The sequence below is a fragment of the Hippocampus zosterae genome, chromosome 13 (genome assembly GCF_025434085.1).
Source record: "Hippocampus zosterae strain Florida chromosome 13, ASM2543408v3, whole genome shotgun sequence".
In the NCBI taxonomy this organism is placed as follows: Eukaryota; Metazoa; Chordata; class Actinopteri; order Syngnathiformes; family Syngnathidae; genus Hippocampus; species Hippocampus zosterae.
The window spans coordinates 18,582,353-18,724,499 of NC_067463.1; the positions used below are offsets into that span (position 1 = coordinate 18,582,353).

General features: G+C 42.3%; 7 protein-coding genes across 13 annotated transcripts; 3 read left to right on the forward strand and 4 right to left on the reverse strand.

The window, feature by feature from the left end:
- Positions 1 to 37,378: 37,378 nt before the first annotated feature.
- si:ch73-109d9.3 (zinc finger protein 436) lies at positions 37,379 to 44,013 on the reverse strand. Of its 2 annotated transcripts, XM_052083303.1 has the most exons (5): positions 41,633 to 44,013; positions 41,431 to 41,555; positions 40,412 to 40,463; positions 38,637 to 38,714; positions 37,379 to 38,567 (listed from the first exon to the last, which is right to left on the reverse strand). In XM_052083303.1, the coding sequence occupies exons 1-5, from the start codon at positions 42,003 to 42,005 to the stop codon at positions 37,597 to 37,599; spliced, it is 1,599 nt and encodes a 532-aa protein (XP_051939263.1). In that variant the 5' UTR covers positions 42,006 to 44,013; the 3' UTR covers positions 37,379 to 37,596. The 2 variants fall into 2 exon arrangements, with proteins under 2 accessions (XP_051939263.1, XP_051939262.1); XM_052083302.1 differs by having other exon boundaries at positions 37,379 to 38,714.
- Positions 44,014 to 44,223: 210 nt separating this feature from the next.
- LOC127612571 (zinc finger protein 43) lies at positions 44,224 to 49,493 on the forward strand. Its single transcript, XM_052083280.1, has 3 exons — positions 44,224 to 44,670; positions 47,083 to 47,219; positions 47,579 to 49,493. The coding sequence occupies exons 1-3, from the start codon at positions 44,421 to 44,423 to the stop codon at positions 49,211 to 49,213; spliced, it is 2,022 nt and encodes a 673-aa protein (XP_051939240.1). The 5' UTR covers positions 44,224 to 44,420; the 3' UTR covers positions 49,214 to 49,493.
- A 1,636-nt stretch (positions 49,494 to 51,129) lies between these two features.
- vwa11 (von Willebrand factor A domain containing 11) lies at positions 51,130 to 62,544 on the reverse strand. Of its 2 annotated transcripts, none has more exons than XM_052083254.1 (18): positions 62,421 to 62,544; positions 61,826 to 62,050; positions 61,095 to 61,231; positions 60,848 to 60,992; positions 60,603 to 60,696; positions 59,649 to 59,777; positions 58,495 to 58,681; positions 58,142 to 58,311; positions 57,878 to 57,990; positions 57,657 to 57,773; positions 57,395 to 57,568; positions 57,142 to 57,274; positions 56,802 to 56,954; positions 55,732 to 55,824; positions 54,035 to 54,303; positions 53,102 to 53,235; positions 51,835 to 51,994; positions 51,130 to 51,724 (listed from the first exon to the last, which is right to left on the reverse strand). In XM_052083254.1, the coding sequence occupies exons 2-18, from the start codon at positions 62,006 to 62,008 to the stop codon at positions 51,344 to 51,346; spliced, it is 2,772 nt and encodes a 923-aa protein (XP_051939214.1). In that variant the 5' UTR covers positions 62,009 to 62,050; positions 62,421 to 62,544; the 3' UTR covers positions 51,130 to 51,343. The 2 variants fall into 2 exon arrangements, with proteins under 2 accessions (XP_051939214.1, XP_051939213.1); XM_052083253.1 differs by having other exon boundaries at positions 61,826 to 62,015; positions 62,421 to 62,499.
- Positions 62,545 to 63,606: 1,062 nt separating this feature from the next.
- Positions 63,607 to 71,434, forward strand: LOC127612597 (prostaglandin D2 receptor 2). 4 transcript variants are annotated; one of them, XR_007965881.1, is made up of 3 exons: positions 64,502 to 65,296; positions 67,008 to 67,121; positions 67,557 to 67,917. XR_007965881.1 is itself a non-coding variant. In XM_052083321.1 (2 exons), the coding sequence occupies exons 1-2, from the start codon at positions 63,659 to 63,661 to the stop codon at positions 70,923 to 70,925; spliced, it is 1,428 nt and encodes a 475-aa protein (XP_051939281.1). In that variant the 5' UTR covers positions 63,607 to 63,658; the 3' UTR covers positions 70,926 to 71,434. The 4 variants fall into 4 exon arrangements, 3 of the variants coding, with proteins under 3 accessions (XP_051939281.1, XP_051939283.1, XP_051939282.1); XM_052083321.1 differs by lacking the exons at positions 64,502 to 65,296; positions 67,008 to 67,121; positions 67,557 to 67,917 and adding exons at positions 63,607 to 63,735; positions 69,575 to 71,434; XM_052083323.1 differs by lacking the exons at positions 67,008 to 67,121; positions 67,557 to 67,917 and adding an exon at positions 69,575 to 71,434.
- A 3,408-nt stretch (positions 71,435 to 74,842) lies between these two features.
- Positions 74,843 to 92,779, forward strand: cabp2a (calcium binding protein 2a). 2 transcript variants are annotated; one of them, XM_052083375.1, is made up of 7 exons: positions 74,843 to 75,003; positions 75,275 to 75,457; positions 89,096 to 89,126; positions 89,611 to 89,745; positions 90,635 to 90,744; positions 90,861 to 91,008; positions 92,222 to 92,779. In XM_052083375.1, exons 1-7 carry the CDS (start codon positions 74,944 to 74,946, stop codon positions 92,245 to 92,247), a joined length of 693 nt encoding a protein of 230 aa, XP_051939335.1. In that variant the 5' UTR covers positions 74,843 to 74,943; the 3' UTR covers positions 92,248 to 92,779. The 2 variants fall into 2 exon arrangements, with proteins under 2 accessions (XP_051939335.1, XP_051939334.1); XM_052083374.1 differs by lacking the exons at positions 74,843 to 75,003; positions 75,275 to 75,457 and adding exons at positions 83,437 to 84,297; positions 84,569 to 84,790.
- A 1,015-nt stretch (positions 92,780 to 93,794) lies between these two features.
- Positions 93,795 to 102,486, reverse strand: LOC127612601 (CD209 antigen-like). The gene is made up of 6 exons (XM_052083329.1): positions 102,292 to 102,486; positions 100,470 to 100,568; positions 99,577 to 100,371; positions 97,778 to 97,920; positions 96,648 to 96,757; positions 93,795 to 94,983 (listed from the first exon to the last, which is right to left on the reverse strand). Exons 1-6 carry the CDS (start codon positions 102,395 to 102,397, stop codon positions 94,848 to 94,850), a joined length of 1,389 nt encoding a protein of 462 aa, XP_051939289.1. The 5' UTR covers positions 102,398 to 102,486; the 3' UTR covers positions 93,795 to 94,847.
- Positions 102,487 to 115,702: 13,216 nt separating this feature from the next.
- On the reverse strand, positions 115,703 to 121,233 carry rtn4rl2a (reticulon 4 receptor-like 2 a). The gene is made up of 4 exons (XM_052083330.1): positions 120,977 to 121,233; positions 120,129 to 120,355; positions 119,807 to 120,040; positions 115,703 to 117,528 (listed from the first exon to the last, which is right to left on the reverse strand). Exons 1-4 carry the CDS (start codon positions 121,035 to 121,037, stop codon positions 116,674 to 116,676), a joined length of 1,377 nt encoding a protein of 458 aa, XP_051939290.1. The 5' UTR covers positions 121,038 to 121,233; the 3' UTR covers positions 115,703 to 116,673.
- Between the last annotated feature and the right edge of the window lie 20,914 nt (positions 121,234 to 142,147).

Below are 142,147 nucleotides of genomic sequence, written 5' to 3' on the forward strand. Positions count from 1 at the left end.
CACTTGTACACACATCTCATACAGGACAGAAAGCTGTGCAAGGCAGGCCCAACTGTAAGAGCAGTATAAAGTCGGAGTGATCTGATAATATATAGCAGGACAAAAACACTGGTGCACCAAAAGTAACTCAAAATGGAAGAAATTTACTGACCTTGGCAAACATGACTTCTCTGGAAAGTGTTTCGACCAGATTTACGATCGATAGGGCTTTTTTTTTTTTTTTTGGTCGATTCTTCCAGAAGTGCACTTGTGCTGCCAAAAGTCACTGATGTTGATGGCAAGGCCCTGGCAATCTCTTTTCATTTCGAGTTCATTCCAAAAGTAGCAGCTCCGCATTTAGAACAGTTATACCTCACATATTGTCTTAAAATAAATCTGGACGTTCGCAGCTCAGTGTACACCTGGATATTGGACTTCACTACTCGCCACTGGAAATCAAAACTTCATAGTGGGCAACTCTCATCCTGAAAATTGGGACACAGCAGGAGTTTTATTTTCTACTTGTCTATCTAGCTGTTTTTTCACCCCTTTTTATTTTCACATATTTTTAATTCCTTCTTCTTGATATTGCTTGGGATTACAACTGGCTTCCTGTGTTGCTGGGGTGGACTCTGCTACCCCTCTCGAGCCAAAGTCACTGAGGCGATTAAGAAGATCCTTGGTGGCGTGGCCCCGGGGGTGGATGAGTTCTGCCTGGAGTTTCTGAATGTTGTGTCGCTGCCCTGGGCTGAGACCCCTCTGAAACATGCGTGGACATCTGGGACAGTGTCTCTGGATTAGCAAACGGGGATAGTAATAGAGACCTCTTTTTAACAAGGTGTGGAGGGGGGGTTCCAACTACAGGGTGGTCACAATACAGTGTTCAGTACGGTGCACGTTTTTGAAATGTGGGAGGAAACCGGAGTCCCGGGAGAAAAGCAACACAGGCACAAGAACATGCAAACTCCACACAAGGCCAGAGCCGGAATCGAACGCTGCACCCTTGCGATGTGAGGCAGATGTGCTCACCAGTAGACCACCATGCTGCCTCAGTGATTTAATCCTGATAAATTACCGTATGTAGAAATGTAACAATGGATCTTGCAACTTGCATAATGAAAGGTAAGATGGCAAAAAGTTTCTCGCATTTTGTGATTTTCAGTCACTTTAACGATACCATAAATTGGTCTCAGGATCATCAGAGTGCAAAAAGATAATTGTTAGTAATGTACAATCAAGCTATTAAAATCATGGACAAGAATAAAATAATTTGCCTCACTATTTCAATACTTTTAGAGCGGAGTGTATACTCCAACCCAAAATACTTGTCATTGCTGCATTTGGTGAGTGTGCAGCAATCGTTTTCTTAGTCTGAGGTAATGAATATTAAAAATGGTGAAAAGTGGCAGAGAGCAATGAGCTGAGAAAAAAGGAAAAGGAAAGATAAAGCGCGAGGAAATGACTTCACGTGAAAGCTCAAAGTTGTTGAGAAGGTGGAAGAGCAAAGACAAGGGAGGGGTGAGAAACTCCAAGGGGTAAAGAAACAGGTAAGAGTAATAGAGGTGGGAGGCCAGAAGATAAGATGATGGACAGAATTTGGTGATGAAGAGCAAAAGAGCTGCAGGGCTGTGAAAGGTGTGTCGAAGGTGCCGGTGGAGCTCATTATGGCTTATCTCTGCGGTGGGGCAAAATATTAAGCGTGTGCTTGTGTGTGTGTAGGTGTGTGTGTGAGAGAGAGAGAGAGAGGCTCTCTCCATTTGAATTTTCACTGCCATCAAAATGATTTACATTGTAAGATTTGATCGAAGTGGGCGTGGTTGCTATAGCTCCTGAAATATAGTTTGCATGCCGTGAATAGATATCCCAGCATGTCTTCATGAGCAGCGAGTTCGGCAAGCCGCATTGGAATGCAAACTCCGATTTCCTGAGGCCGACCTCAACATTAAAATTTGGCTGCTGCGTTCATTGATGAGCCACCTCCTCCACTTGTCTTCCTTTGGCAGCTCACAGCAGCTCCCTGCCATCAATCCGTGACCCTCCCGCTAACTAAACCACCTCTACTCTATTCTCATCAATTTCCTGGCTCACTGTGAGACCACACCCTTTATTGCTGAATTTTGCAGCGCTTTTTCGCAACCCAAACTGCCCCCCGATCTCACCTTCATCGTTCTCTGCACCTCCCATCAACCATGCATCCCGGTCACGCACCGCCATCCGGAGCTCTCACTCAAACCTGTCCACCAGCTCAAGACATTAATCTCTATAAGCTATCTACTTGAAGTAAGCCAGACAAGCGGCAGACTTCTCAGTGCTCCTGCCTTTTCTTCACTTTTTCAGACCTCCTTCATCTTTTCTTTGATAGTTTTCTGTTCAACCTGTCCCAAACTTTTTCACACTTCCATGACATGTCATCGTAACTAACTTTACATGCGGTTAGTTCATTGAGTCGGGTTCAAGGAAAGAGAGACTTCTGCTTGGTGTGGGTGTTGACTCGATTCTGAGCCGCTTGATCCTCACTAGGGTCGCGGGGGGTGCTGGAGCCTATCCCAGCTGTCTTCGGGCAGTAGACGGGGGACACCCTGAATCAGTTGCCAGCCAATCGCAGGGCACACAGAACGAACAACCATTCGCACTCACACTCACACCTAGGGACAATTTCGAGTGTTCAACCAGCCTGCCACTCATGTTTTTGGAATGTGGGAGGAAACCGGAGCACCCGTAGAAAACCCACGCAGGCCCGGGGAGGACATGCAAACTCCACACAGGGAGGCCGGAGCTGGAATCGAACCCGGTACCTCTGCACTGTGAAGCCGACGTGCTAACCACTGGACTACCGGGCCGTCTTGACTTGATACAATACAATACAATACATGCTGATTTATATAGCACTTTCACAACAGCGGCAGCTGACCCACAGGGATGAGGGGAAAAAAACAGTTTACCTCTGAAACTTCAGCAATAACATGCGCATGAATTTACAGATGGACGTTACGTCACCCGGGAGGCGAGTCTCTTCGTATTAAGAGTAAACACGGGTGGCTTTAGGGTGTGTATTCAGTGCTTTTTTTCTGAACAATGTTGACCGTTATACTGTGCTGAACAGCAAGGAAAAAGACACGTCTACTAATTATCCTACTATTGTACTTGCATTTTTGTTTTGAATTGTAGCAGCCTTGAAAGCCTGCTCGAAATGCTTATAATAGCTTTTATTTCCAGACATAATGTGTTGGGAAGACAGCATTTCATTCCAAACATCCGATGCCTTTACAGAAACAGGGAAGCGAAGATAAATAAATACCATGCTGCAGTGGGTGCATTTTTGTTTAGAAACTTTTACAGTCATACTTTGCTTTCCTTACTGCACTAATATTTATTTGTAGAGCCCATTATTTCTTACACTTGCTTGACAGTAATGCACTGGGTGGACCAACGTCCGGCACATTAACCTCTATGTTTCTTTTCTTTCAAGGAACACATTAACTGCCCTAAAGAGCGAGTTTTTGTGTACTGATGGGAGCTGTTTTGATCTTTTTCATCAGAGGGCCCCTGAACACTAAAATGAAGCCACAGTAGTCCGAGAAAATCATTGAATGGTCATACTGGGATGTTTCTGATAACACTATGATGTTGTGCCAAGTTATTACATATAAACTCGGACTGTGAATTTCTGATCCTCAGACTAGAACATGTAAGGTACATTAACGAGTTCAATGAACGAAAGTCCCTGAACTTCTTCATATTTTATCGAAACGTGAACGCAACGAAGTGTATTTTTGTTTCATGAATGTTTCTGTGAACAAGGTTATTCTGGTTCTGGGGCAAATGAACGGCAGGTACTTTTTTGTTCAAGAGTGCCACCTACCAAAATGAGGCTTTAGTTGGAATAGGCCATTATTTGGCAATTCCAACCACCGCATGAGATGTGCCGCATGCTTGGAGGGGGTGAAAATAATAGCGCGATACGCAGCCCCCCCCCCCCCCCCCCCCCGTTCTCTGTGTTCTCCATTAAAAAACAATGCCTGATATGTGTGAAGAGGGAAATATCTTTCCAAGTACCGTATTTTCGCGACCATTCGGCACAACGTATGGTTGGGCGCAGTCTCATTAATGGGTGCTCTTTCTGTATTTTACACATAGACAAAAACGCACTGTATTATTGGGCGCAGTTTTAAAGTGGTAAAGCTTAAACATACGGCATGCATGCGGGCACGCTAAAAACATGTTAGCTTGAAGCATACGGTAGCATGCCAAGACATACAGATACAAGCTAACTTGTAAGCAAAACTGAGTTCCATTGTATTTTATTTAGCCAATGTGCTCACGTTTTTCGATCAATCATCACCCAGAAATCCATCAAGGTCCTCATCCGCTGTATCAGAATCGAACAATCATCCATTGTTCGTTCCCATGCCAACTTTACTTTGAACGCACGGTCGCAACTTCACTTTGAACGCCCGGTTGATGCCGATGTCCAACGGTTGGAGTTCTTTAGTCAAGCCTCCGGGAATAACGGCAAGCTCAGAGTTCATTTGCTTGACTTGGTTTTTCACCGCTGCTGTGAGATGGGCACACATGCCAAAAGCATAACCGATGGCTTGAAGTTTGAACTGAGCTTCGTAGGCGTGTCTCTGTAGAATTTATTTTCGGGGATTCTTAGAAACCAAAACCGAAGTTGTTTTGCGACAATGCACATAGCCACACTCTATACAGGTGTTGGTACCTACTTGGGGCGTCCCTATAGCGTCCACCTACACGCCCACCCTTCACTCATTGGCGGACTTCTTCGCCGCATGCCTGTCCTCGCTCACGTCTGCCTTTTCTCTCTCTCTCTCTCTCCATATATGTATGTATATATACACGCCCACCCTTCACTGATTGGCCGACTTCTTTGCCGCAACCCTGTCCACAGTCACTTCCGCCTTTTCTCTATATAAACAGCGTGTTGGCTGTCAGTCAGGTTTTGGAACTCAGCGCATACACAAGACGCTCCGCATCATAAGGCGTCCTGTCCATTTTGGAGAAAATTTAAGACTTTTAATGTAGCCTTATAGTCGTGAAAATACGGTACTTATTTTTGTAATTATAGATAATTGCATAGTATTTGTAATGGAAGCATGCATACCACATACAATAGTTTATGGTCCCATGTTAAAATGCACAAAACATTGACAGCTAAAAATGTTGAGGCTGCAGTATTGAATTTAAGTTGCACCATCACAAAAATGGCAGGACTGCTGCTACGAGCTAAATGTTTCACAAAGGTGAATGTGCTATCATCTCAATTTTCTTCATTTTGACTTTGAAGAATTCAGGCTATATGCGAATTATGGTTGTATTATATATATATATATATATATATAGAGAGAGAGAGAGAGAGAGAGAGAGAGAGAGAGAGAGAGAGAGAGAGAGAGAGAGAGAGAGAGAGAGAGAGAGAGAGAGAGAGAGAGAGAGAGAGAGAGAGAGAGAGAGAGAGAGAGAGAGAGAGAGAGAGAGAGAGAGAGAGAGAGAGAGAGAGAGAGAGAGAGAGAGAGAGAGAGAGCTGGTGCAATATTTTTGCATATGATCCAATTAGTCAACAAATTGCAACGGCTATCAGGGACGAGTCGACTAGCAAAATAATCGCTTGTTGCACCTCCAGATGAGAATTTTTGTTGCATAGCCTACACAGACTCGTTGAGTGCTCAACATGAATTTATGTTGTGACATACATAAAACATGTCAGCGACTGCATAAAAATGAATATTGAACTTGAAATGTGTGTGTGCATGTATGTTTGCATGTGCGTGCAAGTGAATTGGTGTGTGTGTGTGTTGGGCGGGGGGCTTAGAACCACCACCCTTTTGCCCTCGACACCGCAGGTATAACTGTCAAGAACACTGTTTTTATGGCATATCACACTAATAACTTCATGGAGTGGAATTACCACCCCCCTCACTCTTTCCCTGCCAAAAAGCAAAATGTACCTGTGGTGTTAATTTTTTAGATACTCATGCGCTGATGTTTCTCGCAATATGCTGACATGGCTTTTTCGGCTTCCTTTGGGCTGTTAGGATTCCACTCAACAACCCCTACTCTACCTTGTCTAATCAGCGACTGAAATGCTTTATTAATGTACAGTTCTGCTATTTGCAGCCTCTTCTTCTTCTCAAAGTTTACAATTTTAAACAGAATGTTCTGTGCTTGTCTTCAAAGACAACCATTGCTACGGCCACACTTCATTGTAGCTGCTGCTCTGTATAGAGGACAGTCATTAATCCAGTCATATCTAGCATATGAGCCTAAAACAGATTTTTAAAAATAAACATTCAAGGTCGCCTCAATGGTTAAGTACTTTTGTTTGAATTCTGATTATTTCCGCTTTTAATCCCACAAGAAGTGAATTTCGTGACAATTGACACACATGTGCTACGGAAAACTGGATTTAAAAAAAAAGGTGTGACCTTTATTCTCCACTGAACAGTCCTCGAAATTCTTTTGATTCCACAAGTGGGATACAAAAATCCCTTATGACTGACGTACATGACACACATTGGGCTCCAAAGGGACCTATGGAGATGCACAGGGTCTCCAGGCTGTGGCTTCATCCATCAACACAAAGTCTACCTCTCCATTTCATCTCCCTCCATCCATCCATCATTCCTTGCTTCCCTCTCACCCTTGTTCTGCTTACCTTCGCTTACCCTCCTTTCACAGTGTCATATTTTCCACCTCCCTCGTTTATGCTTTAGCTCTTGTGTCTTCCTCTCTAACCTTTAAAGCAACCTCTGCCTCTGAGTGTCATTAAGTGCTGTTCCCTCCATCCATCTTAGCCATTCCTCCCCTCTCCACTTTCCCCAGCAATCTTCTTCATCTACCTAAAATTTCCTTCGGCATGTACCTTTGCTTTCTTCGCAGTCTGCTCACTTTATCTCCCCTAAAGCATCTTTCTAAACCGCTGTCTCTCACACACCTTGCATTTCAAGCGCTTTACCTGTGATTCCTTTCATCTCAATGTTTCCTGTGTCATCCGACTGGTTTTCTTTAGTCATATCAGACCAACAGCTCAGATCATTCATTCAGTTTCTCTGAGATAAATCCGAGTCCCATATCAAAACAAATATTAAGCTGACCAATGTTGGCAAAAAACAGAACTTATTTCTTATTATAAGGCAGGCCCCAGCTGTTTACATCATGCCTGTTAAGTTCAATTTACCGTATGATTTGGACTAGAGGTTAATTTGGGGGAAATCAATATAAAACCAAGGTAAATTTTCTTGCATAAACCAACTATTCATGGAATTCATTTTTAAGCAGATTTTACAGAGCTATTTGTGGATGTGATTAGTGCGGAGATGTGTGCAGGGTTCGCTTTAATATCACAGCTCTCCCTGGCGTGCAAACCAGTACACAAACCAGGACTAATTTCATTGAAGCCTCCAGCTGTTAGAACACGAGCCGAATAATCGATATGAGATGAAGACGGACAGGAGAGTAAGAGGGTAGAGGTGAAACTAAAACGGGTTGCTGATATTAAACAGCGGTTGGTATGACTTGACGCAACCATGTGTGTCTGTACACGTGCATAAAACGTGCTCTAAAATAAGATAGCCAATACGTAACTGAGCGAGAATGCAATTAAAAAAAAAATTAAAACATGCTATAGCAGAGACAGCCGTGTCATTCACTCGACATGGTGGTCATGCCAGATGTCAACATGAAAGACTACATCTTGCTTTGTTCTAGTCACTTCCTCTGCATACATTTTTTAATGGCTGTTTGGTCTACTGTGGTGGGCGGCCCGGTAGCCCAGTGGTTAGCACGTCGGCTTCACAGTGCAGAGGTACCGGGTTCGATTCCAGCTCCGGCCTCCCTGTGTGGAGTTTGCATGTTCTCCCCGGGCCTGCGTGGGTTTTCTCCGGGTGCTCCGGTTTACTCCCACATTCCAAAAATATGCATGGCAGGCTGAATGAACACTCTAAATTGTCCCTAGGTGTGAGTGTGAGCGTGGATGGTTGTTCGTCTCTGTGTGCCCTGCGATTGGCTGGCAACTAATTCAGGGTGTCCCCCGCCTACGGCCCGGAGACGGCTGGGATGGGCTCCAGCACCCCCCGCAACCCTAGTGAGTGTACCGGAGACAAATTCCTTGTGTGTCTACATACTTGGCCAATAAAGATGATTCTGATTCTGGTCATGCGGTACGGAAGACGAAAGACGAAGTCTACTGTGGTCACTTTTGCAAAGAAAATACGTAATTGTGTGATCTTAATACCTTTTTTTGCTGGTTTGACATGGAGGCTCTTGCTTGTCAATCACAATGAAAAATGGTGTGAGTGATCCTTCATCTGCATCGCTGAGCAAAGGTAAAGCTTTGGGTGATGTCATCAAGATGTTGCTTCGACTGGTTCCAGCCGAAAACATTCTTACCAGTTGTTTGTGTCATCTCAACAGCAAATGTGTTTATCATTTGTTTTCTGATGGCATCATTCAGAGATGTGTTTTTTGCAGATTGTCACGTAATGTGTTCGAGCTTTGTTGTTACAATGTTTCCGATCATCTTAAGTGGAAAAGAAAAAAAAAACATTTGGCAATTTTAAACTGGATTGATTTAAAACTAATTCCCATCCAATGGAACAGCATCAAGATTAGACTGAACAACAATATTAATGACAAGATGTAGAACTTCAGGCACACCAAAGTAAAAAGGGGGCGGGATGATGTTGGAGTTTTAGTCTGAGTTACTAACCGTCTTTTCAAGTCATCCATTTGTTCAGGTGGTTCTGCTAGTGACCAACAGATGGTAGTGTAAGTTATCATCACGCAAACCTTGACCGAATGACTCGAAGAAAACTGGACCCTGCAGGACGAGAGGCCTGGTCCCACTGCCACCCGTTTTTGTGCCCGGCAACGCAAATGTTGCGGCCGTCCTCTGTTCCTGTTTCCGGTGGCACAAGCGTTGCGGCCACCCTCCTTTCCCATTTCCAGCAAAACCAAATAATTATACCTCAAAAGATTTGAACAAAAAAAAAAAACAAAGACAAGCCCCTTGATTGTCTCGTTAAAAGTATCCAGCAGCTGCCAGTCCACTGCACATGATTGCTGTGAGTGACTGCCTCTTCGTTAAACTGAGCCTGATCTCACAATTTTATTTTTTTTTGCAGCTTGGCAGAAAGGCAATGTATTTTTCTGTTACAGAATAACGTGTCACTCAGAGGGGAAAAGCATGTACTTTAGCTTTTGAGTCACTTATCACAAGTTGCTACAGGTTTTCTCTCTCACACACACACACACACACACACACACACGCACGCGCGCACACACACGCGCGAAACCTTCATGGTGACTGCAGACGCCGACCCCGACTTTGATGACAACTAAAAGGAATTTATGACTGTAGAAAACCAACACCATGTCTTCCTTTGTGCACATGAACTCATGAAATCCCTTTCCACGTATCTTTTTCCTACAGCCATTTGCATGATGTGATCTCAAAATGTCTTTTCTCCCCTTAATTAGTTTCACCAAATGAGGCCCATTCCACCCATCCCGCTCGCTCTGTGTCAACCAGTCATTTCGTGTGTGCCCTTGTGTTCTACAAGCTGTGTTTCATGTGTGTGATCTTCAGTCTGAGACTTTTTAGTTCATCAGTTTCTGCTCAGCTCATTCTATTTTTTCTTCTTAGCATCTTTTCATTTGTTCTCTGCTCTTTGTTTTGGTTTGTGATTTAGTCTCTTTTCACAGTTATTGCATGTCCATCCGCTTCAGGGCATTTGGGGCTTTATTCACTTTAAATTAAAACTTTATGCTCCTTGCTAGTGCGTGGTCCAGCAGCCTCCAGCGCAACACATATTAAAACAAATAGAACAGATTTGTTTGCCTCGTAATATATGACTGGACCATGTTTTTTGGATTCACATAACTATTTCAAATGAATTTGTCCGAGTAGGTGTAGACTCTCAAAGATAAAACTGAGAAATTCAAAATTCACTCTTTCATCTATTCTCATGATGTGCTCATGATAAGTAGGATTATAAAACTGTGGAAATGTGATACACTAGTTAACAATAAATACATGTTATTACAGTGTTTGAAAAATACTGACAATTCATCTTACATCTTTGATGTAAATGTTGTTTTTTTGATAAATAAATATGGACAAATGAACTGTTCATTCATTCATTCATTCATCTTCCGAGCCGCTTGATGCTCACGAGGGTCGTGGGGCGTGCTGGAGCCTATCCCAGCTGTCTTCGGGCAGTAGGCGGGGACACCCTGAATCGGTTGCCAGCCAATCGCAGGGCCGAATGAACAGTTCAAGGACCATATTCATAAATAACATGAGCACTCTCAGAGACCTAACTTAACCAATGTCGATGCCCGTTTGTGACTGAGCGGTGGATGTGTGTTCACGGAGCGAATGTTTTGTTTTTGTTTTTGTTTTGTTTTGTTTTTTTGTCAGGGTTCCTTCAATGTTGGAACCAGTTGCAAACACTTGCAAAGACTTTTGCCTGATGTTCTCAAACAGTTATAATGGATGTAAAGAGTTTTTCTTGTCACCTTCCAGTTCTGGAACAATGTTGAAAATTTCCACACACAAAAAAAAACAGTTTAAGACCATTGAAATTGTTGGCGAACATCTTTTCAATTGTGAGAGACCTTGAAAAAACATTGATGAAAAAAAACAACATTCACGAGGTGGACACATATTCTCAAAGCTTTGCGCTCAGTGAGTTACGGCCTTTCGCAATTAGAAAAAAAACCTTCCTTAATAAAGAGATGAGGCTGGCCACATTGCTACATCTGACCAGACGTGGAGCGATGTGGTGCCCATGGCCACCCCTTGTCACTCTCTCGTCACCCCCACACCAAGAGAAATATTTTGAGATTTGCATTTTTTTTTCTGTCTCTCAATTGACAATACATATTATTAGGTCAGTGAAAATGGGTCCATATTGACATCAAAGGACTTCACAAACGAACATGAACATGAAACATGAAAAAATACATCAGATGTTATAAATGAGTGTAACCGTGAGAGTCTTGAAACTAACTAATTTCAATCAAGACCCTGGCCATATCCTCTATGTTATTTGTGTAGTTGGCAAATCATGTAACAGGTAGAAGTAAATCACTTTTCAGTTAGTTTGGAAATGTGTGAAAAGGGGACGACAACTAGAACACATTTTCTCAATGATGAAAATATTCCAGACATTCAGAACAATCCAACAGTTTAAACCCGTTGATTTACCGGTAACTCCAACCAAAGGGTGAACATTAATCAACATTCTTTTTGAAAAGTCTGAAAATAAACAATGGATTTTTGTCTCTTTCCTCAGAGATATGCTTTTTTACATCTGCACGCGTCTTTTTTTTTTCTTATTGACGGATGCAGAGTGGATGGCACCGTTCAAAAATGTAGAAATAAGGTGCGAGCGCTCTCAACGCCTCCATGCAAGTCAATATCTTGACTTTAAAGCGATTGACAAGTTGTTTTTGTGAACAAATCCCTCATTTTTGACACGTAATCTTGTTTGTGCCGTGTCCTGTCCCTCATTTAGTCTCTTTGCTGTCAGGCAAGGCATTTTATTTGACTGGCAGAACAAAGGCGGTGAGGGAGACGAGCCAAGTGAGAGTAACACAAATCTAATCTTCCTTTTTGTGCAGATGGCGTCTCTTCCATTTTGATTAGCTGTTACTCTTTCTCTGGCATTTCTTTTTAAATATAACGCCACCTAACCTTTTTGTTTTCTCTCTGGTTTCTCCCCAGCCACCTTCTTCTCCATGCTTGGTCCCCTGATCTAAATGAGGAAAGATCCAACTGTCATTAGGAAAAGCTCTATCCGGCTAAGCTACCACCATTGCAGTAGGAGCTCCCGATAGCGCTTCAAATTGTTTTGCAGACAGCCTTTCACCTTGATCAGGACACTAAATCCACCAATTAAATCTGCCAAATTGGCACAGCAGCCGCAGTCGCAAGAGACGACAGGATGGGCGGTAGGACTCAGAGCAAAAATTCTATTTACTACGTTGCGTCTCATCACCTTCGGGTGTATGTGCGCGTGTCAGCCTGTGTATTTTGACAGCAGGATTGGCTGTTGCAAACGAGCTTAGTCCATCTGTCAGGAAGCCCCAGCCCAAGGCTAAAGTGCTGTTTATCATATCAGAGGACACTGGGACTGGGCGTCCATGACAGCGTGGTAGAAAGTGGAGGTTAACACACCACAACCACTATAAAAAGGATGAGGCGGAGGGGGGAAGTAGATGCGTCCAATAAACAAGGACATTGATGATAATAAGGTTATAAAGAGTGTTTCGAAAACATAAGAGCACGTTTCATGCACTGTGTTAAAACGAGGGGCGGCAACACATGGCTCCAGAGCCGCATGCGGATCTTTAGCGACATCTAGTGGCTCACTGGAGCTTTATAAAAAATGTTTGAAAATGGAAAAAGATTTTGATAGTAGGCTAATAAAGCTCAAATACATGTTGCAGTTCCGAAAGAGTAGAGCTGTGATGTTGGTTTTCTAAAACGTACACTTTATTGGTGCTTTTAACAGTCTCAACAAACAGACACGTCTGCGTCCGACTCCGAGCCTTCTCTCTTCTCGTTCGATTCGAGAGGCGCTCAAAGACAGCCTCAGAAAAATTGAAATTAATGATCACTTCACTGACACTAAGAAAAGCGAAAATAATGCATCAAAACAAAAAAAATCAAGTGAGGAAATTACCAAATAAATTCTATGGGGGCGTTTGTGGACACACAACAAAGGAATGAATAACATTAACAGTTCTGAGACAGTCCAGTCTCCTTCATACATACAGCATGTGTTTCCTTCATTGTAAGTTTTATAGAAGGCTTTTAATTTTTTTGCGGCTCCAGACAGTTTTTTTTTCCTATGTGGCTCTTTCAACATTTTGGGTTGCCGACCCTTGTGTTAAAATTAAGAGTTCAAACCTTTCATGCACGCTGTAACCTGATAACATGATAAACTGTCCACTGTAATAACCTCTGTCCCCGAAAGGGTTAAAGTGTGTGAGTTGTTTTGTAATAGTGCAAAGTGAGAATGTCAGATTGCAGTACAGAAAGAGGAACAATACATCATAAGAGAAAGACAAGCCTGAGTTTTAACTATGAAATAAAAATCGGTTTAGGTTGAGATGGGGTAGACATGACAGATGGAGTACGGAGGAATGAAGAAAGAAATTATAAGTGGAGAATGCAGCACGGAAGGTGCCGTGTTAGAAGATTTGTTTCATGGTACTTTCAAACACACACCCACACCACGGAGGTGTAACTCTCTTTTCAATTACGTGTGACAGCCACTGTCTCACTGATCCATGCACTTACTGTGACGACGGGGACTGGAATTATGGTGGAGCAGACAGGTGAGTCAGACAAGGAACGAGATGGAGGGAAAGCAAGGGCTGAGCTGAGCTGTGGGCGTATGGACTGGAAGGGGTTGGAGCGGGGGGTGGGGGGGGGACTATCTGCAAAATAAATAAATAAAAACACAGATACAGTAGTATGTAGTGAGCATGAATATAAATCCTGTGTGGAGTATGCATATTCGCCCCGTGCCTGAGTGGGGTTACTCCGGTTTCCTCCCACATTCTCAAATTTGTACCTAGGTGTGATTATGAATGATTTTTTTGAACCATTGGGTATGTATGGATTGATCCTGTCAACTTGTTCGGTCTGTCTGATCCTTTGCCCTTTGGCATTTTCAGGAGCACCATTCCGTTTAAGAAAAACCCTATAGTTGGTTGACCAACAATGTGGCTTGGATTTTCCCATTTTCTGTCATGCTTGATTGGCAATCTGTCATTTTTATTTTTCTGTTTTCTGTTGTCAAAACGAATGATTATGGCAAGAAAAACGTTTTTGTCCCTTTGTTTTTTGGTTGTCAGTATTTGACGGGCTTCTGTGTTTTATTTATTTTATTTATTAATGATAATGTTTTTGTTTGGTAAGAATGTGATTACCTGTTTTCTGTTGTGCCAACACGCTCAATTTCGAAAAAATAATTTAACTCCCCCCCTTCTTCAAAAAATCTAACGTATAATGTTTACATGGTTAGAACATCTCTGACATTAATTCAAAAAAATCATGAACATCGCGAGTTATTGAGGTGGGGTGGCTAGGGTGTTTGCTATTTTGGTTCATCAGCTGTAAAAAGTCTATACACCTATGTTATGTTTTTGTTTAGGTTATTTGGGGTTTTTTTCAACATATATCATATCACATATCATTTATCATATATCATTTGGTTTTGTACCCTTTTTGTCGCCACCTGTTCTTGTCATCCATGACCCTCGCGTTTAACCAATCAGCTTCTTCAACCCTTTGCATCTTGTCCAGGTGTTTCTCGTTGTCTCATCACTTTGCTTGTATTTAGTTCCCTGGATTCTGTCTGTCAGTTCATAGTGAGTGTCTGTGTGCTCTTGTCATGTTTCTGTTCGTCAACTGTTTTTTTTTTTGTTACTTTGGTTCCTTGTGGTTTTCATGACTTTGTTTGAGTTTTTGATTACAATTTTCCAGTGTATCCCTGCAAATGTTTTTGTTAATATATTATTTTCTTCAGCCCGCCCTGCTCCTCTTGCCTCCCTGACTTTTGGGGTCCTCTACCCACCAACATGCAAAACGTGACAACTTACCAGCAGTGCCACGTGGCAGAAATATCAAGTCAAGAAGCAAAAATACTTATCTTATTGAAGTAGAAATTTGGGGACATCAATAGTTTAGAACTTATTCTTCAGCCTACTTTGTACTTTGACTCCATCGTGTGTGTCTAACATTTGAAAAGAACATTTGGTCGGTAAATCATTGAATATTTGGGTTTCACTCTTAGGTGACAAATATAGTGTATGTGCAGAAACTGTTTCAAGCTGAATGTGACAAAATGTTGCTGTTTATGTATTTATTTCTTTTTACAAACGGAACCCCATACCTTTTCTGCTTGGCATATAATATGTAAGGTGCCTCGAGCAGGAAAACATGTTACACTGTCATTACCCTTGAAGATGTTTTCACAATAGTTACTAAATAGTTTTGCTATTTAGGATCTTATTTATTGATCTTTTTCTTCACTACATTTTCTCAAATGATAACAATTTGAGGAAAACAGGGAGTATGGTCAAAGAGGGGGGGGGGGACTAAAAGACATAGCCTTGTGGCCTGGTCTCTGAAAGTTCACAAACAAACATGGGGTTTGTTTGGGTTCCACATAAATTTTGACACCCTTGTGTGTACAAAAGGAAAACTGTTTTTTTGTCAACGTTGACTGTGGTTTATGATTGTTAGAGAACAAATCATAAGAGTCAACATCAGCAGGGAGTGACTGAGCTGTCTACAGACGACATGGTTTAAAATGAGAGAAATGGACACATGCCTGAGCTTTATTTCTGTCAGGTCTCAAACGTAGTTGTGCTACTGATCAGCCAGAATACTGATGTTCGGAACAACACAGGGCTGTCATGCGGAGAATGACTGTACTGTTCAGTCGAATCGCAGATACTTGCATGCACACATGTGCACGCAACTTAGAGTTTGAAGAGAGTCACTTGGTGGATACTTTGTAGAAAGTCATCAGAAAAACACGTGCAGTACCACGTGAAGCCTTGTGGGGGAGCTTAGGGGAGTCGAGAAGTCAAATGAAATATTTTGCATGACTTGGCCTGTGCATTTTGTAATTTTGTGTCTGTTTCTGGAACTACAACAATAGCTGAACTGAGAGGTTTCCTCAGCCTACTAACTGAAATTATGAAGCACATGACAAAGAGAACGCTGTTTCACTTTTGTTGCCCAAACTACCTTGAAACACCACACTGGGGCAAGGGTCATCGCCCAGCCCCGCTCCTTCTCTATTCACAGTTCTGCAGTCTTTATTATAGGAGGAGTGCATCAGAGTTAATCCGGTTTCCTTGAAAAATTGTTCAAATGTTCGGCCGAATACAAACCACCATCCACTCTGACAACAATAGCAGAAGCAGAAGTACTGTATGTCTCCTGACCATACAACTTGTCACAATAAGAACAGCATTGCTTTTGTCAATTTTTGATCTTCCTTCAACACTCCTGCGCTCATACCCAGGGAACAATTTAAAAGATAGATCGGCAAGAGAAGGTTTTTGCTTTTATTCCATCAAATCCTCCACAGAGGCCATACGCAGCGTCTGTCTTTGAATTCTTTTGGTATATCTCTGCCCATCAACTCCCAAGATGTTTGTGAACACATCAAATTGAAGGCTGTGTTATTTCACTGCTATTCCTGGTTATCGGGGAGATTTCACTTTGACCCTTCAACAGGAGCAACCTTTGTTACATTAACTGAAGCTCAGAAAGTTTTTTTTTTCTTTGCCCCTCCGGGTCAAATTCTTGTACAGGACTGCAACCTTAATTGGAGAGCAAGTTCACTGATGACTTGAGACTACCATTTCTTTCTAATGAGACACATACTGTACTTTCGAGTAGCCAACCTCTGGCAAAGGGTACATGACTGTTCACAAGTTAGAAGTTGGCTGAAAAGACATATACTGTGAGATCATTTAGGATTCAATGTGGGGAAAAAAAGTGTGAATAGTTAGCAGAGGAAATAATTTGCCTTTCAGCAAGATACTGAACCTCCACAAAGATAGAAGTCAACCCAAAGTAACATCTGTACAAGGAATTGAAACATGCAGTGTGAAGAAGTCACCTTTCAAGCCTGTGTAAGACGGAGAAGCGCACACAATGAGTGGCACCAAAAAAAGAAAACGGGGTTCAAGTCTCATTGACATACAGAATTGTTTGATTGCAGATTAACTCAAAAAAAATTGTGCAACAAAATATTTCGTTAAACTTGTCATGTTGTGTTACATTTGTATGAACCAGTTTTCAGAAACGTAATTTTTTTTTTAAAACAATTTGTTGAAACAGTACCTAACTATCAATGCCTGTTTTAAATGTTTTATTTATCTTTTTATTTTCACTTGCTGCATATATTCATCAGTGTGTTACTTTTGTCAGTTTCGAGTTATTGCAGTGACCTGTGTCTAAATATAGAGTCGCAAAATGTTAGTCCCGAGTGTGGTCAGCAAATTGCCTCTTGGGATATAAAGAAAAACGTTGAATTCATTCATTCATTCATTCATTCATCATCCTAACAGCTTGATCCACACTAGGGTCGCGGGGGGTGCTGGAGCCTATCCCAGCTGTCTCCGGGCAGTAGGCGGGGGACACCCTGAATCGGTTGCCAGCCAATCGCAGGGCACACAGAAACGAACAACCATTCGCACTCACACTCACACTCACACTCACACCTAGGGACAATTTAGAGTGTTCAATCAGCCTGCCACGCATGTTTTTGGAATGTGGGAGGAAACCGGAGCACCCGGAGAAAACCCACGCAGGCCCGGGGAGAACATGCAAACTCCACACAGGAAGGCCGGAGCCTGAATCGAACCCTGCACCTCTGCACTGTGAAGCCGACGTGCTAACCACTGGACTACCGCAAATATAATCCAATAGCCTTAATCCTGGATTGGATTAAACCCAGATCGGATCCAAAAATGGGTATTTCAAACCACATTGAATCTTGAAGACTCAAATCCAGATGTGGACATCCAATCCTGGTTTTAATCCTGATTTGAGCGTGTGTTGGGTCTTTCAAAACTGGATCAGTTTGGGACCCTGCATCTCGGGGTAGGATGAGGGTAATTTTTCACGCACTCATTGATAAATCACTTGGTCTACCGGTTAGCACGCTATCATCACAGTGCAGAGGTGCAGGGTTCGATTCAGGCTCCGGCCTTCCTGTCTGGAGTTTGCATGTTTTTCCTGAAACAGTCACATGGTCCAGCCAGCCAGCAAGGCACCACACGTCATCATTTCCGGATTTTGCCCAACTGAAGTGCGCCTTGACACACGCTTCTCCTCAGAGCCTCGGCACATTTCGTCCCATTTTTTGTTTTGATGTCCTTTTGAGCAGCATATACATTTTTACTTGACTGAATCTGGATTTCACATGTCTGATGCACAGCTGCCTACCTGCCACTGTCACACAACACCAATTCTTTCAAACACCTTAAAAAGCACAGAGTATTGAAATGCGGCCTCCTGATGCATAGTCAAATAAACGTTATAGAGTCCAGTTTGTGTGTGTGTGTGTGTGCGTGTGCGTGTGCGTGTGCGTGTGCGTGTGCGTGTGCGTGAGCGTGCAGGCGCACTGGATATAACCTTGTTGTTTCGGGAATGAAATTCTACACTTTTTTTTTTATTGTTCTCACTCAAGACTGTTTGGCGCTATCCTTTCCATTTGAGCGTCTCTAGGGTAGAGAAAATCTCATTTATTAAACTTTTGTTTGCATCCAGATTAGAAATCTAATTGTTTCTGTCTCTCTTTTCCCTGTGCTACAAGCAAACAAAGGTCTATTGAGGGATCATAATACACCTGGAGTTGTTTACTAACTGCAAAATAATGTCAACATGATAGCATGTGCATCGTACCGTAGCAAGCGGATGTTATTGTCCTATTTGGCTGACTGATTTTTTTATTTCTTAATTGTTCTTTTTTTTTCCACATACAGTTTGGCAATTAAGAAATAATGAAATATAAAATAAATTGCGGGCGGCCCGGTGGTTGACTGGCGCATCGGCCTCACAGTGCGCAGGTGGAGGGTTTGATTCCCGTCTCTTGCCTTCCTGTGTAGAGTTTGCATGTTTTCCACATGCCAGCGTGGGTTTTCTCCGGGTATTCTGGTAACCTCCCACAGTCCAAAAACATGCATGGCAAGCTAATGGAACAGTCTAAATTGTCCCTAGGTCTAAGTGTACTTAGCATGACTGTTTTTGAAAAAGCAGAAAGATAGCTGGAGAGACAAAGTCAATACGTTCAGTCATAGGTGGAAATTGACTCAGCCACGCCCTTTGAATCCTTTCATGTCTATGAGACACTTCCTTTGACCCCAATAACTCCCTCCCCTCCTTTCAACGTACATTTGCCTGGTCAATGTCTCTCCTTTGTGGGCTTTGAAATGTTACACACTAATTTGGTACACCAATTGCAAAATCTATTTAATCTGAGCTCAGTACTCAAATATAAATATCAGAATATTGCATTTTTAATCATCTACCTCCAACTGATTAATGTTGCCAAATCTAATATTCACACTTATGCTCACATACGTGAAATTTGTATATTTACTCTTTCTGCCCACCCACCCCCCCAACTCGGTGCCTCTTTTTCCTTACACAAATACGTTCTCGCAGTCCTCTGTAGTTTCTGAGCTCCTCTGTGTGGACAGCTCCATCCATTGTGTGTGAATAATGTCCAAGGTCGGTGTGTACTCAGCAGGTGATAATAAAAACCCTACTGCTGCTAACCACATGCCTGACCACCGAATTTGACAGGTGCTGGGCAAAACGAGAAAGCAAGAAAATGGAAGAAAGGGGGACGGGGGGAAGCGGCGGGCAGTGCACTGAAAGTGCTGAGCAAGGACAAGGCCTGACAAAATGAAAAGTGCACAAGAAGCTGAAGAAGGATAGAAAGGAGAGAAACGTAGCATTCAAGTATGTAAGTGGGATGTGTGTTTTGTGGCAGTTTCATTTAATAGGCCTGAAAAGGATTGCTTTATTAATTTCAATATATATGTGCATTTAGGGCGGCCCGGTAGCCCAGTGGTTAGCACGTCGGGTTCACAGTGCAGAGGTACCGGGTTCGATTCCAGCTCCGGCCTCCCTGTGTGGAGTTTGCATGTTCTCCCCGGGCCTGCGTGGGTTTTCTCCGGGTGCTCCGGTTTCCTCCCACATTCCAAAAACATGCGTGGCAGGCTGATTGGACGCTCTAAATTGTCAGTAGGTTTGAGTGTGAGCGTGGATGGTTGTTCGTTTCTGTGTGCCCTGCGATTGGCTGTCCCCCGCCTACTGCCCGAAGACAGCTGGGATAGGCTCCAGCACCCCCCGCAACCCTAGTGAGGATCAAGATGAATGAATGAATGAATGAATGAATGAATATATGTGCATTTATCATTGCCAGCGACGGAAAGTGACGGGCAGAACTATGAATGGTACAGCCTTCCTGCGTGTCCACCTGCTGCAAGTCATTGCTTCTTACTGGACTGGTCTATGAGCGCCGTGTTCAATGAAACCGGACAATATTTCAAACTGCTTTGATTAAATTGATGTGGAATTTCAGATGAGGTCATTCTTTCAGAATCATGGAAGGTCAGGAATCATGGTTTTAAGGGGGTTGGGGGCAGGAAGAAAAAGAATAAGTCGAGCAGAATCAGTGACGGTTTTCTCTGATCATTTCATGAGAATGGCACAGCAGACCTTTGCAGTTTCGTCTTCACTCACTCAATTCCTGCGGGGTATTGGACATCAGAATGTGAGTACGTTGAAAGTGTCCCTGTCAAAGGCTATGTTTGGGAATACGTTCAGGGCATAACAAGTTTACTGGGGACAACTTGTCTAACAGCACATCAAGCTGTCCAAATTTGTTTTCATGTCTTTTGCACTGAGCCCCATGTAAGAGGTTTTTTTTTTTCTCTTAATTGGGGTGATGTTTAAGGTTGGCACAATCCCTCAGGAAATAAATGCAAGCTGAAATTCTTGTGTGATATCTCAATGGACACTGTTGCAGATGTGTTTGAAAGCAATGATTTGGGTCAGATATGGTTGAATCTCAAATGTTTTTGTTATTTTTCAAAATTGCTTGATGCAGAGGAGCCATTCTGCGACTCTAACGTCACACGCTTATAGCTTTGTAAAAGTTTTTTTCTGTTTGAGAATGTGTACTCGTTTAAATAGGGGTATTTACATTTCACATAATTACTTAGTAGAATGTGTGTGGTGTGTTTTTTTTAGGCTGTGCCTGTGTTCATTTCCCCATGCACCTCCGTAATTAGTGAGCGTTCGGTAATGTAGTCTAATGGCTTCACAGGAACATTCTGAAATACTGATGAACATCTGTTTGGCAGGAAACACACACTCTTTTCATCACACTCTCTCTTTTTACATTCCCCTCACCTATTTGAATACCCACCCCAAAAAATACAAACACAAACTTTTGTTTTGACTCTTTTTTCTTTTTTTTAACTGCAAGACTTTTTTCCATCCATCCATCCATCTTCCGAACCGCTTGATCCTCACTAGGGTCGCGGGGGGTGCTGGAGCCGATCCCAGCCGTCTCCGGGCAGTAGGCGGGGGACACCCTGAATCGGTTGCCAGCCAATCGCAGGGCACACAGAGACGAACAACCATTCACGCTCACACTCACACCTAGGGACAATTTAGAGTGTTCAATCAGCCTGCCATGTTCCATGTTTTTGAAATGTGGGAGGAAACCGGAGCACCCGGAGAAAACCCACGCAGACCCGGGGAGAACATGCAAACTCCACACAGGGAGGCCGGAGCTGGAATCGAACCCAGTACCTCTGCACTGTGAAGCCAACGTGCTAACCACTGGACTACCGGGCCGCCCTTTTTTACACCAAAGGCCAATTTACTCCCCATTTGTCCACGTATCTGTCTACATTTATGTTAGTGCAAACCTCTGCTTTGATATATAATCTATCCACAGCACACGTCCGGCATGTCAAGAAGCTGATCTGACAGCAGGATTATTGTACAGGTGTGCCTTAGGCTGCTCACAGTAAAAGGCCACTCTAAAATGTGTAGTGTTACAGTATTTGAAGTATGGGGGGTCAGGCAATCTAGTGTGACCCCCGTTTGGCTCACTCAGTGCAGCACTTCTCTTATGCATTGAATTAATCAGGTGCCTTCTTTTTGTTTCCCCCTGTATGGTTTAGTTTTTCCTTGCCCTCCTTCCAATCAGGGGATCTTGCTAATATTTGTCAACTGTGGACTTGTGAAGCCCTTTGAGACGTTTCTGTATTTAAGGGCTATACAAATAAATTGACTTGAATCCAGTTGTTTGTTGTGGCCTGTGGATGTTGGCCCACCCCTCTTTCAATCCTTGTGCGGAGTTGCTGGACATCGGCAGGAACGGCAACACACTCTCATCTATGCCAATCCAGAGCATTCAAGACGAGAAAGGTGTTTTTTTTTTCAATGCTATAGTACCAGTTCATTAGTTTTTCATATTTATAGTCAACCAGCAGAATGAGCAGATGAAGGAACAAAGTGAAATATGTGCCATCTATGTGGAAGGAGTTACATAAAAAAGCCACCTAATTGGGCACCAGAGGTATCACAAGTTGAGTTAGAAACATTTCAAAAACCTTCTTTGAATATAAGCACATCAAGCAGAAAACATGAAGTGATAATTACAGAACTGTATATACTTAGGAATGAAAGAGAAAATACGGACTCATTAATGTTGATGTACTGTATCAGCCAAATGAGGCACGTTTACAACCACGTCTGTTCATAAAGACCTAAGCTTTTTTCACAAAGATAGAAAACACACACTCACACGCACACAGTGAATACACTGTCGACAAATGCACCTGATTAAAGGCGCAAAAGCTAAATTTACCCATAAAAACAAATGTGTTTTGTTGACCATTGACCACTTTGTATTAACAGCCACGGGTCTCCCCGTTATAGCATGGGATATTTGCAAAGAAAGGTCACACAGTTGGATTTTGGAAAAAAAACAAAATTCATTCACGGTAAGACGCTATTTTTCCCCAAACAATGCCGAATGCAGAGAGTTACACAGCAGCGTCCCTTAACCTTTCACAGACTCTCATTGTCACATGAGACAAATTTGCAGAAAAGATTCCCTGCACAGCAGTGTGGCCTTTGGCCTTTATCTTAAGCCAACAGTCTTAAACTTGGGTCTTAAACTGGACAATGATTTTATATTGGACTGACAAATTGGTGCTATTGTAAAATCCAGCTTCTTTCATCTTGGGCAGGTGGCTAAAGTAAAGCCTCTCCTTTCTCAAGAGCACTTTAAAACAGTAATTCATGCCTTCGACACATCTCAGCGTGATGACTGTAATACTGTAAACGATGTGACCCCTTTCTTTGCACTTTACTTTGGAGTCAGCCAATCCTCCATGAAGCATCTCCAGTTGGTCCAGAATGCTGCCACCCGTCTTTAAAACACGTCTTAAAATTTTTTTTTCTCCCCTCTTTGATTTTTGACTCAGCATTAGACCTGATTTTTAGTTGTACCATTTTTAAATTACTTTATTAATTATTTTTTTATTGTTTGTTGTTGTCAGAATTATTTTTGTTCCATGTACAGCATTTTGTATCCAACAGTTGGATACAATGGTTGTTTTAAAGTGCTCCATAAATACAGTTGAGTAGAGAATTTAAAATGGGGCTATTGTAAAACGTTCCCATTTGCTGGGTACCAAATTTTAGAATTGTTCTACAAGGCAAGCACAACTCGCAATAAATTCAAGCAAATGCACCTTTCAAACAGCAGTGAGTGGGGCCATTATATATTTTTTACAGAAGGTTCTCATTCTACAAATGTTCAATGTAGCTTACCAACACTCATATTAAGTCTAAATCTCCAAAATACATTGAAACCTTAGTTATCTGTTGTCAGTGGAGTGGCACCCCCGTTTACAACATGGCACATAATTGCGGAGCACTTTAATTAACTATTGAGGAGTGCTCTGTAATATTGTTAATATTTCTCCGAATCAGTTTAACGTCAGACTGAGAGGAAATATGCCGCACAGAAAATTGATACTTGATGCTACTGCAAAACTGAGAGACAATCCTGCTTTGTCATTAGAAGGCATGCTGCAGGTAAGAATCAATGATTCTAGACAACAATTGGCAGGGTCACTCACTTTTAATGATATTGGGAATTTTTCATTCATTCATTCATTCATCTTCCGAGCCGCTTGATCCTCACTAGGGTCGCGGGGGGTGCTGGAGCCTATCCCAGCTGTCTCCGGGCAGTAGGCGGGGGACACCCTGAATCGGTTGCCAGCCAACCGCAGGGCACACAGAGACGAACAACCATTCACACTCACACCTGGGGACAATTTGGATTGTTCAATTAGCCTGCCATGCATATTTTTGGAATGTGGGAGGAAACCGGAGCACCCGGAGAAAACCCACGCAGGCCCGGGGAGAACATGCAAACTCCACACAGGGAGGCCGGAGCTGGAATCGAACCCGGTACCTCTGCACTGTGAAGCCGACGTGCTAACCACTGGACTACCGGGCCGCGGGAATTTTTCAGATTATTGCAAATATAGTTCATGTACTTCATTAGCAAGTGTTGGACTGTTGCTATTTTTCAGGGGTTTGGACAAGCAGATCAACAGTGCTCAGTGTTCCAATTTCCTGATACTTAACGTGATGTATGTATGTATGTATTATGTACGGCTGCATTTGCTGCCGGTATGTATGTATGTATGTATGTGCTGTGTGTACAAAATGTATGTACCGGTATGTATTTAGCAGTATATACCTGTATCATCTTTATCATTGTGGGCTGTACCTTCTGCTCATTCAGTGAGTTGAATGAACTCGGGGTCATCAAATGATTCCATCACCAAGTCCGCCTTCCTCCACCTCTAAAATATCACTAGATTTCAGCACCGTGTAGGTGACCCTAGTCCACAGGGTCCCAACTGTTTTAAGATTAGGAACAGTGTGACCATCGCCTGTTCCCAGCATATTGTTATTTTTTTTTGTATCCCCAGAAGATTTTAAACAGCATTTGTAGGATAAGCAAGTTGTTCCCAGAGAGGTTCAATTCCTGAAATGGCCGTTGAGTGCACATGAATCAATGATGATGTTAGTTTCAAACAAGATGCTCAAGTTTCAGTATCCTTGAAAAAAAAAAACCTTCAATGCCTGTTCACTCTCATCTATATTTGCTAAGAAACACACAGATGCCATTAGGAAAAAAAACCCAACCAAAATTGCATTAGCAAAGACATACCAGATCAGATTTCGCTCTTTCTAAGGGAAACACTTTGACATTGTTTCCCCATTCACATTAGCACAGCGATTGAATTGTCACTTGGCATGAAGACAATTCAATACCATGCAATATTTATATATTTATTCATATAAAACCGATAATGCTTTCATCCATCAATTTTTCTATATCGCTTATTCTCACTATGGTTGCAAGTGAGATGGATCCTATCCGAGCTAATTCTGAGTGAGAGGCAGGGAACACTAAATATTCACACCTTTGGACAAGAAAGAGTAGGGATGGCTAACTGGCTGCTCATCTTCCGAGTGGCCCTTGATCAATTTTTGAAAATAAAAATACTTTCTTTGGTGGTGCTGTTTAAAGTTATCATCGATTAATTACGCTTTCAACTCTAAGAAAGGAGAGAAAATATCTTGCAAGAAGCAAGGACCGAATTCTGTTTATGGATTCTATATTCATATACGTTGTACATGGGCTAGGGTGTAAAAACTGGTGTGCATCCTAATTTTAAGGCCGGCGCAAGGCTCGTTTAGCGTGTTTGGGAATTTCACAGACCATGCTGCAACATACCAAACAATCCAGCGGACTGTGAGCATTATTTTATAGGCCACAAGAAAATGGTGTCCTTCAGGTAACAGGAAGCAGATTATTTGTTCATTCAATTTACACGCAAACCAAGCTGGATAGTTTGTTTAGGAGATGGTATCATTCACGAAAGCTTTCAACCTAAGTTTCCATTACAACACCGATATTAAAATTACATCAACAGCGTTTCTTTTTTTATGTTTTTTGTTTTCATATGAACCATTGACAATTCGTTAAAATTGCATGAGGAGTTACTAAATATATCTACAGGTACTTCAAACCCATGTTTCTTTATATTCAATACAGTATTACAAACGCATCTGGTGATTAATTGGACAAGCGGTTATGATGACAGATGGCTGGCACAGCAGCAATGTTGACCGGAGAACCTTTAATCCCTGTACCGTAGCCATCTTTGAATTTGAAGTTTATACCGGACAGCCCTTTCCAAAGGAGGGGGGGGGGGGGGGGGATCACAGTTTGTGGTTATTTTTGTTTGCTTCGCGGTCTTTGTAATTGAGGAGTGGGTGTTTTATTCACATTTGAGTCTTGAAATACTGTATGTGAACATACCTTTCCATACCTTCTGTACGTTAAACAAACAGACGTATTGTAAGCAGATACAAAGTATGTTTTGCTTTAAATGGGATTTTTGATATAGATCCAGTGAGGAAGTGTGCAGTCCTCAGAACTGTGAGGTTGATGTGCTAAACAAAATTGGATCAGTATATGAGGTTTTTTTTTCCTCCAGTCACTCATAAGTCAATATAGTAATTTTGCCAAAGAGCGAATGTGGCTTGTTGTCATATGGTATTGTTGCCATAGTTACCCAAAATTTAATATAGTATAATCACCACAAATGTCAGCCTGTTCATAGAAACTACAGTAGATTCTGTTTTTAATGGGCACTTCCTTGCTAAAGAGGAAAAGCCTGTTTGGTTGAAATGAGAGAAATAACTTCAAGAAATGTTCATTTTCTGAAAATGACATTTACTTCACAGGGAGATAGCTTTATTGTTGTCAGTTGTACGTTTGTGTTACCGGACCCCCTTGAGTTTCAATGTTCTATTAGTGCTCAGCATCCATGAAGCCAAACACCACACAAAACAAACGGTACCTATGCTCCCTGCAGCATCTGAGGCCCAGTATGGGGTCTGGAGCAATTAGAATCATAGGGGGTGTCAGGGTTCACCTATTTAAAGCTCTACCAAATATCTATCAGGGAAACTATTCAATCACGTTTACACATTTGGCCCAGATGGCATGATGTTTGATCTAATTAGAGACACGTTGCATCATCATGTCAACATTTGTGCTAAATAAGGCCTCACGTAGATGTGATGAGTGACTGGGCCATCAATATTTGCAGATTTTATTAAAGTGTCAAAACGGCCATTAAAAATAATTTATGAAGCCTGTCAGCCACCCCCTCCCCTCCACCATAAAAATGGCATCATGCTGTGTTGTGAACTGCTCGCTTCAAAGCAAAGTTCCCAGAAAGTGACAGTAACCACAAAATAGAGGAAAATGAAAATCATCTATGTTGGGACTGCTAATGAAACAAATTCAACTTGAGGATGGTGCATGGAGTCAATATTCATGTTTACCTCAAACTGCTGACAGCGAGAACTTCAGCCCCCAAAATTCCACAAGGTAGTAAAGCAAGTATTGAGAATTATTTCATGAAATAATAAAAGTGGGTTTGAATTTAAAATATGTCACCATGTGGTCTGACTTCTTTTGTGGAAGCAATGTCAAAGTTGTTTTTCAAGTGACCCCTAGCATTTGAATGAATGTTTATTTGAACACAAAGAAAACACGAGGAAAAACAAAAACATAAAATAATGAAAAGAAAAACTGTAATAAAAAAACAACAACAAACAAGCAAAATGAGCCAAATTGACCCAAACAAAAGTTTGCCATGCTCAAAAGAGAGTGGGAAGAAATCTTGACTTATAAATCCCGTCCCTTCTTCATCTTTTCTTAATTCCTATCTCTCTTCTTCATCCATGGTAAAAATAATACAAAGATAATAATAATACTAATAATGATAATGAAGCAGTATATAGTGCTAATCTAAAATAATAAATACTCTAACGGGTATATACCATCATTACACAGTAAATCCAGATAGACATGATCCAAAACCCACCCAAAGAGCCAATAATGACAAAACACAAATACCAAACAATCATCAATACTCTTAAACACCGAGTGACGTTGTCCCACCCCGTCTCCATACCGTGAATAAGTAACGTTTACACTTCATTTTTTCATTTGATTTAGATGTCTCCATTGTTTTACTTTCCCCCGACGGAATGAAATATAAAATCTCACTTTTTGACTTTAAAGTGGAATAAATAGTTCCATGTATCAAACAACAACATCAGAGAAACTGGCAATAATTCATCATCCTGTGGCGGAGCAGACCTTTGCTCATTCAACATCTCCTTGCTCCAGGAACAGCTTTGTCCTGCTGATAATGATCTGCACAGGTGTGTTCCCAATTTTCATTCTGCCTGGAAAAGGAAAAACAACCAGCAGAGAGGGATGGCAAAACATAAGTATGCTGAGGTGGTTATGTCGGATGACATCTGAGCAGAGACATAAAAAGACCAAGGAGGAATGGTAATGATGCTTGTGGATGGACAGCGGGATTTGAATCTTTTTCATCTCCAAGAGCGGTAAGAAAGCAACCTGAGGCATTTTTTGATCAGATTTTGTCGAAATCCACAAATACTGTAGGTCAATAGCGCTGGTGTTGCTCATTAGCGATATTGGGTGGAAAGCAGTGAGGAGAAGGAGGAAAAAAAAAAAGTTGAGTGTCAATGCAGTAAGCATCGTTCATGTGCCCTTCCTCCAGAGGAGGCAGGAGAGGGGTTTGAGAAACTTTTGGAAAGTTGATGTGGTATTTTGGAGAAGATATGGGAGCAGATAAAGGACATTGGACAGGACATTAACGCTGAATAGCAACCAGACCCCTTGCATAGGAAACCACAGTTAAAACTGATTCGATCTCGTTAACACACATTAGCGTCATTGAAGTTATAAACAGTCTGCACGAATGGCACGCACTTTACCTTGCATTCTTGTTTAGAGCAACTATACCGGCACGATTCGTAATGAGGTATTAACCCACATTGAAGCGGGGAAGACAATATTTGTAGAAGCGATGAATACAATCGGAATGGTCAAGGCCAGGGGCGGCCCCGTAGTCCAGTGGTTAGCACGTCGGCTTCACAGTGCAGAGGTGCCGGGACGATTCCAGCTCCGGCCTCCCTGTGTGGAGTTTGCATGTTCTTCCCGGGCCTGCGTGGGTTTTCTCCGGGTGCTCCGGTTTCCTCCCACATTCCAAAAACATGCATGGCAGGCTGATTGAACACTCTAAATTGTCCCTAGGTGTAAGTGTGAGTGTGAATGGTTGTTCGTTTCTGTGTGCCCTGCGATTGGCTGGCAACCGATTCAGGGTGTCCCCCGCCCACTGCCCGAAGACAGCTGGGATAGGCTCCAGCACCCTCCGCGACCCTAGTGAGGATCAAGCGGCTTGGAAGATGAATGAATGAATGAATGGTCAAGGCCAATCAAGCACAAGAATGTCAATGTGTTTTTGCAAAAGCAGTGAAGGTTGCTCTATCAAATGTTGCCTCACTGTCATCATAGACCAGGGGTTCCCATTATGTCGATCGTGATCGACCAGTCGATCAGGGACTGGTCCCAAATCGATCCGAGGGGTGTAGAGGAAAACAAAAACAAAAACATTTGTGTCCCTGTGCGTGTTAGTAATATATTTTTTGTGTCAATGCACACTGCACCCTAATCATTCTACCAGTCTCACTTTCACAAAAAGTATTTAAAAAAGAAATGAAAATAAAGTGGGTCCTCTTTAACCTACGTGTGTGACTGCGTCATCGGAAGTTGTTAGCACTTGGGAGTCTGCAATTGCAGCTTGTGATCAGAGTTGTTGCGCTACATCTTTTATCGTTATCATTATTCTCATTTAGAGTTTGCTTTGTACAGTTCACTGAGGGGACGGTCAAAGAATGGGCCGAGAGAAGCATTTTAAAACGGTACGCGTGAGCTACGATCGTTAACAGGCTGCAAAAGTGCGTCGCATGCCTCCGTGTCAGGCTGTTGCTCATCATAGCGTGCGTGTGTACGTGCGTGTGTATGTGCGTGTGTGCGGTAACGGATCGATCCCGGGAGGTTGGTTGATCGAAATGTAGATCTTCGGTCAAAAACGTTTGGACACCCCTGCCATAGATGATGGTAACATTCGGTGTTTTCAAGTATTTTTTCCTCACACTTGTTTAAAAGAGTTATATTTATGGTGAATATGATCATTTTATGTTCAGCTACCTATCAAACAAACATGGAGTGCTATATGATGACAGACCATGTAGTGCAATTACGAATGCATACTTTGCAGAATGATAACACTTTGCTCAAAACTCTTCACTCAAATCTCTTTTTCAACTAGTGGTTGACTAGTTAGCATGTCCGCCTCCAGCAGTCCAGGATTCTAATCCTTCCTGTGTGGAGTTTGCATGTTTTCCCATTGCCAGTGTGGGTTTTTTGCGGGTACTCCGGTCTCCTCCTACATTCCAAAGACATGCGTAGCAGATGAGTGGAACACTCTAAATTGTCCCGATCGTCTATGTGTGCCCTGCGATTGGCTGGCAACCAGTTCAGGGTGTGCCCCGCCTACTGCCCGAAGACGGCTGGGATAGGCTCCAGCACGCATGTGCTCCTCAAGTGAATAACCCGTGATAATGGATGGATTCACTGTTTTTTTTTTCATATGCCAACTTTTCTTTAGTTTTGCCAACAATACAAAATGAAAATGTCTGTTTATCCCCCAATTATTACAACTCAAATAATTTTTAAGCGCGTGCAGAAACAATAGTATCCGTTTTCCTGACTAGTGTGACCTCAAACTAAAGTTATATTCACAAAAGAAGGTGCTCAATCAAGCACACAGTCGCACGTAATTCTGCACACCTCAACAAAAGAAAGTGAAAATGAATGGTTTAAAAAAAATTAATGAAACCAACAAACTGAATCTGATGCTTATGAAATTAACTCTATTGCGAACTTTGTTTTCCCCTTGGTCAGTTGATATCTTACGTGAGCCTTCAGGCTTCATTTTAAACGTACATTTCGGCATTGCTGTATGCCCGCACAAGAGATGGAAGATCAAAAAGATCCTTTATTGCACAATACTTCGTGACCTTTTTCTTTTATACCGCACTCCACAAATGTGCCCTATATTAAAATAAATAAAAAATAAAAACTAACCCAAACAAAGTTTTAAAAATCTAAAATATTCAAACTAAACCACACTCCAATCTTATAAAACTACCTTGATTTATTTTTTTTTAAGTCAAAACAAGATAAAAATTACCATGAAAAATACAAAACTTGTAACCCTGGCACACCTATATTGAAGAACATCGCTGTGTCATGCACGTGGAACTGATGCTGATCAAGCAGCAACCGTTTTTGAACTGAGACAGATGATGGATGGAAGGGAGTTGATGACTGTGTTGGGTGACTGCTCACCCCCTCTCTTTTTTCATCTCACGTATTCCCATCCCTCTCTCTCTCTCTCTCCTCTGCTTTCATTCCCTCATATGTTTGTGCAAATCTGCCTCCTTGTTTAAGCTGATGAATGATTGGGGTAGATCTGACTGCTAGATTGTCAGCATCTCTCTCGTCTTCGTTGTATTAGACCCGTACAATTTATAGAACTCCTGTGTGGAAGATAAGGATAGAAAGGTGGAGGCACGCCCAAACAGATATGCACTGAAAAGCCTGAAGAAGAGAAATCAGTGATAGCGTGACAAGTGACAAAATGAGTAGAACACCACAGGCACTCCAAAAAGTGGTGGTTTCTGGTATGTGTGCGGTCTCACAGAGGCAGCCCTCAAAAATAAATGCTCGGTGAAAGTTCTATTTTTTTCATCTGCATAATGATATTTAAAAATAATCAGCGGATGTAACAGGTCTGTCCCGGAGTGACGTTCAAGCTTGGCCCGCCACTGACTCCAAAGTCCACTAATAGTGAGTAATGAGGAACTAAAGTGATACATCGTTGCTCACATCTGACTATTTAACCAAATACTGTTGCCTCAAATCCTTTCTGAGACGCTTTATGGGAGAGACCGTAAAGTTGTGGTCTGACCAGAAAGTGCAAAACGATTAAACTGTGGGAGATAGTTATTGGGATTAACAGAGAGCAATTAAATGCTAATGATATACTGAATAATGAGCCCCGGCTCACTCTCATTAGCAAACTATTGTCGTTTGTATATGAGGCAGAGGCAGGAAGGAATGGGAGAGACAGAGAGGCGAGGAAGCAAGAAAAAAGAAGACAATTATGAGAAAACAATCTATGAGGCACGAGCGAGATGAGAGGATAGAGAATCACGAGATGTATATTTCTTATGATGTGCAGAATAGTAAGAACCAACTCTCATCCAAAGTCAAATGTGCATGCCTCAGTGGCCTCTCTGGCATGTTACATTAGCCTGAGAGGAGGATGTTGAGCAATTGCTCAAGCAGCAAAAAAAAAATCTCATTTCTTGAAAGTGCCCAGATTTGTAGATTACATTGATGAGGAATGTATTCTTTTCCAAAATGCTTTTTTAATAGAGTTAAGGCCAGTTTTGCAGATGTATGTACTATTTTTAACGCTCCCTCAAACGTGCCCTTTCCCGTTTGCAAGCCAACAAGCTGCTTTTTTTCGGAATGCCAAGAGCGCCCCCAACAGGCAAGTCAGCCAACCTTCTGTCTTTCCATTGGGATGTGCATCACTTTGGAGACCTGGAAGTGCACTGGCGTAGATTAAGAAGGGAAATTATTTATACATTTCTCCCCAATTATTTATTTAGCAATTCCTCGCAGTGTTTACTCAGGGGTGATTAATTATTATGCTGCAATAAGCTCCTCGAAAGATACCCCCGGATACGTTTAATTCCAGTGCTGTGGATTCACAGCGATTCACAGAGCTTCTAGCAAGACACAATTAATAAAATGCTTCCTCAGTCAATTTTCTGGACATGTTTTTTTTCTGTTTTATTTATGTGTAACAAGAAGCATTTGGGCTATCTTGCCAAAAACCATCATGCGGGTATTTCCGGTTTATATTTCCGGGTAATGGAATAAATGTGAGCTCAGCTAATCCGTTGCCTATTTTTCGATCCCTAACCTCAGTCCCCTTCATCTCTGTATCACACTCTGTCAGTGCATTGCAAGACGTGCTCCTGTCTGCTGGCTAGGAGGCTGTCAATAGTTGGTAGAGAAAGTGGCAGCAGGTTTAGCCGGGCAGAGGATATTTAGCCTCGGATTTACCCCCCTCCACCCCACCTCCCTCTTTCATGACTTCAATGGCATCCCATTCCATATAGCGAGAGAGAAGGGGGGGGGCACCTTTAATAGACAGAAATTGAACATTACGCTGCGAAAGCTGTCTCAGTTATCCTGGCCGGTCCGTTCTGATAACACATACATACATTTACATTCACATGATTTATTGGTCCTTCAGCCCCCCAACATGCGCACAATAAAACACTTCCATCAACGAAAATGTTCATTCCACGAGGTGACAGAAATGCGGAAAGCACAAACCAAAGTGACGATTTTTTTCTAGTCACGGTCTTCTTTTAGTTTGTCTTTGCCTCAAGTGTGTTTTCATTTGGATATTTGGTGTGCATTTACGTGGTCGGAAAAACTAATGAAATGAAACAGACAAAGGGCTAAAAAATAATCAAGAATCAAGAATACCTCATATGTCAAATCTTGTGTGTCTGATTTGCACACCACTTATCAGAAGTGAAAGCAGCAGCTCAATGACAATTGAAGTTGGATTGGGTGCTCAATTAGTTTTATGGGACAACACTGACCCCTACTGACCGTAATTTTCTTTTTTTTCCCCAGTCAATTCGGTTTATAAAAACGATAATGGGGGCACGAAGCACGGGATGAGTTCATAAAGAGCCTTCTGAAAAGAAATCAATGATGGATTTAATGAAGATAGTTATGCGTGAAAAGAAGAGGAGGTTAAATTTATGATCAGTGCTGTATTTAAATTTAAGAAAGGCTATTCAGAATGGCAGAACACATTGCGTGGAAATGGCCAAAAGAAAAACATAATTTAGCAAAAACATCTCTCCTGCAACATTTGAGGGGTTTTGAAAGCATATAAACTGTGCAGTGAATTCTTTATTCTTTTGTTTTCCTCACCACATTGTTGAACAGGTATTGACAGAAACATAATGAAAAGGTTCAAAAACAAATATTCCCAGTGGGCATTTGGTGTCAACTCAACTACAAGATGACATCAAAATCCAATTATCGACATCGAATAATGTCAATTCGATGCCACGTGCCAGCTGGGTTAAAAAAAAATCTATCTTGACCTCATTTCGAAGATATGTTTGAATGAAGGTCAACATTTAAAAATGGCTATTCTTCTATTTTGAGTTAATATTTCTATAGATGACTCCAGAAAAGTGCCTCACCAGTCAGTGCACATCACTGCCTCCAGCCCACACATGAAAAGTCATAGTCAGTACAAACCAACTTAAAGTTGCTTGGCTCTTGTCTGTCTGTAACATGAAACTCATCTTGCCATTTCTTTTTTCACTATTCTCTCCTTTCTCCTGTCCAAACTGTTAAATGACATTTAAAAAAAAAATAATTATTTCAATGATCGAAATGGTCCCTGTCCTTGATCCCTTAAAAGTCTGAGTAAACAAAACCATAAGTGCTGCTGTATGCCTTGCATTTCACTCATCGAGCACTGTCGACATTTTCAAATGGCTGTTTGGGATTTGGCGGCAATTTTTCAGCTGACTGAACTGCTAGTGCCATTCAGTTTTTTTTCTTTGAGGACTGCCTGTGCAATAGCCCCAGTCAGACAGGGAGACAGGTTTGCTAAAATGACAGAGAGATTGAACAGCAGATGGGGCTGAGTGAGAGAGGACTTTGAATAAAATGAATTTTAAATCATAGATAATTGCAGGAGGGCGGCCCGGTAGTCCAGTGGTTAGCACGTCGGCTTCACAGTGCAGAGGTACCGGGTTCGATTCCAGCTCCGGCCTCCCTGTGTGGAGTTTGCATGTTCTCCCCGGGCCTGCGTGGGTTTTCTCCGGGTGCTCCGGTTTCCTCCCACATTCCAAAAAACCATGCGTGGCAGGCTGATTGAACACTCTAAATTGTCCCTAGGTGTGAGTGTGAGTGTGAGTGCGAATGGTTGTTCGTTTCTGTGTGCCCTGCGATTGGCTGGCAACCGATTCAGGGTGTCCCCCGGCTGCTGCCCGAAGACAGCTGGGATAGGCAGCAGCACCCCCCGCGACCCTCGTGAGGATCAAGCGGCTTGGAGGATGAATGAATGAATGAATAATTGCAGGATTTCTGTAATTAACTCACAATTCATCATATAATACGTGAACATCTAATACGTGTTCCAAGTATACACAAAAAATACATATTTTTCACAGATATTTTTGATCGTTTTTAAATGCTCTCGTTCAGTGTTCTCCAGCCTTTTATCCACCATGGCCTGGTTCATGCTTTAGGCACAGTACGGTATATATACATACAGTACATATTCTCTCTCATGCACTTTCCCTCCCTCTCCCCCTCTAAATATGTACAATTTGTCGGTCATTGGTCAGCGGCCAGATGTAAATTAAAATTTTATTAACCTGATAAAAATACAGTACATAAGTGTGTGTGTGTGTGTGCGCACGCATGCTTCACATTGATCATCTCTTCAATCCAATAATTATCCTTGATTTCAACATTTAAAGCTGAATGACTTTTTCCTGTTCAAATGTGATGGACATGAGGTAAAAGGCATTTGACCATCGAACCTCCATTGACCACACACACATTAGTTGCAGGAAACCAGTCTAGAAAATAAAGAGGAATTCCACTAATGTAGAGACATGGCCTTGCTCTGGTGTCCGATATGTCCATTCTGGCTCAGTGACAAGCTCATTACTGGAGAAGCTGTGGTACTTGCCTTTCATGCGGAAAAAAATAAAAAATAAAGTGAAGTTCATAATGAGGTCATCTTCCCCGCCCGCTTGTCTGCACAGAGTGGACACATTCACGTTCACAAGGAGAAAATGAGTCATGTGTGGTCACTCTGTGTCTCGGACTGCTGGCCCTGATGTGTCATGACATATTTCCAAGCTCTATGTGGCTTCTCCTCAGTCGACCCAAGATATCCCAGGTGGTCTATGTATTATGCGCGCTCTCTGCAACAGTAAATGTCCATTTACCCTGATCGGAGAGGTGCACATGGCCCAGCATTCGTGTAGATCAGAGAGCAGAGTATTAGTGTAATCCAAGCGACAGGAAATAAACTCTGGCTATGTTCATGAGATGATAAAACACACACACATTTCTCAGTTGTCTTTTTTTGATTTTAGTTTTCTTATCAGTGACCATAATACCCCATACAAAACAGGCCTGTATTTGAAGCACCTAAAATAAATAAATTTAAAAAAAAAGGAGAGAAAATGTGGGGAAAATAAAGGGTATGTTGTGTAGGTATTTCCCACTCACTCCGTTCGGGTAATGGATTTCTCCTTGGAACTAACATAAATCTCTCTTTGGAGGTGATAGTATCTACAACAAAGGAACTGTTTGAAAACACATTTATCTTCCTATACTCTCTATGTCTCGCTCGCGCTCTCTCTCCCTCTTACACACACACACACACACAACATGTCAGAGCTTCTGCTAGCTATTTCTGTCCTTTAAAAACAAGATTGAAATGTTACCACCTGCATCCGCATGCAATTTGTGGCTGCAACTTTACCATAGACATATCTGGTTTAAACCAGTACGAGCCAAGTAACAGAGGGGTGCATTATAATCAAGAATATAACATATGCGCATATCTACACGTACATACACACACACACACACGTTACAGAACTGCTTATTGTGGATTAAGAGGAACGCTATTCTACATACATTCTTGCTGCTGGAGGCTGTAAATTTCCCCAGTGTGGGACGAATAAAGGATTTCTTATCTTATCTATCTTTCAAATGCGTAGATTATTAGGCTGAAAAGTGATCGGAACCCAGGAATGAGGTAAAAAGAAAAAAATTGGCACTTATAATTCTGTCCAGAGGCGGCCCGGTAGTCCAGTGGTTAGCACGTCGGCTTCACAGTGCAGAGGTACCGGGTTCGATTCCAGCTCCGGCCTCCCTGTGTGGAGTTTGCATGTTCTCCCCGGGCCTGCGTGGGTTTTCTCCGGGTGCTCCGGTTTCCTCCCACATTCCAAAAACATGCGTGGCAGGCTGATTGAACACTCTAAATTCTCCCGAGGTGTGAGTGTGAGTGCGAATGGTTGTTCGTTTCTGTGTGCCCTGCGATTGGCTGGCAACCGATTCAGGCTGTCCCCCGCCTACTGACCGAAGACAGCTGGGATAGGCTCCAGCACCCCCCGCGACCCTAGTGAGGATCAAGCGGCTCGGAAGATGAATGAATGAATTCTGTCCAGAAAATTGCAGTAAAAAAAGAAAACACTCGCAGTCTTAATGCCTTATTCCAAATGAAAAATAATGCCAAACTTGTGATGTTGATGTGGAATCGAAGCTAGCCTAATGCTAATATTTACTTATTTGCCGAGTGTCAATTTTTATTGAGCTGGAAGAATAAAGCAAAATGAACAAAATAAAGGAAGCCCAGGAGCGCAATTTGCAGCGATAATTTCAGTGATTCCTTTTGGCATATTGGGCCTCATTTATTAATAAATTGTACAGTATTGAGTGGTCTCTGTAATGGTGCCATGATAGTGTCAAACTCATTCAGTACCAGCCAAGTCTAGACCAAGTCTGAAAAGACGTTTAAAAACGTCTTTGGGAGTGAATGAGTTAAGAGTTGGATTAAGTCGGCAAAATTGAAGGCCGGCCGACACGCCACTTCTGAAATTAAGAGTCCACACATTTAAACATCATGATGCGGGATGGACTCTTTATGACAAGAGGATAAGATAAATGATAAATTTAGCACTGTACAGTACAGACTATGAAAATGGCAGAATTCGTATATTCACAGAATGCATATTTGTTCATGACATTGTTCAGGAAACCTCACATGTCCTGTCTTTCCAACACAAATGAAGTATACTCTGCATACAAAATCTGTTGCTTGGAGACCGTAGCCTGTCCATCATACATCGACATGTATCCTCTGATGGCGTTTCAGGTTACATTTCTGTGTGAACCGCTTGCCGCACGCCAAGCAGCAGTATGGCCGTTCTCCGGTGTGGACTGTCCGATGGGCTTTCAGATTGCTCAGCTTGGTGAAGCTGCGACCGCACAAAGAGCAGCAGAAAGGCCTCTCACCTGTGTGGGTCTGCAGGTGGGCCTTAAGGTTGCTAGGGTGGGGGAAACATTTCCCACACTGGCCACAGCGCAGAGAGTGCCTGAAAACGGGATGAGAGTCTGGATGGGATGTAAGATATCCGTGATGGGAGTTTGCAGATGGAGGCCATGCTCTATTGTTAACCCATAACGTGGCAGGTAATTTGTTTGCAAGGTGATCTCGCTGGACTGAGAGCGCGGTCGGGGGCGCAGCTTTAGATGTGGAGGGAATTTTGTTCAGCGAATCTACGTTGAATGTCTGAGAGTGAATTTGAGACAATGCTGCAGTGCTGCCTGATGGGATGCCAGGAGGCTTTTTCAAGGCTCGGCTGACCTGTTTCACAGAAGCCTGCAGTCTGTCACATGTAGAGTCGAATGTCGAATGCAGCTTTATTTCTTCCTGGATTGGCTTTTTCGTTTCCGCACACGAGAAGGATGCAATTCCCGCCTTTGTTGATGCCTTGTTACTCAAATGCCCAGAGTCAGCACCACCACCATCGAAATCCTCCTGCTTAATTGGAACGCTTGGCGAGTTGGGATTTTGCATGGAGGAAGACTCGGAGGAAGAAAGCTGGTCTCTGCTTGTATTAACATGCCTCCTGTCAGCTTCTATAGCAGAGTCTACTAGCTCTTCCTTTGCTTGCTGTAAAGAACAATTGCTTTTGGCTGGATGACACTTCCAGTCAGGTCTAACTCTGTGACGATGAAGCGTGAGGCCTGTCCAGCCGGTGTGCATTTCCACTGACAGATGTGTGGTCATGTCGGAGCTCTCCAGGCCTTCGGGAATGTTGTATACATTTGATATTTGGAATTCTTTTGCTTTGTCATTCTTAAAAAACACATCACCTTTGCTGGTTTCCTGGCTATCACCTGGATAAGCATGTATCCTCACACTTGCACTGTCAGAATCAGAACCTCCCTCATCTGTGGATTAGAAAATATGTTTCAATTACAAGTGTACCAAGAATACTAAACATTATTTTTATAAACAAAAATTGGATATGATTTCTTTCTATTTACATGTACATTTCAAGTGACAAACATCAGACATATGAAAATAACCAAACACACAGATGGCAAAATTGCTTAAAACAACAGCTGGCGAAAGTATTCGGCCGCTTGATTTTGATTTTTTTTTTAACCATTTGCTACATTTAAATATTTAAAAACATAAATTCAACAAAAATCAACAATCATTAAGTGAAATTTGATTTTCAACTTTTTTTAGAAATGAAAAATTCAAAAGTGGAGTGTGTAAAATTATTCGGCTTCTCTTAGTTAATACTTAGTAGGTCCGCCTTTTGTTGCTATTCCTCCTGCAAGTCATTTGGGGCCTGTATCTATCAGTTTTGCATGTCCAGATACTGAATTTTTTGCTCGTTCCTCCTTGTAAAACAGCTCCAAATCAGGCAGATTAGAAGGAGAGCATTTATGAGCAGCAGTTTTCAGATCTTTCCAGATTGTCACTGGGTTCAGATGTGGACTTTGACTTGCCCATTCTAACACCATATTTGCTTTTTAACCATTTCATCATGTGCTTTGCTTTATGTTTATGTTTGTTGTCTAGTTGGAAGGTAAATCTATGGACGGCTTGACGCGTGTAAGTAAAAATCCACAAATAAATCGTATCGCATAAAAAGCTGCAAGGTTCAAAATTTGGGGGGGCGGGGGGGGGTGTGGGGGGAAGTAGGGCGTATAGTCCAGAAAATACGGTCATACTGAAGTGTTGAGATATACAGTACAGTAGCGGAAAACTCTTTTTCACTTGCTTCGTTGCACCATTTTTTGGGGGGTCAGTGCTAAAATGAGGAAGAGCTGATGCAACCAAAGAACAACACGTCGCCCCTCCTTGGTATTTAACTGCCCTCATTGCAACGGTAGCAATTTGGCACAATTGCCATACCCTTATTTATAGTAAGTTGCCCTATTTCTACCACTACAACGTGCCGTTAACCATCAAGCTACACCCCCCCCCAAAAAAAAAAATAATTTACCTGAAGTGCGTTTTTTTTTTTTTTTTTGTTATTTGGGCTAGAAATGTCTCGACAGTGAGTGTTTTTTAATGTATTGTTTTGATTGAGAAAACATGTTTGTTTGTATGTCACCAATCAGTATATTTTGATGGCAAGTCGTCACTAATGGGATACGTCTGATCTGTGTGTTTAGTGCAGGGGTGGCCATTAGGTAGATCCTGATCTACCGGTAGATCTAAGACGGGTCCCAAGTAGATCCGAGGAGTGTCGAGAAGAAAAAAAACAAACAACCATTTGTGTGTCTTTGTACATGTTAGTAATATTTTTTGTGTTAATATACACTGCACACTAATCATCTTATCAGTCTCATTTTCACAAAAAAAATATTTAAAAAACAAAGCAGGTAAATCTTAAATTTGTGTGTGTGTGTGTGTGTGTGTGCGTGCGCGCGCCGGTAAGGGTAGATCCCGTGAGGTTAGTTGATCGAAAAGTAGATCTTCGATCCAAAAATTTTGGGCACCCCTGGTTAAGTGAGTCACTCGCATTTGCACAGGGGCCCATGACTTTAAATTTGAAGTGCTGGATAACTGTACATCGCTCTCCATTTGGGGTAACACTCCAAATGCGCAGAAGAAAGTTACAACTTACTGACTTCTTCCTTCACATTAACAGATGGCATCACATCAGCATGTTCAATTTTCTGGAAAAAAAAGGTCAAACACAAAATGATTCTTTCACTTGACCGTTCTCTTCATTTCAATAACCATAAAGCGCCTTCGAAAAACAAGTGGTTTGATCTACAATTGGTATACAGGGTTCCCCATGAGGAAATATCGGCTTCCTTTTTTAAAATTTCGTTTTGGGTTTAATTTGCACAGACTTAAGGAGATGAATTTAGCCGTTTTTATAAGCATTTTGACCATGGCTCTCTTATTGACGCTGAAGCAGTATTGCAAAATTGATGCCTGGCAAGAATTTTTGCACTGCTTTTTGATCGTCACATTGCTCTGACGTGGAGTAAAATTTACTCTGTGCGTGGCGAGTTTCTATCAACAGGATATGTTCTTAACAAAGAGCACAATGGAAGGCCTGTTTCTATCACCACTGACAAAATTAACGTAAAGCCAAGGAATGTCTCTGTTTGGGGCTGCACTCTAAGTAAACATCCACAAAAGCATGTTTTGCTGCATACTTCTGTGAGTGATTAAGTTTTATCCACACCAACTCCAGGCTTTTTAAAGGCTCCGGGCATATTATGATGCTCAACGAAGTTGTTGAGTCTCCTCAATGAATAGTGTTTTCAACAGTGGTGGTAGAAGCAGGCATCTTGTTGCATGGTTTGTTCAAATCAGATCCTGTTTCAAAAAACGTTCCATGATGATAGCGTACCTTGTATTTCACTTAAGAGAAGTGTACGGTCATACAGCTTCTCAAACTGGCGCTGAAATGCAGTCAGTGACAGAAAACATTTTTCTCTTTTCAAAGCTTGTCCAATGTCAACTGGCAAGTCATGGGCAAAGGAATTTGCTTCACAACTACAAACCCCAAGCTGCCAAATGCTGACTGATTTACGTCTGTCTGAACAATACCTGAGTTGAACCAGAAAAAAAGGAAGCGTGTGAACCTGTGTGTCATTAGATTTTACATGTCTGCTGTGAGATAATCACATGTGTCCCCTCCTCCGGGGTGAGAATGGCAAGGGGTTCATCCGCCTCCGATTCTATATCACAGATCGGGCTGTCCGTCCATCTCGTATCACTTTCATTTTTCCCAGGACAAGACATCAAAACATCTGAAAATAAAAGCATTCATTAATCATGTTTTTTGAAATCAGTACTTCCAAGTTCTTGTTTTGTGTCTCGCTCTCACCACCATGCAGTTCTCCAAGTCTTTCTCCTGAAGTGTTGTCATCAGCATCACTTGTAATCTCAACAAATGTGCCATCTTTTTTTCCTTCTTTCACACAACGATTTTTTAATTTCACTTCAGCGCATTCCAACCTTATCCTGAGTGTCTCCAACTCCTGGCTCTTGCGCTTCACTTCATCTAAAAAGCAGTTCTCTACCAGCTGCGTGACCTTATACATCGTTGTTTTCACCACAGTCTCCATCAAGTCCAGTAGCTGCGTCTGGAAGGTGACAACGAGGGTATCCAAGTCTGACATGACGGGAGCTCCGCGTACGTTTCGTAGAAAAGTCGTTCCAAAATGAAAATATTGACACATACGATCGATGTGACACATACGATTTATCTTCGTAGTCACCACTATTAGATTCTTCTTGCTGACTGAATACCGCTTGTTGTCAACGTAGCAGCGAACACTTGCCTGCCTTATCTTAGCAACCTTATGCTAAATAATGAATCCCATTGACCAATAAACTGCAGTATTCGTGCGGTTTATATTATCCTAATTGTGCATGATTTTAAGGTATCCTCACCTAAGCAAGCACAATGCAAGAAATCAAACTACAATACATAAACACATTTTGGTAATCAGACAAGCTTCTTGTTGCTAGACAGTGACGTAGTACGGTGGCCGCGTAAGGCCCGGAATAAACGCGTTTCCCGTAAAGAAACCCAAATGCTGCCCTACCACACTTCCGGGTTTGTGAGACTGAGTTTTGTTAAATACAACCCAAATTTCCACGGTAGTGCTGCTACTGGAAAAAAAATGATCAAGGATCTAATTTGTCCAAACCTCTATGGATTCACCTAATAAAATCTATTAACTGTAACATCAACCTGTTTTGGTACACCTGAAGTGTGTCGATCACTGCTATCTTGTTGTAATATAATATATGTTGACCTCACACGGGCAAGTATGTAACTTATTTTCACCATGAACCCTAATGTTGTATTTACAGAAGACAATGAGACAACTGTGTGACTAATAAATGAGGCACGGGCGTCAAATTAATTTCAAAGCCACAATAAGTTTACATCATTTCACCTGGTGTTAATAAAAGACTATCATAATAAGTTTCAAATACTAAATACTAATCTACAATTGTGCAAAAATATGTTGGCTAATTTGCTTCTGTTTACATATGGATCATTTTATAAAGCAGCACAACCGGTTGCATTTCTCATTGATACTGTTCTGTTTATTCATATTTTTTTCAGATAAGTCATATTAAAGTCAATAAGGGTAAGCAGTCATGGTGTGTTGTCTATTTGTATAGAATCACTGAATATATAATTGGTATATTTATTTATTTTTCCAAATCATTTGTGATATGCACAAATATCATTCAAAACCTGATAACATGCAGGTGTTCATTCAAGAAAAGAAAAGAAGACAAGGAGACTCTACTTCCTGTTAGTTTACTTCACAGTTCAATTACATGTGTGCATTGATGCGATTTCAGATGATCCAGGCGTTGAAAAGTAAGGTCACACACGGTGCAATTGTATGGTATTTCTCCTGTGTGGGTACGGTGGTGCACTTTTAATATGTCAGCACGTGTGAAGCACTTATTGCATGCGCTGCACTGGTGAAGTTTGTCCTGTGTGTGGATTCTGTGGTGCAACTTTGAATTCTAAAGACGGCTTAATTTGCAACAAAGGTGCAATCAAATGGTTTGTTGACGCTCAGGCCGCACCTGTGATTTTTCACGTCTTTCATTGAGGGGAAACCTCGACCGCATTGGCGGCAGATGTGAAGCCCTAGCCCGGAATGAATCTTTTGGTGAATTTTAAGGTTGCGAGATTGAGTGGATGTTTTTCCACAATGCTCACAGGCGTATGGTGCCCCCTGCGCCATACGTCTGTGTGCTTGCCCGTGGCCCTCGAGAGTGGCAGAATCAGGAAAGGGTAGAGAGCACTGATCACAAATGTGCCTCCTATTTTCTTTTCTTGCAGACTGAACCTGGAATCGCTCTCCAAATCGCGGAGTATCACAAGCTTGGAGACATATGAGGATCCTCCATACGTTCCCAGTGGGTCTGTCATCACTCAGATACTTGAAAAGTGAAGAGGATCTGGTGCAACAACTCACGCCTTGGAAAAATATTCTCGATTGCAGTTAGTGGAATTAGCAAACGTTTGCTTGATGTGTTTTACAACAATTTCAGATGCCAAACTAATCATGACTTCGGTGCTGATGCATACGGTTATAATATTTGCGGTCGGCCATGCAAAAAAAAAATCCCAACATAGCTTCAAAAATTCACTGTCACCCGTTAATGTTTTTCTTCTGTCTTCCGGATACAAACGCACGTACTTCCGTGTTTTTAACTACGGCAATGAAATTAGAACAAAATTAATAAAATGTCGTCACTGTTTAACCAAACCCCGTAAATCTCCTTCAAAAAATTACGTTGTTGTGAATACGGTGACACAATTACACATATAAACTGAATAATCTCAGATTATGGAAGGCATATAAAAAGTTACCAGTGGTCAACATTAGGAATATCCGGATCAAAGTACAATTCGTCCTACGAGCTTGAGTGTCGCGCATGCGCGTTTCTTGTCACAATAGACAACTGCTGCAAACGTGCGTCACACATTTTGCAGTTCTAACACTATTAGCGGAAACAGTTGCGGGAGGACATATTGACAACGGCAGTCACGCCATGCCATGTATTGACTAACCTTGTAAATTGTGTAAAGGTAGACCTGTGATTCGTGACTCAAAGGAAAGAACAACAATACGATGTCAACGGACGATTTTCAAAACAAGTTCGCCTCCTTTATGGAGAGTGTAGTGAAGAGCACAGTCGTAGAAACGACCAAACTTTTTGAAACTTTGGTTGAAGAATTAAAGGCTGAATTGTCAGAGGTCAAGACGGAGAACGAAGCTCTCAAAACAACATGCAGACAAATACAGGATGCGAAAACCCTGGCGATCAGTGAGTCCGTCCAAAGTGGCCGTCTGAAGATGCACGATACAGCCGTTCAATGTGGTGAGTTTTGTGAGTCTTATTATATAATTTGGATTGCGTTTATTAAATTAAAACGATGCACAAATACGTATTTTATTAGATGTATGTGCTCCATTCATCCATCCCACGCGCTCAGTAGATTTGCACTTGCTTGCCGCGTGTCATAGGAGGCAACCCTTATGATGATGCCCTTTTATTACGTCATAAATATGTGAAAGTTCACCCGAACACATTTGCGCGACCCTTAACCCTTATAAGAATTCCCCCAAGGCTGGTTTGTGTTTGTGTGGTTGTACGTTAGACGATGCCGTTGTATTTCCGGTAGCAAGAGGGGCAGCCATGTTACGTTGCCACTATGATTGAGAACAGTTTTTTGCATGTTTTAGATGAGGATCCCGGATGTAGTAATGAGAGCCTCTCAAAGAACAAACTTCACAGTTTGCATCGGCCATTCAGAGTCCTGTATATTATCACAGCATTATGAATCGTGACTTACGGAGTTTAGGTTTAGATTTCTAAGTGGGTTTTCTTTATGACTTGCCGCTGCTCAACCCGTATTGTTTGGTGTGTTTTTGTTATTGTAAAGTGTCCTTGGGTGTTTTGAAAGGCGCTTATAAATAAAATGTATTATTCTTATCATATCAAATGAAACATTCCTGGATGAGCAGTACAAATGAAATGACAAAATAATAAAACCGACATAACAATGACATAAAAGCAGAATTGACATTTCTGAATTGAAATTGAAAACAATGTTGGGGGGGGGGGGCGGGGGGTCACTGTAGTTTTAGCTATACATTCAGTGACTTTAAAGGCTGCAAGATAAAGGCTATAAGATAAGATAAGATATCATTTATTTGTCCCGCACTGGGGAAATTTACAGCCTCCAGCAGCAAGAATGTGGGTAGAAAGTAGAAAGAACGAAACTCAAAACAGGGATATGCGCTGCTGGAGAGGCAGCCACTCAGGGGGCATATATCTGAGTTATTCCAACGTTTAGGGCCTCTCAATGCAATATTAAACTAATGGCAAGATGTCAGACAAAAGGGTAAATGGAAATTGCGACATGCCTTGTTGGGTACAAATGAAAGCCAGTTGAAAAGGCATAAACACTTTGAAAAAGTGTCAGGGATATGCTGTTTATTGTAGATATAAATCTATACAACCAGGAATGGACGTAATTGAGCTTATAAATATTGAATATTTTCTAAAACCAGGCGAAGAATCATGACCAGTACAAATCACTATTGTATTATGTGAAATTATGTCACATAACTATATTTATGAACCGGTAGTAATCAATACATGTTTTTATATTGCTTTGAATTTTGTTTTGCCATTCACGGTCTGTTTCTCCATGGGGATTGCCATTGTCGAGTGACGTCTCATTGAAGCAACTTAGTGAAGCTGGAGTAGATATTTTCTTCTCCGTCTTCTCAACTTGGACCTCCCAGTTTGAGTGGCGTACCAGTACACTTTACATTTCATGAAAAATGTTGTTCACGTGATCTAAGGGGTCAAATTATATAGCTCAAAAGGTTACGTTGCGAAAATATGCAACAATCTTCTCATGTAAAAGTGGTTCAAAAGACGGCGACTGACTGAGCCATTTAACTCGAGTGGCAGACTGTTAACCAATATGTGTAGGTTAACTGTTATCCAGCTACAATAACTAGTACATTGTATAGCCGTACTATTTACTACATTGTTAACGGTGACTTAAGCATGACATTGAACAAGCGACACAATCTTAGATGTAGGCATAGCTGCGTAGTTAAACATACACTTTTGTCCACAGACCTAGCCGGATAGTCGGATGACCTCAACCCTACACTCCCTTCGGGGGCCATCCTTGATGTTAGGGACTCTATAAAGTGTGAAGGCCGCATCTTAGCTGCTCTTCTTTTTCTCTGGTCGTGAGGTGAAGCAGCCCAGGCCTGAATTGTAATGAAGGAACTCCAGTACTTGAAAGAAACACACGAGAAAATCAAATTCCTTCTCGTGTGGTTTTTGATTCTGATTGACTTCCTTCCTTGAAGATAAACAAACACAGATTGAGTAAATGGTGGCAAGGGTATCATTTGTGGGCTTTTGCCTTGGCACCTGAATTGTATTTGAAAAAGAAACCAATGCCATGCACCTTTTTGCTGAAAATATCAACATTCAGCAAGCTGTAGCTTTCAAACCCCTGCTCCAATTGATCCAAACTTTGAGATTTAGTCAATCAACATCATTAAAATCTAAATCTTCTCAGTTAAACCCACTATGTGATTTGGCATGGAATGACCCAGTGCCAATGTCACCTCGTTTTTCTTTGCATTGCATCAAATCACGTCAGTGGTATTTAGTTGTATTTCATCTTTCTTGCACTGAATTGTATTTTATTCAAAACAGCGAAATGACATAATTTGACTTTGCTTTTTCCATTTCCAGACCTTCCTCGCTGCCCTATGCTGGAAGTGCAAAGCATGGAATTACAAAACAAACAAAGTGATGAAGAGTACTCGGCGTGCACCTCACTGAAGGACCACGACTATGAGAGTACAAAGGATGTGCATTCAAAGCCGACGGTAGTGAAATGTTTAAACCCCTTTTCATGGCACTCAGCCCCAGTTACGCTGAATAAACACACTGGCACCACACTATCCACACGGGTATACTTCCACCACTCTGCTTTTCTCCGGGTACATTTTACGGCTAAGGTGTATCGGACGACTGACATAATAACTGTGCGATGCACTGGGTGACTGATGTAAGAATCGCGTGACACAACAGATTTGTTGCCAATACTGATAATTATTGATGGTACCGATTTGTTGTCGCAGCCTTACTTAAAAGTCAATCATTAATGATACTGCTGTAATTAATTGAGTATGTTTCTCTCTGACACAAAACCTGCATAAAATGTTGTTTTTTCCTTCTGTTGTAGGTATTAAGAGATGAGTCTACGCATGTCCAGTATGTGTCTGAAGGGACCAGTACTGATGGCAGCAGAAAGTCGCCGACAAAATCCATTGTCGCCCATCTCCGGTGTGACCTCAAAATGGGCTCTCAAGCTGAACGAACAAAAACAACTCCGGAAACATTCAACAAACAGAATATGACTGAACCTAAATTTGAGAAAGGCACTGCTACTGAACCAGAGACTGCTATTGAACAAATTCCAATAAGCTCCGAAAAGCCCTTTGTAGCTGAAGATTGTGCAAGTAAAATATTTGAATCTCCTTTACACCCAAGGTCAAAATCCACCACAGGTGTAACTGACATGACCGAGACAAAATTATCCCCGCTGAGCGATTGTACGGCCAACCCGTGTCTCAATAACGCTGCCTCTCAAAAGTTAGGAGATTGTCACCAGACTCTTGGGTCAGGTTCAACTCAAGAAAAACAAACACAAACGTCGCCGCCTGCTACGATCACCAAAAAGCCGAGTGCCATTAAACTGGAAGATAGCCCAAACAAATCAAAATCCACTACTTTGTGTCTCAGGTCCAGTACAACCAAAGATACCACCGCCACTCAAAAGACTAAATTCCCACCTGAGAGTGCAACTACAAGTGATACTAAAGGAAGCACCGCTAAGAAATCTAGACTAAATCAAACCGCGACTGTTCCAGACCATGATGTAAAGTTTCAAAATGCAAAGAAATTAGCCAAAGCGGCAAAGTCCAAGACTGTAGACAAAAGTAAGCAAACAAAATTGAAGAAACTTAATCAAGCGGTGAACGATTACACCACCGATGAAACGGCAACCAAATGTCCTTCTCAACTCATGTGGACTCGAGCTAGAGAAGCAGCCTTATTAAGAGAAACGAGGTCGTCACTTTTCCAGAGACGGACAAGCATCCCAAGATCTCCGGACCATTCCGCAGTCTCTCCCCAAAGTCTTTCTCACCAGCTGACACATGTGAAAGCCTCACCTATTGTATCCCCACCGCAGCTTCTAACGGTCCCGGGTGAGCAGCTGCTCAAAAACCAGTGCGGGGAATGCGGTCGCGTTCTTAGTAGCAGCGCTGCTCTCGAGAGCCACGTCAGTCTCCACACCGGTCACAGACCTTTCTCTTGTACACTCTGCGGAAAGAGCTTCCCTGATTCCAAGGGTCTAAAACGACACGGCAGAGTGCACGGCAATGGGAGGATCCACATCTGCCAGGAATGTGGGAAGGGTTTTGTCTACGGTTTTGGCCTCACGAAACATGTCCAGATGGTGCATGGCAAAATTAAGCCGTTCGTCTGTCAGCTCTGCAACAAGGCATTCTTCACAAAGCGAGATGTGGAGACCCACATACGGATCCATACGGGGGAGAAGCCATTCCACTGCCATCTATGTGAAAAAAAGTTTGTCCGGAGAGTTGAACTCAATGTGCATCTGCGGTGGCACAACGGGGAGAAAAGACACTGGTGCCCGTATTGTGGGAAAGGATTTTTAGACTACAACAACCTGAAAAGACACAAGTATATCCATACAGGAGAGAAACCACATTCTTGCCCACATTGCCCCAAACATTTTACGCAGTCTGGACACCTAAAAAAGCATGTTAAAAATGTACATAAAGTCAAATGAAAGAGAGCCGGAAAGTTGCTTTTTTTGAAATCTCAAGTTTTCATTGTAACATTTGACGTGTAAAATATACTGTATGTTTTTTTAAAAGTGTATATTATGTTTTAATATACTTTTAAGTAACTTGATCTTGTTTGTACTTGCACATTCTGATGTTAATATACTTGTTTATGGCCCCATTTGTATAGTATCTACCCGTATGCGCATTGCATCTAGTTCCTTGTTGACATTTTAGTGTCTGAAGCCTTCTGCTTGTAAAAGGTTGCATTAAAAACCTTTTCCCCTGACATTCTCCTTGTATAACTAATTGAACTAGTAGTAGTTTTGCAAAAACGTTTTTACATTAATTAAAAAAAAACAAACAAACAAAAGCATTCGGTACCGGAGTTCAGTTTCACATAACACTTGTCACACTTTAAAGTGTTTTCCTGCATTGAAATCAATGAGGAACTTGCACTGAACATGCAGTAATGTAACATTCATCTTCCAAGCCGCTTGATCCTCACTAGGGTCGCGGGGGGTGCTGGAGCCTATCCCAGCTGTCTTCGGGCAGTAGGCGGGGGACACCCTGAATCGGTTGCCAGCCAATCGCAGGGCACACAGAAACGAACAACCATTCGCACTCACACCGCGGGACAATTTCGAGTGTTCAATCAGCCTGCCACGCATGTTTTTGGAATGTGGGAGGAAACCGGAGCACCCGGAGAAAACCCACGCAGGCCCGGGGAGAACATGCAAACTCCACACAGGGAGGCCGGAGCTGGATAATGTAACATATTCAAGTCAATTATATCAATACAACATGTTAAAAAAACAACGTACGCCGATAGGAAGTTTATGATGAATGGTGGCTTATATGTTGACAAGTTGAAGTTTTAGATGTAGATTTATTCTGTATTCTGCTCTGGCAGCAAAATCACAATAAATATAGAACATGTTTTAGTCAGGGCAGCATGGTGGTCTACAGGTGAGCACATCCGCCTCACAGTGCAGAGGTTCAGCGTTCGTATCTGACTCCGGCCTTCCTGTGTGGAGCTTGAATGTTCTCCGTGCCTGCGTGGGTTTTCACCGGGTACTCCTGTTTCCTTCAACATTCATGGTAGATCAATGGAAAACTCCAAATTGTCCCGAGGTGTGAGAGTGAGCGTGGATGGTTGTTTGTCTATGGGTGCCCTGCGAGTTACAACCAGTTCAGGGTGTACCCCACGTACTGCCCCAAAACAGCTGGGATATAGGCTCCAGCACACCCGCACCCCTAGTGAGGATAAAGCGGTTCAGATGATTCAAGTACGTGTAGGCTTATTTTTGTTTAAGGGCACACAAATGATCAATTTGCAGATAATTATGGATTTATAGTTGTGTCCATGAATATCAAGGCATTGACACAATTTTTTGGCTCTCAACACCACCACTATGGATTTGAAATGAAACGTGCTTTACCTGCAGACATTCAGTGGTATTTTGAGAATATTTACATTAAAATGAAATTGGAAGGAAGAACAACGATTTGTAGGATGCTTCCCTCTAATGGGACAAATTATTCATCAAAAATCATGGGCCTGACTGTTTGTACACGACTATGAGTGGCAACCCCTGAAGGGAAAAGCCTAAAGGAAAAGAAGAGGAATGATAGTTGAAAGACTGCTGTTGGTGAATAAATTATAAGCACAAGACACAATATTGAGTCCCTTCACATAAAATGCTTGTAAACTATTCTCCCATCACATTAGACGGGAAAGTTACTTTGTGAGCTTTATGACTCATGAAGGGAATCACTTGAAGATGAAACGTTTGTGTATGTAGTTTTTTTTTTTTTGGTCGCATGTTTTTCTTCCTGCACACAAGCTTGTATTTAACTCAGCTCACCGAATCGATTGCAGATATTAACAATCATTGTCTCACTGAAAATAGCCTTTGAGGAGCATTAATTGCACACAAAGCAAGATTTATTTATTATGATTAATATTGCACATGGGTATTTAAAAGGTATGTCAGCAGCCATGCAGTTACTAATACATTTATTTAAAAAAAAAACATTCTTGCTGTATTTTTCAATTTAAAATTATGTAGGAATCGGTGCAGCCTTTTTGTCCAGTGATGAGAAAAACTTTGGAGTAACCAGATCAATGCGCTTCAGGTTTTCAGAATCCAAGCGGACATCAAAAGGCACAACCACAAAGGCGTTGACAGACTAAAAGCAGCATGGCCAGCAGATCGTACAATTGAGTGATAACACTTTCCAACATTGCCAACTTTGTCGATAGCTACAAACTCAACAATTTGTGAGCAGCAGGAGGCATTGTAGCTCGCGTGTACACTCGAAACATTCAGGGAGGTGTACGATAGAGTCCCGTCCCCTTGGCGGAGGGAAACGCGCTCTATCCCCGTTCCATTTCCATCAGTCAGGTTGGCAGACAGCTCCCACTCGAAAAACATACACTGAGACATATCTCGGGGGCAGTCATCAGGCCATACGCTGACCACGTCGCACACAGGCTGAACAAAATCTGTAATCTGAGGATAAAGGAGGAATGGAAAGTTTACTGTTTTGTATTTAATGTTTCTTTAGATACCTAACAAATAATGAAAGCCATTGTGTGTCATGAAAAAAAATGTTTGATTACCTTAGTAACAACAGACAATCTCAGAACGGCGTGATTGGAATCAACACCATTGGATGATTTGGCTTCTAAAGTCAAAGTGACATCAGTTCCCGATGGCGTGTTGGAAGGAGGGCTAATGGTCAGAGTTCCATTGGTGTATGTTCCAGTTGTCAAGCTGAGACTGTCAAGAAACGATGGAAAATGTCACTTAAAATCAATACATTACGAATAATGAGAACTTAAGTCTTTCATGTCAGGGATTTTTGTACAAAATTTTAGCGTTGAGCCGAGCAAGGAGAAACAAAGACGAACAGAAACCTTCGTCCATTCATGTTGCAATGCTAAAATTGCCTCGCCGAATCTAGAAACATTCAATCTCTTTCATAGCACCAGTGCTGGAATAAGCGTAAATCATAACCATGTATGCCTCTGAATGTTTCTATCGAATATAAGTCATGAACTGCAGTGGAACCTCTGAGTTACAAATTCACCCCTTTTTACATAGAATTTAAGTTACATACAACATCTTAGTCGAAAAAAATGACCTCTATTTCAATACTACTATTACATGGATGTCTGTTGTAAGTCTTCCTGTGTAATTGACAATGTGCATAACGCATTGCTGTGATCTGAAAAAATTTCCTCATCTTAAAGACCATTGCATTATTATTTCAGAATTGCATTATGTAGATTTTTTGGGGATTTAAAAAAAAGTAAACATAACTTAATTTGGGGACTGGAATGCATTAATTGCATTTATAGTCACTTTGATGGCAAATATGATGTAAATTTATGAACATTTCAAGTTACAAACTTGCTCACAGAAGCAATTTTAGTCCATAACAACTAAGATGTTGTATTTAACTTAAATTTAGTTCATAACCAACGGTTCCTTGATGTTCCAGAGATAATGCCTGTGTTGAAGACTTCCAATTTGACACATTTTCAGAGGAAACAAAGGAATTTTGAAGAGAAGTTCTGTCAAAATTCAAAGGAACAAACAACACGCATAAAAGCACTGGAATTGCCGTATAACACTGCAAGCAAGATTCTTGTCACATCTACACGGCTACAGCACTGCAACAAAACGCAGCAGAGTGCTTGCTCACTTCAGCGTGGCTCATATTTTGGGTCAACACATGGTTTTCTACATCATTAAAGTTTCCCATCCCTGGTGTACATGAACGCATCAGCGATCAACTCCTTAGCTTTTGTGATATGCCAATATTGATAAGGAACTCGGACCACAGCATTTAAATTTGAGTAACATCTGCGTTCACAAGCTCACCTCTTTGGATATGACATTGGGAAGTCTCTGTCATTGCTTCCACTGATAATAAATTTACCACTTGGACCCTTTGTCATAACGCTGAAAGAGAGGTTGAAGTCTTTCCCAGGCTCCACACTCGTGTCCACCATGGCCTAAAATTTTAGAGTCAACACTTTGTATACCAACAATATTTGTATACAGTTATCTAGTAGTAGTGCAAAACGTACATAAAAACAGAGGATAATGATTTTGCCAAAATGTTTCACTGTATATTCAATTGAATACACTGCAAAGAGAAGATATTTTTTGGGGGGGAGGAGGGGGGGTATTCACTTATTTTTATTTTTAATTTGGTGCCTGTAACACATTCCAAAAAAGCTGGGACAGGGGCATGCCTACACTGTGTTATATCACATTTTCTTTGAACAACACCCAGTAAGTGTTTGGGAACTTGAGAACACGAATCGACGCTTTATAAGTGAATTCTTTCCCATTCTTGCCTGATGCTCAACTTCACTTGCTCAAGAGTTTGACGTCTCCACTGCCATTTTGACCTTCATGACGTGCCCCACATTTTCAATAGGATGCAGGCCTGGACTGCAGGCAGGGCAGTCTCGTACTCTTCCTCTTTTACTTCAAAGCCACACTGTTTGTGATGCGCAACTTTTTTTTCTTCTTTTTTTTTAAGCATTTCTTAACTTTCCCAGTCTTTTATCGCCACTGCCCCACCTTTTTTGGAACATCATTCAAGCATCCAGTTCGAAATGAGATAATATTTGAAAAATAAATACATTCACATAACATTGATCAGTTTTAACATGACATATCTTTGTAGTGTATTCATTTAACTCTGACAAATAGGATTTGCAAATCTTTATATTCTATGCTTATTTACATTTTACATAATGTGCCAACTTCATTTGAGTTGGAGTTTGTTGATTAGTTGCTGACCTGGATGTTCACTTTGGAGACAGACAACTGAGTGGTGGATTGCCGCTGGAATGAACTGCTTGACATCTCGTCAGTTCCTTTCAGAATGACCACAAATTCCCCTGCAGGCACTTCATCCACTGTCACCAAGATGTCTCCATTGCCCATGTCAGTTGTTTTACCATTACTTTCAACTCCTGTGTCAGACACTACCAGGGCAACATTTTCCACTCTGATGGAAGATGTACCTCTTCTCCCCATTACAGAGAGCATTAAGGTGGCTGGTTGCCCTGGGAGAGAAGAAAACAAAAAAGGAATTTTGATGGCTTTAGATCATTTGCGCTCAAAGGTCACACTTGGCGATATTATTCCATTCAATTGTAATATTTAACATCAATTCCTGTTCCATTCCTGTTCATCCTCTACACCTCGGACTTCAGACACGGCACTCCAAACTGCCTCCTTCAGAAGTTCTCCGATGACTCTGCGATTGTTGGCCTCATTACAGAAGGGTGACGATCGGGAGTACAGGGGACTGACAAAGGACTTTGTGGACTAGTGCCAGCAGAATCTCCTCCAGATCAACCCTAGGAAAACTAAGGAGTTGGTTGTGGATTTCTGCAGGAAACTGTCCTCACCAGCACCGATGAACATCCAGGGTATTGACATAGAGAGGAGAAGAACACTTACAAGTACTCTTCTGAACAACAAACTGGACTGGTCTACAAACACGGACACCCTGATTAGGAAAGGACAGAGCCGAGTCTTCCTACTCAGGAAACTGAGGTCTTTTTAGGTTCAGGGGTCACTTTCTATAACTCGGTGGTGGCCTCGGCCATCCATTATGTCATTGTCTGCTGGTCAGGTAGCATCTCAGCCCGGGACAGAAACGTCAGGAAGGCCAGTTCTGTCCTGGGTTGCTCCCTTGACACTCTGGAGGAGGTGGGCAACAGAAGGATGCTAACTAAGCTAAAAGCTATGATGGCCAGTCCCTCCCACCCCCTCCAGCCCGCCCTGACAGCACTTGGTAGCTCCTGCAGCCAGAGTCCGTTACACCCGCGCTGTAAGAAGGAGAGATACCGACGCTCGTTCCTACCTACTGCTGTCAGGCTGCTGAATAAAAATAACAACAATGATGTGAAAGACAATTGTAAATAGCACTGCGATTTATCCATTTTATGTTTATATTGCACTTAATTGAACGGTGTTTGTTGTTTTTTTTTTTCTTCTTTCTTCTTTTTTTCTTTCTTCTTTCTTCTTTCTTCTTTCTACCTACGTACATTCTTGCTGCTGGAGGCTGTAAATTTCCCCAGTGTGGGACAAATAAAGGATATCTTATCTTATCTTAATGTATTTATTGCTGTTGTTCCTGTAACCTGATAACATGATAAACTGCCCCCTGTAGTAACTGATGTCCCGTAAAGGATTGAAAAATAAAATGAAAATCTTTGACTTATTTGGTGACCACTTGGACTATGACCTTGGGCAGAGTCATTCGGCAATTACGATGCGTATGCTTTGCGATTATACTGTACAGTATTTGTGTGAAAACTATATAAGAAACTCCGAAATTATTTCAACACGGTATATTAGGCTGTTTTAGCTATCACACATTTTAGAAAAATAATGTTGAATGTCGATATGGTTGTTACGTATGATGATGCCACGTTCATGCCTCTTTATCACTGCAGTGATATGATTGTCTGTATGTACTGTACCAGCTTGTGGAAGCCCACTCAGCACTGCATAACCTGGATGAGGTCCCTTGAAGCTCTCCACAAAGTCATAGATAAAGGTAATAGTACTTTGGCCTGAAACACAACAACAGACCGTCAATAAGTTCTGATACACACCAAAATGAGTTTCTGTTTGAAAGCATCTATGTATTTTCTAATAAACTCATAGTTGAATATCATATTCTGGACAAGAGATTTGGCTGTTCTTGTCTTTATATTGTACATGTTTTCTCACACATGCTGATGTTCAACAGTCTGCCTAATATATTTCATGAATCTACGACATGTGACATTTCGTCTTTCTGATCGGACAGATTACTGACTGAAAGTGCACGGTCAAAGTATTGTGCTGCCGTAGCAGATGGCAGTAATGTGTTCCATTGACACAATGCAAGAAGTGCAGCATTACAGGAAATACAGAACCACTAGAGCAGGGATGAGCAATCTTTTACACTCCAAGAGCCGTTTCAATCCAATTTGCACGGAAAAGACAAAACTGGGAGCTGCAAACACTTGAAACGATGATATTAGCCTCTATCTATCTATCTATCTATCTATCTATCTATCTATCTATCTATCTATCTATCTATCTATCTATCTATCTATCTATCTATCTATCTATCTATCTATCTATCTATCTATCTATCTAGCTATCTAGCTAGATAGCTAGCTAGATAGCTAGATAGATAGCTAGCAAGCTAGCTAGCTATCACTTAAAAACAAAAAATGAAACTGTCTCAAAAAAGCAGATTTTTTTTTGCCTGGTGAGCAATGTTGTATTTGACCCAAGCAGATAGTATACTTTTGGAATTGAGGACAAACAATTCGACCTTTGTTTCTTCGAACGATAACACATTTGCCCAGACGCGTTTGGATGACTTAGTTATGGTCTGATAATTGTATTCTAAAATAATAATTACATGCGTACAAATGTGTGTGTGTGTCTGTGTGTGTGTGTCAGTGTGTGTGTGTAGAGATGTGTACAAAATCTAACAAGTACGTAACGTTGACATGTATAATATACATTATGTGTTATATATAATGTTACTTACCTGTAACTTTAATTGTGTATGGTTGTTTAGAGTTGATGTTGATTTTCCAGGAGCCTGACTGATGGTCTGAATTCAGAACAATTCTTCTCAGGTTACCGACTGTCTGTATGTGTGCCAATGCGCCAATGGGCTCGATATTACTTTGGTTTACACCTGAAGTATGCAAGAATGCAATATTTTTTGATAAATTGTGACATGATTTCATGCATCAGCAAAAAAACAACAACTAAAAACTAAAAATAAAGTCAATCCAAAAATTGAAAGACAGAAAATGTGTGCCATTTGCAGGATCTCGTCTGGCACTGCGCATAAAGCAAAATCGTGACTGCGCTTGATGTACCTGCAGGGTTGGTCAGTGTAAAAGCGAGTGTTTGTCCTGTGATGTAGATGGTGACATTTTGTAGGGATTTATCCAACATGAAAGGGAAGGTCTCTGGCTTCCCAGGATCCCTCGTACTCTGAAAGACTGTCACCTGAGGTAAGCAGAGCAAAAAGAGGCCGAAACTGGATGTGTTTGACTGATTTCACCCTGATTCTCAAAAAAAAAACAATCAGATAGCAAATGGTCACTTCAAGTCTTCATATAGCCTTACCAAAGCTGAAGTGGAGGTATCTAGGATGACGTTGGTGGCTTGAGCCAACTGACTCTTGGACACTTGTATGGCCTGACCTCCTGAGGCCAGAGCCAGGTCCTTGTAGTCTTTGAAGGAAGCAGCCCTGACAGAACGGCGGTGTCTCCGAACCGGCGCGGTGATGTAGAATGACACCTGCCAAGATTAGGAGTATACCGGTAAAATAGGTTTACGCCTGAGAAGAGAAAATGTTCATGAAGTCCAATTGATCATCAGCATTAACCGTAGACTTGGTTCTTTTGATGAGGGCCGCAATGGTGTTTTTCAGGTGGATGTCTTTAGGCGGAGCGTCTGTGAAAACATATATGTGGGAGGAGGCAGGAGCACCAGTGAGAGCCAACTGGTGAGAGATTAAAAAAAAAAAGGACAGGTTAAATTATGCAGAATCATCGCAGAATGCATTTCATACACTGCAAGTCTTAACCTACAGTTCTTCTTTAGTACCTGAAGTCCTGAGAAGCACATCTCAGGGTGGTCACCACCTCCTGACGCTTTTATCTTTGAAATTTCTGTTTTCATTTTATCAGGGTCTGTTGTCCTGAATAAAGGTCCGAAATCTTTATAAAAAGGACAAGAACGTATCATCGATACCAACTTCTCCTTCTCATGGAAGCCCCGTTTATAAATGTATTTGTGATGACAGGCTGTTCTTCCATAGTGATTGCAAGTAACAGTTGTCAGTGTTTAAACAACGTGAGGCCCTCTTACGTGGGTCATTGAAGGTGACCAAAATGTACTCTGATGGCTCATCTTGTGTTCCTTTTTTGCTGTCAATGATTTTGTACACAGCTTTTCTGGCTTCTTCAATGTCATCCGACATACTGCCCGTGTCATCGATGACAAAACACACCACAGCAGAACGGGTGATCCCCATCAATCTGTGATATCGAAATAGAAAATCGTCAGGTGAACAAAACAACAGCAACAACAAAAAAAGCCAACTACAACTGTCAAAATATTGGACACGCAAAAACAGACAACGCCACAAATCTCGAGTTGTTGGTAACACAAAGAAGAAGTACTATTTTTAAAACGTTCATTTTTTTATGTGATCCTTTCACCTTAAGAAGTCATTATTGCCCACAGTCAAACGGACGTCCTCCAGCAGCTGGAGGCTGGCAGCTGTGGCTGCATTTACAGCAGCATTGTGGAAGGCCGCATTGTCAGTGCGAAGCTCGTCCTTGTGGATTCCTCCTCGAGGAAGAGTTGCGCTCGAGAGATCAGCTTCACCTCCGTGGCTACATTTGCCTGGCAGAGGTAAAGGACAAGAGACAAGTTGAACTGCACCACAATGCCAACGGCTTGTTGTCATGCCGCATGCTGCCGTCTTGTTTCTTGACCGGGGTTGTCTCTGTGTTATATTAAAATTAGTTTGATGAACTGAAATCTTTGTGTTTGGGGTATATGCAAAGAACACGGAAATCCGGAAGGCGGGCAAATACTTTAATACTCAATTTAGTCGTCGAAATTGCCAATACGCCAGCATTCACACAATCTATGCATCTCATTTAGAATCTTAGTCTGACCAGAGTCTTGAGTGAGTGCTTGAATGTACTGCAGACATCTTTTTTTTTAAAGTAATTGAAAAATACACATCCATCCATCTATCAAATTTCTACACCCCCTGTTACAGTATTAATGCAAAACACTGCAATTGTTGGTTCACTGTGTAGTTGCCTTTTGATTATATATATATATATATATATATATATATATATATATATATATATATATATATATATAGGGCGGCCCGGTAGGCCAGTGGTTAGCACGTCGGCTTCACAGTGCAGAGGTACCGGGTTCGATTCCACCTCCGGCCTCCCTGTGTGGAGTTTGCATGTTCTCCCCGGGCCTGCGTGGGTTTTCTCCGGGTCCTCCGGTTTCCTCCCACATTCCAAAAACATGCGTGGCAGGCTGATTGAACACTCTAAATGGTCCCTAGGTGTGAATGTGAGCGTGGATGGTTGTTCGTTTCTGTGTGCCCTGCGATTGGCTGGCAACCGATTCAGGGTGTCCCCCGCCTACTGCCCGAAGACAGCTGGGATAGGCTCCAGCACCACCCGCGACCCTAGTGAGGATCAAGAGCCTCGGAAGATGAATGAATATATATATACCCCCCACACACACATATGGTCGTGTTATGCAAAGCAACTAACATGGTACAGTGTGGCTTAAATATGGTTTGGTATTAAAAATGCACAATTGATGGTAATACCTTGAGGCTTGCGATCAGAAAAGATGCCCATGTAGCCAGAAGTTAGCATCCTTTGATTCAGGATGTTTTGAAGGATTGGGTTTGTACACGTTGTTGTGGCACAGTCACGGCAGGTGGCAGTATCAACATCTACGGAGGCAGAAAAGGAACAGATTGTGTAATTTAGAAATGTGTTTTTGGACAGCGTATAAATTGCAGAGAAAAAAAAATCAGACACTTAGATTACATGTGTATTTATTAATAAAGTGGGGATTATTTTGCAGGATTGCAATTTCTACATGGTTAGAGAGATGCCATCAGCCTGGTTATTGGTTTGATCCCCCACCATAACAAATGGATAAATTGTCATAATGTCATAACAAAGGTTAGACAGCAGGATCGCTACTTACGTGGTAAACGGTATGCGAACGAAAGCCCATGTTGTTGATTTGACTTATTTTGCGAGCTATTTGACGCGAGCTATTTGCACTTTTCATTGCGGCAATACCGCTTTGTGTCCCATCTGATTTACTTTACTTTTATTAATTTCCCGTCATGTTGTGATACGGAAAAATATAACGTTTCCTATGCATCATTGTTTATTGTTATTAATTATTCTTATTGCATATATACACTTTGGATTTGGGATGTCTTGGTTACTGGCAAAAAAACAAAAAAAAAATTTTTTTAACCCTGGTTATTCTGACAAATATTTCATTGTAATGTGATCATTAATCTTTACATGCGTGTCATTTAGCATGACGAAATTCTGCACGTATTCATTTAACATATCCCACAACCTAAGGCCAACACATCTTTTCTCCTCCAGGCAGATATATTACTCAACTTGTTTGCTTAATGTAATCATGATGGCATTGTGTATTGAGTGAAAACACTTTAAAATAATTATGCAATGATGACAGCAGTTACAAAATGTACATGTGCAAAAGCGCGCGTGCACACACACACACCTACCTGCCATGTTTTCCAAAGGAAGGTCAGGGCGTATCAAAGCAATGTATGGTTCTGTGTTGCCCAACTCCACCCAGTTGCTGTGGCTATAGAAGTCCTGTCACAACATGGAAAAGTTCTGATTCATTTGAAGTGTTGGATAACCCTTCCGTTATTCTCTACTTTTGTACAGCATTCTAAAATGTTTACTCCAACTTCTCAAGCGCCTATGAAACGCACACATAAACGGCCTTTTGTACTCCACCCACCTGTAGCGTATGAAGAACTCTACCCATTGTTTCTCTGGCAGCCTTGAAGTTCTCAGTGCGAATATTAGCCTTAATGGAGGCCATACCCTTGGTAATGAGACTACGTCCCTCCAAAAAGGCCTCCGAATTGAAATGATGTGGCGCACTGAAAGCACGTGGACCTCATGTTAATCAGTTTCAGAGCAAAAGAGCATTTATTATTGACACGGATCATGAATGGCAATTGTTTCTATCAATTCAAACCCACCTGTTGGCAAAATTCCGATCGACGAGTCCATTTTGGGTGTAAATCTCTTGTAGAGCAGAGTAAAACTTCACCCCTGATACCTCACCTGTAGCTGTTGGGCCAAGACAGGCCTGGACCAGCTCCCCGGGAGAGGAACCCTGTACTCAAAGGTAAATGGCTGGTTGTCACAGAATAGAAAGGCAGCGATAATAACAGTATCAGTTCTTTTTATTTTCAGTTAGCTCAGGGGCTCAGGTGAGGACCGTTGACTGCTCACTTGTTTTCTGGGTTCGGTCAAATGACGTTTGCAAGTTGTGATACCGTTTTCAAACTGTAATGTCAATATCAGTCGACAGCAAGTGGCAAAATAAAAAGATAAAAATCAAAACAACAATGTTTGCTCCGCATCTTAAAGGGGAAGTCAAGTCCAACATTTTCTGCACAATACATGGCCTTCTGATTCATATTGCATTCGTGGAATATGAATTAAGCAGCAAAATAAGATAAGATAAGATGATCTTATCTTATTTTGCAAAATAAGATAAATATAAGATTATCCTATCTTATCTTATTTTGCTGCTTAATTCATATTCCACGAATGCAATATGAATCAGAAGGCCATGTATTGTGCAGAAAATGTTGGACTTGACTTCCCCTTTAAGATGCGGAGCAAACGAACAAATGAAAGACTTTGGAGCTGTGGGATTCTTTGCATGACGTGTGCTGTGTGCCAAGTTCAACTTCCATCTTACCGTGGGTTTGAATTCATGACCAGCAGCCTCGGCAACGGCTCGACATGTTTCCGTCACTTTTTGCAACAGGGCCGTTCCTGTAATACTGACATGAGTGGACACACCACCCCCAATGGGGACAAAGGCCGCAGTCGGCCCCGATAGGATCAATGCCAGAAGGGAAAAGCCCAACCCCGATGTCATGCTCTCTCTGGAAAAGGAACCAAAATGTGAATTCTGTGGAGGCTGAAATGAAAGTGCTCAGAGGTCAAGACGCACATACACACTTCATTATTCTCAAGTGACATATCCCACCAAAAACTGCAATTTGCGGTATTGTTTTTGACCGAAAGCCCCAAGTGATTCGTACAATACTTGTACATTGGGATTTTACTCGTTATTTATGGTAAAATGACACAATCAAGAAACATAACAGTAATCTCGACTGAAAATTAAAACAGATATTCGCAACACTGAGCGATGGTCTCTACGGTAGCAGAGACATTAATTCGGCAAACTGTACATGAATTAAATCAGCTGTCAATAATTGCGTTTGTATAAACTGTAGATTGTTTCATTGTTAATTTAAAGTGAACAAAGCAAAAACATACTGTACCTTGCCAGGTAACCTCTGCTGGCTTGAACGACTCAAGACGTTTAGGTTACAACACCAACATCAAATGTCTATTATATCGAGCGAAGGTGGAGCTTCATATTGAAAGCTAGGTCATATGAATATGGGAATCATTGTCAATAATTAACAATACAACAATTTATAAATGACCAAAAGCGGTTGAATGAATGAACAAACAAAGTGCAACCACAATGATAAATATTGTCAAGACAAAGCATTTTATTGATGAAAAAGGCAGTGCTTGTGCCGGATCTCAAGAACATGTTGGGGTATTTAATGCTCTCGCCAGGAACTATACATGATCATAATTTGACTGACTTATCGGTGTTATCATTTGAACAATAAACATTTTATGACTTCCTCGAACATGATACACGTCAACCCTGTCAGCTCCTGAGGGCAACCATTTCAAGCACAATAGCGACTTCCAAACCCATTTCCAATGAAGTTGGGACATTGTGTTGAGCATAAATAAAAAACAGAACACAACGATTTGGAAATCGTGCTCAACCGACACGTCATTGAAGACAAAGAGGAGACGATCAAACTGATAAATGTGATTGTTTTGAGCAAATGATCATTCACTTGTTCACAAAGAGGCAAACCTCACCCCAACCGTGCTTGTGAGCCTTTCGGGAACGCTCCTTTTCCACCCGGTCATGGCACCCACCTGTTCCCAGTAAACCTGTTCAAAAAACGGGTGATTGATGAGCCTTCCTCAGTTTATTTTTATTTTTATTTTTGTCACCTGTTACAGCTTTTTTTTTGGAACGTGTTGCAACCATGGAATTCAAAGTTCATGATGATTCACTAAAAACAATAAAGTTAATCTGTTTGAATATTAAATATCTTGTGTACAGTATTCCATTTTTATTTATGTTTTACAAAACATTCCAACTTCACTGGAATTGGGTTTGTACTATAAATAGTTGAACACAACATGGACATTAATTACGACAAAATATTTTTCTCCACTATTTTTGGAGGAAGAATTAAAACACAATCTGCACTTTTTATAAAAGGTGAACTGGAAATTGACTGGATGATGTCATGAAAACGTCTCTTTGATATCATCTGACAAGAGTGGGTGTGATCTGTTGCCCTATAATTAGTGGTCTCAAAAATAGAACAGCCCAAACGAGAAAATTTCCTTTCCTGTGTAATGCTTCAAAACTTCATTGAAGACATCCATACACATCATTCATTTATTTCTGAATAAAATGACAGAGAGAATATTCGGTATTGTCACTGTGGTAACTTACTTGTATGTCAACGCTATCACCTTGAATCATCCACTGTGAGTATAGTTTCATTCTCACAACTTGGTTGTTGCGCATACTAGACCCATTTTTTTTAAATAAAAAAATGCTTTGGATTCTCAACACCACTCGACTATGTTACTGATAACAAGATAACGCTCTACTTTTTACATGTACAAAAGTAAGTATGCGTCTGTGTGTATACAGTATATAGATATAGATAAAATATATAGCTAGAGAGAGATAGCTACGTCCAAATTGGAGCGATAAGAGTCTCCGCTTATCTGGGAGAATCTCCTACGAGGTTTTGAATCGTGTCCGTTTGTTCATCAAGAAGGACATTTGTGAGGTCATAGGTCACACATGTTGGGCAAGCCTGGCTCACAAGCTCTATTCTCGTTAGGTTTTTTTTTTTAATGTCTTGGGAATCTGGGCGGTCCGGTAGCCCAGTGGTTAGCACGTCGGCTTCACGGTGCAGAGGTACCGGGTTCGATTCCAGCTGTGGCCTCCCTGTGTGGAGTTTGCATGTTCCCCCCCGGGCCTGCATGGGTTTTCTCCGGGTGCTCCGGTTTCCTCCCACATTCCAAAAACGTGCATGGCAGGCTGATTGGACATTCAAAATTGTCCCTAGGTGTGAGTGTAAGTGCGAATGGTTGTTTGTTTCTGTGTGCCCTGCGATTGGCTGGCAACCGATTCAGGGTGTCCCCCACCTACTGCCTGAAGACAGCTGGGATAGGCTCCATCACCCCCCGCGACCCTAGTGAGGATCAAGCGGTTCGGAAAATGGATGGATGGATGGATGGGAATCTCAATAATTATGATTCAGGGACAACAAATGCAGCTTCTGTCACCCCCCACAGTGATGATTTTTTGACGCAGGCAAGTGCCCAAGACATTCCTTTTTGTTTTGTTTTGTACATCTGGTGCCCTGGTATCGATTGGCGACCGATTGAGTGTGTAGTTGGCCTTTTGCCTGAAGTATGGATAGCCTCCCCTGCCTGCCACCCTGAACAGGATAAACAGTGAAAAACGATTGCAAAAGGGTGAACATGGTGAATATTTGAGTCTTCAATGTCTACCACTAGATGGCGATGTAAACCAGATGGGTCATGTGCCCAGTGTTGCTTATTTCATGACTTGTTTGGGGCGATGGAGAATATTAGTTCAATTTTATTCAAATCTTGAGTCAATGTGTTGTGTTCGGAGACAAATGCCCTGTGACAATTCAGTATATCATTCTCTCTTTGGTGGAACAATTTGACACAAGTCTTATGTCGGCCGAATGATTAGATGAGACAATCAACGACAAATTGCGGGTATCTTTTTTTTTCCCCCTGTCTAAATCTTGGTAGTTGCCAGCAACCTTTCTTTTCTTAGAACCTTAATAAATAAAAATAAGAACTAAAATTGGCATTTATGTTAACGCCCTGCTTCACTTCATGACCTTCCCATCAGCATTCAAGGAGGGGCAAGCAAGATTCAGTTACGTGGGCTGAAGTGACAGAACAGGATGAGATGAGCACTTGTGACAGTAAGGCAATCAGAAAACAGGTAGTCGGAAGGAAGCAAATGGACGCCAGACTGATGTGTAAAGTCTAGGTGAGTATGACAAACTACTCAATGCATTTGGCTTCACAATTTGTAACTGTGAAGTCACCTGCATCTTATTTGAATTCCCTTTCAAATAAGATTCAAGACCTTTATTTTTGCACAAGGAATGCTATTAGGAACATCTGCTCTATGTCGTCTGATGAAACGAAATTAAAACTAAGTGATGCATTTCAAACCTCATTTCAAGTTAAATGCTGTCGTGAACATTGTGGGCTCAAAAACCAGAGAGTATAAGTGCGCTCAAGTGTAAAACTGGCATAGCCTGATTTTCGTGCTGACGTAAACCTCGTCACTCTTGTTCGGGCATTTGGTTCAACTCTCTGCACCATGCTGAAGGTTCCGGCGTTTCCTTTTATTTGCGCCTCGCTCATCTGACAATTTGGTGGCTGAAAGTAGACTAAAGTGTCCGCCAGCTGGAAGCATGTCTAAGTTTCAGAGCAGGTATTCTAATGAAGTTTTGGTGAATGTGATCAGGGCACAGGAAGAGAAATTCTGAGCTCCGCGGATACGTGGGGGTAGATTTCATTCCTCAATATCGCACCACTGAGCACACAGAATCACTGCAGGAATCAATTCATTGAGCAGATCACTTTCCACCATTTCAAGGACTATCAGTGCGCCGCATTTAAAGGGAATTGGAAGGTGCTGCTTTTATTGGCAGTGAATCAAGTTGGTCGTGTTCACGCCAAAAAACGGTGCACCAATTTGAAAAAAATGTGCCACACCGTACCCGCTTGCAAGGGTTTGGGAAAAATAAGAAAACTTGATGTAGCCTGCCACCGTTTAAGCTGTACCTTGCGCCTGGCTTTCACTGGGCAGGGGTCTCAAACTCATCAAGGGCTGCTGTCTTGCCTGTTTGAGATGTCTCCCTCCTCCAATACACCTGATTCAACTGATCAGCTCATCACCAACCTGATTATTTGGATTTGGTATGTTGCAGCCGGGAAAGACGGAAAACAAGCAGGAACGCGGCCCTCGAGGACTTTAAAACCTGCCTCAAAACTCACTTGTATTTTTTGGCATTTGACTGAGCAAGACCAAGACTTGATCTTTTCAGTTTTACAGTTTGGTGCTTTCTACCGTCTTTGTTACTGATTTATTGCTTTATTGTTGTATATATAAGATACTTGCTCCATGTACAGCACTTAGTATATGGCAATGGCTGTTTTAAAGTGCTCTGTATATACAGTTGAGAGACTGGACTTTGAGACCCCTGTTTCAGACAGATTTATATAATAAATACTTTGTGTGTGTGTGTTTAATATAAATATTTATTCAAAACCTTTATTTATTTGTACTGTATTTTGACCTTTGCTTGGTTTACCACATTAGACATTTATCCTCAACTGGAAAAACCTCTCAACAAGAAAGCAGTTGGTCTGGGATAATTTCATGCAGGGGTGGGCCACTCTGGTCCTTGTGGACTCGGATCCTGTTTGTTTTAGATGTCTCTTTCCTTAACCAAAGGATTGGGATTGTTGTGCAGCGCTTGCTGATGACCTGGTCATTTGAATCAGGTGTGTTGGAGGAGGGAGACATCAAAAACTGGCAAGACAGCAGCCCATGAGGACCGAAGTTGCCCACCCCAATGTTTTTGGTTTTGTTTTCTCGTGTGCCCTTTTTGGCTCCACCTGTTCTCGTCATCCGTGTCACTTGTGTTTAACCAATCGGCTCCCTCAACCCTTTGTGGCTTTTCCAGGTGTTTCTCGTTGTCTCGTCACCTTGCTTGTATTTAGTTCCCTGGGTTCTGACGGTCTTTGCTGGGTCATTGTGTGTGTGAATGTCAGTGTGCTCCTGTCATGTTTTGTTTTCGGTAGTGATGGGTCCATGAGGCCTCATGAGGCGTGTGGACACACTGACACACTGTGTTGATACTGTGCTGATACTGTGTCACTGACCACTGCCACCTGCTGGACCTTCAAGATCCCTGCAGCCAACCCACTTAACAGACTGAACTGACTGATAATTTTTTTTGTATATTGAACATATAAAATATACAATTCGGTAATAAATTGGCAAAAAGTGAAGGTAAGATATAAAAAAAGGAAAAGAAAATAGTCATCATCACAAATATGTGTTCAAAGGAGTAGAAAGAAGTAAAAAACCTACCCCGAGTCCTACCCCTTCTTATACATGAATTGATCATTTTTCAAAATAGGAAAGAAAGTCTACATATCAACAAATGCTTTTACCCTTATGTATGCTGTACTTATACATTTTTACAACTTTAGGTTTGTATATACAGTAGGTCATAGTTGTGTTTTTTTTGTTTGTTTTGTTACTGTGATTCCTTGTGATTTTCAGGACTTTGTTTGAGTTCTTCAGTTAGTTTTTTGTTGCGCCTTGTGTGCGCCTATCACGTTTTTTTTTTTCTACTTGAGTTCCTTGTGTTTTTTCTGGACTTTGTTCAAGTATTTGAGTGTGTTTTCTCCTTTGTATCCTGCAAGTGTTTTTTTTTTTTTTTTTTTGGTCCTTTGTCAATCCATTTTGTTCAGTCCATCCTGCTCCTCCCTGCCTCCCTGGGGTACTCCAACCACTTCGCAAAATGTCACAAAACCAAATGTAACCTAAACAAACACATAACACCCTTGATCTAATGTAAAGGAAAACTTGGTAATAAGGCTAAAATGACTTTCTCCCCACGCACAACGTATGGCTAATCATGTTTATAAAAATGGAACAAAACTGTCCTAATCATACTGTGCATAATTTCATAGCAGATCCTAAATCTCTGGTTGCTATGACAATTTATGACAGTTGAAGGTGCAGACAGTGCATCTTCATACTAAGCCACTATAAGTACTGTAGCTGGTTGAGCATGCTGTTATCTCACCTCACTAATTTGCAATTACTTCATAACGTTGACCCTGGAACATTGGTCCACATTTGATTCTTTTTTCTTTACAGTTGATGATGATGTTTCTCTGCGAGCGGTATGTCATTATTGACACAACACAAAGCTAATCAATTTCCCAGGCAAGTCAATTCCTTTACCTACCGTCGTAATATATCATTCATTAGTCGAGACCAGTGGTTCTTCACCTTGTTAGAGCTACCGAACCCAACCAGTCCATATGCACGTTCACCGAACCCTTCATTCTTGAAAAATAAAAATATGATTCTTTACAAATTCAAGACATTAAAAAAAGCCCATTTATTAAAAACAGAAAAAACTACATTCAATTTCAAGAGATAAATATACTTTTTTTTTTTTAAATAAAAATCACAACAGTAACACGTTGACTACGAAGCAAACTAAATTGCCCCCAGCACTGATTGGACAACCAATGTCATGTGATCATCTTCAGTGATTGCCAAGCGGGCATGCCATAACTAATTGACATGTTGAGTCGGGTGTGTCTTAACCTCCATGACAGAGGCTCTGTCGCACCGCTGAGACCGATTCACCAAACTCCTGGCGTTCGATCGAACCCAGGTTAAGAACCACTGGTCAAGACGCCAAACGCCAAACGCAAAGCCTGGGGGCCAGAGCTGGCTTTTTTATTTTACGTGGCCTGTAAAAGCAAATCAAACACGTGAAATCTGTCAGTTTAAATTCTCATATGTAATAAGAAAGAGAGATTTTGTAAGCATTTTCTTTTGACCAAACCCCCTCTTTACAGTTAAACAATAATTGAATAACCCGTGATTCTCGACTTCATGATATAGTTTCAGTCATAAAGGCCCTCCCAGAGAAACGGCAACTACAACGTGGCCCACGACAAAAATGAGTTTGACGCCCCTGGTGCAATCATTATTTTCTGTGAAAAAATATCATTCTGTAGTTGGATTTCACAGCCAACCTCCCATTATTACTTTTGCTTTTGATAACCGAGTCAATTGAGTCGCGAGTGTTGTGTTGTGTGCATTCTCTAAGTGCACTGTTCAAATAATCTGAGTCACCACGTCAGGTATGTGGTTTGTCAACACAGAAACAGGCTTTGACACATTTGAATCAGAACAGAAACGGGGCACTTATAAATATAAATATATATATATATATATATATATATATATATATATATATATATATATATATATATATATATATGAATATTGATTTTTTTTAAAGATGATGTGACAAAAAAAAAGTTGTGCAACCCAAGGACAGACACTTTGTTGATGTGTCAGTCTACTTCCAATGCCCAGTGTAGGAGAATCTATGGACCAATGAGCCCATCAAAAGTAATTCAGTGCAAGTAGACAAGTCACTGTGATTGACGAGTACTACTTTGTCTTAGTTTTCACTCTTCTTCTTTCTTTCAGAGCACTAATGTCCAACACAACCTTCGCCTCCAATGCCTCGGGGCAACAACATTTTTGTCCCCTGCTGCAGCTCATGCATGAGCATTCCCTGAACAACCACACCAAGACCAACTGGATAGTCGTTTGCTTGCATGGCCTGCTCTCCTGTTTCGGGATTTTGGAGAACGCCCTGATCCTTTGGGTCGTGGGATTCCGTCTGCAGCGTCGTACCGTGGCCTCCGTCTGGGTGCTCAATCTGGCAATGTCTGACTTCCTGGCCACTCTGACACTTCCTCTCTTCACGCTCTACCTTGCCTTCTCCCACAGTTGGGAGCTCGGCAATATCCTCTGCAAAATACAAGCGTCCATCTTTTTCTTGAACATGTTTGTGTCTGCCTTCTTGCTGGCAGCCATTTCACTGGACCGCTGCATTCTGGTCACCAAACCGGTGTGGTGCCAGAATCATCGATCCGTGGCACGAGCGTGGAAGGTGTGTTTACTGGCGTGGCTGTGGGCAGCAATGAATACATTTCCTTACTTCCTGTTTCGCTCAGTGACTGAGACCAGGGATAAAAGAAAGCTGTGCTACCATAATTTTGCCCTGCATCAAACATCGGAAGGCACACTCGAGAGAGACTGTGAATTGAGGCAAACAGCCACCGCTGTCTCGAAACTGTTGCTGGCATTCCTGGTTCCCTTCATGATAATTGTGGGAAGCTACATCCAGATTAGTGTCAGCCTGAGGAACAGGAGTCGAAAGAGGATGCGGCAGAGCATCAAGTTAAATGGCACGTTAATTGGATCGAATCATGACGAGGCATCAAGAGCTCCAAGTACGACGAATATCTCTCTAAAGTCTCTTGCTTTTGGCCGCTCGCTGTCCCTGACATCTGCACCCTTGTCCCCAACCAACTCGTTTAGTCTGAACAATCACAACCAGCTTTCCCAGAGCTTCACCAAGATGGTGACATTTGTGATTGTGGTGTTTGCCTTATGCTGGGCTCCTTATCACATATTCTGCATGATTGAGGTATCCGCCCTGTACTATCGGGAAAACCTCAAAGTGGTGGAGGTGGGACTGCATCTCGCCACGACATTTGCATTCTTAAATCCTGTGTTGAATCCCATTCTGTACGCCTTTAGTTGCCCACACTTTTGCAAGAGGATAAGACAAAGCTTGGGGGTTGTCTTTGATGGACTCGTAGAGGAGGGAGGAGGAAAACGATTGGCTCCGGCATTCAGTACACGAGCTAATAAGAGGCCCAAAAGGAGTCGAGGTCGCTGCTTTGCTTCATCTGGATCACCAGAGACTCCACAATCCCCTCAGACGTTGCCTGGCCCCTCGGCATTCTTTCCTGCTACCGACGATTAATAGGGCCTCAAGGATGTCCACAAAGCATCTAGACTGTGAATCAAAACTGAAACTTACTTGATGTCCGGTTTGGTGAAAGACTTTCGTCGTTTTATGAATAATCGTCATCCACGTTGACACATCTGTTTTGCATGTACAGCATAAACACATGAGTATTCAAACCAAAATCTTTTTGCATTTTGACGGATATTGGTCCGCTTTCATTGATTTGCAAATGTCGAGTGAATTATTAAATCCTCCGAAAATTTCATGAAATTCATCCTTTATCCAATTACATAAAATTGTTCTTTTAAAGTGGGAGAGCCATTAGAAAACGGGACCTTAGTATAATATTTTTCATCAGACTTGCATACTAGACACAAGAACTGTGTGATCTTCCTGGAGCCAGTATAAAAAAGATATAATCATTGTAAATGTGCTATGTAAATGCAAATATAAAGAATTACAATGCAAGCTGGAATTGTTGTGCAAAGAGTAAGTGAAAAGAAAATACAAGTATTTACAAATCCTTTTCAACCTGTATTCAATTGAACACACAACAAAGACAAGATATTTCATGTTCAAATTGCCGTATTTTATGGGGGATTTTTTTGGTCATTATTTTCCTTTTTTGAATTGTATTGCCTGCAATGTGTTCTTAAAAAATTGCAACAGGGGCAGCTAAAGACTGGGAACTTGTTGGAATGTTCAAAAAACATTTTTTACCAATTCAGAACACTGTTGGAAACAGGTGAGAGTCTTGGGTAGTGAGCAGCGCCGAAAGGCTCATTTGTTCACACAAAAAAGAATGGGATATGGTTCACCGCTCTATGAACAACCGTGTGAGCAAATTCAAAAATTCAAGAACATTTATTAAAATACAATTACAAGGTATCTCCACAATACCATCAAAAGATTCTGAACATTTGGAGAAATCTCTGCATGTAAAATCTGTATTACCTTTATTCCCTCACGGGGCACTGTTTTGTTAGCTGCTATCATTTTGTAAAATATTCCCTTTTCTGGGCTCATCGGAAAAGGACTGACACCCATTGGAAGTGTGCTTTGGTCTGACGAGAGTACATTTTAAATTGTTTTGGAAAATGATGACCGTCATGTCCTCCAGGCCAAAGGACCATCCGGATTGTTTTCAGCAGGGTTCTGAATTAAATTCTTTGAAAACCTGCTAATGTGGCTGGTGACTCCATAAAAACTGGGGTGGGCAATCTCCAGTCCTCAAGGACCCTGCATGTTTTAGATGTGTCCCAGCTCCAACACACCTGATTCAAATGATCTGCAAGCTCTTCAGAAGCCTGATAATGATCTTGATCATCCATCTAAAACATGCAGGATAGCGTCCCTTGAGGACTGGAGTTGCCCATCACTGCAAATAACCAGTTACCAATCATAATTTCCATAATTTATTTATTTTATTTTTAATCATTAGCTCCGGTGTTTTTATCATCCTCCCTCACACTATGTCTAGCTCGTTGCACTTAAGACTGTAGTGTGAAATACATCCAATTCGCTGCCAATGGGCAGATTAAACGTCATTATACAGGATTACGGCATAGTATTTATTGGAAATGTAGAAGTCTGCCATGGGTTCAAATTAATGTCTTGGTTTAAAAGGGACATTTTTGCAGGCTTTTAGTGAATTCCAAATAAAGGAAAACATATAGTCTAGCATTTTACAAAAGATGTCTTGAATGACAGTAATGATGATGACGATGAGGAATTTTTAAATATTTAATCACTAGAGGGCAGTCTGTCAGCCCATCCTTGAAGAGGAAACATGTTGGAGTCGGATTATGCTGTTCAGGACCTCTAATCCAGGATCATTATAAATCTGCGTTGCTGAACATTTGAACACCTTTCTGGAAGATTGGATTTGATCATATCAAACAGAATTTTGATTGAATGTCTCACCACTGCCATCGACATTGTCTGTTTCCGTCACACTTTTAGACCTGCACTGGGTGCTGGATGTAATGTGGGTCAAACCAATGCAGGATTACTGTGGAGGTAGTTGTAATTTGGAGAGAATATTAAAGAGAGAAGATCGTGAATATAAAAACAGAACAGGATTAAAACCAAAGAGTCAGACCTACATACACAGCTCCCTTTTGATCTCAGCCATTCAACAGATAATCTCTCTATCAGCAGTTGGGACATTTGTGTTCCATTCTTACCTTCTCTAGAACTTCTTTATAAGTTTATCACTTGGCCAGATGAAGCAAATCGAGTACATTCAGAGAATGCATAGCTCAATCTTGGTGCCAACATAATAAAATCCATCCATCCATTTTTAACACCACTTATTCTGAACCTCCTCCTTCTGACGCCTATCCCATCTGAAGATGGACTACACCCTGAACTTGTTGCCGGTCAGTACAAGCAACTATTCACACCCACATCCACATGGTCAAGAAGTGGGAACCGATGCCACGCTGCCCGCACACAACTCAGCCGAGTGCGCCACCACGCCGCCAGCGACTCGCAATAAAATCAGTTCATGAATTTGATCATTGGATGTTTCACTCGGTATGTTAAAATCTATGCCTATGGAGTACAGTTTGACTCAGGACGATGTGAGATAAGATAAGAATAAACGTGGGAAGGTAGCAGGAGGCTGAAAGAATTGCTTGAAAGGGTTTAATGCGGTAACGCAGTGCTTATAGTTGACAGATGCCGGGGAGAGCATTAAATCTGTGTTGCATGTTTGTGATTTCCTTTCGGCCATCAGGGACTAATGCTATAATTTATATACTCTATCCATTTACTTGAATTCAACATGTTGATGGCTTGTTGCTTTCCCCAAACTAAATATGTTTGGCCTTGTGTGTGCTTCACGTTCATGTAAACATAACATCAAATGAAGTAGTGCAGCTTGAAAAGACAGATGCTTGTTTATGCATGTATGTAAGCGGGGTTTGTTTTGGTGGCTATCACCACATTGTAATACTAGTACTCAAATTAGTTTCTTTACTCTCCTAAATGAGCTTCAGCGTGCATTGGTAAAAACAAATATCAATAATTCTGTTGAAAATATGGCTTGATAAGATGTAAGATATACCTCATTGGAACTGAAAGATTTTTTTAAATCTTTCAACAGCAGTGCTGCATTTAATCCATTTCTGTCCCACTTCTCCTGGTCTGCATCACTGGTACCGTATTTTCAGCACTATAAGGCTCTTCAGAGTATAAGGAACACCTTCAATGAATGACCTATTTTAAAATTGTTTTCATATATAGGGCGCACCGCATTATAAGGCGCATAGAATAGAAGCTGCAGTATTGGCTGGGGTTGCGTTATGCAGCCACTAGATGGAGCTCCGCTAAATACAATGCAATTCAGCTTTATATAGTGCTTTCACAACCGCTGCAACTGTAACAAAGATTTTAAAATACTCTGTCCAAGAAATCAGAATATTGATCCATATATAAATCGTGTTGGATTATAAGGTGCACTGTCAGCTTTTGAGAAAATTGAATGCTCTTAGGTGCGCCTTATAGTGCGGAAGATACGGTACCTACCCCGCTTGACTTTGGGTGAGATACACACTACACATTGGAGTTCGTCCCAGTCAATCACAGAGCACACAACACCAATTCACACCATCAGCGAGCCAGGGAAGGAGAGCGATAAATTGGCATTACTGGACAGTGGAGAAAAATATGTCTGCAATTCCCCTGACATACTTTTTCAAGGGTGCACGATTCAACTTTTGATTTTATAATATTTTAAACATGTGCATATGCATACATATTGCCATGAAAGCAAATAATGTTATGTTCTGTGCCTGTGGAAACGTACTGTGGTCGATAAAACAAAAGATGCAAGTGATACTACCAGACAATTGAAAATATGATGCATAGAGCAGCAGGGATGAAAGGGAGGCAGGGATGAGGGAAGGAGGAGCAACCACAGTAAGAGATGTGCCACAGATTACCAACCGGTGTCAGATGCTCTACAAACAGATAAAGAGGACAAAAGGAGACAGCAGATATTTCGGTGCATGCACGTTTGGCAGAAAACATGACAGACGTAAAGAACATGTCATCCATGGAGGTGCCAGAGGGGAAGTTGTTGAAGAAGGTCAGTTGATTTGCAGATCTCATAATGTCTTTGACTTGGTGGTGACATGCATCCTGCTATTATTATTTTTTATACATTTATTTTTTTTAATCTCAGTTTTCCTTCCCCGTTTGAAGCTGAACTTGCCTAAACATGCTAACTCTTTTCGATCCACAACCGTCTGTATGTTTGTGTCATACGTGCTTTCTGTTGTTGAAACAAGTAAACTTGCAGGATACATTATTGTCCCTTCTCTTCTAAAAAAAAAACATGGGTATTGCATTCTCGACAGGGATCTTTCAAAAAGAAGATTGAGTCTCTGAGGCGTTGGAGTTCAGCTAGTATAAAAAGGCCTCCAAAACCAAAGGCCAAAACCTTAAGCCTGTCATCCCCTGTGGGAGACCGTGATGACCTTTGGCTGCAAGAGGGAGACAGGGGGAAGCTGCGGCCCATTGTTGACTCTGTGTTTGGACAGGTAGGATTCTTAACCGGGCAATATTTTCGTGTGAATTGTTTCATTCCTCGTTCAACCTGAGTTCAGAAATGATGCCAAGGAATCTGTGGAAGGGTTGGGGTAAGATATTCACGCTCTTCCATGAATGCATGCGGTACGCATTAAGTTTGTCAACATTACTTTGACATAGTGATTGTGAGTTATGTGTGGACACACATAACAGCGGTCAGTGTATTTGGCTATCAGTTGCAAAGCAGCAAAATAATCCTTTCGCAATCGCCCCAAAAAAGTGAATCTGTGTAAAAATATAGATTTTTGTCAATGGCATGTCTACATCTTATAGTACCGTATTTTCACATCACCCGTATTAAGAGGCACGGTGTCAGTTAGGGGTTCGATTTCTGTATTTAACACATACACAAGATGAACTGCATAATTGGACGCTAGCTTAAGAAATACGGTTGCATGCATGCACGCTAGTGTATGTTTTCAAAAAGGCAGTAGCAGCAAAACTGCTGGGCAAGTTCTCCATCAAACACGCCAGTTTCCCTCGTGTCATTTTCCCAGTCAGTCTCAGAAATGATGCCGGCTTTTGCGAAAGCTCGAACAACAGTGCAAGCAGACGCATTAGCTCAAGCATCCACAATGCATTCATAAATTGTAGTGTAACCCCCCGGCGCCGCTGCTGGGTTCGCCATCACTCCGACGACGCTGGCAACTTCACTTTGAACCTGTTTTCACTGATGTCCAGCGGGTGGAGTTCCTGCGTCAAACCTCCCGGTATAATGGCAAGCTCCGAGTTCATTTGCTGGTTTTTCACAGCTGCTGTGAGATGGCCGTGCATGGAGTCACAGATCAGCAGGGACAGTGATGCGTGGAACCCCCCCCCAAAAAATCCTGTCTCCTTACGTATACCTCACTCAGCCACGCTGTCATTTTCTCTTTGTCCACCCAGCCCTTTTGATTGGCCTTAACGATGACTCAAGCTGGAAATGTTTCTTTTAGGCAGCGCATTGGACAGTTTCTGTCCATTACTATGGGAACCAAGCACAACAGTAAAAGCAGACTTCTCGTGCTCTCTTCTTTCCAGTGTCGTTCACCGTGAAGTCGAAAGTGAATGGCACTTTGTCCATCCTGGTTATGTGGTTGGGCTCAATGGATGGAGTTGTTGGCAATCTTTTTGGTGTTTTTCAAATGCAAAGTGTAAGCGGGTAAGCTAGGAATGTAGGGATTGGTTGAGAGAACAAAGGGTAATGGAGGCTGGCTGGCTGAGCGGCAAAGTAAAAAGATTAAAATTCCCAAGAAAGTGTCTTCTTTAAATTAAATGCTGTACATGACACCTTTTGCTACAGTCGTAGCGGAAGATGTCCAGTTTTTCCTTGTTATCCTGCCGCATATTGCTGCACCACAGTCATCCTTACCGGATAGATAGATGGCATAGTTTCACAACACGAAAGCACCACGCGGCATCTATTAGTTGATTTTGAATTCTCTCACGGCTGTTCGATTACCCTGGTTTTGTTACCCCATCTCCTTGAGAAATAATTTTTACATGTTCATTGAATGTGATGGATTTGAAGTTTCGAATAGCGGCTCAACGCAATGAAAGGTTCGAATTAAGATACTAGCCCAGTGGTTCTTAACCTGGGTTCGATCGAAACCTAAACGTTTGGTGTATCAGTCTCAGGGGTTCGACAGAGCCTCTGCCATGGAGGTTAAGACACACCCAACATGTCAATTAGTTATGACATGCCCGCTTGGCCATCACTGGCAGGTTCATTTTGTGCACAATTTAAAAACGTATACTTTTTACTTATACTAATTTTGTTTACTTTTTTCTGTTTTTAATAAATGTGGGGTTTTTTTGGTCTTGAATTTGTAAAAAAAATATATATATATATCACTTTTATTTTTCACTCATGAAGGGTTCGGTGAATGTGCATATGAACTGGTTGGGTTCGGTACCTCTAGCAAGGTTAAGAACCACTGTGCTAGCTGTAGCTGGCAAGGAGTAAATTAACAAAGTACTTAACATTCGGGAGATCTCAAATTTGATGTGCTATGCTACCAAAAGCCGATTGTGAGCCTTGATGTTCAATAATCTGAGGCTGAGGTTCACTATAGTTGCTTATGGAGTGACATATGGTAGTGTCAGTTACACTTCCAGTGCAATGCTTCACTCTGACTCTTCAGAACTCACAACGGTGTTCTAATATGCCCTTTGGTTATAAGTGCCCCAAAAAAGTAGTGCCAAGAAGTTCCAGTTGGACGAAACCTCCGCTTTAACTATCGAAAATTTTAACTGACACCATTTCAAATTAAAAAGTAAACTAATATTTGTGTCACATTCAGGCCAAAGGTAGAATCCTGGTCAGTTATTGAGCCTTTTGGTGCTGTAAATCCTTGATGTGGCATTAGGAAGCTGTCTATTAAACCCGTAATACATCACACATTTGTTGTCATGACGACTACTATTACTCCTTCAGCTCTTTTTAGGGCAGTTAGCAAATACTTCTGGTGCATATACCACCACCTTTTTTAGCATGCCATAATGATGGTGGCTACCAGTAGTAATGCCAGACTACTACGGTACTTGTTCTTTCATTTCCTCTTTTAGTTTCTTTTGCCAATTGGCACATGCTTTTATCCATCCATCCCATCCATCTTCTACCGCTTATCCGGGGCCGGGTCGCGGGGGCAACAACTTTAGCAGGGAAGCCCAGACTTCCCTCTCCCTAGCTACTTCTTCCAGCTCTCCCCGGGGGATCCCGAGGCGTTCCCAGGCCAGCTGGGTGACATAGTCTCTCCAGCGTGTCCTGGGTCTTCCTCGGGGTCTCCTCCCGGTGGGACATGCCCGGAACATCTCACCAGGGAGGCGTTCAGGAGGCATCCGAATCAGATGCCCAAGCCACATCATCTGGCTCCTCTCGATGTGGAGGAGAAGCGGCTCGACTCGGAGCCCCTCCTTATTAGAAGCTAGCTCTTGGGACATGGAATGTCACATGCTTTTATTGGTGCTAAATTTTGATCTTTAGTTGGCTGTACGAGTAAGAAGAACACGAATGGGGAAGGACCAGTAGGAAATAAGTGCAACTGGCATGTCGCACCTCCCCTCCACCGGAGCCGCAGACATTTAGAACTGGTGCAGACCAGGGGAATCCGACTGTTGAATACAAATGGCACGCCACACAGCGGACGATAAAACAAGTAGGAATTGTGTGCTTGATGCTTGCTAGTTGCCATAATGGAGAAGCTACTTCTTATCGGAGGTCAAAAGTATGGCTGAACTTCATAAACAACCATCATAAATGACATCAGTTTAGTGCAACACATGTTCTTAAATATTATCAAAGGACTTTGCACTTCAAATTTGATAAAGCACTTCCAAAAGGGGCGGCCCGGTAGTCCAGTGGTTAGCACGTCGGCTTCACAGTGCAGAGGTACCGGGTTCGAGTCCAGCTGCGGCCTCCCTGTGTGGAGTTTGCATGTTCTCCCCGGGCCTGCGTGGGTTTTCTCCGGGTGCTCCGGTTTCCTCCCACATTCCAAAAACATGCATGGCAGGCTGATTGAACGCTCTAAATTGTCCCTAGGTGTGAGTGTGAGCGTGGATGGTTGTTCGTCTCTGTGTGCCCTGTGATTGGCTGGCAACCGATTCAGGGTGTACCCCGCCTACTGCCCGGGGACGGCTGGGATAGGCTCCAGCACCCCCCGCGACCCTAGTGAGGATCAAGCGGTTCGGAAGATGAATGAATGAACTTCCAAAAGGCCCATCGAGACATTCTTGTGCTGCTTCGGCTCAGAATGAACGTTCAACCTGGTACCTACAGTAGGTCACTAGGTTTGATATAAATGTACAGGTAAAAAGTTGTGAAATTTAAAAAACAGAGTCCACCCAATTTCATCCACCCACTGGTTAATGTTATGTTTTTTTTAAAGGTTACATTTGGTTTTGTGCCCTTTTTGTCTTCCGCTGTTCTCGTCACCCGTGTTACTTGTGTTTAACCAATCAGCTCCATCAACCCTTTGCATCTTGTCCAGGTGTTTCTCGTTGTCTCGTCACGTTGCTTGTATTTAGTTCCCTGGGTTCTGGCAGTGTTTGTTGGGTCATTGTGAAGTGTGAGTGTCAGTGTGCTCCTGTCATGTTTTGTTTTCTGCCATAGATTTGTTGTTGTTGTTGTCGTTACTATGGTTCCTTGTGATTTTGAGTACTTAGTAGTTAGTTTTGGGGGGTGGGGGGTTCTCCCCCAGTGTACTCTTGTTTGCCTTTTTGTTACATCTTGGACAGTCCACCCTGCTCCTCCCTGTTTTTTAGGATCCTCCAACTACCATCACGCAAAATCTGACAGTTAGGATACTTAGTTTTTATTCATTCATTCATTCATCTTCCGAGCCGCTTGATCCTCACTAGGGTCGCGGGGGGTGCTGGAGCCTATCCCAGCCGTCTTCGGGCAGTAGGCGGGGGACACCCTGAATTGGTTGCCAGCCAATCGCACGGCACACAGAAACGAACAACCATTGGCACTCACACTCACACCTAGGGACAATTTAGAGCGTTCAATCAGCCTGCCACGCATTTTTGGAATGTGGGAGGAAACCGGAGCACCCGGAGAAAACCCACGCAGGCCCGGGGAGAACATGCAAACTCCACACAGGAAGCCCGGAGCTGGAACCGAACCCGGTACCTCTGCACTGTGAAGCCGACGTGCTAACCACTGGACTACCGGGCCACCCACTTAGTTTTTAAATTAGTATAATTATTGTTTACGAATTGGAATTGAGAATCTTTAGAGAATCGGAATCGAATCAGAACCGGAATCATTCGAATTCAAAGGATGCTCAACACTGTTTATTACCCATAGGGAATGTTGGATGATCAGCATCTTTCATTAAATTGCATTCCGTGTGACATGCTTTGGGGCGAAAATAGACGGTTGCCAAAAAGGGAAATGATATCTCTCCAGCAAAATCCATGTCCATCACTTTTCCAATCCGGACAGAAATCATTACTCAGTCAGGGAAAAGAAGGAAAAGACAAATTTGTGATTATTTTGCAATATACAGCTGTTCTCATTGTTGAAATAAATCATCAATGCTCTCAACACCAAATGCAGCAGATGATGAAGGAGGTGGGGGCTCTCGGATGAGGGCCAGAGGTTGATGGATGTCATTTAGAAAGAAAGGCAGAAGAGATTGATTGGGATTTGACAGGGATTAAAGTCGAGCTGTAACGAGCGAGAAGACAAGCCAGCCAGATGCACATCATTCCACCGCTTTTTTTTTCTCGCAAAATAGACAGAGAGAACTTGAGACATGACATATAGTCTGGACACACAGAGGTGATACGACGTGTCAATTTGGTCACCATTAATCCAATTTATTCAATTTTTTTGTCAGGATCAGCCTAGCGTAGCTGACTTTGTCAGAGTTGAATGATGAAAACAGGATGTAGGAGAAAGTACGGGAAGCCATCTTTTACTGAATTGTTTTTAAAAAGTTTCCCAACAAAGTTTTTTGTCAAGATAAGGGTGTCCAAAGTCACGCAACTGGTAACCTACCTACCACTTTCCGCTGTGATACAAGGAGGATTTAAGAAAATGTGTATCTTGTTTTCCATCTCCACTCGCTGCTGAGAAGCAGAGGATTTTAATGTAGAAGCAATATCATGCTCAGAAGATTGTGCAGTGTGAATGTAACCCGGCATTCCGCCGCGAATGCTGCAAATGCGACCTTGCGGCGTTCCAGCACCGCCATGCCATGTGACTGGCAAACAAGTCATCTGAGGAGTTTATGAGATTGAATCGAGTCACAAGTCGAGTGGACAAGTGGAGCAAGGGAATCATTCTCACTGACTCCAACAGAAATTAAGAGTACCGGTACTTAATTTCTGTTGGAGTCAGTGACAAATAACACATCCTTATGTTTGAACAGTGTCTTTGTCACACACACACAACGGCACACCAACTGCTGACTATTTTTTTGGGAGTCTGCCCATATCAAGTTTGACTGGTCCAAATTCCCAACTTTTGGAGTCTGTCCATCTTTTTGTTTACTGCACCAGCACGGGATTTTCTGACCCAACTTCTGTGCTTGCGTCTCTCCAGGGAAATCTGATAAATTGTCAACAAAGTGCTGTTTTGAATTTTGTCAGTGACATTTCTTCAAACCACGACTATTGTTTTCAAGATTTTCTTGAGTAACATCCACATGGGGCGGCCCGGTAGTCCAGTGGTTAGCACGTCGGCTTCACAGTGCAGAGGTACTGGGTTCGATTCCAGCTCCGGCCTCCCTGTGTGGAGTTTGCATGTTCTCCCCGGGCCTGCGTGGGTTTTCTCCGGGTGCTCCGGTTTCCTCCCACATTCCAAAAATATGCATGGCAGGCTGATTGGACACTCTAAATTGTTCCTAGGTGTGATTGTGAGCGTGGATGGTTGTTCGTCTCTGTGTGCCCTGCGATTGGCTGGCAACCGATTCAGGGTGTCCCCCGCCTACTGCCCGGAGACACCTGGGATAGGCTCCAGCACCCCCCACGACCCTAGTGAGGATCAAGCGGTGAGGAAGATGAATGAATGAATGAATGAATGAACATCCAAATGATGGAAATGACTCTTTTCCTTTTCGAAATTATCTTCTGCATTAATATAACTGCACATGTAGGCCACTATTCTACTTAAGATGAATCCTCATGTGATTTTATATGAAAATGTACAATGCGGGGGAATCCTACTGCAGGGCTGAGGTTTGCTAATCTGAGGGCTGTCCAGCTGGATCAGTGAGCTAAGGCGAATAATATTATATAACTGAGACATGGTGGATTCGATTCTTGATGTCATCTCGTCGTCATCTTGTACAACATAATAGAGATTCACATTGTGCATCCCATTTCAAAATTAAGGAAATGTAATTTATTTTTGTCAGTTAAAAAAAAAAACGTTTGAGTGTTCAGAGAAAATGAAAGGGCTTTCACCTTTTAGCATCTTGATGTCTGGTGCTGCATCTCTCTCTGTGTATGACCTCTGCCATTGGCCATTCAATGGTGCAGTTTGGATGCAGCTTTCGCTTCCCAACAGCCAAAAAGATGTGGTCTGCTGCACTCTGTTGGCAACTTTTTGAAAACGCAACATGTCAAAAGCTATTCTCTCCTCTCCGCGACTCGTGGATCTCAGTAATCTTCCAGTGGTTGTTTATTGGCTCACTGGCCAAGAAGATGTCTCCCCTGAGCACATTTCTCAAAGTTAGTCTTAAGGAACATTGCTTGCTGTTTATTATATTATGTACCACCCACAAGCCCATTACCTGACTTGTGCAGCTACTGTAGAATGCAGTTTAATATCAAATACATCATGGGTTCAGTTCTCACTCTTTTTGCACCTGTGACTGGTGACCATGAGTTCAGGGTGCAGTCCGCTTTTTGCCGAATTTATTCTAGATACGCTCCAGCTCACCGTGAGCCTGAACATGTTGGTGTGGGATAGAAAATGGATGGATGGAAGTATTATTGTCCTATATTTTAGTGGAACTGTTTGAGTAAATGCCCTATATCAAGGACATATTTCAAAACCTAATGGTATGGGAATATATGTTCAACACATATGACTTGTTTTTAATTATTCATTCATTCATTCATCTTCCGAGCCGCTTGATCCTCACTAGGGTCGCGGGGGGGTGCTGGAGCCCATCCCAGCCGTCTCCGGGCAGTAGGCGGGGGACACCCTGAATTGGTTGCCAGCCAGTCACAGGGCACACAAAGACGAACAACCATCCACGCTCACACTCACACCCAGGGACAATTTAGAGTGTTCAATCAGCCTGCCACGCATGTTTTTGGAATGTGGGAGGAAACCGGAGCACCCGGAGAAAACCCACGCAGGCCCGGGGAGAACATGCAAACTCCACACAGGGAGGCCGGAGCTGGAATCGAACCCGGTACCTCTGCACTGTGAAGCCGACGTACTAACCACTGGACTACCGGGCCGCCCATTGTTTTTAAATAACTTAATTAATTATCTATATATCCTTTCGTGTTTGAATGTTGCGGAATTAAATCTCCGCAATGTCATACAATTGCATGACCATTGCTTCAAACAGGAACCCAATTCAAGCCTTTTACTCTCATGTCCAACATCACTCTTTGCTCTAATCTGAAATGCTAGGGATTAAACAGACAGCCAACTCCACCATCCGTAATTCTGCCCGTACACCTCCCCCCTTCCGTGCTCTGTCATGCACATGCAGAGTTGTGCCAGGCTCGTCATTTTGAGACCATAAACATGATGCTCGAGTGGCAGAAAGAGGAAAGTAGGTGGGATGGATTAGATTGAGTTGTTCCAATTTCAAGCGATCACTCTGCAGTCGGGGTGACAGACAAAATGTGTTTGTGTGAGCAAAAGAGAGAGAGAGAGAGAGAGAGAGAAAATGTTCAAGTCATGTGATCAGAGATTGCGGGTTGTTTCAGCCCAAGATATATTCAGGCTCTCCAATACTGACCTGTCACTCTTCAGCAACTGTTGATAATATTACCCTTCATGTCTTAAAATTCCTTTTACCAGCCTCCGATAACCTATTGCGGTTTAGGATTGGACACAGCACCATGTTGGATGGATTGGCTCTACCTGGACCAGTATAAAGTTGGATTGTAGCTTATTTGCTCAAGAGGAAATTTTGCTTGCGGGTGTTCAAGCCCAGAGCCCGGTGATATGCGCAGGATGTAGCATGCTGCTGGATTTCAGACTTGAATGTGGCTATTGAGGACAAACGAAAGCGGCAGACAGGAGCAGTGCTGACTGGACAAAAAAAAAGAGGAAAAGAGGGTGGTGATGGGAAATATCAATAAGACATCTAGAAAAAACAGTACAAAGAGTAAGGTAAGGATGAAGGACTGCTTTTTACTGGAAAATGTGCTCTAGTGTATATTTTATACATTCAAAAGAATATTTATCTAGCATTCTCAAGTTTGTTAATATCTTGTGTTCAAATAAAAATGGCAACCGCTCATCAGGAGTCTATATTAGATTCTCCAAATTGCATTGTTGTGTTGAGTCAAATGAATGTAAGATTTTAAATGCATACTTGTGTTAACAAAAGTGAGCCTGCACTGCTGCCATTGATCATTTTAATTGGATCCCCTCTTCTAAGGGGTTGTCTCCCGTGGAACAAAGTGGGTCCCCACTGACCCCCGCCATGCTCGGGGGCTTGAGAGATGCAGGTGAGATGGACACAGAAGAAGACGAAGAAAGAGGGAGTGAACCGGAGTTCGATGAGCCGCTCTGTGCTCTGGTTAAGAACTGCAACATGTTGCACAACATAGTGGGGCCTGCGTGTGTCTTCCTCAAACAGGGCTTCGCACAGAGCCAGCTCGTATGTATGACTGCTGCACACACACTCAGAAGAAAAACAGAAACATCCCTTACCCTGGAAACATAAAAATCATCTTTTCGTCCAGATTTATGTCATGCAATCTTAATTTGTATTATGTAGCAATCAATAGCGGGCTAGCAGCACTAATTGAAAAAAAGCATTAAGAAGTAAGTGTAGTGAGAGATTATGGCTGATTTCCTGAGTTATAGTCCACAGGGACATGAAATGACATTGAATATAGGGTAAGACTTTTTACCACTGGGCTTAAATATAATATCTTGGCAATATCCGACCCCGTCTATCATTTCACATTTTATTACACGTTGTTTATGTGGCAGGTTCAAATTTACAGTGAAAGGCAACTTTCAAACCAGGGGGCAGAACTAATTACTCTGCTGAAAAGTAGAACAATGCCTCACTCGAGGCACAGTTTATAGCCTATCCCACACTCCATACTGAAAACAAGCATTCACACTCACACCTACAGTAAGGACAATTTAGAATCTTCAATTCAATGGTATTTATAGAGCACTTTCTTCAATGAACCTAACAAAATACCAGCACACAGAGAACATGTAAAGGACAGATCAGAGTGTGCATTCGAGCTGCCAGTCTCAGAACTGTGTGGCAGATATGCAAACGCCTCCATTACTCCGCCGCCGATCCCATCCAGGGGCACGTTACCATCAGCTTCTAGCTTGTCATTCTAACACCACTGCACAGTTATTAAACTCAAAGCCCTTGGGCCAGATCCTGCCCACTGGCACTTTTAAGAGGCCCATGAAAGCTTATCACAACTTTTACTTGACTTCTGCTTAAAATTAGCAATCCATTTTTTAAAATCACAAAATGCAGGGGCAATTATGTCATATGATGGCTCCGTCATTGGAATTCCTACACAGACATATTAACAAGATATACAAATGTAATTGTGTGTTCTCACCACACCCCTCATCCCTAAACAAACACACAGTGCATCTTCCTTCTGCTTTGTTTGTATACATTGTGATTTTGTAAAGTAGTGCATTACAAATGAAGCTTCCACAACCACGGCACACCAAACTGCTAAGTTTGAGAGTTCCGATCCATTGACAAGTTCTCCATGGGTTTGCCAAGGTTATTATAATTTCACAAAAGTAAGAAAATAAGAATGAAAATTATATCCTACATTAGCTTTCAGGGTTTATTTCAAATGTATGTACAGAGGAAGAAAGGTTGAAGAGTTGTTTGGTAAATGTAGTTCACTTTATTACATACTTATTGTTTCATCTTTCAAATACTCCATAAATTGGAAACTCAGGACTAAAACAATCACTCATAAAAACCTAACTAAAATGAAACAATTTCACAAGGTTCAAACATGAATAAAAATCCTCTCTGAAACTAACTGAAATGTATCCATCCATTCATTTTCAAGGATCGCTGGGCGTGCTGGAGCCTATCCCAGCTGTCTTCGAGCTGTAGGCAGGGGACACCATGAACAAGTTGTCAGTCAATCACAGGGCACTAACTGAAATCCGATGTTTGATTTTTTTTTTTATTGAGTTTATTTTCTATTACTATTGTTCATGGGTGCGGGAAATGTTTTGGCCTCACTTGGGGCACGCAGGACAATTCTTCCCCTTTGTGCTCAGTGGTTAATGCGTGTCCATTTCTTCTGATTTTAATTTTAGAGGAATAAGTATCAAAATTGGCCTAATTGTATTTATGCTTAGTTCAGAACAAGCCCGATTCGTAATGTACCTGCTCGGTTGAGCATGAAAGAACACAAATCAATAAAACAAGATACAAAATGTAATCCGCGTCAATTTTCATCTTTATTGATCACAATTCAATCTATAACCATACATGTGAATATGTGTCCAGTGTGCAGGTGAATTCATGTCCATTTAATGACGCTGCAGCTGACAAAATTGGTTTGGGATGGAAAAATGAAAAAAGCGATAAGCTTTCGTGATTTGTAATACAATTTAGGGCTGTAATCTCCTTGTGTTGTCCCCTCAACAACCTCTAATCCAAATCTGTATTATTCCTCTTGATGATGGCACGGCCTTGCAAAACATATCGTGAACAGATGCATCCTTGAGTCACCTCCACACCCCGTTACACACATTTTTATGTATATATATTATTTAAGTACAATAAACGTATGAAGGCTTTTTTTCTCTAATAATTTTTTTATATGCTGTGTCCCTTGCCCCATTTGGGTCATTGATAACTTTTCAGACAGCTTTGATAATTACTTTCCCGGGTGAGTATAATGAAAAGCACAGAATAGTCAAATGCCTTGTAAACAAAATGTAAACACTGGATATTTCCAGAAAATCATCATGCATTATGTGCATTTGCATTCAAATTTGATTTAGGATGAACAGATGTCGTGACTATTTCATGGATGAGCAGTGGTGAACTGTCCTTCTCCTTCCCCCTGTAGTCCACAATCTCCTTTGTCTCGCATTCAGGATGAAATTGTTCTGTTGACACCACACTGACCACCTCATCCCACTACACTGTTTCAACCACCCTCAAAAGATGAGCGGTACCACAGTGATGTTGTTGTAGTGGATGCTGCACAGTCATGAGTATAGAGGGGGAAATACAGGGGACTCGGTACACACCCCTGACGGAAGCCGGTGCTGAGGTTGATGGCTTAGGAGGGGTGAGGGCCTACTTTCACCTTCCGGGAGCGATTCGCCAGGCAATCCAAAATCCAGAGGGAGATCAAATTCAAATCACCCACGCCCAACAGCTTATTCGCCAATCTGCTGGGAATGGTGCCGAGCTGGTCAACAAAGAGCAGACGGGCAGAACTCCCTTGGTACACCAAACGGGACAGAGCAAAGTAAAGGGATGTAGCTACAGCATCTTCCATGGACTTGTTGGCTTGATAAGCAAATTGGTGTGGGTCAAACACACGGGGAGAGACATGAACTGGTGTGGGCCTGGACTGGTTTTTCAAAACACTTTATGGCTATGGGTGTCAGTGTCAATAGATGAAGATAGAAGATCATTCGGTCCACTGATTCTCTTCTTCTTAGGGAGGGGGATGCTGGAAGACCTAAGGCAGGAACTGACAATTGCCTGGTTTAGGGACTGGTTGAACAAATGAACAAACACACCACATGCCAATAATTTGGAATATGGCATATGTGTCAGTCAGCTGATGTTTTCAACGAAATATGGCTCTATTTTGGCAAAAACAGACGCATCTTGATTTTTGTGGTGAGTTGAGTCTAGTTTACCATGTTTGGGAATTTACCAAATGGTCCTGAGCCACACTGGGTGTTCTTTTCTACGAGGCACACCTGTCAATTTGATGGCAGAAAGTAGGCTCATCTGAAAACCAGTGAAAAGCAAGTCTAAGTTGTGGTGCTGGGGATGCACCACGATCGTGGTGGTTTTGAAAGACATTCATGCAGACAAATTCTGCACTCCGCTGAAATGTGTGGTGGATGTCATTTTATTCATTCATTCATCTTCCTAACCGCTTGATCCTCACTAGGGTCGCGGGGGGTGCTGGAGCCTATCCCAGCTGTCTCCGGGCAGTAGGCGGGGGACACCCTGAATCGGTTGCCAACCAATCGCAGGGCACACAGAGACGAACAACCATCCACGCTCACACTCACACCTAGGGACAATTTAGAGTGTTCAATCAGCCTGCCATGCATATTTTTGGAACGTGGGAGGAAACCGGAGCACCCGGAGAAAACCCACGGGGAGAACATGCAAACCCCACACAGGGAGGCCGGAGCTGGAATCGAACCCAGTACCTCTGCACTGTGAAGCCGACGTGCTAACCACTGGTCTACCGGTCCGCCCATGTCATTTTATTTCATTCATAAATGTGACAACAAGGTGCATAGAACCCTCCGACTCACTGCACACTTAAATTCATTCAACTCATATTTATTAGTACTGTATTATTATTATTAGTAGTAGTAGTAGTATCATCATCATCATATATTGGAAAACTATGGGTCGGGGGGGGGCCGGAATAGAGGGTTGTTACACATGAACACACTATCAGGGGCGCTGCACAAATGCACACTTCACAGCGGTCATCTTTACATTATGAGCAAGTGGCACTCTTCTTACGGTTCCTTGGAAGCACACATTCAGATAAAGCTTTGTATTCAATCAACCACTCCACATGCACGCTATCTGCATATAAGATTGCTAAACTGTTCTACCAGTTTAGTGTCAATATTGTCCATGTCTTGTTTAATGTGATGTTTTGTCTAATGTAACTGTCCTCTCTTTCCTCTTGTTTTCATGCATGATTTGACCTCAATCTACACCCTGTAGGATCGAGACCTGCGGCCTGAAGAAATGGAAGGTATAATTGCTCTTGTAGAATCATTGCATCTCTTCCCTCAGCCTCTCTCTCCTTTGATTTAATCAATTGATTGGAGCAGGAGAGCTTTTCTGACTTTGCCCTCACTTTCACATATCCCGTTGTGTGCAATGAGATGTGTTTTCATGTATGGATGCATAAATGGAAGAGTATTACACTATTTTTATAATAAACATTATTGTGGAAAATAATGTGTAAAAGATGGTGAGGATGGCATTTTCCCTATGATTATTTTCACATTGTGTTTGCAAAATAGATGTACAGCATACTCCGCATGCCAACACAACAATCATGGTTGTAAAGACGTAAAAATGCAATTGCAGTTGCATGTTAGTGGTGCAGTAGCAAATAGGATTCCAAAGTGATTTCTATCCTGAATCTAAATGTTTTCGCGAGAAAGGTGCAGAGAGGTGCATACTTTTCCAGGAAGCAAAATATACATTAAAAAAATGCATGATTCCCACAGAGTTGCGTGAGGCATTCATAGAGTTTGACAAGGACAAGGATGGCTTCATCAGCTGTAAGGACCTTGGCGAATGCATGAGGACTATGGGATACATGCCAACCGAAATGGAACTGATCGAGCTCAGCCAGCAGATCTGTAAGTCCAGAAAAACTGCTCATTAAAAAAGTGAAGATTGAATTCAGAAATGATACGAAAGTCCTCTATTGCCCAATAGTAATTCAACGGGAATAAAATATATCATGTCTAATATGTTATTTGTGACTTCATAATTAAGTGGATGATGCCCCCCCTCCACCCCACCCACACACACATTATTTTATGAAATTATCAAAAAATGCTCAAATGTTATCCGGCAATAATGTCGGCCTTACACTTTTGACAACAAAAGGTGCTCATTTTATTGAAATGTATAAATTGATCTGGCTTTTGCTTGACAATTTGTTTTGTTTTTTAAACTGACTTTACAAAAATCTTTGCATTTTGTATTTCACTTTGGGAGTTTTTATAATTTGCCCTTTGTTAAATTTATAAAATTACAATATGAGCCTCTACCAATTTGTTGAGATGTCACTTGATGGTAAAAAAAAAAAAAAAAAAAAAAGCTAATCACGGAAAACAGAAAGAAAAAAGTTACTTTTTAAAGAAAAACACAACTGAAAGTTTCGTAGACATATTGATTCACTAGATATTTGGAGTGTTTTGATGACCGTACTTGATTGCTGTTTTATTTTTCAATGCATGGAAATTTTGCACAAAAAAATATTTTAAAAGAAATATTACCATTGTACTCACGACAATACTACAGTATTCCATCTTCAGCGCCTCCGTTTAGGTTCTATAAGTTCTATCAAGTCAAAACAAGTTAAAAATATTAAATAACTATTTTAACAACATGGACAACGATACGGTTGAGCTGTCATTTATGTACATTTATGTTCTTGTTTGTCGAACAAGTCGTTTGAGGCTGAAATGGATAAACATGCTGGAACATATGTACCGGAGTTTCACGTTTGTTGGCCTCCAGGTGGCGGCAGAGTAGACTTTGAAGACTTTGTGGAGTTGATGGGTCCAAAAATGCTGGCTGAGACAGCAGACATGATTGGGGTCAAAGAGCTTAGGGATGCCTTTAAAGAGGTAAGAATTCCGGATGCCGCTTCCACAAGCCGTCCATTATTTGTCTCTGATATCATCATCATTGGTGGGATTCTTGCCATTTGGCATTCTTTTTTTTTTTTTTGTCATGTTCCCAGTTTGACTCTGATGGGGATGGTCAGATCAGTCTCGGGGAGCTGAGAGAAGCCATGAAGAAGTTGATGGGAGAGCAACTCAACCACCGTGAGATTGATGAGATCCTGCGTGATGTCGACCTCAACGGGGATGGAGAAGTGGACTTTGAGGGTGAGTGTGTCCATATACCCACTCTATTAGACATGCTTCGCGGGTGCGCATTACATTGATCGCGGTCGATCGCGATCGACTGATAAATCGCAGACTGGTCCCAAATCGATCACTAGGGAGAAAAAAGAAAAAGAGGAGAAAAAAACATTTATGTGTCTGTGCATATTCCTCATAATTTTTTGTGTAAATGTACACTGCACCCTAATCATCCTATCAGTCTCATTTTCACAAAAAGTATTTTAAAAAATAAATAAAGTAAAGCAGGTAAATCTTTAACCAATGGTGTCACGTGACCTGTGTCACCAGAAGTTGTTAGCGCTCAGTTGTTGATCAGAGCTATCTTTTATAATTATTCTCATTCAGAGTTTGTTTCGTGTACAATTCACCAAAGGCACGGGCAAAGAACAGGAATCTAGAGGGCTGAGGGAAGCATTTTAAAATGATACGTGTGAGCTACGATAGTAAACGGGATACAAAAGTGTGTCGCATGCCTCCGTGTCAGGCTGTTGCTCATCATGGCGTGTGTGTGTGTGTATGTGTGTACGCTTGCTCGGTAGCGGGTCGATCGCGGGAGGTTGGTTGAGCGAAAAGTCGATCTTCGGTCCAAAAAGTTTGGCCACCCCTGTTAAATATGCTCTCTTTAAGAAATTAATATTCATATACATATATAAACAATAATAATGATAAAATAACAACATGCTGGAGCCTATCCCAGCTGTCTTCGGGCAGTAGGCGGGGGACACCCTGAACCGGTTGCCAGCCAATCGCAGGGCACACAGAGACGAACAACCATCCGTGCTCACACTCACACCTAGGGACAATTTAGAGTGTTCAATCAGCCCGCTAAGCATGCTTTTGGAATGTGGAAGGAAACCGGAGTACCCGGAGAAATTCCACGCAGGCCCGCGGAGAACATGCAAACTCGACACAGGGAGGCCGGAGTTGGAATTGAACCCGGTACCTCTGCATTGTGAGGTCAACGCGCTAACCACTGGACTACCGGGCCGCCCACATATAATACATATAGTATATAATAAGTAATATAGTAATATATTTAGTAATATTTATGAATTTAGGGTTAGATTCAGCGAGCAGTTGGAATTTTATCGCAATAAATTTCAATCCGTGGTAAAATCCGTAAGCTTTTCAAAATTAAATTTGAGATCAGATGAAAACTAGCCTCACTCTTGATCCAAATATTTTCTTTCCTCAGAATTTGTGCGAATGATGTCTCGCTGACCAAACCGTCTTTGCTGCAATGAATGGGGACCGGACTACACACTGTTTCTTGTCATTGTATTTCTTCTTGTTATATTATAATCTTTGTGTCCATCCTTTCATTCTGTAACAACTGTACGAGAACCCTCTACATGTGTTACTATTCTGTGACGTAATGTGACTGTTGAGACGGGAATGATGTCAAATAGAAACGCGGTTGAACAAAAAGAGGTACGACAATCGCTCAAACCCTCAGTCAAGTCTTCAAAGTAAAATGCAACCGAATGAAATGATTTTGTTCAAAACACAAGAAAAGAAAATATATATTTTCAAAAAACGAACATGCTGCTTACAAACATCTTTCTCGTGATTTTTATTCTTATTGTTTTTAATAAGAATAATAATCCTTTGTTGACACAACACAATCTGGATTTTGACACAAAGTAAATGTGGTAATGAGTGTTTACAATCCAATACTTGACTGAACCCCAGTTAAAATAAAAGTGCATTGCGCTGCCTGATTTTCTTTTTAAGTTGACAATGTTATAAAATATTTATGAAATGTATAACTTCTTAATGGAATGTCTTCACGGTAGAAAGTAAAGCAAACCAAAAACATCTAAATTCTAAAATAGATCGCTATTATTGACTGTGACAATTGGTTTCACTCAACATTTTACTTTAAATGAAAATTGTTTCTTATTAGGGGGATGATCTAATTGTTGAAAAAAGTTACAAATTAAAATATTAAATAAAACAGAAGCTTGTTATGACAAATGACTGCTTGTATGATCCTACGATCCATTTCACATAATTTAATGATTTTTAGTGACACTGTCAGATCGCGTTGTCTCGGTAATTATTTTTTTAAGTGTTTCAAAAAATAAATGCTCTATTTTTACAGTGTTTAATAGCTTGGTAATATATGCATTTTCAAATGATTTCAAATAAAACACTTTGTCCAACTGATTCGTATTGGCTGTCCACTTTTTTCGCCTCATTTTGAGTAGATGCATGACATGAATTGACCATTAATCCTTATAACTCAACAGCAAAGAAACAAACTTATAAACATTATGAAGGCACACAGCAGCTCGTTTTCTTCATACGCTTGCCTAGGAATCGATCCTGAATGTCTCACGTCGTTTTATTGTCGTTGCTGTAACCTCTGACCCTCGCTCTTGCTTAATGAATAGCAACTTTAAAACTTCCTTAATCCCCGACTTCACTGTCGATGAGTGTTGTGCACATACTGTATAAATCTTCCAGAACAGATCTAACGTTTCAGGAATTCATTTCCTCTTAAAGCACTTGAAGAACCTGGCATTTTAATGAAGATTTGTTCAATAAAGTAGGCAGAGAAGGTAAAAAGTGGGCAATACCCAAACGTACAACACGGCATTCTGCTCATGCGTATGCTTACCAGGAGGGGGCACTACTGGCAAGAACAACGCTAAACAAATCATGGCATGCTCAATCAAAAACATGAATGCCTTCTGTTGAATAAGCCACACCTAGATGTAAGAGAAAAAATATAAACCGTTTTTACATCAAAAACATTAAATATGGCGGACGCCACTTGTATTACCCCGGAGAAGATGGAAAACCAAAAAACAACATGAGCAAAGAACAAGTTCAGGATACATTGAGGTGACGTCTTTCTGGATTTATATTGGACGTCAACAATCAGTCTTTGCACACATCAAATATTGCTATAGTGACAGTATTCGCTCCGAGGTTAACAGAAACATACACACAATTCTCAGTTTATCATAATCATTTCGTTTTTTTTTTTTGCACTTCTGAGTGAAAGCTAAATGTCATTGTTTTTTTTTTTAACTGCACAAACACACAGAATTGGAATCACAGTCATTTCGCTTACAATAGACAACTTCATGATAAACATGTTTTCAACAAATCAATAAATTATATGAATATTATTTTCTTTATGCCTTAGCTGAATATATAATTGTGGTAGCAATGCCACAATTTGTTGTTTATGTATTCTTTTTTTTAACACTTAGCTGTGACACTATGAAGATCATTGTTGCTTTTGTCCAGTAAGACTGAAAAAGACTAACTGGACACAGGAAGGCCGGAGCTGGAATCGAACCCTGCATCTCTGCTCTGTGAGGCAGACATGCTAAGCAGTTGCAATGGTAGAGAAGAGAGTTAGCCAGCCACATGTGGTGCCCAGCAATGTTATGCCACACACCGGGCTTGTGATTGTGAAATACAAACAAATGATTCTAAATCCAACACATCATCATTACATTATTATTACATCAAACTCCAAGTCAGTAACTCCACTATCACGGACGCAGGTGATGGAATCAACATAGGCAATATGATGTTTGACTTTTGCAGAATGTTAGACTTACTACACACTCTGGTGTGTGCAACAGAACATCTGCTTAAGTCTTTGGGAAAATGCGGTCCAGGCAAGATATAGTATAAATGGGGAACAACGTCATTTCTAGTTGCTCCACCCTGACTGTGTACTGTCCATGAAGGTGCCAAAGTGACACGCTTAAGTCGATGGGATGAGCTGTGCAGCCAAAAGTGTTGCAGCCGTGTGCCTTTTCTGTCTTCCGCAAATGGGAGAATATGCCCCAAAGGATCTACATTTCACAAACCCAAAATTTCTGTGAACTACATTTTTCATCATTCCATTCAGCGTTTCCTGAACTACGATACCAAAACTCCCCGCAGTCCTGGTTGCCATTGTAACTGTTTGGTTGTCCATCAGCCCAATACCTACAATGTTGAGAGAAACAAAAAATACATGTAAATATTTAAAGAGGGAGAGAGAGTCAGAAAGAGATGAACAGAGAGTGTGTATGGGCGGCCCGGTGGTCGACTGGTTAGCGCGTTGGCCTCAATTGCAGGGTTCAATGACGGCTCTGGACTTCCTGTGTGGAGTTTGCATGTTCTCCGCAGGCCTGCATGGGTTTTCTCCGGGTACTCTGGTGTCCTCCTACATTCCAAAAACTTGCATGGCAGGTTGATTGGGCACTCCAAATCAACCCTTGGTGTGATTGTGAGCGTGAATGGTTGTTCATCTCTGTGTGCCCTGCGATTGGCTGGTCATGGACTAGCCCGATGACAGCTGGGATACGCTTGAGAATAAGCGGATCAGAAAAAATATATACATATATATATACTGTGAAACTCCTCTGAAACGAAACCTACATGGGCGAAAATACCCCCTAATGCGAAAAAAGGCATCAACATCATTCCCACTCTCCTGCCCCCCCCCCATACAACGAAAAAACACCCTGTTGCATTATACGAAATATTTTTCTCTGCTCTTGCCAACAGTGATCTCTACTGCTTCATTTGGAAACTGCAACAGCAACCACCACACTGGTTCACACAGCTCCAAGTTTCCTGAACGCAAAATACTCGCAGCTGCTCTGCCATTGGCTTACCGACCATCATCCTGGCCTCCGATTGGCCAAGCGGGACCTCACTATGTGTGTCGATACTGTAGCTAGATCCGTGGAAGATTGATCAGCTCATCGGATACATTCCATTCTGAGTAAATTGCTTGTGGCTCGACAAACGGTCAAATAAACGAACGTTTCCTGGAATGCTTTACTTGTTTTCATGCTAAAAACCTCACACTAACTGGACCGCTAATTAGAAAGACGGCAAGTTCCATCGCGCTAACTATGGCCACCGTGGACTACAAAGCATCCCGTGGCTGGCTTTAAAAGATCATTGCATGAGGGGAGGTCGAGTTAGACAGTAAGATGGTGGAAAGAAAAGCCACCGTGTCCAGGAAGTATTTGTTATTGTTCGATTCAGACGCAGCATGAACGTTGCATTGCTAAAATGGCTACAAAACGGACCTTTTGGATGTCAATTAGCTAAGACAAGAAGCGCTCTGACGCTTGAAGAGACGGTAAATGTGTTTATATCCGAGATTAAATTTGCTACAGTGAAAACCCCCCTGTTGTGAACATTTTCTTGCTGCAAACATGATTTCGTTGTAGAGGAGTTTCACTATATATACAGTATATATATATATGGTACTGTTCAGAAACTGCCAAACAAACCGGCGGCTTGTTTGTGATGTTGAATCACGTAGTGGAACAACATGGGAGGAGGGGCAAAGTATGCCTGCTCAGTGCTGAGACAGAAGCGATAAATCTGGCAATCGGGCTATCCCCTATTTGACAAGAGCGAAACTGAAACTGCTCCATCAATCTCAAATTGCGAATATTTTACCAATATTGCGACTGACTCTGCAATATCAACATTTGGATGGATCCTGTGAACCGTGCTTCAATAAGCATTTCAGAAATGACATCGACACACGGGTCAGAGCCTCGGCACCATTTGGCCAATCGCTAACCTTGGGTTGTAGACCATCGACAAAGCAAAATGTTTTTTTGTTTTTTTTTTAATATACTTACTCTAGGGTCAGTGCGGTCCCATCCACCCACTTCCATTGACCCTCTACTCCCTCGTCGGTCAATCCCATCCAGACCTCTTTGTTATTTGAAAAGAAGCCATTAATAAATACCTAGAAAAAGAAGGGCAACAGTAATATCATTAGTTTATACGTCATATAGCACTGTCCAACAAAAGGCCCGCCAATTCTTTGTGAAATGATGGAAACCAAATCAAATCTGACACATGGCGAAGGGTGAGTCTTTGGCTTCCAGGTTATAGAACATCATGCGTTTTCATCTGACAAATGACAATGACCTGTTGTGAGTTCTTTGCTGTTAGCTCTTATTTTGAAATGGTTATGGTTTTGTTTCCTGTGCTGGTCTTTGTCTTTGTTTTCAGAGCTGACCGTGCTCAGGTGTACTGAGCTCCTCGCACAGCTGTTCCCCATTACTTCTCACACCCAGTATTGAGGTTCCGGGAAGACTTCCACCTCACTCAATGTCTTGTCACATCTCATGCACGGAGTGTATACATGCACCTTCTTACCAGTATCCCCCAGTCTTTTCATCATTCTGAGTTTTCTTTTTTTTCCCCCAATGTTTTGTTGTACATTATATCAAGTGGGTCCTCGGGATTTTCTTTTAATAATGTATTTTTGAGAGCTTATTCCTTGCGCTTTACGTTTGCACTCATTTCCTCTTTGGTCTTTTTACAGCCTCAAATGTCTAGATCTCAGCCATTGCCATGCCCAGTCTTACTTTGTTTCTTTATTTCGTAAAGTTTGTTACTTTTCACTCTACTCTCATCACTCAACCCCTGTCTTAATTTCTAAAAAAAATGACCTCTTCAGACAAGTGTGTGTCTGAGCTGTATCTCTGAATCTTTTGTCACAGTTAAATTTGCGCTGAGATTTTATGGATTAAATTTTCATTTTGGCGCACATATTGTCTTTTTATGTAAAAAGGTTTTGGGCATTTTATTTTTCTTCTTCTCCCAACTATACAGTGTATTGTGACCCTTGTTGCTTGCTTGCTGTACTTTTTTTCCAAACACTTTTCACACAAGTTTCCAGTAAAACACAACTCTTTAACCATGCGATTCACTGAGCGTCAAAGAAAGAAACGTGTTCGAGAGTACAGAATGAACCCACCATTTCTGCTTTGCTGTTTATGATGACCAGGTCGGCTCCCTTTCCTTGACAGTAGTTTCTGCTCAGGTACCATGTCTTCTTGGAAGTAGAACCGAAGTAGCAGCTGTTCTCAAACTTCTTCCAGCCGCTTTGGCACACCTTGTCTGTCATAGAATATTTAGAAAAAAATATAAATAGAAGTATTGCAAACATTGCCTTTAACTTACCAGTAATTACTGTCCAAACAATGAATCCAGAGATTTATCAAACAATGAGAAAGTGACCAGTAGTGTGGTCATTACACGACAAGGAATGTTGTGCAAATGACACATGTTTTTTGACGTTTTGGAATCAGCAGTTTTTAAAATTAAATCAGATGAAACCGCATTCAAACGGGTTAATTTGGGGTTACCATTAATTAGAATGGGTTTAAAATATCGTATCAAAATCGGCTTCATCGTATCAAATTGTATCATTCAAAAAAGTGATGTACCGTTCGACTTTGTATCGATACGTATCGTAAACACACTCGATTACATGCACATACAAACGTACCTTCATATAAGTGTATTAAAATGTACACATACCTTCTCGTTCATACACATTCGTGTGTGTGTACGTAGCATCACACCACTGACGATTTATTGTCCATCACTCCATTCGGCAGTGTTTAGAAACCATCCTATGCGTTTTTAACAATCTTTTAAGCTCCACTTACTTTAAATACTGTTGTTGGGTACCCCAGGGGTCCATAGACTGCGAGTGGCTAGGAGGAAAATATGTGCGCCTCCAAAAGGCACAGTCTATGAAAAGCATTATGTCTGATAAACGTGATCGATCGGCTGCCTGCATTTGTCAGCCACTGCCACTGTAAATGTCCTTTTTTTTTTCTTTCTCAAAGGAATATCATGAAACCTAACATGGTTAAGAGTGTTATTTGAAAAATGGCAATACTTAGTGGTGCCATTTGGCATTTTGATAACAAAATGGATGAGAAAACAAGCCAAAAATAACAGTGGCATGTTGCACCACCCATCATTGTGATCACGTGCCTGCCCAAAACTGGTTAAGTGTGTGTCATTTTAAACCTTTTTCCTGGAATTAACATTGATATTTGCACTTTTTTTGTTTGTACACACTGCCTAATCTAATGATGGACAATGTTTTTCTTTTTTTTTTGGCTGGTGTGTTGCTTTTATCATGAACTGTACACTCAACATATTTTCAGCATTTTTCCACCCCCTTTTCATTTCCCTTTCTGTGAATACATATTTACATAAACAAATATTTTCCCGGGCGGGACGGTAGTCCAGTGGTTAGCACGTCGGCTTCACAGTGCAGAGGTACCGGGTTCGATTCCAGCTCCGGCCTCCCTGTGTGGAGTTTGCATGTTCTCCCGGGGCCTGCGTGGGTTTTCTCCGGGTGCTCCGGTTTCCTCCCATATTCCAAAAACATGTGTGCCAGGCTGATTGAACACTCTAAATTGTCCCTAGGTGTGAGTGTGAATGGTTGTTCGTCTCTGTGTGCCCTGCGATTGGCTGGCAACCGATTCAGGGTGTCCCCCGCCTACTGCCCGGAGACAGCTGGGATGGGCTCCAGCACCCCCCCGCGACCCTAGTGAGGATCAAGCGGTTCGGAAGATGAATGAATGAAAAATATTTTCCCAGGGTGTGCACCATATCTATACATCCATACTCTTTACATGTAATGTATCCGCACACATATGTCCTTTTCACAATGTCTGAAAAGGGATAGAAAGTGCAACGGTTTCCTTTTCCTTCATAAGTCGCTCGATACTATAAGCAATGTTTCAACATTACCTTTTATCGTTGCGTTCAATCTTGTGACGGTTGCACGCAGCGCGTCAACCTCAGCACTCATGTTGCTGATTTCCACCCTCTGCCGGTCTCTCTCTGCCGTCACATTTTTCAAGCGGCTTTCAAGAAACTTTTTCTCTTCAACTGTGGAATTGTAGGAGGCCATCAATTCGTCCGTAGCTTTGGCCAGTGTGGTGTAAGTGGCCTGCAGAGTTTCTTTTTCCCACGTTAGGTTTTGGTGACTGCTCGCAATGGTGTCTCTCTCATTGGAGGAGGAGGTGTATCGCTCCTGTAGATGCTCAATATCCTTGATCAGAACGTTGTAACTCATTTGCAGCTTCTCTTTTGACCTTGTGACATTGTTGAATTTGTTCTGCAAATTGTCTCTCTCTTTAATCACAGAATCGTAGTTGGCCTGTAAGACATTTTTGCTCTGGCCCATCGATTCGTATTTTGTTTGGAGTAAGTTTTTGGCAGTTGACAAGGCATCTTTATCAGTCTGCAACTGCTCCTGACTGCTCTTCAGCTGCTCAAGATCTTTTTTTAGAGCAGCATTACTGGCTTGCAATTTGCTTTGACTGTCTTTCAGTTGGTTTGCCTCCGATTTCAGTAAGTTGTTGTTAGTTTGGATTTGATTTGTCCTTTTAGATATGAAGTTGTAACTTTGTTGTAAATGCTCGTGGCTGACTTCTAGATTCTTCTTCTCGTTTTGTACGCTTTTGAGTTGGGACTGTAGTTTGTCTTTCTCCCCTCCAACAACTTCCAATTTCCTCTGATTGTCTTTGCCCACTTTCCAATCTGCCACAGAAAACGGAAGACGTATCAAAGTTAAGCAGTCTTACACTGTTGGCAAACTTTTCACATCTGTTGCATGTTTAACAATAAGGTAGACTCACAGTGGACAGATTGACCGATGACCGCAGTCACTAGGGCAACACACATCAACCCAAGGATAAGCGTGGCAGCCCTAAAAGGGCTGTTTCTCAATGCATAAACTGGGGGAAAAAAGCACATGACACTAGATTTGTTATGTGACATTTAGAATTTGTCCATAGAGTCAGGTATTAATGCAAAGGTTACTTTCCCTGGGAGGGCCGTTATGACTGAAACCATATAAAGAAGTAATGAATAACGGTTTATTCACCTATTGTTTAAGTTACTGTAATGAGGGTTATTTATTACAAATAAGAATTTGAATATTTTGCTTGTGATTTTAGGAAGCATCATGAAAGTTAACATCTTTGATTTGCTTTCGCAGGCCATGGAAAATGATCTGGCCCCCAGGCCTTGAGTTTGACATCTTCAATGTATTCACGCCTCTGATGGGATAAAACATTGTGACCACTTGCACATTACAATTGTATCAATCCCGAGTCCTCACAAATAAAATATGAAATTTCGGGTTTGTTTCGAGCTCGGGCCTGCAAATCAAGTTCATGGGTTGGGTCAGGCTGGATTTTTTTGGCCCGATCTTACCTCTACTTAGCATGGCTGCTACGGCTCTGCTTCCTTGTGACAGTATACATAGACCCCATTTGGATACATCATTCATATGACACATCACAAGAAATGCACTCACTGGCCCATGTGACCAAATTGCTGCAGTGAATGGAAATGTGCGATGGCTTTAACCGAGTAACGGCTGCATGGTAATCCTGATTTTAAATAAATAAATACGGAGAGAACTAATGTGAATTTGAGGACACATTGATCATAAACATTTGGAACGTGTTGTCTTGTATTATTTTGTCATTTTATGTTAACTTTTCTTTTGGTGGCAGCGCGGGCACCCACAGCGGCTCCTTTTGTTGTATGTTGTCTTGAGAGGGAAGAAGTTTCATCTGTGCTGTATGTTGCTCAAGCAGCACATTTGATAATAAAGTTGGACTTGATGCGTCTCGCGTTGCTTCACAATTGATTGAGCGAGAGGTGCCCCACCCCATCTTGCCACTGAGCGGCGCGAAAGAAACTCACAGGGCTAGTTCAGAGTTTTAGTACCGGTACTTGTTTCATGGCTGTTGCCATACCTGCATTGCATTTTAGAATTTTCCACTGTTCCTGATTTGACTTGAAGTTTTGGACTTTGCTGTTAGAAGGCAGTGTTCACTGTCTAATGGGGTCAGAGTTGGAAAATCCAGGTTCAGCAATCCAGTAATAATAGCGCATACAAATGTGAAAATTGGCTGGACGGAGAAACAAGTTTACCGTAATATATGATTTGAAGGTTTCATTCTCGCAAAAACCTGTGGTCAATCCAGACTTGTCACAAAAAGTTTGGGATACTGTATTCTCTTATTCTGCTTTTGGACATTAGTGCAGGATGAACCTAAAATATATATCGACCTTTATTCGGAATTTCAAAAATCTATTTTCTGTTTTACTAGCAATTGGTATTTTAAAACTGTCCCGTGGAGATTCATTTATTTGTTTGTATTAAAATCCATTTTCAAAAGCAACAATATAAAGAACGTATGAAAAAGGTTCTCCTGAAAACTGCTGTCACTGCAATCAAAATTTGTCTCTATTGGCTTTATCTTTACAATACATGATAACAACCCTAAAAAGGTGAACCAGACGACGGGAGTAATAGTTTTAAGGTGAGGAAAACCTTATTTCACAACTCGTATATGGAAAAAAAAAATCTTAAATGTACATAATATGTAAAATTTTATGAGCATTTTATTTATCAAGCATAGCAATGACCTAGAATTCTGTTACCTGAATATTTAAGCTTGCTGCCATTCATGATCAGATGCTTGTAGCCACCATTCCCATCATCGATGTCCATTGCTGTCTCCGTAGAAGTTTGGTACTTCACAGTCATTTTTGCGTCTGCTTCCTCCTTATTGTTGATGTAAATAGTTGATCCGGGTACAAGTTTTTGCTGTATGAATATATATGATGACTGTTTTAAAGTGCTATATGAATACAGTTGAGTTGAGATATAAGCATTAGCATTTGATTTTTAGCACTGTCAATTGCATGTAAGATATAAAATAAGAAGACTTACCCCGCCCCTTGCAGTGTTTATAGAAATTCTCTAAAGTAGATTTGGCCACACTAAGTGAAATTAGAGCAGTTTGTCAAATTGTTCCTTAGCAGTGTTGTCAATACGAATCATAACCACACTTCATCCGTTGATCTATCCTGTGTCTGTGAGAAATAAACCAGTTTCATGCAGAAGAAATAGATGCAACTGCACAGCAACTCGGGCACTATTTCACAATATGAAACAATATCAGGAAGAAGAGGTTCAACAAACCACAGAGATGCTGAACGTGCAGCTTTTATCGCATCATACTTGGAGGGAAAAAAAATCAGTCCCTTGGTTCACTTTTTGCAATCTGTGTTACAATATTTCTGAGATTGCTGGTTGGATGGACATCAATTTCAACATGTATATCCTGATATTATGTAAAATTCCAAGAATTAAAAAAAAATCTAGATTGAATTCTACAAACTAGGTACCTAGCAATAAATGCATATTTAAAAAAAAAAGTCTATGAATCCCTTTTCAAAAGCCATGATTTTGCAATGACACCAAGATAAATCATTTAAACATTTTCAATATCATTGATGTCATCTGTAACCTGGACACTTTAGCTGTACAAAACTTAATCCCTGCAATGAGTCCCAAACTCTGACATTGGTTGTACAGGGACTGACCATATCATATTCGGGGATTCGGTGCCCCATACTCCCGAAGCAACCTCCACAGAACTCCCCGAAGGAGATGGTCAAATGCCTTTTCCAAGTACACAAAACACCTCGTTAGTTACCTGACAAACTGGCAAAAATGTCAAATTACAGCTTCTCCTGGTTCATGGTGACCAGTGATTTCAGTCTACAATTTGTCGGTGCGGTTTTCTTTAATAAATATTTTTGTCGTATATGGAATCCAAAGACATTCTACGGTTCTGTGTGAACCTAACACAAAATTTGAGAATGCAGTAAACACGACCTCTCTAAAATGAAGTGAAACTTTTAAAATGGCTGCGACACCTCTCTTATTTCTTGCCCTGTTTCCAAATGTGCAGTTGTAGTTGGAGCGAGCTGCATCAAGTAAAGGTGATGGTGCTCAGCCATATCTCTGTTTAAAATAATTATTCTATCATTCATTCATGAATCTTCCGAGCCGCTTGATCCTCACTAGGGTCGCGGGGGGTGCTGGAGCCTATCCCAGCTGTCTCCGGGCAGTAGGCGGGGGACACCCTGAATCGGTTGCCAGCCAATCGCAGGGCACACAGAGACGAACAACCATCCACGCTCACACTCATACCTAGGGACAATTTAGAGTGTTCAATCAGCCTGCCACGCAAGTTTTTGGAATGTGGGAGGGAACCGGAGCACCTGGAGAAAACCCACGCAGTCCCGAGGAGAACATGCAAACTCCACACAGGGAGGTCGGAGCTGGAATCGAACCCGGTACCTCTGCACTGTGAAGCCGACGTGCTAACCACTGGACTACCGGGCCGCCCTTAAAATAATTATTGTTATCCAAAATGAAGTCATTGACTTGGTGTACTGTATCTTACCTGCTTCGTCCCTATGATCCGAATAAGAATTATTATTATTTTTTTTTATTGTGACAGGCATACTCCTTGCAGTGCTTCAATAAATACTCAGAAGCTGCTCTCTCAACACTTGGGGCCACGGGGCGTTAAGACCGTTAAATTGGTGTTAAAGAGCTCCATAGCACTGGAACAAATTGAAGTCTTTGGCACACTTCCTCCATTAATCCATCCCGTGTTTATGAATGTGAGAAATAAACCAGTTTCTGATAGAAGAAACATTTGCACAACAGCAACTTAGTCACTGTTTCACATTATGAAACACTGGCAGGAAGAAGCGAGTTTACAAACCAGAGATGCTGAATATGCAGTTGGAAAAAAAAAAGTGTGAATCAGTTGGTCAGCTTTTTCCAACTTGTATTTTTCACACAAAGAACAGAGTGTGGCGCATAATGGTGTTATGCGGGGCATTTGGTACGACTATTGTGTGTATTTTATTCATCCGTTTGGAACATCATCATGTGCACTTCCAATATTTTTTAATATGAACAGTTGGGGAGATTATTTTTTTATCCACTGTTGAATGTGTAAGTTTGCTAATTTATAAAGAAAATAAAAAAACTTGAAAATGAATTTGGAGACTTGTTTGTAAATGCGTTATCCGGTGCTGCCTTGAGATAAGAGTGATCTCACTTATGGGTATTTTCAAGATACAAGCCATCCTTCGGCCGATATTTTTGCTTTGACTTGCAAGCGCAAACTTGAGGTATGAGTGGATGGTGGCAGCAAACTCAACTCACTTCACCATTCAAAGTATTGATACAAATGCTAAGGATCTGAAGGCCAATCTCAAAGCATCTTGGGCTACAAAAACACCCGAACAATGCCAAATGCTGATCACGTCCTTGCCATGTCACCTTAGTGCTGTCATGAACGCAAAAAGAGGCCCAGCATGTACTGTGGTCATATTTCCTCAAGACACATTTTCAGAATAACATTTCTGTGTTTAAAATCCTCTCATGTTGGTCACATGAAATTTTGTGAAACACTGGATGGGTTTTTTTTTGTATGTTTCTGCCATAATCATCAAAAGTGAAACAAATAAAGGCTTGCAATATTTCATCTCTGTCGTAAAATCATATAACAAACAAATTTCCCTTTTTGAAACAAATTATTGAAATAAAAGGACTTACCCTTGACATAAATTCTTTTGGGCATATATATATGTATATGTGTGTGTGTGTGTGTGTATATACAATTTTTTTTAGATATATTTCATTAAACAGTAAAAGACATGAGGAAAAGGTGGAAAAACCTTTGTGAGCGTTGCACCAAGGAGAGGAGGGGATTAAAAGGAAAGAACAGCACTTCAGAGCCTGAAATTTTTTAGTTGCGTACAACATACTTCATGAGAGGAAAAGGGGCCAGCAAAGGGAGGAAGTGATATGTGTTGATGGAGTTGGTAAGGAACATGATGTGGCTGAACTTTTTTTTTCTGCTGAGCTTGGCTCCTGACCTCCATGAACTGATGGATGGACTTTTACAAAGTTTTACTTAAAAAAGTTGCTCAACGGTTTATTTGATAGAATGTAAAATATGTTGTACACTTTGCGAAGACAAATTGAAAAATCATATTAATTGCCTGTATGTGGTGTATCATCTCGGAGCAAAATACCCTCCTCAATTTAGTTATCACCCCACTCACTTAGTTAGGTTGGGGGCTTGCAGGTCAACTTTGCTGGGGAGCAAAACTAAACCTGCAAAGTAGAAATGAGAAGTTTTGAGAATTGTTTTCTATGAGAAGAATATATGAAAGCTAGATAGCTATTAGAACATTCCATCCATCCATCTCTCAGACTCAAAATATACTTTGTACGCACTGATTTATTTTTGTTGTTTTTAATTCAAGTAAAACAGAGATAAAGTGAGTGAGGGAAAGAGAAGCGCATTTTCTGACAGCGTAAGAGTACCCTGCCGCAAAGTATACCACAAACCGATGTTGCAAAAATGCCCCATTGCCGCTGGACTCTAATGCTTCCATGTTGACCACCCTGAAGTGATAGCTTGTAATCTACAATGGCCAGGAGGACGATGGAGTAAGTGCCCCCCTTGTAGTTGAAAAAAAAAAGGATTTTGCTCGTGCCTGGATGACAAAGTGTTTGCCATCCAAGGCTCCCAAGCAAAAGGGGAAGTTTCATCGCTTCCTGAAACCCTGAGCTATTTCCTTCCAGTCAACACTCCTCCATCAGGCTATTTCAAATCACTCCACAGACCGCTGGGACAAAGCCTGCTGAGATAGGCATGCGGCAGTGGCATTCATTCATTCATTCATTCATTCATTCATTCATTCATTCATCTTCCGTACCGCTTGATCCTCACTAGGGTCGCGGGGGGTGCTGGAGCCTATCCCAGCTGTCTTCGGGCAGTAGGCGGGGGACACCCTGAATCGGTTGCCAGCCAATCGCAGGGCACACAGAAACGAACAACCATTCGCACTCACACTCACACCTAGGGACAATTTAGAGTGTTCAATCAGCCTGCCACACATGTTTTTGGAATGTGGGAGGAAAACGTAGCACCCGGAGAAAACCCACGCAGGCCCGGGGAGAACATGCAAACTCCACACAGGGAGGCCGGAGCTGGAATCGAACCCGGTACCTCTGCATTGTGAAGCCGATGTGTTAACCACTGGACTACCGGGCCGCCCGGCAGTGGCATTATTATGCCTATTTTAGTGGGGCTGCGGGCCGCCCGTGCTCTAAACATTCTTGAGCACCTTCGCGAATGATTTGGTTCAAAACTGCATTTTTACATTCTCATTTGCATTACCAAATAATATCTGGGCGGCACAGTGGGAAACTGGTTAGCACGTCCACCTCACAGTGCAGAGGTTCAGTGTTCCATACTGGCTCCGGCCTTCCTGGGTGAAGTTTCCGTGTTCTCCCAGTGACTGAGTGGGTTTTCTCCAGGTACTCCGGTTTCCTCCCACATTGCAAAAACATGCATGGCAGTTTAAATTAATGGAATGGTCTCGAGGTGTGATTGTGAGTGTGAGTGGTCGTCGGTCTATGTGCGTCCTGGCAACCAGTTCAGGGTGTACTGCCTGAAGGTAGCTGACCCTTGTGAAGATAAGCAGATTAGAAAATGCATAGATGAGTGTGTGTGTGTGTGTGTGTGTGTGTGTGTGTGTGTGTGTGTGTGTGTGTGTGTGTGTGTGTGTGTGTGTGTGTGTGTGTGTGTGTGGATTCAATTCTACTACCATGTTCAATGTACAAACTTTTCCAACTCGGCACACTCTCCACACATACATAAACATTTCAAAAAGTCTCTTTCCTATGCTTAGCTCCTCCCCTCAGACACCAACTGCTCCAATTAGATCTTTATTTACTGTACATGTATTTTAATGCAGAAGCATTTTAACCAAAATTCATAGAAAAATGTTTCCACTTTGTTCATGGAAAAGTCATGGAAAAAAAATATTTCAGTCACTTCACCGCTGAAACACGTTATTTATGTGGTTCGTAAGCTTATGTCCATGTAGATGGTGTGTCATGTTCACCTGCAGCGTCTCTCACTAGTGTGAGCGTGTGTAAGCTTCAAACCACAGTAATGTTCCCCAGCCCTGAGTGATGGAGCCGCTCCATCACAGGTGTAAAATGATGATGAAATTTGGAAATCATCTTGGTATCTTTTTTTTTTTTCAAAATCAGAAAACCATGGCATTAGAACAGGGTTGTGTAACTTTTCGGATCCATTGTGTTAATTTGTAATTCAAACGTTTTGTATTATGGGGATATCCTGCAATTTAAGAATGTTTCTTTGCTTGTTGCCATGCTTTGTCATGATTCGGTTTAGGCACCAACAGGTGGCACTGTAGGGCTCCCCCGGCAGCTGCACACCTGTTGGTCATTTGGTAATTAGTTGTATAAAAGGACTCCTGCCCAAACACTCAGTGTGAGGTCATTGTGGCTTCTTGCTACTGGCTTGTTTGTTTGCTGAAATCAGGTGTGTTTCAGTCATGTTTTGGTTGCTGTTATGTTTTATTTTCAGTCATGATTTTTGTTTGCTACTTTGGACTTTGTTTGTTTAGGATTTAATTTTCTGTGTTTTATCAATACACTTCTTCAAATACACCCTGCTCCTCCCTTCTGCCTGCTTTTTGGGGTCCACCACCACCTTGCTACGTGACATGCTTTGAATGAAGACGCCACATAGATGAGCACTGAAAATGAATTGTTTCTCTGTTAGCGCAAGACTTAGGGGCTCAGGAGCATCATCCATATCCCTCGGTGGTACAATGGAAAGGAGCCAATGCAGGATCATTTATACACGGTGATGACAGAGTGTGTGTGTGGCAGTGAGGGAGGGGTGTGTGTGTGAGGGGAGCAGGAAAGATCGTATATAGAATGACACAGATGGGGAAAACTCCATAAAAGTCTGGTGAGATAAAATAATAATCCACATTGGCACAGCCTGCACACGCCTGTGACATGAGGGTGGGATACGTTGGATTCTATATTTAGCCGTGATGACGCGGGTGAGCCGTGATGCATGGAAAGAGATCCAGGAAAAAAAAAAGTGTGAATGGAGAAAGGGCGACTTTGCTTCACCACGGGCAGCAAATAAGATGGAAAGAAATGGAAATTCAGGACTTAAATGAATATTACGTGCATGTACAAAAGAAACTTTTGCGGAAAGTAGCAGTTACATCCAAGAGTCAATTAGTAATGAAACCTAGTCCTAAAATTCTTGCCTTTTCTTTGACTTGATTTGCTGTTTTGTTTCATTTTTATATTTGAGTTTGAAATTACCTTTTTTGCTTGTTTGTTTTCTTAAGAAAGTATAATTCATAAGAATTTTTGTGATTGACTGTCGTGTTGTTTATTTGAACATTTTTTATGATTTTTGCTTGGAATTACCTCTTGTTTCTTTCTTTTTTTTTGTTATTTGCTGTTGTCATCAGAAACACCAAAAACAAAACACATTTTTTGTTAGTTTTGTGATTTTTGATTTGCTTTTGTGTTTTGTGATTTTTCACTTCAGGGCCACTGTACCAGACCCTGTATGTATTCTCTTACAATCCAGTTTATAGTGTCAATAAAATACGTACACTTGTGTCATGCAAGCTAAGTATACGATATAGCTTCAGGATCAATTCCAGTGAGTTGGAAATGTTGATACAATATAGTATTGTAGGTCTGTATGTAAAGTGTCCGGTGGTCGACAGGTTAGCGTGTCGGCCTCACTGTGCAGAGTTCGATTCCATCTCCGGCCTTCCTGTGTGGAGTTTGCATGTTCTCACCGTGCATGCATGGGTTTTCTCCGGGTACTACGGTTTCCTCCCACATTCCAAAAACATCCATGGCAGGCTGATTGAACACTAAATTGTCCCCAGGTGCGAGTGTGAGCATTGATGGTTGTTCGTCTCCGTCTGCCCTGCGATTGGCTGGCAACCAGTGGAGGGTGGGCCCCGGTCAATTGGTGCCCAAAAAATTGGATCATTCAGTTTTGACCCAACTTGTAGGGTCAAGTGAATATAACATCCATCTATCCTTCCATCACAGCAGATGCTGCACCGATCTGCCTGTCAATTTCCCGTTCCCTCCTGCTCTCACTCGTGAACAAGACCCCAGGATACTGAAACTCCCCCACTTGGGGGAAGATCCAATCCCCAACCAGGAAGAGAGCACTCCACTCTTTTCTGACTAAGGATCATTGCTTTTAATCCACTTCACACTTGGCTGCGAACCGCTCTAAGTGAGAGTTGGAGATCACGGTCTGGAGAAGCCAACAGCACCACATCATCTGCAAAAAGCAGAGATGCAATACTAAGGCCAACAAACTGGACCACCTCAATGCCTCGGCTGGCCTACAAATTCTGTCCATGAAGATTATGAACAGAATCGGTGATAAAGGCCAGCCCCAGTGGAGTCCAACTGTCACTGGAAATGAGTCAGATTTCCTGACGGCATTGTGGTAAAAACTCTGACACCAGTCGTACAGGGAACGAACAGCCAATATCTTGGAGTTTGGTACCCCATACTCCCAAAGTAACCCCTACAGAACTCCCTGAGGGACACGGTTGAATGCCTTCTCCAAGTCCACAAAATACATGAAGACCGGTTGGGCGAACTTCTATGCACCCTCCGGGACTTTGCCAAGGCATGTAGAGCTGGTCCACTGTTCCTGTCAGTAAGTTCTGATTTAAAAAAAAAAAAAAAAAAAGACCGACTTTCCACATCATGATTACCTTCGGGTGTGCAAATATGCGCACATAGTCCGAAAGTATTCCAGCAAAGAGTATGTGACTCAGGCGTCAAAACAAAGTGCTGCACGTGTAACCATGAATTTGTATAGAATGAGCTGCCAGCTAAGCCAAAACTGTTGCCTGTGTCACGTGACTCCTTAAATGCACATGTACCACATGTAGAGGGTTTTGACAATGGCCATTTTCAATTCGCATCAGAAATGTCCCTAAACATATAGTAAGGTTTAAAATGGGACTGAAACTAAGGCTGCATTCGTACACTTAGTGCACTGAGTTCTATCGAGTTGAAACACACAAGTGCTGTTTGACTCGCGTGTTTTCTTTTCCATGGAATGTTTTTTAATTGTGTTTACATCATAAATCCGCATAGTATATGTTTGTGAAGGTGCGTTTCTCGTTCTTCCTTTACACCCCACACTTGTCTGATATTCTGTAGTCCGTGATTCGTCACAAGTCGGTCTAATTAGACTTAAAATATGAAAAGTTGAGTCACAAAGGTCTACTTTCATTTTTACATTTAACAATTCCACAGATTGATGGCACTAACAATGGGCCGCGAGGGGGGGAAAAAAATATTCAGATAGTTGCAGATACACAGACAAACAGAAGAATGGCCGAGATGTTTATAATTGGTGAATAATTCGGCGAGGGGCATCATGAATCAGAGGCGCCTCTCGGCTCATGTTGGAGGTTACATGTTGCATGTTTCTCATGTTTGGTGACGTGAGGATTCAGGAATAGAAAGCTGTGACGTCAATAGCCATGTGAGCGAGAAAGATGGCGGGAAATATGGAAATCTGCCATTCTGCTTGGAGGAGGTTTATTAACTCTTTCATGCACCCTGGAACCTGATAACATGATCAGCTGTCCACTGTCGTAACCGCTGTCCCGGAAAGGGTTAATTGACACATTGGATCAACTGAAAGCGAAAGGGGGTAACATGAGCATTTCCTTTATATTGTACAGGACAGTGCACACACGCAACACACTACATACACAGAACACTTAAAAAATACAAATGCACTTGTATTAGGAAGAATAAAACATGTAGCCTGAGACAAAAGTGCTACTCTATCTCAATAAATTGTGACAGATGTATGGCATTTTTGTGAAACAGTTGATGAGATGCTGAAACCAAAAGTTACCAAAACAAAATTTGCTTTCATTCATTTGGGTATTACTATATATCTGTTTGTGTATTTTGTGTAAAACTGTCTTGCAACATATTTAGCCCTTGCAAAAGTATCATTTTATCAAAATTGCATTTCATTCATTGGGCTCTTCACAGCAACGCCCTCATATCGCTGAGAAGGTTAATATCAGGAGTCTGCATGTGATGATTCAACAATGGTCACGTTGGAATATGTTGTGTCCCAATTTCAACGGACTAGCTCATGGAAAATCACCATCGCTTTGTTTTGCTGGCAGCAAAATGTCCACAGAACATGCTGCCCCACAGCTGGTATGGTTGACTGGCTCACCTTTTAGTCATCCTTACAGACCTCAACAGAGCACAAAATTACCCAATACTTTCCTCTGTTAAAATAGACCTCGTCAGTTTTGGCAGGCAGCTGCAAATTTACATTGAGCTTAAGGTGTTTGGCAAATCACCTGCCCACTTAAGACCTCTGCTCCAGCCTTCTCACAACACTGCACAAGATGGGTGGTTTAGAAAATGAACAGGTGATGAATGGATGGATGGACAGATGGATGGGTGGAACTGTTGTTTTCTCATTGAAATGTCGACCATTTTAAGGTGACCCCTACGAATGGGTTCATACGTTTACCATTCGGCTGCATTCAAACTGATGAGCTTGTGCATGATTCCCAAAATTCGCCTCACGTAAACTTTGAAGAGAGACTTTTTTTTTCAATCAAATTTTTATTATTTTAAATACTTCCTGGTGACTGGTTCTTGATTACAAAACCTACGCTCTCTGTTTTTGGCATCGCTTTGGAAGTTGGCAATATTAATGAATATTCATTCATGTCACATTACCACACTTCCTTCCCCATTCCGCTTTGCATTAGCTCCCCACTGTTTGCTTAGCTCTGATCTCATGCATGGATGGACTTTTCCATATTACAGTGCTGGTCTATCTGATAAGGTCGAGTCAAGTGCTTTTCTAGTGCCAATGTCAGACTACATGAACGTAGCCCGACTTTGAGCCGAGAGACGTGTCACAGACAAAACGTAGACGATTTTAAGCTTGTGTCGTTGACATACCCAACGATTGGTCGTGAGGCGTCTGGCACGCCTAGCAACCTCTAACGAGGAAAGTCTGGCATGTCGGAATTTTTGTACGTCTCGCCGCGTAGTGTGACATGGCCTACGTCGTCCTTTGATCGGTTCTTCTGCAGACTGGATGAGATGCACACAATCACAATGTGGTGCCCAGTCTTTAAAAAGTGACTTGAACAAAAAGGGAAATGCTGGAAACCATGTGTAGCCTTTCAACTCTGTTTGCTAACCGCAAAGCTAGTAGCTGATGAGCAAACGTGGTGTCATTGAACAGATTCGGTACCTGAAGTTCTTTTTGGAGAAGTAGAAAGTCCATATCGCCCTCTCCCCACCATCCAGGAGCGGATTCATTCTCTCTTTTCTTTTTGCCTTTTGTGAACATAGAAATAAATGCACATGTACTGTACGCAATGCTTCCGTTGACATGACAGGTCGAGAAACCTTCAGAATAATGTAACTTAGGCCGAGCAGACAAGTACCGGTAGTTAAATTCCAAGGACTGGTGTCACAGCATTAAAACCTGCGTGCAGTGCATTTTTTGTGCATAGTTTTCAACACACAGTCCATCTCTCCATTCGTCATCACAGAAACCTTGTGCAACTATGCGCTGAGTAGCTGATATTAAATGACGTCCAGCCAAACCCACGCAATTTATATGCACTATGAGGATGCGTCACAGGAATCTGTTTTACCAGGACCAGTCGGAATGTGAAGGCTGAGCTGTCTGGTGCACGTGTTACATCCTTCAGTAGGAATTACAAGCTTCCAATGATACTGGGGAGAATTTCCAAGTTGGCTCTGATATCCTTTTATAGTTGAAAATCAGGAACTCGTAAGAACTCTGTTCATCTGCATTTCCAAAAACTGCTGGAAACGCAGTAAATTCATAGCTCTAACAACATTGTTTAAAACTATTCCATCATGAGTCAATGTTTCGTGTCGGATTAACAGGCAGACACGGCAGCCTTATTACTACTTAAAAGGACTGCGAAGCGGCAAGATAAAAACCATTTCATAGTGAATAATTGTGTGAGCTCAATATTCATCACAACAGTGTAGTTCTTTTTCTTATATCTAATAAAATGTTACACTTGATTCCAACCAAACAATAGTGACTCCTGACACTTCTGACTGATTTGTGAATGTTACCCAAACATAAGTGGGCTTCCTACAAAGTGTACCATATTTTCTACACAAAAAGGCACACTGTATTATGAGGCGCATCTTCAATGAATAGACTATTTTGTTTGTTTTTTTTCATACATTGGACGCACCGCATTACAAGACGCAATCTACAATGCATCCACTAGATGGAGCTACGCTTAAGGAAATGCCAACAGTACACTACACTACACCCTGATTTATATAGCGCCGATCAGATATCAGTAAAATGTATTTAATAAAGCAGTGACACAGTTCACTTAACGAGTCAATGAAATAACTTGCTGTTGGTTAACACTGAACTCTCTTGCCGCTGCTCTATTTCCGCCGTTCAACTGCGAAAACGATCGCCTTCAGTTTGAACTCTGCGTTGTCAGCATGTCTTAAGCAAGGAGCCATTTTGGAGTTGAAATATTACCGTAATCATCATACACAAGGCGCATCAGATATTAAGGCACACTGTGAGCTTTTAAGAAAATGGAAGCCTATTAGGTGCGCCTTTCAGTGCATTATTTTGTCAAATATCAATACTGTATTTGAACTTATGTTTCTGTCTTGTGTATGTATTTTGTATACTTAGCAAAATGCTAAAATTATTTTTATTATATGTGTCATATGTGGTCACTGTGCCTGAGATATGCATGAATAACAATCGAATTGGAGCTCAGTTATTCATCTTAACACTTCCTTTTCTCTGTTGTGTTCAGTGGGTTTGCTGAGGCTGGACAACTGACAACTGCTTGGAGGAGTTACACAACAGGATTTTTTTTTTGGGGCTGTTTGTGTGTGCGTGTGTAGGTGCATGCGTGCACATGTGAGTCGTTGACTGAACATGAGCCAAGACACAAAAGATCCGCCCACTCAACGACATCAGGTTAAAACAAGTACGAATTTATTCTAATCTTCTTCATCTTTTAATGAAGTTTTCCTTCCACTGTAAAAATGACAAAGAAGCCACTGACAACTACAAATAGGCACGCTTGTATTTCTTTCTCATTCAACAAGAAAACAAAAGGTGACGGTTCACAATGGTTCATTTCATGATATTGTCCCGATCTCTGACAACTGATGCCGCTTGCCTTCCAGTGAAAATCCTTCACGATGATGTTAACATTTAATATTATCGACATGTGGCATCACCCTCGGCTTGCCTGTTTTTGCTAACTTGCTTGGTGAAAGTGTGCGTGCACACCCACTCTTCAACTCCTACTCGATGTCAACCTTGACACCTTTCCTTTGCTTTCCATATCAACATCTGAGAACAGGAGGGAGCTGCAGGTTATACGGGAAGTGCGAATGAAAGCATGTCCCCCGTGATTGGTGTGAAAGGTGAAAAATGGCGCAATTTTTGATGGACTTAAGTCAACTAAAGAAATGCCATGATGCCTACTTTAAACTAAAATTCATGTTCCACCCTTATGGCTACATGTGTGCGACTTTTTTTGGTGGGTAGGGGGTGGGGGTAGTTGGTCTTATTTCCTTTCTGCTCGCTGCACTTAGCCAATCATTTGACTCTCATTGCTCTCTTAGTTTCTTTGCAAATCGGCCAATTTGCACCTCCTCGGTCCATCTGGCATCTGAAGCCGATGACTCACAGGAGTGAGAAACGTACTGACGTAATTGCCTTTCGCAGCGCCACCAGCTTGTGAATCCATGCAACCTTATTTGTCCACACTGTGGCAGATGTCGTTCACAGTCAGAGCCATTCCAGACCAGACTAATACTGTATGAATGATTGGTGTGCCCTTTTGGGACACTTGACTCAGATGTACTCAAGATTTAGTCACACGACAACAACCTGCTACTTTGTACTGAGTATTAGTTTTTAGTTGTTGTTGTTTTTGAAATGATCTCTTTTTTGCGTGGGGGTCTGAAAAACTTTCATGCTCAGCATCCTCAATTAAAGGTTTTCCATCTTTTGAAAGAAAAGCACAAGTACAACCCAAGAAATATTCACCTTCTCTCTTTATAAAGACGTTCATCTGCATCCAGTCAAGCCTTTTTACAGAGTATCAATATGTCACAGAAAGACATCCAACATCCAATCTCAGGCTTCCCGAAAGGAAGAATTCTTTCCCTGTGTTTGTCGAAAACGACACCATGTTTACAGAAATTATTCAAATGGGAATAAAATGCAAAAACATTGAGATACAAATAAGCATAGCTGCTAAAGAGCGGATTCCCCCCTTCCCCCCACCACCACCACCACCACCATGTGGCTGCCAATATGTGGTACAATGCTGTCTTCTCCTCTTTTTGTGAGGGAGCTGTCAACCCAACAACCCTCTCACTCTCGGTTTCTCGCTCTCGTTCACTTTTCTCGCTCTTACTCTCTCTCCTTTCTGATTCTATGTTTGTCTCATCTCTTGTCTCCTCACTGCCTGGTGGCCTTCAATTTCCCTGGATCATGACGAGCTGGACGACACCAATTTGAGCACCCACAACAAGCATACATCGGTATTTACATGACACTGTAAGTGGTTACAATACTGTTGTTACTACGCACTGTGTTCTAACAGTAATTAGTACAAGTCAGTTACCCGCGTGCAATAATAGCACTATTAGTTTTGACTCAGTTGAGTTGAGGAAAAGAATGACATCATTGACAACTGCTTTCAAATTTTGCTGAAGTTAATGATGGACTTAGCCCTCACAGCCCTGATTTCAGGAAAATCATGACATCATTCAGGCGTCAAGCACGATGCCTTGCCTGTAGTCTGCTGTATCTCAAGACCTCCTAGCAGCCTTGAAAAGTGGTTAGCCCTGTAAGGTGGTACAATCTCCCTATCTCGGTCTCTGTGCCTTGAGGATTAGCATACAACAGAGCTGCCATAGGGGATATAGAGAGTCTTAAAGGTGGATCCTCGCAGCCTTTAAAACAGGCTGGAAGGTACGGGGCGGGGCACTTGAAGTTGGATTCAGCCAAATAGCAAGTGGAGGTTGAGTGTGAACACGGAGACGGCTAGTGCCGAAAGGGAAGAGGGCAAGGATAGTGAGGTCGAGGAGGAAAATGGAGGCAGGTCAAACTCAGGAGGGCATTCGAGCTCAAAGCATCGCATCGTGACCCCAGAGTCCTCGTTGCCATAGTTTGCCCAGTACTCTTCCTGGTCAAGTTTAGGCAGTGCCAGTTCTTCCTCCCCCAGCTCATACTTGACCAGTGATGTGGTTGTAGATGGGCCTTTCCCATACAAGCCGGCTTTGACGGTCTCTGAAGATTTCTCAAAGAGACCTTTCGTTGAGGACTGAGGCTTGTTTTTGTGGAACCACCATCTGGTTTTGGTACTGAAGGTGGTGGTGGTGGACCCGGCGATGGAGCCTGGATCAGGCAGTGGGCAGAGGGCAAAGTCCATTTCTCGAAGAAAGCGAAGGTCTTGACCGCGACGAATGGAAGGAGACGCACAGATCACCTCAGATGAAGAGACGCGGGCCTCGCGGAACCACTCCCACAGGGCGCGGGCTTCGCAGCCGCACGACCAGGGGTTGGCATTGAGGCGGAGGAACTCTATGCCCTGAGTGTCCCTCAGAGTCTGACTGGGCAGCTCGGGCAGAGAATTGTTGAAGAGGAATAGCATGGTCAGACGACCAAGGTCGCGAAAGGCCCGACGGTTCACCTGCTTGATGCGGTTGTCGTGAAGGAGCAAGCGGTCAAGGTTCACCAAGCCACGGAATACATTATCTGAGATCGTGCGTATACGGTTTCCGTGCAGGAAAAGCTGACTCAGGTTGATGAGGTCGGAAAAGATGTCATCCTGTAGGAAGTGTAGATTGTTTTCCTGCAGGGCAAAATATCAAAAGCAAAACATATTGATTGCCATTAGATGTAATTCCATTCGGTGTTGTTTAAATAGAGGACCAGAATGTATCCCATCTGGCATCTTCTGGATTTTCTCATGCATTCTAATATGTGTCATCAATTTGTGACAAATTTGACAAATGAAAAGATTTTTGGGGTGGGCGGCCCAATGTTGAGACTCCATATTAAGCCGTGACCTGCGTTCTGCACACACAAACACAAAAGTCTCAATTTACTGTGAATCAAATACTTGCCATCGGGATACAAGTATATTTGTAACTATGTATTTCTTTGATAGGTGAACAGCTACCTGCAAGATACAGTACAGATTTTACATACAGTCAGTGTTTAGATGACACTTTGGAAAGCTGTTTGAGCAATTCGATATACCTGATATTCAATGTAACGCATTAGTACATGGCTGTACATATACTAAGAATGAGATCCCGGATACAAGAGGCCGAAATGAGTTTTCTCCGCAGGGTGTCCGGGCTCTCCCTAAGAGATAAGGTGAGAAGCTCGGTCATCCGGGAGGGGCTCAGAGTCGAGCCGCTTTTCCTCCACATCGAGAGGAGACAGATGGAGGTGGCTTGGGCATCTGATTCGGATGCCTCCTGAACGCCTCCCTGGTGAGGTGTTCCGGGCATGTCGGGAGGAGACCCCGAGGACGACCCAGGGCATGCTGGAGGGACTATGTCACCCAGCTGGCCTGAGAACACCTCGGGATCCCCCGGGGAGAGCTGGAAGAAGTGGCTGGGGAGAGGGAAGTGTGGGCTTCCCTGCTAAAGCTGCTACCCCCACCTCCCGGGCCCCGTATAAGCGGTAGAAGATGGATGGATGGATGGATGGATGTACATGTACCGTATTTTCACGGCTGTAAGGCGCCATTAAAAGTCTTAAATTTTCTCCAAAATGGACAGGGCGCCTTATAATGCGGAGCGTCTAGTGCAGGAGTGTCAAACTCAGGTCCTGGAGGGCCGCTGTCCTAAATGTTTCCCAAGTCTCCCTATTTCATCACACCTGATTGAAATGATCAGCTCTGTGGAAGCCTGACATTGAACCTGTTCATTTGAATCAGGTGTGTTGCAACATGGAGACTTGGAAAACATTCAGGACAGCGGCCCTCCAGGACCTGAGTTTGACACCTATGGTCTATTGTATGCGCCGAGTTCCAAAGCCTGACTGAGAGTACCTCTGGCCGACACGCTGTTTATATAGAGAAAAGGCAGAGTGGGTGACAACAGGCATGTGGAAGTCCGCCAATGAGTGAAGGGTGGGCGTGTAAGAGGACGCGAAAGGCACGTCCTTCGCACGTACCAGTCTCCAATGAGTGAAGGGTGGGTGCGTAAGAGGACGCTAAAGGCACGCCCCTAGCAGGTACCGGTCGCCAATGAGTGAAGGGTGGGCGTGTAAGAGGACGCTAAAGGCACGCCCCTAGCAGATACCAGTCACGTGAGGACATTGTAAAATGGCGAAATAAAGTACAACCGAACTCAGTTTTGCTTCCGTTGCCTTTTTAAAAATGGTATGTTTTACCATGCCTGGCTGCGCCCAATAATAAAGTGCGTTTTGTGTATGTGTCAAATACAGAAATACCACCCCTCACTGAGACTGCGTCCAACAACACGGTGCGCCGAATGGTCGTGAAAATACGGTACTAGTATGCTCTTTGCACTTAGAATATCGAATAAATGCTCCAGTTGTTTGAATGGCTGAATTATGAATTACAACTCGTGACAAACTAACATGGCGCAAGGCCTTTGATATCCAGTTTAAGGTGCATACATTCCGCTCTCTTTACTCACAAGTAGGACCACTTTGGCGTATTGGTGTGACAACTGCATGTTACTAGAGAGGCAAAGCTGTGCACCAGTTGAAGACTACGTGTCCCGAGTGAAATGCTATAAAATTATATTAATCATCTAGCCATAAATCCCTTTCAGCATTTTTTCCACAGCAAATTAGTTTTCATATTTCAGGACACTAGAAAGACATTTTTGTTAAATGCTCAAATGCTTTTTTTGGGAGCCATTTGAGCATTTTTGCGATATGCTGCAGTGGCACTGAATTGCCCTACTAGTGATGACAGAGTGTACGAGTACAATACCTCAGCTCAGATATAAAGGATATTAAACAAATGCGTCAGCGGCTTTGCATACTGTATGACCCTGCAATAGCATTTAACCTTTAGCATTTATATACATCATTTGTATGTTTTACTAGGGCATGTATGTTCATTTCATTCCAGTGCCCCCTACCTGTAAGTAGAGATAGTGCAGGCTGTAAAGCTTGCGGAAGATGTCGTGAGGCAGGGCTGTGAGTTTACAGCGGTGCATATGGAGGCTCTGGAGCTTCTCTAGGCCACGGAAGGCTCCTCCTTCCAGCCGGTGAAGGTTAGGGTTGTCCCCTAGGTCCAACTCCTCCAAGTCCCTCAGCTCACTGAAAGCCCCCGCTTCGATCCATGTAATGTTGTTGGAAAAAAGCCACAGAACCTGTCAGACAAAATAAATACCAAATAAGTCATGAAGGTATTTAAGGCTAGTGAAAAGTTTAGGCTCATTGCATACTGTTTCTTCCAACCTGAGTCCCAAAGCCAAAAGAGCCAACTCTGAGCTCAGCGATCCTGTTGTTCTGGAGGAAAACGCGCTGCGACTCATATGGCACTCCGACCGGGACGGCAGTGAAGTTCTGCGCTTGGCAGCTGACAGTCATGGGAGTCGGGTAACACACGCACAGGTGCGGGCACCCCGATGCCAGACTTGGCTTACCAAGGACCATCCAAACCACCAGACACAGGGAGATGCTGACTGCATGGTGGAGAGCGAGAGGAGAAAGAGGAGGAGGAGGTGAGTCGGGAGTTCTCTCTCAGTGGTGCTGAAACAAACGACTACCACTGACTTCAATTTACCCTCTTTTGTTTAAAAACTGACTACCTATCAACATTTTAATCTACTCTTTTTCCCCTTCTTCTGACTTAAATTATAAAATGTATGATCAAGCGGTTAGGAAGATGAATGATGATGATGAATGAATGAATGTTTCATATTGAATGCTGCTCTTGCATGTGGTTCTCCTTTTCGATTGTAGTAATATAAGCGAATGTTGCTCTGATGGGATGAAGAGAGTTATCTATCTGCCTTGTCATTTTATTGAGACAGGCGTTCTGTATTACAAGGAGATAACTCTAAATGAACATGAAATCACAGGTTTGTTCGAGAGGAATTTGTCAGTAGAAATTTGCATCTCCACATTGCGGCTAACCCGACTTTTACGCACAGTATTACTGCTATTTTAAAGGCATTCCGCGGGGTTATTACCCAATCTTTGTTGAAATCCATCGTTGTATAAGCATTCCAGAGCATCCAAAAACATTTACCGTCACACATCACTGGGACGCATTCTTCTGAGCTTGAAAAGAGGACACTTACTTTTGCAGTTGCGCACGATGGAGGAGCATCGTCGGCTCCGAGAAATCGAGAAGGTTCCCATCCTTAACCAAAGCCCAAAGCGAGTTAGCCTAGTGAGGCGAAGTATTGCCTGCTATCTCCGCTGATGACCTGGTTCCCGAGTCGGAGCGACTGAGAGAGTGCCGGCCGATGGGCACCCGTGTCCCATATATACTCCCAGCATCCCGCTATTGCCTACTGAGGTGATCACCATGCACTCGCCTACGTCACAGACGATGGGGGTCATGATTGAGTGAGGGCGGCAAGAAGCGGAAAAGGGCGGGGCACAGCGGCGGGGACTCTCGTGGGGGACCTTTACGCGCGTGAAGACTGGTTGGATGATCGGGGAGGAGGAGAAAGAGGACGCACGTCGAAGAAAAAAAGGACGAGGCGGGAGCGAGCGCAATTGAAAAATTCTGAATAGAGGAGGGAGGGAGCCGAGGCACGTTGATGACTGAGCTTTGTGGAGGAGCGAAGGACGGGGAGGAGAAAAGCACACAAGTCGTTTCCTGGCAGCGGCTTTCTAGACTCTTTTGGTCTGTTTCCGGCGCAATGCAAGCCAGACAAAAGCTGGAACACAAAGCTCAGATGGCTGTGAGCAAGGAAAGGAGGATGCCCCCGAATTATGATTCAGCCACGAGGGAAAACTTCATGCCAGAAGAGAATCACTCCAAACAATTGTGGTTATTTGGTGTCTGAAGTGGCCAATTCTGGGCTGGTCCTCGGTGAATCATTAGGCACATATCAATGAACACAAATTCATATTTAGTTAGCTTCCTAGTTTACCCTCCATTCAAAGGGCACAGTGGAAGGCAATTGAAGCATTCATTCATTCATTCATTCATCTTCCTAACCGCTTGATCCTCACTAGGGTCGCGGGGGGTGCTGGAGCCTATCCCAGCTGTCTCCGGGCAGTAGGCGGGGGACACCCTGAATCGGTTGCCAGCCAATCGCAGGGCACACAGAGACGAACAACCATTCGCACTCACACTCACACCTAGGGACAATTTAGAGTGTTCAATCAGCCTGCCATGCATATTTTTGGAATGTCGGAGGAAACCGGAGCACCCGGAGAAAACCCACACAGGCCCGGGGAGAACATGCAAACTCCACACAGGGAGGCCGGAGCTGGAATCGAACCCGGTACCTCTGCACTGTGAATCCAACGTGCTAACCACTGGACTACCGGGCCGCCCTGGCAATTGAAGCACTTATTTTGAAAATCTTTTGCCACTCGGCTTCAGGTCCATGGACGGCTGTATCCCCTCGGTCCTCACCATTAAGACACGTGAGCGGAATAGATGGAGAAGAACGACTGTGTCTTTTTTCACGACTGTGTGATATTTATGAACAATAGACAAGGTCGGCATACTGGTAAGACAAATTACACGGTGACTAGTGAGGCAAAACTGTAGGGGCGTGCAGAGGGCGGGGGCCAATGGGATCCACACAGTTTTGTCTTACCAGCATACCTGTCAACTTTTCGGAGCGCCAACTTGTATAAACTACCAAAAAAATCCTTATAATGTACAAAAAATCCTTATAATATACCAAAGCATTTTATATGTCAAAATAACGGCAGAAAAAACCCCCACAAAATTTTCAATGATATTTACTAAGGATATCCTTTGTAGCACTGGCTGTGTTATCCTTCATGAATTGCATCATACTTGGCTGCTTTTGTGATTCTCGGGCATTCTTTTGGTGCAAATTAGACTTGAAATGTTCTTTGACATCATGAAATCCAGATGCAAGAACTTTTACTTTGCGTTTGCAAATTGTGCAATGAGCATATTCTTCTGTCTTACCCGGCATTATTGCATCATTAAACTGCGATATCCATTCTTGAAGAAACCTTCCACTGTGCTTCGTTTTACTTCTCTTTCTTGTTGGTTCCATTGCCCAATATGAACGATATATTTGTTTCCTTGTAGAACTTGCTTGTACACTACCGAATTATGCAATGAATGTTTTCAACTAGGAACCACGTAATTTACTGGAAAGTTACCGGAAATGAAAGCATTCGAGTAGACAAAAGCAAACGGAACTACCTGTTAGGGGAAAAACAAAACAAACGGAAATTTTCAGAATCCGTATGATTTGTGCGATACGGCCTTATAATAATAATAATAATAATAATACATTTTATTTGTGGGCGCCTTTCTAGAAACTCAAGGACACCTTACAACAAGCAGTTAAAATCACGAGTACAATGTTAAAAACAACATCAAATAAGAAAAAATAAATACAACAAAAATAAATAAATAAATAAAATAATAATAAAATTAAATATACGTAAGATTCACCACAAAATCCGTATGAACTATGGCTTAACCGTATGAGTTGACAGGTATGTACCAGTAACAAGTTGTCGCTGATTTTTCATAAATGGTGCTACAACTTCGCGAAAAGCCACACATGTTAAATTGGAACTAAGCAATGGAGCTGCATGAAAAACCCTTCCTCTTATCCCAATGCTCTGCTGGCACGTTCACAATCATACTTGAATACTTCCTAGCATTAGTCACTCTACTGTCTGTAATTTTAATGCTTTATCAATTCAGCACATAACTGACATGAAGATGAATTCATGTTTGACCATCTATGGGTGAGCTAAACTGTGAAGCCAGTTGAGTGTACCTGTGCCAATAGTTGCAAGGTGACAGATGAAAGTAATCTTGTTGTTGTGTCTTATCCTTGAATTACATTTTGAATTTGTATTTTTCCTGACTAAAAAAAAAAGAAAACAAACAAACAAACAAAAAAAGCCTCCACCTTGAATTCAAATGTAATCATCTTGGCATCTCCCTCGATGTACTTACTTCATGACGCATGATAGCATAGGCTACTCGTGGCCGAGGTTGGCAAATTTTCGACGTGCACTGATTTGTAATGTACTTCTTTCTAAAATAAAAGTCGAACACTCTTGAAAATTACTTGTGGTAAAATTAATTGAGCAGTTTTCTCTGATTCTATTTTAGGCTTTTGATAGAAATAGTCAACTGTTTCATCTTAATTACAGTACATAAGATATAAGATATCCTTTATTTGTCCCACAATGGGGAAATTTACATTGGAGGTGCTGACATTTTTTTTCCAGCTTTAGTGCTACCCCGCCCTCCGAAGCCCTTAGCGCAGTACAGTACTATACTTTCATTCATTTTTCATTCATCTTCCGTACCGCTTGATCCTCACTAGGGTCGCGGGGGGTGCTGGAGCCTATCCCAGTTGTCTCCGGGCAGTAGGCGGGGGACACCCTGAATCGGTTGCCAGCCAATCGCAGGGCACACAGAGACGAACAACCACCCACGCTCACACTCACACCTAGGGACAATTCAGAGTGTTCAATCAGCCTGCCATGCATATTTTTTGGAATGTGGGAGGAAACCGGAGCACCCGGAGAAAACCCACGCAGGCCCGGGGAGAACATGCAAACTCCACACAGGGAGGCCGGAGCTGGAATCGAACCCGGTACCTCTGCACTGTGAAGCCGACGCGCTAACCACTGGACTACCGGGCCGCCCCAGTACTATACTTGTATTACCTAATAAGTGTATCTGCCCTCCCTCGACCTTGTCTTAATTTGCATCGTTTTGAATTGATCCAAATCGATTTCATTGTGACTATATATCTCTGATTCAATAGAAAAAAAAAAGATTACATTCACTTATTTTGTTGTGGGCTGTTGACTCTATTGGCATAAACTCAACATATTGCAGTAAGTGCTAACAGAATGTACTTATGTTTTGGGTAATCTGATGCATCTGTTTAGAAAATGAAGAATGATATGGAGCATATGTGGGAAAATATGTTGAAGGAAATTAGAGCGTGTTCCTGTCGGTGACGGTTAACAGCAAGGGACGATTGGCGGAGATTGCGGACTCCAGTCGTATGACTTGATTCAAGTCAGACTCGTGTTGCCATTTTTACAACTTGAGAATTGTTTGCCAAAAATTTGAGAAAGACTCAGCTTGGCTTAGACTTGAACTACATGACTTCACTTGTTTGTAGCTAGAAATCTGAATTTTAACAGTTTGCCTTTTTTCGAGATGAATGGAAGAAACAAAATAACAATGGGCAGCTGTGGGTGGGGGCTGGTGGGGTGGGGTTGGGTTGTTTCACTCGCACCAACACACTCAGCGTCACTTGGAGCTGACGTCATTGTTGGTTCACACCAATTAAACACCAACAGCGATAGGAGCAGCGCCGAAAATCATTACTTTGAATTAATTGATTACTCTGTCGATAACGTTGGTCACAAAATGCAAGAACACAAGTAAGATAACGTAACAGTTGTGCAAGCAATACAAAGATTGGTATGGGACCAGTAAAAACTGTGATTGTCAACATATAAGAATGGCAACGTAACGTAACGAGCATTGGGATGGTTGTTCAAGGCCACTGGTTTTGGAGGTGGATCAATGCGGACTTTAAAAGTAGTGACTATGCACCTTAACATAAGCGCCAACTGCTGAAACTTGAATTTGAGAGATACATCATCTGCGATGTTGACTTTAATCTGTCAGGTAAGAGGGCTGTGTAAACTGTGAAGCTAAGCTAGCTAGGTTACCTCGGCGGTTTAGCTCACAATTGGCAGGTGAAATATTTGCTTCATGTCGGTTGCGCATTTAATGGAGAAGCCAATCAGGCGATTGACTAGACATCATGGGGACTGTAATCTTAAAACTATACCATTTACAAAAGTGGTCTTTATTTCAGCAGAGACATCAATTTACAGACTTCACTTGGAGTACTTTTCTTGTCGCGAGTGAGTCCACCATATTTGATGTGGCTGGGCCGCCCAAACCAATGCACGTCAACTTCACGTAACTTCAAAATGTGACAATATACAAAGTGCAAAAAGTAAATGACTGTCATTCACTCATTTAACATGCACGAGATTTGGGAAACAGTTTGGGACCAGAAACAACGTGTCATTTTAAACTCTGATCACTATTCATATTTACTCCTGCATTCAGCATATTTCAATATTTATTATCACATTAACAGTGTGACACTTATATAAATGTTGGTAAAATAAGAAAAATAACATGCTTTTTTTAATGAAACAATTTAAGTGTGTGCATTCATTTCATACACTTATCTTAAATTTCTTCGAGATGGATATGTTCATTGACTGTTTAGACATAAGGTACTATTTGTCGTATCATCAGTGAGAAAACTATCCTTCAAATATATGTTGAGTCTGAGCAAGGCTTTCTCACTTGCCTTTCAACTTGCTTAAACCAAGCAATGACTTGACTCGGACTGCTTGACATTCAGTGGAGACGAGTTGACGTGCTTTATTGTTTTGTTTTGTTTTTTCACAGTATTTGCTTGAGACTTGAAGGTTAACACTTGAGAGTTACTTGTGACTTGCATGTGAGTTACCGCTACTTATACCTCTGACCATTGGAAAAGCTTGCAATGTGATCAAGCTCTTTTTTGTCCAGAGGAGCTAAACGGCAAAACAGCATTTTTGCTTTTTTTTTAAATGTTTGGCCTTGAAAATGAATTCAGAGCTGTTTTGAGGTAATCTAAAAGCCTTGCCATTCATAAATGCACACAGACAGCTAACAGATCAGCATACCAGACATATAAAAACCAAACTGAGTGACCAACAACATGAGTAATTCAGCATGTGTTGTCCTTTAGTGCCCACTGACTGTCCGGGACATAGGCATCCCCTTCACACACACACCTACATGCCCAGCTGCACAAGTGTGTGTCAAGTGTTTCTTGTGAAAATCATGTCTTCCTTTTGTGGAAGAACTTTGTCAAAATGCCAACACCACAGTGTCAGTCTTACAGTGTGGTTGCATGTCACACACGCACGCAGTCGCTCTGCAGGCGCCATCTCCTCCAGTAAGTGCGTCGTATGCTACATCATGTTGGTGTCAGTCCCACACAGAATTGAAATGAGGTTTTCCCTTCAAGCACATCTACCAGCTGGTCCGAGTCCATCTGTTTGTTCTTGTCCCTTCCCCTCGCACGCATGCACTGTTCTGCTTTGAACCACTGTCGGTCAGAGGGAGGAGTGCGTCATAGGAAGCTCAAAGCAACAGCTTGTTATTCTCTTGCTCTCTGCGGTGACAGACAGAGACACAATTAATCACACTTTCAACTTCAACTTTTTGATTTGGCTTCCCGGGGTTCACTGGATCGCTGTTCTGAATGACGTCAGCGCGGTCACACTGCTAGCACGTTGTGGTGGATATCGCTAATGGGATATTGAAGTTGAGGTGGGGCCGCTACCGTGGTAACGGCACACATCCTTTGATTTCACCCGCAGCACAAAGTAAACGGCGTTCTCCAGCAGCTTGCTTTAAGTGGTGTTAGATACAGTAGTGGCAAGTTGATTAACCATTGCAATTCATTCATTTATTCTTTTCCTCATTCATCTGGTACAGCTTCACACACTGGTTATTTCCATTCTGTGCATCTACTTTATTTGTGCCACAAAAAATGCCTCGGCAAACTGCGATAAATCCCAGATTTGCATTTGACTTAAGAATCAAGTTTTTTGGGTTCAAATCTTTTCAGAAATATCATAGTATCATCACATTTTATTCCTCAGTCGCTTTGGTACATTTCTCAGATCAGAACTGTCAAAATTGTCAAAGTGATTTGTTCAATCCTCAGATCATTTTAGGGATGGCCCGATCACACTTTTTTGGCACCCGAGTCTTTGGTTTTGAATATCTGCTGTTGTGCATTCAGGAAAAAAAAAAAGTCAATTTAAAATAGGAATTTAAATACGGCGGTGTGTATATGTTATATGGTGTTATACTGTATATATTTATATTATATGTACCTTTCCACCCAATCAGTGTCAATTGCTATTTGTAAGACTCTCAAAATAAACTGAAAGTTCTATATTTTTCCTCTCCTCTTTAAGCACAAAATTTGATCATACACATTTTGAACATTAGTTCATCTCAGTTGTGATTTTTTTTTGTCCTGAAAACTAGCAAATACAGGCACAATGAATTGAATTTTAACTTTAAACACAATACATATCAGTGTGGTGAAGGCTTTGAAAAAAATGATTTTCATATAATTGCCTGAGGACGCAGAAGGCACCAATTTGGTTGAATGGCACCTATAAATAAGTGTTACCAGTGATATGGTCTGAACACAGACCAAGTTGGAAATGGGATCCCAAAAACGCAGACTCAGGTAAAGAACGATAACAAAAAAAAGTATTGAAATAAAAGCGAGACGCCAATAAAGTAGTCAACAGAAATCGCTGCCAGCAAAAACCAGGAGAAACTAAATGAGGAACAAAAAGCGCTTGCAAAAGGCAAAGTAAGATGACGCACTGTATTCCACAAAACGAAATGAAATCGGTTCAATTTCACGAACAAGAAAACAAAAGGTAACCAATACTCAGACACATTAAATACAAAAAAACAAAAGCTGGAACGAAGAAAACAACTACGTGCAGGGAGTCTAGAAAACGGCACTTGGGCAATCACAGCGATCAAGAGCAACAATTCGACAAGGAGGCTTCATCTCGGCAGTCCTCAAATATACAGACGCTCGAGTGCATGACGATAAATCTGAGCCAAATATTTTCATACTGTCACATTTAATTTAAAAGTACCATCATATTATTCTTCCATCATTGACTGAAAATATTAGTCAAACACCAAACCCCTCCCCCTGTTCCTAAAGCATAGTGATGCGCTTCGTGTAGGTACAGTAAGTCATGCACAATTCACTCTGGCGCAAACTCTCTGTCACACTGCTACATCCACTATGGCAGCATCTTTTTAGCATCTGTCACATTGTCAACAACAAAAGACACCCGTGCCAGTCTTCTTGCTCGCCTCCTCTCAATGTTGTCTTTGTTTTTCGAAAGCCCCCCCACCTTATGTCTTTCAATTGTCATCCTCCTTGCGTCATCACTTCCGCATGCTGCAAATGGAGACTCTGAGTCGACAAAACAATGCTTGCTCGAGTGACGTTTTTAATGAGCTATGTTTTAAAACTTCTGTGGTGGACTCTGCGGTGCGACAAAGCAGTTTCTTTTCTGGTCAGAGTGGGGTGTATGTTTTTGATCACTGTATAAACTGAAGGGGAATCAGGCAAGATTGCGTTAATGGTGCAAAAATATCAAATGTAAAATGCAAACTATGACTGTACGTGGTGGCTCCCCAGTAGCACTGATGAAAAACTGTGCTTGTTTTAAAGAGCTCTATAGATATAGTTGAGATATCCGAACCACCTGATCTGGCTCCTCTCAATGTGGAGAAGCATCTGCTGAGCTCTGAATATCTCCCAGGTGACTGACCTTCTCATCCCTTAAGGGGGAGCCTGGACACTGGAACCTGCAGGCTGCTTCTATCCGAGATTTTGTTCATTCAGTCACAACTCACTGCTTGTGACCATAGGTGTGGTCGATTGACCAGTAAAATGAGAGTTTGGCCCTTTGGCTCAGCTCCTTCTTCACCATGACAGACTGATTCAAAATATGCATCACAGCAGACACTGCACCGATCTCCAGCTTGATCCTCCCCTCACTCGTGAACGAGACCCCGAGAAACTTGAACTCCACCACTCGGGGCAGGAATCGAACCCTAAACCTCTGCGCTGTGAGGTCGACGTGCTCACTCGTCGACCACCGTAGTAGAACTCAAGACTCCGAAATGAAAACCTGGAATTATTGCTGCTACAACTAACTTTAATGTTTTTGATAATGTCATTACAATTACACACAGTGCGGCGTGTGCCTTTATCTACGGATGGTTTTAATGTTTATGTCATAGGCACTTCGATAGTTGATATTTCCTGCTCATACTCTCTCCCTCCCTCCTCTGCTGTCTATATCCCCAAACTCCCACCCCTCAATCACCATTTCCTCTGCTTGCAGCCCTCTGTCCCCCATTTATTTTTAACCCACAGCCATGCCTCATGCCTGACTGACGCACATGAATACGTAATGTGAAAACACAGAAGCAAAGAAACTAAACATTCGAGAGGCAGGCAAGATAGTAAACTTAATAAAACATGTTTAGTTTCATGAAATGTCACCTGTCAGACAGCAACCAAATACCTGCCAGTCTCCGTTGTTCTCCATTGCTTTGTTATGAGATATTATGTCTTCGTCCTTTATCTCTAACCAATCTATCATCCTGAATGCTCACACCCACTCTCTAATGTGACCAGAGAGACGAGGCGGTACACACATCAATCTTACGTCATTCATCAGTCAGTCTCTGACTTTTCATAGATGCACGAAATGAACATAGACACTGGCGCATTAGAGTACATGGGAAAAGAATGCAAAATATTGAAAAGGCATTTAAACATTGGTTAATATGGACTCATATAGAATGAGAACATGCCAAGAATGGAAAGATATGGTGACACCTTTTGTTCAAATCGCTTAAGCACCTCAGACGATGATCTATACTTATACATCCAATAAAATAGTATTGTTGAGGTTTTCATCTCTAAGTTTTTTCTGTAGTACTGGACCGTTGCAGGTGAGCTGGAGCATTTTGCACTCTGGGTGAGAGGCAGGGTACACCCCACACCAGAGTTATAATTATCTATCTATCTATCTATCTAGCTATCTAGCTATCTAGCTATCTAGCTATCTAGCTATCTAGCTATCTATCTATCTATAACAGTGGCAGACATACAGGAAAGAGTCGCAGATATGAAGAACTGGACAGCACCAGGACCGGACATGGTCCACACCTACTGGCTAAAGAAACTCACAGCCCTCCATGAGCGCCTCGCAGTAAAAATGAACCAGCTGCTGATTGATGGGACTCACCCAGGATGGCTAACCGAAGGGCGAACGATCCTGATCATGAAGGATCCCTCAAAGAGTGCAGTCCCATCCAACTATCGGCCAATAACCTGTCTCTCCACAACATGGAAGCTCTTGTCAGGCATCATTGTGGCTAAGATAAGTGGACACATGGATCAATACATGAGCTAGCACAGAAGAGCATTGGTAGAGATACCAGAGGAGTCAAACATCAGCTCCTGGTTGACAGAACAGTCGCACAAGACTGCAGTTCCCGACATACCAACCTGTGCACAGCCTGGATTGATTACAAGAAAGCCTATGACTCGATGCCACATACATTGATCATCGAATGCTTGGAGTTGTATAAGGTGAACAGGACCCTACGAGCCTTCGTTGAGAACTCGATGAGGATGTGGAAAACCACACTTGAAGCCAATGGCACTTACCCAAGTGTCCATCAAATGTGGCATATATACTCTCCCCACTGCTGTTCTGCATAGGACTGAACCCCCTAAGCCAAGTAATCACCAATACAGGCTATGGATACCGCCTCAGAAATGGAGCTACAATCAGTCACCTCCTCTACATGGATGACATAAAGCTGTATGCTAAGAGCGAAAGGGACAGACTCCCTGATCCACACAACCAGAATCTATAGCAGGATGTCATTCGGGCTTGAGAAATGTAGTCGGATGGTGACTAAGAGAGGATAAGTAGTCCGCACTGAAGGGGTCTCACTCCCTGAAGGAACAATAGCAGACATTGAGGACAGCTACAAGTACCTCGGTATACCACAACCCAATGGCAACCTCGAACTGGCAACAAGGAAAGCAGCTACGGACGAATACCTCCAGCGAGTGAGGCAAGTCCTAAGAAGCCAGCTCAATGGCAAGAATAAAACCCGGGCAATAAACAGCTATGCCCTGCCAGTGATCAGATACCCTGCAAGAATAATAAGGTGGCGGCCAAAGGAAGAGATTCAGACCACGGACGTTAAGCCCCGAAAGCTCTTAACCATACATGGAGGGTTCCATCCCAAATCTAGAACCCTGAGACTGTACGCAAGCCGAAAGGAAGGAGGCCCGGGACTAGTTCGTATGAGAGCCACTGTCCAGGATGAAACATCCAAGCTCCATGATTACATCAAGGAGAAGGCTCCAACGGATGACGTACTCAGAGAATGTCTCAGACAATGGGGAACAGAAGATGAGGCGCTGGAAGAGGGACAATCATGGGAGAACAAGCCCCTACACGGGATGTACCACCGGACCATAACTGAAGTGGCCGATCTCAAGAAGTCCTATCAGTGGCTAGAGAGGGCTGGCCTGAAGGACAGCACAGAGGCACTCATCCTGGCTGCTCAGGAGCAGGCCCTGAGCACCAGTGCCATTGAGGCCCAGATATACCACACCAGACAAGACCCAAGGTGTAGGTTGTGCTAAGAGGCACCTGAGACGATCCAACACATAACTGCAGGGTGTAAGATGCTGTCAGGGAAAGCCTACATGGAACACCATAACCAGGTGGCTGGCATAGTCTACCGAAACATCTGTGCGGAGTATGGACTGTAAACCCCAAGGTCAAAATGGAAACACCTCCGAAGGTGGTGATGGTGATGACAGAGCGAAGATCCTGTGGGACTTCCAGATCCAGACTGACAAGATGGTAATGGCGAACCAACCAGATATCGTTATCATAGATAAAGGGCAGAGGAAAGCCATTGTAGTGGATGTAGCGGTCCCAAGTGATGGAAACATCAGGAAGAAGGAACATGAGAAACTCGAGAAATACCAAGGGCTCAGAGAGGAGCTGTAGAGAGCCTGGAAGGTAAAGGTGACAGTCGTGCCTGTGGTGGTCGGAGCACTCGGGGCAGTGACCCCCAAACTAGATGAGTGGTTGCAACAGATCCCGGGAACAACATCTCAGTCCAGAAATGTGCAGTGTTGGGAACAGCAAGGATACTGCGCAGAACCCTCAAGCTTCCTGGCCTCTGGTAGAGGACCCGAGCTGATTGAGGGACGGAAACCACCCGAGGGGGGTGAGACGAGGAATTTTTTCCTGTATATGCCAATGGCAACCTCGAACTGGCAACAAGGAAAGCTACGCCGCGGAATTTCGTTTATCGCGGGTGGTTTTGGTCCCCATTAACCCCGATAAACGAGGGATTACTGTATTGTCAGAACTTTGGGAGGAGAGAGAGACAAAGAAAGACAGGAAAAGAAGGAGAGGCAGTGACTCGAAGGGGACAAAAACGATGTGTGAAGGAGCAATTGAAAGCCAAAATAGGTATTATATTTAATTCGAGCAAATGGAACAAGTGCAATAAACACAGCCATCTCTGCAGTGCGCCACGAGCCAAAGCTAATCTGTGAATTTACCTCATGTGATCGCATAACTCTGAGCATGGCTCTGGTATGCTTTGTAGCCTTTCGTCCCAGTCACAAATGAATAATTCATATTTCCTTCCATTCCCACAGGCCTTCTATGTTAATTGAGCTCCTCCTTCTTGAGCCACTCTTGAGCAATTATCGATAATTGTTTTTTTCTGTCTTCATCCATGCTCAAAGCAATAGTCCGGTGACCTAATCCCTCAGAGAAAAGAAAATAAGAGTGAGGAAAGATCTGTTGAGAACTCTTCACTATATTGTTGAGAAATCTTTACCGGCACCGGCGAATGACCACCTGCCGAACATGCAGCCAGAGCAGAGATATCACCAGATGGATGGAACACTGTGGCAAGGGAATTGGAAGTTACGCAGTGGACATTGGCTGTGGTGTGTGTGTGTGTGCGTGTGTGTGTGAACGCACACTCAATCATTGATTTGGCTCTCCTTCTCTCCACTCATTTAGTCGCACGAAACGTCAAAAGGCCTCGAGCTATCCCAAATTGTTTAACACTTGAGACTTACCCAATTCTCAGTGACATCAGAAGGAAGGCTCAAAATAAGAGTAGCCATGTGCGCGATGGCTTTGGCTGTAGTCCACTCATGTTTCATCCATATGAAAGTGAGTGCGCTCTGTTTTTGTGTGTGCATGCGTGCTTGGTGCTGACGTCAATACTCCTCCATCCCTGATTTAACGGCATTGGGGAGGTCTCATAGCACCTTGTAGGAGTCATTGAGACCTATTTCTAGACTGAAGTGAGCAAGGTGAGAATCTGACAGGTGAAGTTCCACATAATCAATACCTACATGGAAGCATGAATTTGTTTGATGATCTATATTGTAGAATCTTTTCAAAGAGCAAATTGTGTTTCTTGAGGTTTGAACAGTGGCGGGCGGTGATTTTTGGACCGAGGCCTTCAGTGGGTATCGGGTGATCTAATTCACCTCTTGCTTCTTCTTCTTCTTTTCCTTTCAGCTTTTCACTTCAGGTTTCTCCACAAGCGAATCCGTTGGCTCCATCCAAGCCTGTTTTGTGCATCCTCTTCTCTCGCACCAGCTACCTTCATGTCCTCTTTCACTACATCCATAAACTTCCTCTTTGGTCTTGCTCTGCTTCCTGCCTAGCAGTCCAAGACTCAGATTGATAGGAATGATAATAATAATAATAATATGAATATTAAATAAAAATACAATGGGCATGATCTATTAAGATTCCAAATCTTAGTGTCACATCAAAGTGTCAAATTTGGGAAAGACCACCACATTTAAGATAAGGCAGAGCTTGAGGTAGCTCTGCTGATTTTCATCCTGGAATTTACGTTTAGAAAATGTTAGTGGAAGACAAAAGATTGCTTCAAATACAAGGAATTGCGGGAGGTGAACTGGCATGACTCCATCTTTTGACTCGCTCCAAGTCAGCCCTCCCTTTCATCGTTCAGAAGCTTTAAAATTGCCCTGCGCAAGAGAGCTTCAACAATTGGTGTCCTCAATTCCCAAATATTTATTGAGTGTTGTTAAAATGAAAGCGGATGTGTCCCAGCTTTTTTTCTTGAATTGTGTTGAGGGAATCAAATTCAAAATGGATGAATATCTTCAAGAAAATAATCAAAGATATCAGCTTGAACATTAAATATTTTGTCTGGAATTGAATCCAGGTTGAAAATAATTTTCACATCATTATATTCTACATGTATTAATGTGTGGCGGCCCGGTAGTCCAGTGGTTAGCACGTCGGCTTCACAGTGCAGAGGTACCAGGTTCGATTCCAGCTCCGGCCTCCCTGTGTGGAGTTTGCATGTTCTCCCCGGGCCTGCGTGGGTTTTCTCCGGGTGCTCCGGTTTCCTCCCACATTCCAAAAATATGCATGGCAGGCTGATTGAACACTCTAAATTGTCCCTAGGTGTGAGTGTGAGTGCGAATGGTTGTTCGTCTCTGTGTGCCCTGCGATTGGCTGGCAACCGATTCAGGGTGTCCCCCGCCTACTGCCCGGAGACAGCTGGGATAGGCTCCAGCACCCCCTGCGACCCTAGTGAGGATGAATGAATGTATTAATGTTTTACAAAGTCCCTACCTCATTGGAACAAGGTTTTGCACTTTAACTCGATAGCAACAACCTGAATTCTCGTGATTTTTGCCATCAGAGCAGCCAACCGCGATGCAGCCAGCGCCACAAATGAAATAATGCCTGGAGCACTTCGCGGCACCGACACACCAGGATGCTGACGTTCATTCCATCTCTTACACTCCTAACACTTCATGTGAGAGATTTCTGCAGCACTTTGAGAATGATGTCACATAAGTGAGAACAGGATCCCATCCAAGCAAGGTGTTTTAATTTAACACTGAAACCACTGGCTCTGGAAAAGAATGGGAATCTGGAGGGCTGACAGAAGCATTTTAAAATGGTACACATGAGCTACGATAGTTAACGCTTAAAAAGTGCGGCCTACGTTTCCGTGTCAGGTCTCAACAAAGGTTGGTGGTGAATTCCTTTACACAGACCCACAAACTCATTGTTTCTACTTTATTTTTGTTTGTTTCGTTCATCTTAGGGGCCATTATTGCTCATCATGGAATGCGACTGTAAGTGTGTGCGTATGCCCGCGGGTGCGGTAACGGGTCGAATACGGGAGGGTGGTTGATCGAAAAATAGATATTTGGTCAAAAAGGGGTGGGAACTCCTGATTTTGAGTGTTCCGTTAACCTAGCATGCATGTTTTGGGAATGTGGGAGGAAACCGGAGTACCCGGAGAAAACCCACACAGGCACTGGGTGAACATGCAAACTCCACACAAAAAGGCTAGAGACCAGATTCAAATGCTCAGAACTGGGAGGAAGAATGTAAGTGTGATGTTTGTTTCACATTCACAAAGTGTTACTTACAATGCATGCTCGTCTCTGTGTGTGTGTGTGTGTGTGTTGGGGGGGTGGGGGGGCGTGTACGTGAGTCCATTTGATTTGCAACTCACCGTCTCTTGAAAACTCTCAGGGAGCGCACTTTGTCAATTCACATGCATCATGTCTAAACACTAGCCGGTGATCTGAGTGCAGTGGCCATCGATGTCCTCCTGTTGCTACACACACGGCTTGATGGGCGGGAGGCATAGAAATATATTTAAAAAAAAAAAAAAGGAAATATCTGAAAGGTGTGACTGTGAGATATCGTTTCGTTTTCACAAACTAACGGCAGCCATTCATGAAGCCTGGCAGTTGACGGCTGGCCCTTTCAGTGAGCAATAAGGATTAGCATGTTGGATAACGTAGACATCAGGACAGAAGCTACACTAATGTGGCGAGAGACCAAATGCTTCACACTTTACTAGGCAACATATTCCTTCACGTTTTTGTTTTGATTTACTTGCGCATGTATTTGCCCTGTACCTTCAAAAACATCTTTCGACATCTTGTTCTTATCTTTCTTCACATCAGTGTGAAACTTGGATTCCTTTACAGACATGATCGATCATGATCTGAAGATAAAGCAATACATGGGATTGATATCTTTTTAAAATGTACCATTTACATCAACATGTGGCTGCAAGGGGATGTGGACAAAATTTCACTCAGTTGTTGGAATAAAAACCCATACTGTACTTATTTTGTGACATCCTTATTTTGTGTCAACTCAAGTTCGCAAACCACACAGGATGTTAAGCATTCAGACCGACATCCCATGGATAGAATCTTTTTGGGGAGGTCATTATTCCCGCCTCCTACTTCCTGTCTCTCTGCACTCCGACTCTCAAAGCTGTGACATCACCACCTCAATCCTCACCTAACTTATTATTTGCACATATGCATACAGTATTACAAGTGGCATGTCAATTACTGTACATTATTTTAAACCCTTGGACCTGAGAATGGATAAGGAAGTCGAATGTATTACGCGGTGTTTTTAAATAGACATGAATTGATTTACCTTTCTATTCATCCATTTTTCCTATGCGCTTATCCTCACAAGGGTCGTGGGGGTTGCTGGAGCCTATCCCAGCCGTCTTCGGGCAGTAGTCGGGGGACACCCTGAACCGGTTGCCAGCCAATTGCAGGGCCCGCTTGGCCAGCACTGGCTGCAGATGATCACATTACATTGCTTGTCCAATCAGTGCTGCTGAAAAAAAAAATGTTCGTTCAGTCATCAACGTGTGACTGTCTTGATAGTGCGTCAGGATTTTTTTTTTATATACATATTTTTTTTTAATACATGCTATGTCGAGCAAAAATGAAGAAAGTGGTTAGACGAATATGTACAACGTCGATTCACATGCATCACGTAACGTGATGGGACTCTGCATCCCATCTGCATGAGTTGAGCAACTCAAAACTGAAGGAACACTTCTTGAATCATATTTTAATTCTTAATGAAGGGTTCGGTGAATGTGCATTTAAACTGGTTGGGTTCGGTACCTCCAACAAGGTTAAGAACCACTGATTTAGAGTGTCCAATCATCATGTTTTTGGAATATGGAAGGAAACCGGAGTACCCGTAGAAAACCCATGCAGGCCCGGGGAGAACATTCAAACTCACACAGGGAGACCGGAGCATGTACCTCTGCACTGTGAGGTCAACGCGCTAACTACTGGACCACCAGTCTTTGCACATTCCGTGACCAGGATTTGAACCAGGGTTGCTGCAGCCACAACGCTGGGTACTAACCATTACTCGATCGCGATCTAAACAATCCCCTCATAAATAGTTATGTTGAATGTAAGAGGCGGCCAGGTAGTCCAGTGGTTAGCACGTCGGCTTCACAGTGCAGAGGTACCGGGTTCGATTCCAGCTCCGGCCTCCCTGTGTGGAGTTTGCATGTTCTCCCCGGGCCTGCGTGGGTTTTCTCCGGGTGCTCCAGTTTCCTCCCACATTCCAAAAACATGCATGGCAAGCTGATTGAGCACTCCGGGGTATGAGTGTGGGCGTGGATGGTTGTTTGTCTCTTTGTGCCCTGTGATTGGCTGGCAACCGATTCAGGGTGTCCCCCGCCTACTGCCCGAAGACAGCTGGGATAGGCTCCAGCACCCCCCGCGACCCCAGTGAGGATCAAGCGGCTCGGAAGATGAATGAATGAATGAATGAATGAATGAATGAATGAATGAATGAATGTAAAAGAGCAGTACACGTTTTAACGATAGCTATTTGACTTGTCGCACTAAAATCTACAAGTTTAACCACCTTTTCGGCTCACTTTTGCTAAACCGTTACTCTGTCATTTATTTTTTCTCATGCTTTGTTTAGCTCATTTTGCTACCCAAGAGGGTCTAAATATAACAAACGTCTTCTGCTGGGTTGTTAAGGGGTCATCATGTTGCGATCAGTCAGTGTATCGAATGAGATTACGTATGCAGTGAGCTCATGCCATGCAAATTATTTTCAAAGCTTCTCCCGCCGTTGCAATTTAAAATAATTACTCTCAGCCTCACATTTAAAAAGCTTCTCTTGTAATTGTTTCACACATTTCAGTGATGTAGTTTCGAAGGTGCCAAGACAAACATTAACGTGGAAAGCAATAAGAGATGAGAAGCAATAACGTGGTTCCTCAACCTCTGGAGGTTCACGTTGTTTGCGGCAACCATCTTCTTATTATGACGGCGGAAGGCAGCGGTTAAATGAAGTCCGTTGGTCTTTTTCTGGTGTGGGTGAATGTTTGTCTGGGAGGGCGTTACATGCAGGAAAGAGGCCAGGAGACACTCATTCAAAAACACACTTGGAAGGCAACAAATCCGCTTTGGATCATTTGCAAATGTCAGGTCATGTGTCATGTCATGCGAGATAGTATGTAAGAAAACAGAACTCACATTCAAAAATTTAACCCTTTCATGCACTCTGTAACCTGATAACATGATAAGTCCACTGTCGGAACTGCTGTCCCTGAAAAGGTTAAAACAAACAAAAAAGCGTATTTCATTATTTTTGATTGTCATTGTTTGTTACTAGGGCGGCCCGGTAGTCCAGTGGTTAGCACGTCGGCTTCACAGTGCAGAGGTACCGGGTTCGATTCCAGCTCCGGCCTCCCTGTGTGGAGTTTGCATGTTCTCCCCGGGCCTGCGTGGGTTTTCTCCGGGTGCTCCGGTTTCCTCCCACATTCCAAAAACATGCGTGGCAGGCTGATTGAACACTCCAAATTGTCCCTAGGTGTGAGTGTGACTGCGAATGGTTGTTCGTCTCTGTGTGCCCTGCGATTGGCTGGCAACCGATTCAGGGTGTCCCCCGCCTACTGCCCGGAGACAGCTGGGATAGGCTCCAGCACCCCCCGCGACCCTAGTGAGGATCAAGCGGCTCGGAAGATGAATGAATGAATGAATGTTTGTTACTAGACTTCTTCAATCGTGCTCAAAACGACTATTGCGTTCCTAGCTGAAATAATTCTGCAGGAAGGCTTTCACTTCCCGCCATGAATGTTGCAACTGTTGTCATCTCAGTTTTGGGTGTCATGGTTGAATTGTGGTCGGTTACAAAATGCTTTGGAGTTTCTCCATATCTTATTGCCCAGTGAAAGAGTGCCGACTACTGTCCAGTCGAATGGGCCTTAATGGACAGGAAGTCGTCTTTCTTCTGATTGTTGCTCCATGAATCCCAGCGTGGATATTCGCCTCTCTCCAGAATAAGCATATCTCTGCAGAGCTTCACCCGCTTGAAGCCCACAAACAAGCCTTGGGAGGGAAGCAATTCACCATCTGACTCGACTAGCCTAAGACAGAATGACTCGGGACTTGTGGGATAAGACTTGAAACTCACTTGAGACTTGGACATGTGTGACTGGATCTCTTCTCTGCTTACATCTACCCCCCCCCCACCCCCCCACACCTCCCAACACCAACCCAAGTGTTTGCTAAACTTCCTTAGCAGGCAGTCAGTCACATGAATGAACCCAAAAGGGGAAGAGGCAAAGAACAAGGGGAAGTGTGACAAAAAATAAATCTTGTCACAATGTTTTTGTTCTCTACTCAGCACTTTCACTCACATATAAACAAAGGACAACATTTTAAAAGAACAACTCAAAACGCTTGGCAGAATAAATGAAGGATGGAAAATTTGGAAAACAATCACAGTTTAAATAGCTATAATCAAACTTGCAACTGGTGCAAGCCAATCTCAGGGCACACAGAGATGAGCATATACTTTTTCGAACTTTAATCAACTAGCGTGCTGCTAGGGATTTAAAAAAAAATCATTTGGGACTCGGTTTGGGACTAATGGTTCCATTTACCTATGCCTAGTGCCACACTGTGTAGGAGTTGACTTGCGCCCTGATCCAGATCCCTCGAGGAGAACATTTGTTGTCTCATCGGGAGCATGACCAGACATTGTCGGGAGTTGACAACAGTCAACAACAACCACTACTGTTCATAGGCATGTTGAGACACTGTTCACAACTGAGTTTCATTCATTCATTCATTCATTCATCTTCCGAGCCGCTTGATCCTCACTAGGGTCGCGGGGGTTGCTGGAACCTATCCCAGCCGTCTTCGGGCAGTAGGCGGGGGACACCCTGAATAAGTTGCCAGCCAATCGCAGGGCACACAGAAACAAACAACCATTCGCACTCACACTCAGACCTAGGGACAATTTAGAGTGTTCAATCCACGCATGTTTTTGGAATGTGGGAGGAAACCGGAGCACCCGGAGAAAACCCACGCAGGCCCGGGGACAACATGCAAACTCCACACAGGGAGGCCGGAGCTGGAATCGAACCCGGTACCTCTGCACTGTGAAGCCGACGTGCTAACCACTGGGCTACCGGGCCGCCCACAACGGAGTTTCATTTTTTTTTAATGTCTTTATTGAACAATTTTTAAACAAATCAACTCGGTTTGACGATTTATGGCTCCACCGAGCTTGTTTATTCAATAAAAGAAAAGCAGCAGTAGATTTCCTTCAACTAAATGTGCACATTCTGTCATGGTTTGTCTTGATTGGGTTTCAGCTCCAGCTGGAGTGAAAGGCGGTTCCCTCCAGCACGCGCACCTGTGCCACGTTTCCCCATCACGCCTTGCTTTAGATTTCAGGACTGCCAAGCTGCCTTGCTCGCCGTTGTGCTTCAAGTGTGGTTTTCGAGACCTCTCGATATGCCCCATAGTCACTCTCGTTTTGCTCATAGCTCCTGATTTGTATTTTGTCATTGAGGTAATTGTTTTTTTTTTTTCTTGGGCTTTTGATATTTCATTTGTTTATTATCTGTGTTAAATTGTACCGAGCCTTTGCAAGCATGCCTTCTTTTTCCTGGCTCCTTGTGGTCAGCGATTTCAGTTTATAATTTGGTGGTGACATTTTTTTCTCTCTGTTATAAATACTTTTGTCATTGATCTTTGTCTGAGCCTGTCTTTTTGGAATCCAAAAACATTATTCGGTTCATTTTGAACCTGATGTGTTAAATAGGAAGAACTAAAAAAGTTTGACTCCTTCCCCTAATTCAGGGTACAGACTTCCATTATATGATAATATTGTCATGGCATAGGAACCTGAGGCGTGCTTAGCATTGTCTCTGTTTTTTTGATTGTCTGATCTAATTTTTGGACAAGAGTCTCAATCCAGAGCTCTGTGTCTTAATGAATTTGATTTCCAATTTTCCCCATTTTTTTTAAATCAAACTTGTTTCTCATTAGATTTTCAACCAATTTATTTCATGTGGTCCAGCACATGCTGTTGACGTGATCCTTTTAGTTTTGCAGTGTATTAAAATACACAAGTTAAACACACGGCAACCATGACGTTAGAGGTGGCAGTAAGACCGGATAGAACAAAGATGGCAATGTTTTGCCTCTGTTACTGTGTGCTTTCATCTCTCGTCGCCTCCTCGAGAGCAGTCAGAGGATGAACCAGAGGCTTTTAAAGCAACTCACTGGAAAAACACCCACTGATCACCCCATTCACCTCTTTCTAGTTGTCCATCAATAAAGCCTAATCCATTAATAGGACTGGAATGTGTCCGAGCATGTCACGTGTTTATGTCCCCTTATTCATGTCCCAGTGACCGGAATGAGAAACATTCTAAACTGGATGTAATGTAT

Bases quoted from the DNA above. Each gene is read 5' to 3' on its own strand.
- si:ch73-109d9.3 (XM_052083302.1), bottom strand. From the start codon at position 42,005: ATGTGTCACATCGATCGTATGTGTCAATATTTTCATTTTGGAACGACT. The intron at 41,556-41,632 runs GTGAGAGCGAGA...TTTTATTTTCAG, and splicing joins ACTTGGAGAACTGCATGGTG to ATGTTTTGATGTCTTGTCCT. The intron at 40,464-41,430 runs GTGATTATCTCA...TTTTTTTTCCAG, and splicing joins CCCCGGAGGAGGGGACACAT to AAAATTGAACATGCTGATGT.
- LOC127612571 (XM_052083280.1), top strand. From the start codon at position 44,421: ATGTCAACGGACGATTTTCAAAACAAGTTCGCCTCCTTTATGGAGAGT. The intron at 44,671-47,082 runs GTGAGTTTTGTG...TTCCATTTCCAG, and splicing joins CGATACAGCCGTTCAATGTG to ACCTTCCTCGCTGCCCTATG. The intron at 47,220-47,578 runs GTAGTGAAATGT...CTTCTGTTGTAG, and splicing joins ATGTGCATTCAAAGCCGACG to GTATTAAGAGATGAGTCTAC.
- vwa11 (XM_052083254.1), bottom strand. From the start codon at position 62,008: ATGACATCGGGGTTGGGCTTTTCCCTTCTGGCATTGATCCTATCGGGG. The intron at 60,697-60,847 runs GTGGGTGGAGTA...ATGTTGTGACAG, and splicing joins GAGTTCTTCATACGCTACAG to GACTTCTATAGCCACAGCAA. The intron at 58,682-59,648 runs GTATTACCATCA...TACCTCTGCCAG, and splicing joins TTCTGATCGCAAGCCTCAAG to GCAAATGTAGCCACGGAGGT.
- LOC127612597 (XM_052083321.1), top strand. From the start codon at position 63,659: ATGACAGAGAGAATATTCGGTATTGTCACTGTGGTAACTTACTTGTAT. The intron at 63,736-69,574 runs GTGAGTATAGTT...TCTTTCTTTCAG, and splicing joins ATCACCTTGAATCATCCACT to AGCACTAATGTCCAACACAA.
- cabp2a (XM_052083374.1), top strand. From the start codon at position 84,250: ATGGGAAATATCAATAAGACATCTAGAAAAAACAGTACAAAGAGTAAG. The intron at 84,298-84,568 runs GTAAGGATGAAG...CCCTCTTCTAAG, and splicing joins AAAACAGTACAAAGAGTAAG to GGGTTGTCTCCCGTGGAACA. The intron at 84,791-89,095 runs GTATGTATGACT...TACACCCTGTAG, and splicing joins GCTTCGCACAGAGCCAGCTC to GATCGAGACCTGCGGCCTGA.
- LOC127612601 (XM_052083329.1), bottom strand. From the start codon at position 102,397: ATGACTGTGAAGTACCAAACTTCTACGGAGACAGCAATGGACATCGAT. The intron at 100,372-100,469 runs GTGAGTCTACCT...TTTCTGTGGCAG, and splicing joins CATCGGTCAATCTGTCCACT to ATTGGAAAGTGGGCAAAGAC. The intron at 94,984-96,647 runs GTAAGTATATTA...TCAACATTGTAG, and splicing joins GGGACCGCACTGACCCTAGA to GTATTGGGCTGATGGACAAC.
- rtn4rl2a (XM_052083330.1), bottom strand. From the start codon at position 121,037: ATGGGAACCTTCTCGATTTCTCGGAGCCGACGATGCTCCTCCATCGTG. The intron at 120,356-120,976 runs GTAAGTGTCCTC...TCCACCATGCAG, and splicing joins CATCGTGCGCAACTGCAAAA to TCAGCATCTCCCTGTGTCTG. The intron at 117,529-119,806 runs GTAGGGGGCACT...TTTGCCCTGCAG, and splicing joins TGCACTATCTCTACTTACAG to GAAAACAATCTACACTTCCT.